The sequence below is a fragment of the Prionailurus bengalensis genome, chromosome E1 (assembly GCF_016509475.1).
Source record: "Prionailurus bengalensis isolate Pbe53 chromosome E1, Fcat_Pben_1.1_paternal_pri, whole genome shotgun sequence".
Classification (NCBI taxonomy): Eukaryota; Metazoa; Chordata; class Mammalia; order Carnivora; family Felidae; genus Prionailurus; species Prionailurus bengalensis.
In genome coordinates, this window is record NC_057347.1 from 35,423,958 (window position 1) to 35,563,765 (window position 139,808).

At 50.6% G+C, this 139,808-nt stretch overlaps 4 protein-coding genes and 1 long non-coding RNA gene across 8 annotated transcripts; 4 read left to right on the forward strand and 1 right to left on the reverse strand.

The window, feature by feature from the left end:
- Positions 1 to 8,896: 8,896 nt before the first annotated feature.
- Positions 8,897 to 15,307, forward strand: TAC4 (tachykinin precursor 4). Of its 2 annotated transcripts, XM_043584118.1 has the most exons (5): positions 8,902 to 9,227; positions 12,426 to 12,519; positions 13,162 to 13,194; positions 14,084 to 14,159; positions 14,918 to 15,307. In XM_043584118.1, exons 1-4 carry the CDS (start codon positions 9,108 to 9,110, stop codon positions 14,152 to 14,154), a joined length of 318 nt encoding a protein of 105 aa, XP_043440053.1. In that variant the 5' UTR covers positions 8,902 to 9,107; the 3' UTR covers positions 14,155 to 14,159; positions 14,918 to 15,307. The 2 variants fall into 2 exon arrangements, with proteins under 2 accessions (XP_043440054.1, XP_043440053.1); XM_043584119.1 differs by lacking the exon at positions 14,084 to 14,159 and having other exon boundaries at positions 8,897 to 9,227.
- An 8,176-nt stretch (positions 15,308 to 23,483) lies between these two features.
- KAT7 (lysine acetyltransferase 7) lies at positions 23,484 to 55,495 on the reverse strand. 3 transcript variants are annotated; one of them, XM_043584120.1, is made up of 15 exons: positions 55,279 to 55,495; positions 52,690 to 52,837; positions 50,169 to 50,345; positions 48,080 to 48,319; positions 43,157 to 43,239; positions 39,782 to 39,871; positions 38,224 to 38,322; positions 35,420 to 35,530; positions 33,710 to 33,901; positions 31,013 to 31,102; positions 30,643 to 30,783; positions 29,458 to 29,551; positions 26,845 to 26,991; positions 26,126 to 26,232; positions 23,484 to 25,209 (listed from the first exon to the last, which is right to left on the reverse strand). In XM_043584120.1, the coding sequence occupies exons 1-15, from the start codon at positions 55,291 to 55,293 to the stop codon at positions 25,108 to 25,110; spliced, it is 1,836 nt and encodes a 611-aa protein (XP_043440055.1). In that variant the 5' UTR covers positions 55,294 to 55,495; the 3' UTR covers positions 23,484 to 25,107. The 3 variants fall into 3 exon arrangements, with proteins under 3 accessions (XP_043440055.1, XP_043440057.1, XP_043440056.1); XM_043584122.1 differs by lacking the exon at positions 50,169 to 50,345 and having other exon boundaries at positions 55,279 to 55,462; XM_043584121.1 differs by lacking the exon at positions 39,782 to 39,871 and having other exon boundaries at positions 55,279 to 55,461.
- Positions 55,496 to 71,123: 15,628 nt separating this feature from the next.
- LOC122485389 lies at positions 71,124 to 73,219 on the forward strand. The gene is made up of 2 exons (XR_006297850.1): positions 71,124 to 71,292; positions 71,622 to 73,219. It is a non-coding gene; the product is annotated as an uncharacterized LOC122485389 (long non-coding RNA).
- Positions 73,220 to 75,911: 2,692 nt separating this feature from the next.
- FAM117A (family with sequence similarity 117 member A) lies at positions 75,912 to 119,771 on the forward strand. The gene is made up of 8 exons (XM_043584123.1): positions 75,912 to 76,122; positions 100,891 to 101,060; positions 109,476 to 109,571; positions 111,507 to 111,617; positions 112,113 to 112,247; positions 113,386 to 113,587; positions 115,284 to 115,434; positions 118,545 to 119,771. The coding sequence occupies exons 1-8, from the start codon at positions 75,927 to 75,929 to the stop codon at positions 118,843 to 118,845; spliced, it is 1,362 nt and encodes a 453-aa protein (XP_043440058.1). The 5' UTR covers positions 75,912 to 75,926; the 3' UTR covers positions 118,846 to 119,771.
- A 2,130-nt stretch (positions 119,772 to 121,901) lies between these two features.
- Positions 121,902 to 129,112, forward strand: SLC35B1 (solute carrier family 35 member B1). The gene is made up of 9 exons (XM_043584124.1): positions 121,902 to 122,356; positions 123,030 to 123,133; positions 123,692 to 123,822; positions 124,076 to 124,106; positions 125,149 to 125,306; positions 126,295 to 126,421; positions 127,126 to 127,232; positions 127,395 to 127,548; positions 128,355 to 129,112. The coding sequence occupies exons 1-9, from the start codon at positions 122,151 to 122,153 to the stop codon at positions 128,405 to 128,407; spliced, it is 1,071 nt and encodes a 356-aa protein (XP_043440059.1). The 5' UTR covers positions 121,902 to 122,150; the 3' UTR covers positions 128,408 to 129,112.
- Positions 129,113 to 139,808: the final 10,696 nt, after the last annotated feature.

Genomic DNA, 139,808 nt, shown 5'->3' on the forward strand with positions numbered 1-139,808 from the left:
GTCAGGCTCTGGGCTGATGGCTCAGAGCCTGGAGCCTGCTTCCGATTCTGTGTCTCGCTCTCTCTCTGCCCCTGCCCCGTTCATGCTCTGTCTCTCTCTGTCTCAAAAATAAATAAACATTAAAAAAATTTTTTTTAATGTACAGATAATAGGACAGCATACATGAATACTCAATACCCAGTTTACTGAATGAGTCATTACAGAGAAAACCGAAGCCACCTGTGTCCCCCAATTGCCCTCCCCTCCCATAGGCAAGCTCTCTTCCGAACATATCACATATTCTCGCGAGTCTTTTCTGTGTCCATATTATATATATATATATATATACACACACACACACACACACATACACACACACACACTACACGTTTATGTATCCATTTATAATATGGATCTATGTTTTTAAATTCTACACAGATGGAATCATACAATAGGTAGGCTGCAACTTGCTTTTCTTGATAACACTTGATATCCGAGTTGATATCCACATTCTAACTGATTCATTTCCACTGCTGTAGAGTATTCCGTGGCCACAACTGACTAATCCCTTCTCCTGTCAGTGGACAGTTTGAGGACTTCCCATCTTGTTTCATTTATTTACTTCTTTTTATTTGAGAGAGAGACAGAGCGCCTGCGCCAGCTGGGGAGGGGTGCAGAGGGAGGGAGAGAGAGAGAGAGAGAGAGAATCTTTTTTTTTTAAGGTTATTTATTATTTATTTTGAGAGAAGGAGAGACAGAGAGAGCGTGAGCAGTGGAGGGGCAGAAAGAAAGGGAGAGAGCGAGAATCCCAAGCGAGCTCCCCACTGACGGTGCGGAGCCCTGACTCGGGGTTCGAACTCACAAACCGTGAGATCGAGACCGGAGCCAAAATCCAGAGTCGGACATTTCTTCGCTGACTGAGCCGCCCAGGCCCCGCTCCTATCTTGTTTTACACTGTGAAAGTAACGCATGCACGTATCTCACTGTAACATATTCAGACAATGTTAGGATATCGAACAGACTATGGAAACCCCATTACCTACCGCCCGTCCCAAAAGTACCACACTTTTCTGCACTGTTTTTTCTAGGCATTAACATACACGTTTGTTGACATCCATATGTGTATTTCATAAGCATCTCTCGCCTGTATGTCTGTGCTTCTCCTCTCTCCCACGCACCCACCCTTCTGATTTCTCCCGTGTCGTCTCTTGCCCCACGCCCTGTCCCCCACCTCCCTCTTAAGTACTGAGGCTGCTCAGATGTCCAGCTTCAGCCTTTTTATTTGAGATTTCCCTGGGTCATCCCCTCGCTTCACCATCGTGGTACGCTGACCTCCTGAAGCTCTATGACCTTGGCCCCTAAGCCCCCAGCCCTTCCTGGTCCACCCCAGGTCCATCCACAGATACTTCAAACTGTCACCGTCCAAAGTGACACCCACCAGCTCCTCCCCCACACTCCCGGAGCCTGTTCTCCTTCCTCTTCATCATCCCAGTGCCGCCCCCCCCCACCCGTCCCTCCAGAGCTCAGACCTGTTGACGCCCCCCTGCAATGCTCTGAGCCAGCCCTCCTCCAGCCCCCGTCTCCTTAGACGATCCTGATTACCTCCTAACAGACTTTCCTGTCTCCAACTCCTCCCCACTTTCAGCCCCTTCTCTTGGTCACCCCATGGAGAGGAGGCGGCTTTGGGAACCCATGAAGGGGGGGAAGAAACCAACAACAACAAAATCCCATACAAATCCTTTGTTCTCCAGCTTTCAGTGACTCCCCAGTCAGTGTCTGCTGGGTGAAATTTGCCCTCCCCAGCCTTCCCTCCTCCCGGCTTCCCAGGGAAGCCTGCTCAGGGTTTCCTGAACTCAGCATTCTTCTGAGAGCTCCGTGGGCTCAGGTGTTCCAGACAGTGGTCAGGGAGAGCAGGATGGAGGTTCAGTCCTGAGCCTCTTGCCACAACCTGCCAAGTTACCCAACCCGTGGGTGCTGTCTCTGGGTGGCTGGCTCCAGGGTCCTCCTGGACTCGAGAAACAAACTGTTCTGCAGACAGTGGGGTCTGGAGGCTCCACTCGGTAGACAAAGGACAGTGCATTATAATTATATTTTCAATTAGCTGTTCACTTTTCTCCCACACTCGCTAACCAAGATCCAGGAAAAAAGAGCTGATTTACATCATGAGCTTCGCCTCTCCCACTAATGGGGTCAGACTCTGGATGCCTGTATTGCTCATGGGCTCTGGGAGAAGCAGACAGAAGAGACTTCTTCCCACCCCACAGTCGAGGCGGGGCGGGACCTGAACCCACATCCACCAACAAGGGGGGGTTTCACCCGCCTCCCTCGGCTCTCAGGCCTGAAGCTTCTGAACTCTACCTTTATTTATTTATTATTATTTTTTACCTTTTTTTTTAAATTTATTTTTGAGAGCCAGAGTGTGAGTGGGGGAGGGGCAGAGAGAGAGAGGGAGACACAGCATCTGAAGCAGGCTCCAAGCGGTGCGTTGTCAGTCCCGAGCCCGATGCAGGGCTCGAACCCACGAACCATGAGATCGTGACCTGAGCCGAAGTCAGGCACCCCTGAACCCTACCTTTAAAACCTGGCTCACAGAACCTTGTCTAAGAGACCTGGCCACAAGGGAACTCCTAGTCTGACAGGTCAGACCCAGTCCTCGTCCTTAGGAAACTCTCAATCCGATGGCAAAATATCAGGAAATGCCTGAAATCACTTTCCTTAATCTGGGCTTTCCCATAAAACATGGATGAGTGTTATTGTTCAATTACATGATTAATGGCAATAAACTGCTACCACGTATTAAAGGCTTACAATGTGCCAGGTGCTGCGTGAAGTTCTCCCATGCATCATCTCATTTAAACATCTCAGCAACCTTTTGAAGTGACTATCTTATTACCCCCACCTTATCGATAAGGTAAGTGAAGTTCAGAAAGATTAAATCACTTGCCTGCAGTCACACAGATGGCAAGTGAGGGGGTCAGAATTTGAACCCGGAGTCTTATTCTTAACCATGGTTTGCTTCTACTCGTCACTTAAATCCTTCTTGGGGACAAATACCACTCCCCCCCCCCCCCCACCTCTGCTCGTGTGTCTTTCCTTACAGAGACTGGTTGCAAAAAAAAAAAAAAAAAAAAAATGTAAGTGGGTGCCAAGGCCCTATGGAGAAAGGTGAGGAGACAGGGTGGGAAGTTCCCAGGGCCAGGATGTGCTTTTTACCGTGGGGGGAGGTGCCTGCCGATAAGGGTGAGTGAGGTCAGGGGCTGTTCTGAATCATTCTCGGGACTCGGAGAATTTTCTTTCTGAAACTGAGCAATAACCCCAGGCCTTTCCGGAGATATTCGGGGCACAACTGAGGGGCTAGATGTCAAAAACAAGGCAGGCTTGGGCCCAAATGTCTGCCATGACTGTGGGCAGAGATATCCGCCCACACAACCTCTGGGCGCAGAGGGCCACGGCTCTGTCTGCTTCCTCTGCGCTCGGAGTGTAGACGCTCACTTTTCCAAACCCATGGTGTCCTGTCTAGGACAAGTGTCTGGAGTGTGCCTGCACCATAAATGCGGGTAAAGGGGGTCCGGGAATCTTCGTTTCTCCCCAGATGCCCTTTCCATGGCGCTTTCCACACTGGGTTAAATTGTTATCGATGCTTGTCTGTTTCCTGCATCTCTGTTCTGGAACAACTCCCATGCTGCAAGGTGCTCAGTCAATCCAGAATCAATGACTGCTCGAGTGTAACCTCTGAGGTGCGGGGGAGTTGCCTTTTTCAGAGGGTTGTGCCGGATCAGATCAGCACGCCCCGCCCCGGCTACTCTTATCCATCGCCCTCCCTTAGAAGGACCACGCTGGGGGCGCCTGGGTGGCGCAGTCGGTTAAGTGTCCGACTTCAGCCAGGTCACGATCTCGCGGTCCGTGAGATCGAGCCCCGCGTCGGGCTCTGGGCTGACGGCTCAGAGCCTGGAGCCTGTTTCTGATTCTGTGTCTCCCTCTCTCTCTGCCCCTCCCCTGCTCATGCTCTGTCTCTCTCTGTCCCAAAAATAAATAAACGTTGAAAAAAAAAATTTTTTTAATAAAAAATAAAAAAATTAAAAAAAAAAAAAGGACCACACTGCCGCTGAGAAGGCTCGCCCCCCTTTGGCGGCCCAGCCCCTCCTTCACCTCCTGTCCCTCTATCCAGAGGACAGGCCAGGGGGACCGGCACCCAGCTCTTGCCCTACCTGGATCCGCCCACTCCAAGACCTAGGAGGGGAGACCAGGCTTCAGGAGAAGCTTCCACATGGGGGCGCTGAAAGGGCGTGGGAAAGACTGAAGCAGGGCCCCTGTGGCGTCATCTGGGGTGGTGGAACCAGCTCGGCAGCCTGACGGCCGCCCCTCTCCCCGCAAGTGTCCCCTCGGGGCAGCCGCGACCCCTCCCTGGAGCCCCCACCCCCACCCCCAGTCTCCCCTCCCAGCCTCCCTTCTTCCTCGCTCCGGGCCCCGCCGCTTCCCTCGGGCTCGCGTCTGCGTTCTCAGTCAAGGTGACAGAGCACGCGGTGGCAGGCCTACCAGGTTCGAATCCCGGGGCGGCCTCCTGGAGCCGGCCGGCACCGCGGGGCCCATCCTCCCTCCTCCTGGGGCCAGAGTGGGCGCCCGGGAAACGTCAGCTTCCTGCCCGCATCCCGCCCTCCTCTCGTGTTTCCCTCCTCGCTGCTCGCCCTCAGCTTTAAAAAACTCCCTCCCTCCTGCGCCCTTTCTCTTCTCGGCTCCGCGGGCTTTGCCAAACCGCAGCCTTTAGCAATCCTGCGCGCCCACCCGGCGCCCCGGGAGCCTCGCCACGGCCGCGACCCGCCCCGCGGGCACACGGCCACCCGCGCCCGCCCCGGCCCCGCGCGACCGGCCGGCACCCGCCTCCACGCAGCCCTCCGGGGTCGCGCCCGGCTCCGCGCCGTCGGCCTCGTCCCGGCTCCCGGCCGCCGCGCCCCAAGCCCTCCGGCCGCCGGGGCCGCGAGGACCGGGGTCCGGCGGGGCGCGCGGGCCGGGGCCGTGCCCGGGTGGCCGAGGGCACCGGGCGGGGCGGCGGGCTCGGCCCCCAGGGCCGCGAGCGCCAGCCCCACCGCAGCCCGAAGGCAACGCTGCAAATAGCCGCGGTTTCCAGCCCGTGCCCTGCCTTCCTCCCGGCCTTCCGGACCTTTGGGATTTTCTCTCCCTTCTTCCCGCCGCCCTCTCCTCTGCCCCGTGCCCCCCCCCCCGCCCCCGCCTCCTCCCTGCTGGGCACCCGCCACATCCTGTCCCACGCGGGGTGGCTTCTCCGCTGGCGGGGCCGGGAGTCCACGCCGAGGCCCAGGGTTCCAGAGGTCGAATAATCCCCCCGCCCAACCTGTTAGGATTAATTGAGCTCATACTATGTGCCCGCCAGGCACGGCTCTGAGCTCTTTACAAGCGGGGAAATCCTGGACTCTTGACCACCGCCCAAGGAGTAGCAGCTCCGGTTTGCAGATGGAGAAGCTGGGGCCCAGGGAAGCTCCTTAAAGTCCCAAGGTCACCCAGTTTGGACCTGCGAAATGGGAAGCCATCTCCTACATGCAGCGAGCCATGCTGTCACGCTGCCACCAGCCCTGTGTTGCTTGCCCTTACAGGCTGAGGCCCCAGTGGGAGGCGGGAAGCAGCTGACTGGGGTCTGGGATGCTAGTCGCCCGCCCCCCCCCCCCCCCCCCCCCCCGGTGCTTTCCATAACCTAGAGCAAACCCAACCGACCTCAGTTTCCTCATCTGTAAAATGGAGATTAAAAGGGAAACCCTGCTCCCCGTGAGGAAGAACTTGTCAAAACGGTGGAATTGCCCTGCCCTTGGGGAAGTTCAGTGGGAGGCTGAGTGATTGTTGCCTGGAGTGTTGAGACCGACCCCGAAAGGAGACGGGGGCTGGCTGCAGAGTAGGGCGGAGCTAGGGAGTCTGTGTTTTAGCACAGGCAGGGATTCGCAAGCCATCAGGATCCATCAAAGAGATTCCTGGAGGGGAGGTGGAGGTGGTGGCTCGGGGTGTCCTCCCCCAACCCCCACACTTGCCCTTATCCATGGCTGCCTAACCTGGCCTGGACTCAGAGTGACTACACTTCTTTCTTTTTCTTTTCTTTTCTTTTTTCTTTTCTTTTCTGTTTTCTTTTCTTTCTCTTTCTTTCTTTCTTTCTTTCTTCTTTCTTTCTTTCCTTCCTTCCTTCCTTACCTTCTTTCTTTCTTTTCTTCCTTCCTTCCCTTCTTTCTTTCTTCTTTCTTTCTTCCTTCTTTTTCTTTCCTTCTTTCTTTCTTTTCTTCCTTCCTTCCTTTCTTACCTTCTTTTTTTCCTTCCTGTCTTTCTTTCCTTCTTTTTTTCTCCTTTTTCTTTCTTTCCTTTTTTCTTTTTTCTTTCTTTCTTCCTCCCTTCCTTCCTTCCTTTCTTTCTTTTTCTTCCTTCCTTCCTTCCCTTCTTTCTTTTTTCTTTCTCCTTCCTTTCTTTCTTACCTTCTTTCTTTTCTTCCCTCCTTCCTGTCTTTCTTTCTCCTTTCTTTCTTTCCTTCCTTCCTTTCTTCTTTCCTTCCTTCCCTTCTTTCTTTTTTCTTTCTTCCTTCTTTTCTTCCTTCCTTCCTTTCTTACCTTCTTTCTTTCTTTTCTTCCTTCCTTTCTTTCCTTCTTTCTTTCTTTTTCTTTCTTTCTTTCCTTCCTTCCCTTCTTTTTTTTTCTTTCTTTCTTCCTTCTTTTCTTTCTTTCTTTCTCTCTTCATTTCTTTTTTTATTTTTATGTTTATTTTTGAGAGGGGGCAGGGAGGGGCAGAGAGAGAGGAACAAAAGATCTGAAGCAGGCTCTGCCCTGACAGCACAGAGCCCTCATGTGCCCACATGTGGGGCTGGAACCCACGAACTGCGAGATCATGACCTGGGCCCAAGTCGTACACTTAACTGACTGAGCCACCCAGGAGCCCCTTGACTGCACTTTTCTTAAGGACCCCCTGTGTGCCAAGCACATGTATATCTCAGCCCCGCTCTCAGAGAGCTCGTGGCATAACATGGCAGACCAGCAGGGCTATCCTCAGCCCGGCTGTCCCCTCTGGGAGAAAGGGAGCAAAGTGCCTTCCTCCAGGGGTGCAAAGCCTCCAGCCAGACTGTGCAGCTCGGTGAACAGAGGGAGGGCTGGGTTTCGCATCCGCTCTCTCCATCGGCTGCCACTCCGTGCAGGCCACACCCTGCACTCCCCAGCACCCCCCCTCACCGCCCCCCCCCCCCCCCCCCCCCCCCGTGCAGGGCTGCAAGAGATGTAAACAGGAGATACTGGGAAAGCAGAGGAAAAGAGCCAATCAATTCTTGCTGGAGTCAAGAACAGATGCAGAAAAACTCTACTGTGGAGGTGATGGTGAAGCGGGACCTTTAAGGCTGGGTGGGACTATGTCAGGTGGGAAAGGAGGCCCAGAAAAGGCAACAACCAAGGTCGAAGCACGGGGCGGTGAGTTTCGGCCTGTCCTGGGAGCAGGTGATGCAGCGTGTCTGGGACCAGGGAATGGCTTCCGGGCAGACTGGGGAGGGGATATGCCCTTCTCTGGCTCCCGTCTCTATGCGGCCACCTACCAAACTGAACAGCGCTTACCTGCCAGCCAGAGGTCTCCTCTCCTGGACTGCGAGATTCTGGAGGACAGGGGTGGGGTCTCATGCATCCCCTGTGGCCCAGTGCCTCACCCAGTCGATGATAGTGACAGGAATAATAGCTCAAGGCGTGAAAGATTTATCATCACGCCCCCGTGCTAAGTGCTTCACGTTCATGATCTCATTTGATCCTCCAACAACTTTGGAAATAAGTGCTGTTGTTAATCTCATATTACAGATGAGGACTCTAAGGTTTAGAGGGGTTAAGTAATGTGTCAGGGTCACATAACTATTTAGTGGTGGAGCTAGGACTGGAATTCAGGTCTCTGACCGCAGGGCCCTTGCCCTACACTGACAGATGGACAGAAAGATGGATGGATGGATGGATGGATGGATAGATGGGGGGATTGGGGGGCGGGGGGGCTGGGTAGGTGGATGGATGGATGGATGGGAGACAGGGAGGAACTACGTGGAGAAAGGCCTTGGATGCCATGCTGGGAGAGCTCCAACATTATTATGCCAGGAGCCATGAGGGAGACACTGGAAGGCTGTGAGCAGGGAGGACAGGTCAGGTTAGGGGTCTAGAAAAATCACTCTGACAGCAGTGGGAAGTAGTTTAGCCCTGATGACACCTCAGCAGGAGGCCATTCTTCTGGCGAATTCCAATTCTCCCTCTCAAGAAGTTCCACTCCTTGGGGCGCCTGGGTGGCGCAATTCGGTTAAGCGTCCGACTTCAGCCAGGTCACGATCTCACGGTCCGTGAGTTCGAGCCCCGCGTCAGGCTCTGGGCTGATGGCTCGGAGCCTGGAGCCTGTTTCCGATTCTGTGTCTCCCTCTCTCTCTGCCCCTCCCCCATTCATGCTCTGTCTCTCTCTGTCCCAAAAATAAATAAATAAAAAAATGTTGAAAAAAAGAAGTTCCACTCCTTCAAGCACCACGTTCCTTCTCTCAGGGCGGGACGTGCGTTTCTATACACACCCTGGGACTCGACAGAAGGGAACAGCAGGAAGGGGGGGGTGCTCAGCAATGGGGAGACAAGCGGTAGGGTCCTAAGATCTGGAGAGAGGACTCTCTTACAGGGGAGCAGAGCACCAGGCAGGGAGGAGCCACACAGTCCCCCTCCCTTGTCACCCACCATTTCCAGGGTGACAAGGCCCCCTCGGGCTTGTAGCCAGGCCCCACACAGTGCCCCATTGTGCACCTGCCACCAAGGGAATGCAGCCAAAGGCGAGGCGGGTGTTGCATCAGAGCGCTGAGCCCGGGGATCAAGTGCTGGGGCAGCAATGGAAGAGGTCTGGTCCCTCCTTTGGTATCATTGGCCTTTCCAGCAGGGGAGGGAGGGGTGGGAGTCACAGGAAGTGGCCTCGGGGGTCAGATAAGCCAAAGGAAAAGCAGGGTAGCTGGAAGGACCGAGAATAGGTGGAGCTTCACACACACACACACACACACACACACACACACGAAAGGAGCCAGAGAGAGGACCAGACCTGGGGGCAGCATCTACAGGCCGAGAGGGGCTCCCAGAGGGTCCCGGGACCGAACACTACTGACCATGCTGCCCTGCCTCCCCCTGCTTCTCCTGATGGGGCTGCCTGCATGCACTGGGACAGTTGACGAGAAACTGGCACTCGGAGCTGAAGCAGGGTCCTGGGTAACCGTGACCCTGGAGGAGGTACCTTTGGGGTGAGGCAGGGGCTGGCCCGTGGTGGAGGGCTTAGAAGATCCCTTCTGCCGGTGCCAGGAGAGTAGGTTGTACACTGTTAGCCGTGTTGTCTGACTCCCCTCTGTGGGTAGGTTCAGGGCCGTAGCCCCTGGCCTGGCAGACCTCCGAAGGGGCACATGTACATGGAACAGTGGGTGAGTGTGTGTGTGTGCGTGGGGGGGGGAGGGGGTGAGCGTGGGTGTGTGTGCGTGTGTTTGTGTCTTAACATATACTATGTTCCTGGCACTGGCCTAAATGCTTCATGAATATTCACCAGTTTAATCCTATCAGCCTTGTGGAGAAGATACCATTACTGCCCCATCTCACAGATAAGGAAACTGAGGCACAGAAAGGTCAAACAGTCTGTGCAAGGTTATGCAGATTCAGCAGCACAACTGCACATTTGCCCAAGGTCAGATTTGGTGTATCCCTCCGTCAGAGGACATTTTCCAGAATTTCCTTCCTTTTTTTATTTTTTACATTTATTTACTTTTGAGAGACAGAGAGAGACAGAGCACAAGTGAGGCAGGGGTGGAGAGAGAAGGAGACACAGAATCCGAAGCAGGCTCCAGGCTCTGAGTTGTCCGCACAGAGCCAGATGCGGGGCTCGAACTCACAAACTGAGAGATCATGACCTGAGCTGAAGCCTGACGCTCAACCGACTGAGCCACCCAGGCGCCCCCCCCCCCCGCCCCGCCCCAGAATTTCCTTTCAAAGGAAGGGCCAACTTGGGGCGGGACCACTGTTTCATCTTCTGTATAGAAACTCTTATTTCCTGATAAGAGTTTGATTGCCAGTATCTTCTACTAAACTGGGGAGAAACCCAAAAATTAGGCACACAGCATGTGCCCCGACTCCATCTGATTGGGAAGACAAAGACCCTGACCTTGGGCAGCTCCCAGACAGGGGAGTGAGGCCAGCAGAGCAAACAGGACCAGTGTTCCGTGAAGGGTTTTAGGAGGGCAGACGGGGCAAGCCTGAGCCTGGCTCTCCCAGTCCCGGGATGGTCAGGACCCTGGGGTCACTGGGAGAGCCATCGAAGGAACAGCCATTTTCGGTGGATTTCCAGGAACCCCTGCTTTGTCCCTGAGTGTGGTCGAGAAGACAGCAGGGTGGGCAGTCCTGGGTTCAAGTCTCCACTTCTCCACTGACGCTGTGCGACCTTGGGAAGGTCACGGCTGCTCTCTGGCCGTGAGTGTCCTCACCTGTAAAATGGGAGGCGAGGGAAGATGACCCCCGAGACTCTCTGCAAGCTGTGACATGCTTTGCAGCATCTGTGCCAAACATCACGGGACCTGGCCCAGGCCCAGGGACACCGAGCCACGTGACGGGGAGCTCTCTACGCAGCCATGCGAGAAACAGCACCTCACCCGGTCTGCTGGGCTGCCCAGCCCCCGGAAGCTGGGAGTAGAGGAACCATTTCCACGAGGGAGGTGACGGAAGGAAGGAACAAGGCAGGGTCAGCATGACTTGTCACCTCCCCCGCTCTGAGGGATCCCCCACGTGCAGCTATCCCTGGAGCTGGGGATTTGGGTTAAATGCATGAGGAGGGCTTCAGGCAGGGGGAGGAGTCTGTCCCGGGTAAATGGGGACCAGTGTCCAGCCACCCAGGAGGGTGGGAGAGAGGGGAGTCTTGTTTAATTCATAGATAGCCATTCTGTCCAGCTTGCCTTTGAAGGCCGCCTTTTACCCAACGTGGTTTTCATGAGCTTTTCAGAAACGGGTCCAGATCTCCAAGGAGGCTTTTCCGGTTCCAGGCCAGGCGAGGCGACTCCAGCCAGGTGGCTCGCGTTACTTGAGGGCTCTAGCTGCCTGTCTTCAGCCTTCCTGGGAAAGGAGACCCCCCCATCCTCCTCCCTCTTCCCAGACTGCCAGAGAAAGGGCCCCTCTTCGGCATTCTGTATCCCACACCTGCTGTGTTCTAGGCTCTGTGCCAGGTACTGGGCGCACAGAGATGTGAAGATGGTCTAATGACTGTCACCCATTGTCACTCTCTCCACTAGCAAGCCTCTCTCCCTCTCGGCAGAGCTGAGCAAGCCCTTCGGGGCTAAGGCCAGAAAGCGAGATGACATTGGCCCACATCACGAAGGCTGATGGAAAAATGAGAACTTCAACCCATAGCCCTCGGCCCAGAACTTTCAGCCCAGCAGCTCAAGGATGAAAAGGTCTTTGGGGGCACCTGGGTGGCTCAGCCGGTTGAGCGTCTGACTTCGGCTCAGGTCACGGTTCGTGAGTTCGAGCCCCGCGTCGGGCTCTGTGCTGACATCTCGGAGCCTGGAGCCTGCTTCAGATTCTGCGTCTCCCTCTCTCTCTGCCCCTCCCCTGCTCATGTTCTGTCTGTCTCTCTCAAAAATAAATAAACATTAAAAAAAACTAAAGAAAGAAAGAAAGAAAGAAAAGAAAGAAAATGCCTTTGCCCAGGGTCATGGCCTCCACCCCAGGCCTCATGCCATGTTCCATATGGGAGACCCAGGCTGTTGGGTAGGGCACACTTGGTGGGGGGGGGGGGAAGTCAGGGGAGAAGCAGTGGGAGTGAGGGTGCAGGGGGAGGTCTCCCGCCTTGCCTACCAGGTGCCCACCATGAGTTCATCAGCTGCCCCCCGCCCCTGGTCTATGCTTGGAGACATTTCTAAGATCGAGCAGAACCCAGGCCCTGGAGGCAGACTCCTTGGGTTCAAATCCTGCCTCCACCACTTCCTGTGTGACCTTGGACAAGTCATTTACACCCCCCCCCATAAGTCTTAGTTTCCCCATCTGCAGAGTGGGGATAAACCACAGTCACTACTTCATATGGTGTTTGTGAAGAGTAAACGAGATTTTGGCCTCTGAGCCAGGTGACCCAGATTCAAGTTCTGGCTCCGTCTCTGGACAAACCAATCTCTCCGTGCCTCGGTGTCTTTGTCTGTAACCTGGTAACCATACCGGTTCTTAGTTGGTGTGGCTTCAGCGGGGATGAAATGAGTTCATATGCGGAAGTGCCGGGAACCGTGTGAGGAACGTAACAGGCAGAACGTTAGCTATCTATTGCGTCTAGTAGGCACAGTATTGGGTAAAGAATGCGCCAGAGCCGCGTGCCCGCACGGAGCAAGGGTCACGACGTTGCTGGTGTTCAGGCTGCCCTCCCGGTCTCGTCTCCGGCCTCTAACGATGAACTCTTTGCTTCCCCAGGACGGTGTCGTCCCCCACATTCAGCTCACGCTTCAGGAGGTGAAAAGGGGCAAAACGAGCCAGTTCTTTGGGCTGATGGGGAAGCGGGTGGAAGGTGAGTGACAAAGATGGGCGCTGTCCAGACAGGGGTGGTTCTGAGCGGGTTCTGTGAAACCAAGCAGAGGCCCAGCTTCAAGCCCAGGCACCAGGCCGGTAGGGGTCACCCGTGCCATAGGGTGTCCGTATAAATGATCGTCAAACAGCGACGCTTTGTGGAGAGTTCACTAGGCCAGGCTACCGGTGTAAAAACCGGGGCTGCCTCTGGCATGTGGGGGTGCAGCCACCCTAAGGGTGAGGGCATCGAAAGTCAGATGCTCAACCGACTGAGCCACCCAGGCGCCCGTTTTGTTTTGTTTTGTTTAACAACTGCATACTTACATATATATGCAAACAGATACGGAAATTTCTAGAAGGATAGACATCAAACTGTCAACAGTGGTTACATCGAGGCTGGGAAGTGGAGGTGAGGGGAAGAGGGTGAAAGGGACTTTAATTTTGACTCCACAAACCTCTCATTACTTGACTCTTTTTATAGTGGGCATGTATTCAAAGGCTGCTTTTGTAATTAAAAAAAAAAATGCACATAAAAAAAAAAAAAAAAAAGGCACCGAGCCCCGAAGAGCCACCAACCCTTCCTGCCTCGCCAAGCCCCCAGGGAAGCAGTGTGGCTCTCACTCCTTCTTTCTCTTCCCCCCAGGAATACCTCCTATCCAGCCAGAGAGAAGAACAGGTAAGTGTTGTCTAGGCTTTCCTCTCAGCATGCTCCCTGGAGAGGGCGGAGTTGTCCCAGCCACTAACAAGCCGGAGGTGGGGGACATGTTCTGGCCAGGGGCATGCCAGGCTGGCATCGGAGAGGGTGGGGCCAGCCTGGTTTGGCCACACACTAGGCTTCCTGGCTGTTTCCTTAGAGAGGTGGTCTGTGCGTGTGGGGTCAGGGGCGGCGGGGGGTGGGGAGTAGTTGCAGGGATAAGGAAGAGACAGGAGGCAGCCAGTTCTGCCCAAAGGTTTCAAAATCACTTTGGGTCTAAAGCCTGGAATTGGAAAAAACTAACCAATCCATTGCCCAGACTGAGCCTAGAAGGATCTGAAAAGTGCAAATCTGAGCAGCCGGTACCCTGCCCCAAATCCCTGGTGAAAGGGGGGGGGGGGGGTGGGAAATCAAAAGAAAACCGACCAACCTTGACCCACCACACCCTCAGGACTCAGGATCGAGTCCAATGCTCTGACGACTCACCACATCCTCCGGGCTGCTCTCACGGGCTTGACTCCAAGCCCCACCTCTCCTTCCCCCACTGCCTGCCCTACCCCGGGCGCGCCGTGCTGTCCTTGGCACCTTGCCCTGCCCCGCCTTGCTGGGTCACGTGACTGGTGTCCCCAGAGTGGCGCCCCTCCCACCTCGGGCGGGAGCAGGTCGGCTGTCTCCTCTGTACCCACAACGCGAGTTTCCATCAGTGAGAGGTGCCCCCTAGGTGTCTGTGGAAAGAACGGCAAAGGGAGGGACGGTGAAGGAGAAAGAGGCGGGAATCAATGAATGAATCAGTGAGCGAAATGAACCAATCCAAGGTTCCTCCTCAACTCCCAGGCCTGACCGTGCTGCTCTCCTTTTCTGTCTCTTCTAGCTCCACCCCCAGGGCGCCCACCAGCAGGCACAAAGAGCGTGGGGCCTCCTGGGCAGGGCAGGACCCTCTAGAGAAGGCAGGTGAGAGCCTCCAGCGGGACTGCAAGGGCATCAGGAGAAAGCGACCAGACGCCTCACTGCGTCTCCACGGTGGGGGCCCAGCAGCTGGACAAACAGAGCAGGGTCCCCACCAGCCATTAGGCAGATGTCCCATAGAAGAACGCAGCTGAGGTGCAGGGAGGCGGTCCCTTTGATGATCCAGGCCCGAGACAGCTGTAGTCCTGAAACTGGACCCTCTCCATCCAGATGGCAAGTCCTCTGTTTCCCCCACCCCCCACCCCCACCCCAAGACTCTTTTCTAAATGTCTGAGCGGTTCCATCCGAAGGGCCATGGAAGTCACCTCAGTACCAACACGGGATCAGTGTCCCTCCGTGCAGAGTGTGGGGCAGGGATCGTCATTTTGCAGGGATGGGAAGCAACTTGCCCAAAGTCACACAGTGAGCTGAGGACAGCAGGGACGAACGCTGGGTCTCCTGCTGCCTAGTCCGCTGCACCTTATATATCTCCAGGAGCGCCTCTGGCCTTTCAAATACTGGATTAGCACTGCCCTTCTTTTAGACAGAATAGCCGAGGGCTGGCCCATCCATGCTTTGGAGGCGCTTACGATTGAATCCGGGAAGATACCCGACAGATGAACTTGTCATTTGTCCAACATATGTACAGCCTGGGGTAGGGAAGTGGAGGGCCCAGAGGGGAGTCACTGGGGAAGCCCTCCAGGGGTGGGGGGTGGGGTGGGACAGACAAGGCTCTTCTAACCGCGGCCATCATGCACAGAACCCTTCCCAGGCAGAGAGGACAAGGACCACGGGTCAGAGTGAGAGCGCCCACCGCACACTTCCCAGGGGCCGAAACCCCGTCTCCTTACCTGGACGTTCCAGCTGACAGCGGCCAGGCCAACGCGCTTCTCCGTGCGTCTCCCGCGCCCCGACGCTGCCGTGTCCCAGCCGGCTCACTGACCTCACTGCGGTTCCTTCCAGGACTCTTCAGTGTTAGGCAATGGTGACGCATAAAGGCACTGTTGTCTCAGTCGTGAGCTGGGGCTGACCCTGCCCTCCCTCGGCTCTCAGCCCCCATCTGGCGACTAAGCAAGGGCCGAGTGCTACCTGCTTCCACGTCTCCTGTGCCTGGAACACAGTAGGGGCTCAATAAACGGACAAACGGTGAGCAGTTTCTTCTCTGGCACAGGGTAGATGGCAGGAATGCCCAGGGGCCCGGCAGGGCAGCAGGCGAGGTCTTTTCCAGAACCGCAAAGGGAAATTCCAAACAGCCCTGGTCCCCACCTTTGGGACACAGGTAAGCAGGACAGCCCCAGCCTGAAAGACACCCTTTTCCCTACTCACAGGTCATCATCTCAACGACCCGAATCCATGGGTCCACTGACCTGGAGAGGAATTGGATCCCAGGTCCTCCTTCATCAATTCTCACGTATAAAAAGGGGCTCTTCAAGTAACTGCTTTGCTTTTGGGACACAGGCAGCTAGTTCATGCTCTGAGCACTGGGGAGAGCTCCGGAGCAACGAAACACTTCCTACCCTTAGGGAGCCCCCAGTCTGATGGGGAGACAACTGTCGCAGCCCCAGGGGTTAATAGGCAGGCAGGGCACAGAGGACTCTGGGATGCTTAGAAACAGGCCCGCCAACCAGAATGAAACCACGGAGGGCAAAGCTAGGGAGTAAGCGTGGAGGGGCTACATAAAGGGATGAGTAAGGAGTTGTGTGGGCTCAGCAGAAGACAATTCATTAATTCCCTAGGCTACATAACATTTAGCTTCTGTGCCCCTCTCTCCACAAAGAAGGAAACGGGTTAGAGGTTTTTTGGGAGGGGTACATCTGATCTTTTGGGAGTGGAGTGGCCAGGCTGTTTTTATTTTTTATTAAAAAAAATTTTTAATCTTTATTTTTGAGACAGAGAGAGACAGGGCATGAACGGGGCGGGAGGGGCGGTTCAGAGAGAGAGAGGGAGACACAGAATCCGAAACAGGCTCCAGGCTCTGAGCTGTCAGCACAGAGCCCGACGTGGGGCTTGCTTGAACTCACGACCCGTGAGCTCATGACCTGAGCCGAAGTCAGACGCTTAACCGACTGAGCCACCCAGGCGCCCCCAGGCTGTTTTTAAAGGGAGGGGAAGACGGCACTGGAGGAGAGGGCAGGCCCTTCATCTGGGTGCCAGGGAAGGTTTCAGTGAAAGCAGAGACCAGTAAGGGGCAGCCAGATGGGGTCAGCACAACCAGTTAAGATAGATCCCTCTATTCGACCTGTAATAAAATAGCTTCCATCCTGTTCATCATGAGCCCTGAATCAACCTCAGGTCTCCCCGTTCTTCCTTCTCCCACCTCACGCACGGCCAGTGAGCCAGATGGGAGTGGGGGCGGTGCAAGCCCTCTCCAGACACCCCTGCAGAACTCCCCAGTTAATGCACCCCTTACTCCATCCACTCCTGAACTCCTACCCCCCCGTCCCCCCACCCAGTGCCGTGGTCCCAAGAGGCGGGTCACTGTCATAGCCCAACTTGAAGGAGTGGCAAAGAAGACTGAAATTTGGGACATTTAAGAGAAACTGGAGTCACCAAATATTTAGTGAGCGTCCTCTCTGTGCCGGCACTGGGCCAGGAACTCAGACGGAAGAAGGGGGACACAGATTTGTCCTTGAAGATCTAACGACCTTACAGGGGGGACTGAGATGTGCAAAGGCCACTCCCTGCTCTCCATTGATCCTGACCTCACCCCCCCCCCCCCACCACGTTCCCTCAACTTCTGGTTCGCGCACCTACCGTGCTGGGGAATTCTTAGAGGTCAATGTCTCTGAAAAGCTTTCCCAAGCTGGGAACTACTCATTCACCCCCGCCTCTGAGTTTCCAAAGCACCTTGCACATACTTCCATGACATCACTCAACATAGGATCTTCTAGCTCACACTTCCCGTCGGCAGGGTTTCTCAAGCACGCGGACCACATCCCATGCGTCTTTATCCCAGAGCCAAAGTAGGGCTTGGCGCCTAAGAGGTCCTTGGAGAGTGTTTTGACAGAAGGGCTCACACTTCCTGTCCTCGGGGAGTCTCTTGTCTCTAGAGAGCCACGAGGGAGCCAAACTTAATACAAGTACCTGAGATAAATAATCGCAGCCACAGCGTATCACACACATACCGTGTGGTTCTCAACCTCAGCAGGTGCTAACGCTGAACTCTTCACCGACCGCCCCAAAGGCACTCCTCCCCGCTCCTGCCCCCCCCCCCCCCCACCGTGGTGGGCATCTCCACAAATGGCACCTCTGCGTGCCCGGTAGAAACCTGGGAGCCACCCTCTCTCTACTCCTCGTGCCTCACATCGAACACATCCCCCAGTTCTTGACTTCTCCAAAATCCATCTCAAATTCCTGCCCCCTCCACGACCACCCTTTGTGCAAACCGCGGTCTTCCCTTGCCGGGAGGGTGACACCTCCCCCCCCCCCCCCACTTCCTTGCTTTCCCACCTGACTGCCAGACCCACCCCCATCCATGCGCCACCCAGAGCATGACCTTTTAAAATGGGAAATCGGATCCCGCCAGCCCCCGCTGGCCGCAGTTCAGCTTCCAGGGATAAACCCGACAGTCAAGGCCTCCAAGTCCCTGTGCTGTTCCTTCCCCCACAGCCGGGCTTTCTCTCAGGCCCTCACACACACCAGGGCTCACCTACACCCGGCCCCATACCAAGGCTCTCTCTGCCTTGGGAGAGCTGCCCCCATTCCTCCACTCCCCCACCCCTGGCCAACTCATTGTTCAAGATAAAGGGTCTTCTCAAGGATTCCTTGATAACCAAGCTCAACCAGCGGCCTCCACCGCTGCTCCCACCCCCGGTCCTTTTCCCTTTGCAGCACTGATCACAATTAGAAATCATATGTATTCTTATCTGCCTCCTCCAGGAGACTGCAAGGCTTTTTTTTTTTTTTTTTTTTTTTTTTTTGCAAATGAACATCTGTGTATAAGCCAGGCATTCTGCAAGACAATTTCCCTTCATAGTTACTATCCTCACTCTGCAGGTGACAATAAGCCACGCGCTTGAAGTTACACGGGAAATGGCAGACCCAGGATTTGAGCCAAGGTGCCTTCGCTCCAAACATCCAAACCCCTCCACTCGCTTGGTCTACGCCCATAACCGTACAGACAAGTCCCAAGCAGAATTAAGGCTTCACAAGGAACTCCTTTTTAGCTGGGCCATTTCAATTGGTGGGGGATTAACTTCCAAATGTCTAACCACTCCCCACCCCCCCAGCATACCAGTCTTGCAGGAGTCTCCTTCCAGATTGGATCGTTTTAGGAAATGTTACTGTGTTTTCCTCTAGGAAAAGCCCAAGAGGGAGGTTTTGAGAAGCTCTGACCTCAAGAAACATACCGCTACTTTTTAACGGAGTTGATTTCCTAGCTTGTGTGGCTACAGTATCCTTTTTGCCCATACTATGGGGTTCAGTGGAACACACTTAGGGGAGGATTATCCAGGAAAAAGAGGAGAGGGGGTAGAGACTAAGCCAGCTGCACTCTGAGGCTGTGTGTAGGGGAACCACCAAGGCCATGTGAGCTGAGTCAGCTTATGGAAAGACTTGAAAGCCAGGATGAATGTGACCTTAATCCAAGAAGCATTGGAAAGCCCCGTGGATGAGCAGGGAGGCGACGAGCCACGTCTGGACAGCAGGAAATTATTCTCCACTCTTCTTGACCCGCTTCCATAAGGAGGTAGCTGAGATTCCAAGGCCAGGCAGGGACCTCAGAAGCAACTTGACAGCTGAAATAAGCTGAATGGTCACACCGGGCTCGAAGTGGCTCCTAGGCCGCCGTAGTAAGGCCTAGGAATAGTGCCCCTGGAGTTACACAGGGGGTGGCCCTTTGCCAGGCACATCTGGTTTCCAGTCACAGGCAACCAGCTGAGGCAACCTAGAGGCCAAACTCAATTCCTGTCCTCGCATTTCGAAAGTTCTCTTCTGCCCTTGCCCAACGCTGTCAAAATCGTCTGCAAGGAAGGGCTTCGAACGGTTATTTCACCCTTGCGTTTCTTTAGTTTCAAGCGGTGCCAGCAGGGGTCACTGCCGAGGCCGCGTTCAGGAGGGAGGCCTGGGATCTCGGTATTCCACTTCTGCACCTCCGCCCACGCCCGGTCTCTCTTTGCACGGCCCTCACTCTTCACTTTCGCTCAAGCTTCGGGTGTGGAAACATCTCAGCTGGTTTCCCACAGCAAAAGCGGAAGCCGCCAGCCTATCACTTCTGCCACATTCAAGGGGTCAAAACAAGCGAAGAGTCCAGCCCACTCTCCGGAAGGAAAAGGATGGCTCTTGCTGGGAGGAACAGAACACATAGCCAGAAATGGCAGAGACCGCTGGTGGCCAGCTCTGGACATGATCTACCACACCTGTGTGTGTGTGTGTGTGTGTGTGTGAGTGAGAGAGAGAGAGAGAGACAGACAGACAGACAGACAGACAAGAGTGTAGGTTTCTAATAACTCTGGAATAAATAGAAGGTGAGCTGTTCCCAGAAACGAACCCCCGGTGAAGAAGGGAAGGCTGCTTGGAATGAACGTGACGGGTCAAGGATAAAGGTGTTGATATCTCACAGAGACCGTCTGGGGCGAGCAACGGAGCCCGTGTTGCGCAACAGCACAGGTTATTTTCTCCACTCTTGGCACAAATAAACCAGCCCCCAAACTCGCAAATGGCGGCCACGTGACCTGCATCTCTAAGGTCTTGCACAAGGCCGAGGAGACAAGCTGATATTTCAGCACCAAGGGCATTTGCCACCACCGGGCGGTCTTTTGTTTCCTCCTCGGTGACACTCACTGGCATTTGGTTGGAAGACACCACAAAGGAAGCGGGCAATTACACTGCCCCCCTCGGCAGGAGACAGTCTGGGTGAGGCAGTCCTACAAGTTTGGAGCAGACGGGGCCGGGGCAAATCCAGCGAGTCTAGTGCTTAGAATTCCATGATCCGGCTGAAGACCAAAGATCGTTGTCTACGACTCCTAGCACACCCCACATAGCTAGCCAAGGAGTTTTCACTTTATCCGAACATGCAGAACCCCGTGCCGCATTTTGTGTATATGCACGCTTGGGAGGCCACGGGGGGAAGTGGAGAGCCACAGCGAGTCCCACTTTACCTTACTCCGTGGGACCGGTCATTTGAGCCTGCACACACAAGCCAGTTGAGGGCTCTGGGGGGTGTGAAGGCAGGGTTCACACTTGCTCACAGAAGCTTTCACAAACCAAGGTTTCTTATTTCTGAACCTCAATGCAGGAATGGACTTCGAAGGCGGGGTCTCCTGAACTGTAGACAAACGTGTGCGTCTCAGCATCGCGTGCATTCCAGAAGATCCAAGGCTAGTTTTTCTCAAAAGGTCAGAAGAAAAAAAACGATAGTCTCTGCAGAGAGCTCCGATGCGTGACCCCGGCACCCGTCACCCAACCTGCACTTCCTGGATGCCATTTGGCCTATCAGTGGCTCTTTGGATGAAAAGGCAGGAAGGTGAAGTTACTAATACACCCGTAAGTCGATGCTTTCCACCCCATTCCATATTCCAGAAATGTGTACCATAAGCTGAGCTCTATTCTCCTACTGGCCCCAACCTCCATTTGAACCAACTAATTTTCGCATCAACTCCATGCAAGACCATTCCCAACCCTAGGCAGGCCATCTGCCCAAAACTACAGGGACAAAAACAAAGCTAACAATCACAAGCGTCATCTTGGCCTATACAGGGTGAACCATATTGTTTAAAAAAAAAAAAAAGAAAGAAAGAAAAATCACTTGACTCCCTCTACTTCCTTGGGAGAAATGGGAATAACAGGCAGAGGGATCACGGGGCTCATGACGGCATCGTTAACAGGTCTGGATTCAGAGGGAATCAGGACTTGGTTTCTATAATCCAGCAGCAAGAACTCTTGAGCCTCCAATTTTCCCATGAAGAAGAGCGAGGTATGAGGGAAGGAAACCTCAGGAAGGGATGATGCTTACTGAATAGCTCAATCCTAAAATCAGCAGCACCAGAACAGGGCAGGGCTTCTGCTTCCTGGTTCAGGTCTCTGGCCCCCAGCTGCTGCTTATAGGATCAACTGAAGTCCTTTCCTTCATCTGAAAGTTTCCACGTGTATTTTTCTTGCAACGGAAACCACTAGAAGTATGGGCGCCTGTGGCTGAAGCAAGGAAATCCAAAAGGGGGAGGATGACTGGGGTGCACGGATGGATGGCTCAGTCGGTGGAGCGTCTGACTTCGGCTCAGGGCATGATCTTGCGGTTGGTGAGTTCGAGCCCCGCGTCGGGCTCCGTGCTGACAGCTCGGAGCCTGGAGCCTGCTTCGGATTCTGTGTCTCCCTCTCTCTGCTCCTCGTCCTGTTCACGCTCTCTCCAAAATAAACTAAAATAAATTTTTTTTTTTTTTTTTAAAGTGGAGGGGTTGGGGGGATGACTGATTATCATGGAACCAAAAACGTGGAAAGACAGAGGGTAGGGTGTTAGGTTCTCACGCTGGACAGACTACAAAATGAATGTCCTGCCTTCATTGTTTATTGTCACCTTAGGCTCCAGGCGTCCTGCAGAACCAGTGTGAATTACTCCTGCGTGGGGCTGACGTGAGGGTCAGAGGCAGTGGGAAGGCTCATAGCAGTGCCAGGCATATACAGGAAGTAGCCAGCACACGCCAGGGCTCCCTTCTCCTCCGGAAACAGAGTAGGCGCTTCCACTTAGAGGGTTTCAGGAGCTGGATCCAGGAATTCCAGACTTGTTCTGCTAGAAAAGAGCGTAAGCAGCCGAGTTGCTTTTGTGCAGGTAAAAAGAGTCAGAGGGGTCAGTCTTACACAAAATCGCCCAGGAAGTGAACACTCTGTTCCCCTACCTGTAAGGGATTGAAACCAGAGAAATCTTTTACTTTTCCGTAAGGCACGTTGGGTGGCAATCAGCTGAGTCTTGGGCTCCGGACTGTGCGCAAGAAAACTTCTAGTGCCCTGACCTCAGCATTCCAGGCTCATGGCTCACATGATGCATTTCAATGTTTTAGAAATGTGAGCGAGCAGGGGCGCCTGGGTGGCTCAGTCGGTGAAGCGTCCGACTTCAGCTCAGGTCGTGATCTCAGTCTGTGGGTTCGAGCCCCGCGTCGGGCTCCGTGCTGACAGCTCGGAGCCTGGAGCCTGCTTCAGATTCTATGTCTCCCTCTCTCTCTGCCCCTCCCCTGCTCATGCTCAGTCTGTCTCAAAAATAAATAAAAACATTAGGAAAAAAAAAAAAAAAGAAATGCGAGTGAGCAGAATTTCCCTTTGATACAAATATCTAGAATAGGGAGATTTGGGTATACATCATTCTAAGAGTTTAAGAAGGGTCTTTGTTGTTTTTTTTTTTAATTTTTTTTTTTAACGTTTATTTATTTTTGAGACAGAGAGAGACAGAGCATGAACGGGGGAGGGGCAGAGAGAGAGGGAGACACAGAATCGGAAGCAGGCTCCAGGCTCTGAGCCATCAGCCCAGAGCCCGACGCGGGGCTCGAACTCACGGACCGTGAGACCGTGACCTGAGCCGAAGTCGGACGCTTCACCGACTGAGCCACCCAGGCGCCCCTCTTTTTTAAGAATTTATATATTTTGAAAGAGAGTAAGCAAGAGGGGGAGGGACCGAGAGGGAGAGAATCCCAAGTAGGCTCCGTGCTGTGAGCGTGGAGCCCGACCAGGGGCTTGTTCTGGAAACCGGAAGACTATGACATGAGCCACAATCAAGAGTTGGCCACTCAACTGTGCCAGCCTTCCTTTTCCTGCACTGGGTAAACGTTCCAGGGCAAATGAGCTCCTTTCAGACATCCTCTCAACTTGGGAGTCAGCGACCAGGAGGAGACAATGCTATTAACAAAGGAGCTTAGTGAGGAGAGGGAAACCTGTCCCCACTCCACTCCAAGTAGCCACTGTATCCCGGCTATCCAACTTCCTGCTGGTTCCTTTGCACTTGTAATCACAGGAAAATGCACTAATGAGGAACCAGGCTGGCTCAGTTTGTAGCACATGTGACTCTTGATCTCGGATTTAGGAGTTCGAGCCCCATGTTGGGCATACAGCTTACTTTAAAAAAAAAAAAAAAGGCAGGAATACCGACCAATCACTGCTATGCATACCTATTAGCAGCAACTGAGTGAGGCAGAGAGAAGCCATCCCACCGAGAAGAGTTCGGAGCGATCACTCCCTCTATAGATAGCCTGCATCAGAGAAGAAAAAAAAAAAAATTCCACAGCCACGAACCACATCCCTCAACAGTCAGCTTACTGCTGGGGAAGATAAACGCCAAGTGCACACACCAGGAGCGCCGGGTCCTCGGCGCCCCGTCCAAAGAAAGGCTCCTGCGCAAAACGGGCTTGAGCAGAGAACATGCTTTATTGAGGAGTAGATATAGAACAGCACATTCTACCACATGTGGGGAAGGGTTAGCTTCGATAAAAGGCCTTTACCCCTTAAGAAAACCCCCAGTGAAGTTGCTTTTGGATAAACTTTTAACAGTGACACTGAAACTGGCAGGGAGCTGCCACTGAACATGCTTAAAATTAGCTCCCCCCAACCCACAGTGAGTATAAGTAGTGTACAGAGATGACAGGAGAAAGGCACAAATGACCAGAGTCGGGATTGTGGGGAGGGCTCCACACGAAGACAGCGGTGTTGGAGGCGACCAAGTTGGGAAGGGTGGCGGGTCCTACATCAAAAGCTGCCCCAAGATAGCAGGTTATAATGGGCCGGACAGAAATTAGAGGGAGCATCTCTTCCTTTGCTTGAAACCAAAAATAGGAGACCAGAGAATGGGGGGGGGGGGGGGGGGGGGAGGTTGGGTAGGGATGGTGGCAGATCCCAAAAAAGGAAATGGAGGAGGAGTTCTTGGAAGGGCAGGAGTGCTTCAGTTCAAGAGGGGAGGGTGAGGCACTGTCGAAGAAGAGGAGCCAACGTTGGCAGGGGGGTGGCCACTCTGCCCTGCTGAGTCATGGGCTGAGAGGAGATCCGGAAGTCCCTCGCGGTCACTTCCTACTTCTCCAGGGATGTCCGGGCCAAAAAAAAAAAAAAAAAAAATCACCGCGACTCGGACAGAAGTATGAGACTGGTGGGCCCTGGGGAAAGGTCTGTGCAGCCTAACGACCCAGGGAGCGTGCGAACTGGACATTATTTTGGCACCTGCAGACGTACATAAAACGGGGCGGGGAGTTAGGGGAGGAGAATACATTCAGGACTGGGCACTTCCCGGGGAGGCAAGAAGCACTCATTGGCTTCCCCCGAGACACTGCCAAGTTCACTGCAGGTGAACGCCAGGGACAGAATCACCACCTCTCGACCCTCCTTCTCCATTTCATTCGGATAAATTACATACTGTTACCAAGTTAAAAACTACTGGTCTCTGGTCAGCTGGACGCTGACCAAAACCAGACCTTTCAATAGAAATGGTGGGGGGAAAAAAACTGCAAGGGAGATAAAAATCCAAAGGGAATGGACCCCTCCGAGTGGGCACACACTCACAAGCGTTCCCTCTTCCCTGCTCTTCCAAAAAAAAAAAAAAAAAAAATACACGTTAAGGAGTAACTGAAAAGGTCCTGGTGGCGACAACCGTTATTTGGAAGTCTGGTGACCGGGGCAGCAAGAAGCACTATTACAAAGTTCGGGAGACACAACACAACCTGAAGGGGCTAGAGGGCACGAGGGGAACCAGTGACTGGACAGGTACAGTACCAAACAGAACACCTTGGGTCAGTGCTACGAGGGATCTGTGCTCAAGTCTACTAGAGATCCCATCCAGGCAACCTCACTGAGGCCGAAACAACAGTTCCTCAGAACCAGCGTCTGCAGAGTACGTGAGGCTCGGAGCCAGGACAGTCCTGAGGGGCGTGGCCTTCCCAGAGGATACTGTACTTGCCAATCACAAGAGCAACAGAAATGACAGACAGATCCCTAGGGTACGGATTCCTACTGCTGGGGTTCGCTGGCTCAGAGTAACAGGTCACTTTAAGTGCCCTTGGGAGGGGTCCATTTTAAACAGCTCGGATCCATGGTTTTATTGGAGTTGGATCTTTTGGCCTCCTTGGCTATCCACTCATCAATCAGGTCCTGGGGGAGAACAACAGGAAAAATTATTATACGCGTTCAACGAAAATGTCTTTGTACATACAGATTCCAAAATGCTGGCCAGTCAGGAAGGAATCGCCCCAAGTTTAATGATATGCTAAGGTGCGAAAGAGGTATAAAAATATCTCCTGATTTACAAAATGCTTTCCCGCAGAATCCGTTTCTTCCTACTGTGTCCTCCGTAAGAAGTGAAAATTATTCATCTGCCCTTCTTATACAGGAGCCAACCAAATCAAATTAAAAGTGGCCATGACTTGAGATGGAATTTGTTAAAGGAATTTAAAAGCACTTGCACGAGCCCTGCGGTCTACGAAGATTCCCCTCTACAGATGGGCAATTTTTTCCAATCGAAGAAAATCACGCAACGACACGAGTACGGTGGGACACAAAGCTGCTTAACTGAGCGGCTTCACTCGTGTCATCCAAATCCGAGACAGGAGCTTACCCAAAGTTTCTGAGAGGGGAAGATAGGGAGACAAGCCTAACAGACATTGCTGCCTATGAAAAAAAAAAAGAGAGAGAGAGAGAGACCCAGTGAAAGGTGTATCTAAGCAAACTCCTCCTTTAAGAAGAGAAGGCGGGGGGGGGGCGGGGGGGGGCACCTGGGTGGCTCAGTCGGTTAAGCGTCCGACTTCGGCTCAGGTTGTGATCTCACGGTTCGTGAGTTCGAGCCCCGAGTCAGGCTCTGTGCTGACAGCTCAGAGCCTGTTTTGGATTCTGTGTCTCCCTTTCTCTGCCCCTCCTCCATTCACTGTCTCTCTCTCCCCAAAACACTAAACATTAAAAAAAAAAAAAAAGGAAAAAAAGAGAGGGCTGCCTTTTGGGTGTTAAGCCCCCATTTTGCTGTTAAGCCTTAAGAGACATTTAGCCATGAGCCAGCAGGTGGCAAAAACTTTACCTGTCTCTTTAAAACTAGATGTTTTCCTTTCCAGTACTTGAGCATCTGAAGGGCTTGCAGAGTGCTGACAATGTCCACAGGATTCACAGCTGTCTCCTGGCTAATTTCTGAAATAGAAGCACTACTGAGAACCTGGCCAAAGTGCAAACCCTCAAACCCCCAACTGAGCCTCTCTACCGCCACCCCCCCCCTTAAAGGAAATCCAAATGGTTGGAATCTTTGACACTCAACCCAACCTGTTCAGAAAAAGCTTACAGAACATTCATTTCACCGGTTCTAAGAACTACAAAAGAGGAACAGTACAGCAAGAAATCACTCCGGCCCCTATGGAAATCAAGGTCAAAGACAGACCTGATTAAATTCTTCCACCCTGGCGTAAATATACAGGGATGTCTTACCAGCTCCTGCGTGTGCCAAAAGACTTGATGGAAAATAAACGTTTTTCTTCTTTCTGGACTTTTGTTACCAAGCCCAGGTTTGTGAAATCAAATCGATAACCATTCCCAAGGGGCCAAACGCTCTGGAACCGGTAGGCACCTTTAGGGAGAGTCTGCAGTGCCCCGTATTCAGTGGGCCTTCTATTCTCATATTCAGATGAAACACAGAAGGAGGCATTCTCTTTGCAGGTTACACGCACATCGGGGCCAGTGGAAAAGCGGGACTATTCAGCGGCATTAACATCTTGGGTACCAACCCTCTTCAAGAGTCACAACACCAACCTTTGATAGAAATCTCTTTGCCTTGGAAATTATGCAGGTAACGGAGAAGCACTTCTTTCCAGTAACTGCGATAGCTTATGAGTCCCAGGTCGGAGAGGGGACGTTCTGGGGAGCCAACTTTTTCTTCCACTTTGGAAAGCAAATAACCTGCCAGGGAATGGAACACACACACCGTTATTTCATCCGAACGGCAAACGACATTGTGCCAACGTGGGCAGGCCTAACGAGAACCGTCTGCTGTGCAGTACGTTAGGATTCAGACATTTAACAAAATACAGTGTGGCTGCTGTATGGTATGCTACCTCGGGATAAACCAAAAGAAAGAATGTTATGTTAATATTTACTTGTACGAGACAGGAAGAAAACTCGAGAAGGTTTCACATGGAGAAACTGGTAACAATGGTTACCTGTAGGTGTGTGCTGGGAACAGGGGAGTGGGCAGAGACGGGAAGCCATTTCATTACATCACTTTGTGTTTTTGGAGACTTAAAAAAAATTTTTTTTTTTTTTCAACGTTTATTTATTTTTGGGACAGAGAGAGACAGAGCATGAACGGGGGAGGGGCAGAGAGAGAGGGAGACACAGAATCTGAAACAGGCTCCAGGCTCCGAGCCATCAGCCCAGAGCCCGACGCGGGGCTCGAACTCGCGGACCGCGAGATCGTGACCTGGCTGAAGTCGGACGCTTAACCGACTGCGCCACCCAGGCGCCCCAAAAATTTTTTAAATAGATTATTATCTCAGTACCCACATCTCGTTATGGGGATGCAGTCCACAAACTCCACTCTGAGAAACCTTAGTGGGAAACTAACCTGCTTTCGACAAATAAATAGCAAAGAAAAACAAGAAACAGATGGAGTGGGAACCTTCAGACTGCAAGTGATTTACAAGCCACATCTATCAATGCCAATATATCAATTCTCTCTAGAATGAAGTAAAAATAATTACGCGTGCTTTTTAAAGGAACAAAATTATAAAATTAAGGAAATCTGAATACTCTAACTTAGGTTATTGAGGGACTTGGCGAGGTTTGGTTTCGTGTATGTTTTAACCTGAAATAGATCTTTTCTTTTAGAGACAGCAAAGTAATTGAGGGTAGAAACAGAGGTAAAACAAGACTGGTCAGAAAATGCTAATCATTCATTACAGAGGGTTTTAGGCAATGATTCTCCTTTTACGCATGTTTGAAATTTTCCATGAAGACAAGTTTATAAGATAGGTGTTACCTCTTCAGAGTTACAGGCACACACACACACCCCCACCCCGGTAGTGGGACTGTTCCACTTCCTGATTTCATCTTTTCCCAGGTGGTTTAAACATGGAAAAGCTGGAAGGCTAACTCTTAAGAATTCTAATTTTGACCAAAACGTGTCATAGGACAGTGAACCCTGCATAGCATACAGTTGATTCTCATCATTTACAAGAAGTTAAATGTTCTCTGAAGTCACGGCAAATACCGCACCACCGCTCCTACGGGAAATACCGGGTTCGGTTTCTATGAGCCTTTGGTCATATTTTCATCAACCCGCCATTATGCAACCTTGTTGTAAGTGTTTCGGTTTCACAACTTATTTAACATACATTGCTGACTCCTTAGCATCCAGCTTCCGGCCAACAGCACCACAACCTATACCTGAATGAAGCCTGCCTAACTCGGGTATTTTCTCTGCGAGGCACCCCACGGCCTTTCTGGATGGCATTTCGGCAATACACTTAGGGGCAATTTAAAATCACCAACAGGGGCACCTGGGTGGCTCAGTCAGTTGAGTGTCCAACTTCAGCTCAGGTCATGATCTCGCGGTTTGTGGGTTCGAGCCCCGCGTCGGGCTCTGTGTGGACGTCTCAGAGCCTGGAGCCTGCTTCAGATTCTGTCTCCCTCTCTGCCCCTCCTCCATTTATGCTGTCTTGCTGTCTCTCTCTCAAAAATAAGTGTTAAAAAAAATTTACAACAAATACTTGCTGTCTCTCTCTCAAAAATAAGTGTTAAAAAAAATTACAACAAATACAACCAGCAACAAAAAGCACAAAAATACGAAAAACGTAGCACTAACAGATCGTGAAACAAACACCTGTTTACACCACGAATGCTGAAACAAGGCACCTGCTCGTTTGGAGCTGAGAAAATGCAGTGACTTTTTGCTGCGGCGTGCGTGTCTACAAGTGACTGCAAAAGTGCCAAGACTATTGATTTGGGGTTTAAAAATAAATTCCTAAATACAGAATACACTATTGATGCGGCCCGAAGCCTCTACCAGGTATATATATATATATGGACTGCCTCTAGACAAGGCCTTACAAAACCGAAATCCCTAATCCAGGAGCAGATTTGAAGCCTTATGCACGTATGTGCTGTTCCTAAGCCTCAAACGGGGATAATCCTCAAAAGCTTACTTCACTATCCTCTCTCTCTCCTACTCTCAGGTACCAACTCCGGGTTGGTCCAACGAAGGCTCATTGTATACCAGGCTGGCCGGAATTGCTCAGATTTTTCTCCACGTATTCGTTCACTTGCTACATGCCTGCCCGGCACTACAGGGACCACAGGACAGAAAGATGACAATGTTCTCATAGCCCCCGCCCCTTGTGGAGCGTGGGCCTTAGCAGTGTCACTTACTGAAATCAATGAGCATCTTGCCATAGCCCTGTCTCATGTACTGAGGCATGGTAAGGATACAGGACACATTGTAGTTGAGGAATGAATTCTTTTCCTGAAATCAAGAGCAAACAGATGGAAGCAGGTCACGAGGGTTTGGAACCAGAGGGGTCCGCGGTCCCACAGATTCAGAATTAGGCACTGGCAAAATATCTGGCTAACCAGTCCCGGGGAGTGGCTGGCAGGCTCACAGCTGTTACGTCCACACCTACTAGGTATGGCCAAAGCCATTAATCCCAGGGTTTCCCTAGCTCTTGGGATCAGTCTCATTTTCAGGGGGCGGACTCGGAGTTCTTTATAGTCACAGCAGAAGGCAAGGAGGTCTGAGGTTTCGACTGCTGAGTTGGTCTCGGGCAACCCTCTGTAAATGCAATTTTTTTAAAAGGGGGTTGCCCACTGGAAAGGAGGGAGACCCCAAACAGTAAGCCCCCAGCTTGGAAGGCGTTGGTCAAGAAGCAAACCACATTCTGTAGGATTCCACTTATGTCAAATGTTCAAGAGGCACACTTCTAGAGATAGAGGGCTGGGAGGGGTTGGGTGGAAATGTGGAATGTCGCTTAGGGGTTTCTCGCCAGGGTAACGAAAACAGTGGGGCCTGTGCCGTTGCCACACAACTCTACTAAAACCCACTTAAGTATGCACTCTGAATGAGTGACTCATATGGTATGTGGATTACACTTCAATAAAGTTTATATTAAAAAGTCCTAAGCAAAATCTGGCCTTCGGTCTTCAAAGCCACAGTGGGGTTATCACTGAAAAGAGCCCAGCTAGAAAGCCAGGCAAAAGGAATATATTCCTGGTTTTAGGCTAATAACAGAGGGCAGAGCCAGGAGGGTTGGCTTGACTACAAAATGTGGGTTTTTAAGGGTTAGCAGGCAGGGCCTTGGCCAATAATTAATAGGCAGCTCCAGCCCACAAGTCCAGAAATGAATAAACCAGAAGCTTTCAATAAAGAATTGCACATTTTCATTAAACAACCTTTGATACATGGATTTCCGAGCCCCGAGCCCCCGCCCCTGCAAGGGAAGGGCGGTCATCACTGTCCAGGGTACTGCCTCTTCCTTGTCAGTGATTTGGGTCCCCATATGCCAACATCAATCACCCCTGCTGTGGCCATTAGCTTCTTAATCTCCAGATCCTGCTGACCTTGGAAAAATATCCAATCAGGTGACAGCCGGTGTTGTCCGCTTCAGTCATAACATAAAACAGGAAGGGTTCCACGTCGTAATATAATGTCTTGTGGTCCAGAAAAAGCTTGGCCAACAGGCACAGGTTTTGGCAGTAGATCTGGAAACCGAGAAACAGAATTCATGTGTGGGCCAGCGACTCCTACACTTATCAGATAAAGGCCTAAAATTAAAGATCGTTATTGCTGATGAAACGGCAAGTGTACTTTGGTCAATAGTTGAACTTTATCTTCTTTACAGGGCGAGATGGAGACCAAACACACGCCTTCTGAAGCCTGTGAATATGCACCACCACCACCGCCGCCGCCGCCCCTCCTGCCACTGTTTACCTTGTTCTTCTTGCCATCTACTTCAAACACAGAGACGGAGCCTTTGCGATAGATCTCATCGCCGGGTGGGTGTTTCCACACACATTTAGCCTGCAGGAGAATGGAATTCATATCAGGGAAACAAGCTTTCCCCAACAGGACTACCGCTCAAGAGGGAAAATGAATCACAGGTCAAACTTTAGTTAGCAGAGAGGACAGACAGCTGACACACTTGATTGAGAAGGTACAGCAAGAGAGAGTTTCTGTTTCAGTAAAACAATTAAAGTCTTCTAAAATCATAGTAATGTTTTTATGGTATTTTTATAGCAGTTTAGAACAAGATTTCTAGATGGTATTCTGGCCCTGCTTCGACCCAGGAGATTAAAGTCATCTACTACGTAAAAGACAGATAAATAAAAAAATACCCTTATTATAAAACGCCTTGTGCCAACAGGAAATTCTTAAGCAGCTTATTTCCAGCAGCTTAGAGTTGCTAAGTAAGGGCAAGAACACTTGACGTTCAACTTTACCAGTAAACTTTGCTACCACCTAGCCATTAGTCTTGTTTTCAGATCAGAACATAGGCCTGTAATAAAAACTACCCCCACCAAAGTGTTCCCTTTGGTATATAAGGAATAGGAGGAGCAAGTCCTTTCTGTGGCTTAAAAAAAAAAAAAAAAGTCAAGCAACAAGAAACTGCAGGGGTAAATGGGCACCTGGCCACCAGGGGGCACAATGTACCCCCCCCCCCCCCTTTCCTCACCTTCAATGGCTAACAGATCTAATTTTTTTTTTAAGGTTTAAGACAGAGACAGAGCACAAGCAGGGGAGGGGCAGAGAGAGAGGGACACGGAATCTGAAGCAGATTCCAGGCTCTGAGCTGTCAGCACAGACACAGGGCTCGAACTCAGGAACCTTGAGATCATGACCTGGGCTGAAGTCAGTCGCTTAATGGACTAAGCCACTCAGGTGCCCCTCTTAACCCATTTAATGCAGGCTGTCAGCCATTGCTGTACATGGATGAATTCTTTTGAAAAGTTTTATGTGAATACATTTTGAAATATCATTTAAGAAGCGCATGCATGTGGAACATTTTCTACCAAGTTTTATTGTGACTTTTGGTCAGCTCAAGAATCATGGCCCAATTGGTCACATGTAAATCCAAGTATTAATTGGAATTACTTCGAGAAAGCTCCACCCAGTCTGCTCCTATATCCACCTCCTTATTCACGCTGGCTCTTTCCAATAACCCAGTTAGTGTGACACTCATTTGTTTAGAAACAGAAGCCTAACTCTTGGCCAAAAGGCCAAAGAAGGCCCACATCAGTGATGACTCCTAAAGCAATGGGAATCAGAGGAGGTGTGGACGAAAGCAGGTATTCATTTCCGGAAATTCGATTCTTGCACCTCACTTAATGCAGGAGGTCCTCAAATACACAGAATGTTTACCTGACCTTCAGATTTATCCAAACCCTTTTTTTACCCTTTTACTACTATTTCCTGCCCTTTCTGACTACTTCATTGGTTAATGCCACTAAATAACCACAAACAAAAAGGAAGAAAGACTTAAATGGTAAGAAGTTCACATCCATAAAAATACCAGCCTTACTTTCACGCACCAGCACGGTATTTTAGCTTCTCCTCATGGTCTACAACGGTTGGAGACCAAGCCTTCTGGTACCGCTCCCCACCCTCTCCCCACACTGGTGTCTCCACCAGTCCTGCCCATCTCTCCAGCAGTCCCTCTCTACCCGAAGTCAAGCGTGCAGGGGTCTGAACGGCTTAATTCACAGGGGCGGTTCTGGGCCGCAACACTACAGACCACGTGTTCAGCGATGGGAACACAAAAATGCAGTTATCCCCCAACCCAACTAGGGAGAAGAGTGGAAAGACAGAAACCCTGGGTTGTAGATGCTGGCCATATGGAAATCCTGGAAAATAAGGGGGTAGGGAACAGAAGAAAAGACACCCTGAAAGGTTTTAGAGCCAAATATGCCGTGACTGCAGAAACAGGGAAAGGAAGGTTCCCTGCCGGAAACGCTCCAGTCTTTCCCCATCTCTGCTCCCAGAAATTCCCATGTTTCAGACAAGACTTTTCACCCCACAACTAGGGAAAGAAAAATGGCTTCATGCTACAAAATATCTAGTAACCAATAAAGTGAGTGTCATGTCTTTATTCCTACTTAAATAAGAAGGACAATGTTCAGGAACCAGAAAGCACTAAACTTGAGAAGGCACCAAAGGACCGATTTTGTAAATTTCATAACTTGCCTCCTTTAAATAAGCATTCATTCGACAGTCACTGGGCATTTACTGCCCACACTGGTTGCTAGGGATATACAAAGGTGAGTCAACGTTGTCCTTGCTCTGTCTAATGAAGTCAATCTAATGAAGTCTATTTGTTTTCATCTAGCTTGGGACACATAAAAACTGCAGGCAGGTCATTTATATCTCAAGGAGAAACAGAAAGGAGGAGGCAATGTGTATGACAGGATGTGGTTAAGGGACATCAGTTATTTCAGGTGCCACACAGCACACCTGGCCACAGGCTGAATCCCCCAACCCTGAAATGTGGCTTTCAATTTCCTATGCCTTTATCTCCTTGCTATGGACCACGGAGAGATGCATGGATAAAGGCCATCCAGATAGACAGCAATATCTAGAGCTCCAAAGCTCATCACCATCATGATTGCGGAACCCCAGACCCGGACAACTTACCATGTGCCGGCGGAGTATCGTTTGGCTCTTCATGTATTTTAAACAGAATTCGCACATGTAGAGACGTCCCAATCGTGCATACTCTTCAGGATAGGGAGAATGGTACCAAGTATCGAGCTCATAACGACCAAAAGCAATTGTTTTAATCATGTTGCTCCCCTCTGTGATTTGGCCTTGCAGCCGTAACTTCTCCTAGTGTGAGGAAGAAATCCAAAGTCAGAAGATTAGAATTGATCATCTTTGTTATTAAAAAACCCGTAGTTAGCTTACTATGCATACTACCACGCTAGGCTAGGAGAAAAATAGAACTGGCTTCTAACTCACGAGAAATTTGCACTATGGAGGGCTACCTACCTGGGCATGGATAATCAGGAAGGCTTCTAGAATACTCCTGTCTACACACTGCCTGGCACAGGTCTCAACAGACAGCAAGCGGCTTCTCTCTGCTCCCCCCTACCATGCTCCAGGCCTTGTCTCCTGAACCTCAGAACAAGTCCTTGGTATAATTTTGTTTTTAACCAGCCTGCACCAAACCAAATTTTAAAGCAATCTACCAAGAATGCAAATGTGCCCCACCCTTACTGGACACTTCTAAAATGAAACAGAAGAGAGTATCTAGAATGTGCTTTGAGATCTGCTTCTAAAGCTTATGGATCGCTGGGACAGAAATCTACTGGGATAGGGGGCCATCCTCTCAACCTCGGTCCCTGAGAAAAAAAAACATTCCTGAAACATGGACAGGTGCTTTAATTCTGTAATCTAAACTCCAGATAAAATAGAAAATACTTTTGGGGATCTATCTCTACTCAGTCGCTAGAATTTGTCAGCATAACCAGGTGGAGAGCGGTGAAACAGACTAACCTGGGGAATGCTCTGTTCCGGAGCAGAACAGAGAAAGCCAGCCATAGCACAGCAGCCCAACCCAGCCCAGGGCAGCTATCAAACCCTGCCTCCTCTACGTTTTCAGTAAGTCTATAGGAGGATTTGTAAATTAAGTGTTTGATAAAATTAAAAAAAAAAAAAAGGTTTAACGGGATGTTCAGGTTTTAAGCTAAGTTTCCCTCAACACATTTAATCTGTTAAATCAGAGGTACCACAGTTTTTAAAAGCAAAGTTGTTGAAAATTCTGCCTAGGGTATCAAAACTACGTGGAAAACTAACTGTAAATAAAAAGCAGAACACAAAACCAGCCTCATGTATGAAAGTTGGTTAGGTCAACGCTGAATTTTCTAAAATATCCACCTACAGTCTTTTCCATTATTCCTCTTCACTGTTCTTTTAGAGCTAGCCTGGAAGGGCTGAAGAAACTGCTAAGCCTAAACCAAGTTCCTGGAGGGGGTTAAGAGAAACACAGAGGCTCATCAACCAGTCCAGGGGCTCTCAGAATTGCAAATTACCCAACTGAGACCCAGGGGCACCTATTGTCTTTACCAGCCTCAATAGCTCCACACCCGAACTGGTCCTTCCGGGAGGTGAAAGGGAAAGAGAAAACCCATCAGGCAAAGGAAAGAGAAGGGAGGAGGGGTAATTAATTTTAACTATGAATGGGGTGGATCACCTCGAAGCTGGATAGCTGGGGGGAGGGGGAAAGAGATTCAAGCGGCAAAGTACGTTTGTTTAATTCCTGGCCAACTGATGGCTGACCATTCTTCTCGGCAGTCCCACATGCCCTTCCCAAGTGGTCCAGAGCTTGAAGGTTTTCATACTCACCAAATCCTCTGAAGCCCGGGCTTGCGCTCTTCGGAAAAGATCCAAGTCATATTCGCTAGTCAGGTTTTCCAAGAGAGGTTCCCGAGTATTCCCATAGGTCTGTCTGTGTTCCTAGGAAAATAGCCAGAGCGTGATTCTCTCTGCTTCTAAGAACTTCATCTATTTCAACTGATGCCAACCAGAGGGCCAAGCACAACTATAAGCTATTTACTTAGTGCCTACTATATGCCAGGCATTATACTCGGCACCAGGAATTGAGCGTAAGACGCACTATCAGGTTAATGCCAAAAACCACCACTATCCACCCTAATGAATCTAGAAAGAAAATGCTCCTACACCTTCAAAAAGGAGCTTCATTCTTCTATCTCTAAATGAGCACCTCGAGGATCAGAATTCTATGCCTCCATTTCTTCATCTGAAAATGTGCATGACAGTACAAATAAATAAAAATATAACAAACCCAAAGGCACTACACATTCCTAGACAAAACAAAAAACAAAAAACCAAATCTCTGACACTCAGAGTCTTGAGAGTTTAGACTGAAAGGGAAAGCTGCAAAGGGGAAGGGTTAGCTGCGCTAAGGAGTCCTTGCTAAATTCTGTCCCGAGTCGCTGCACCCACTGCGGTCTGCCAAAGGCCCAAAGCTCCCGACTCAGCTCTCCAGCCCAAGTGCACAGGCAAAAGAGGATGGCCTCTTTAAAAAACATTTTACTAAATATTAAGCAAGAAGAAAGAGGCAATATTCATAGAAAATCCGAAGCATAAAAATAACCCAGTTCTTAATAAGTATCATATCTCACCATGATAGTAAAGTATCCTTGCGCAGGAAAGGAAGGGCACGAGGGAAACTTCCCTTTTAAACCTCCAATTCTAGCCCTTCCCACTTGATCCTAGACTCCACCTCCCGCCCAGAGAATAGGAGATAATGGTTGTTAAGTGGAGTGGATGGCTCATCCTAGGGAGACCATTATAGAGTTCACACACATATTAGCATATGAAAAAACCATTCACCAATATCTTGAAGCTATTACAATTTCTTCAGGTTCTTCTGGGCTCATCTGACCAGTATAGTTTGAATTCGGACTCTGTTATCTACGATTTAGGTTCTCGGTATCAAAAGTATTTCTTCTAGTTTCATACACATCTTTTTTGAAGTTAAAAAAAATACCCTACCCAGCATTTTTAACAGGAAGGTTGGATCCCCATCACCTAGCTCAAATGATTGCAAAGTAGGTGTTTGTAAGATAAACTTCAGGAGCTTTTCCTTCGGACACTCTTTATACCCATATGATTTCTGGGCAAATTACCTCTCTAAACCTCTCCATTCTTATCTACGAAATAGGTAAGACGCCATCCGTCATAGAGGGCTGTCCTAGAAATGATGGGAACAACATAACCATGACACCTAACACACAAGTACTCGATAAATGCTATTACCATATTATTTATGCCCCATCTACCCAACATGTGAATAAAAGCCCTGAACCAGGCCAAGGGAAGCAGCAGTCAGCCTCATACTAGAGCCTTCCCTCTACAAACCCAACAGTCTGGTGTAGGTGTTTAGCTACAAATTAGCCCACCATCCATCTCCTACTGGCTGTTTGCCATTTATTCATAAGATTCTCATTCTCAGGGCAGGGAGGACCACCAAATAAAGTAAATACGTAGTTTGGCACGTTTCGGCCTTAGTGAAGCCACGCTGACTGTCTAAGCACTCACAACCCATCTAGTCTGATGACTCAAGAAGCCAAAATTCCAATTCCATGAAAAAATAAACATCAGAAAAAGACCCTCAGAAAAAGACCCAGAGATCACACAGCAAAACACCCAGGGGGTTACATCTCAGAGGGTGATTTTTATTGTCTGTATTTTTGGTGTTTTCTTTCTTTCTTTTTTTTTAACGTTTATTCATTTTTGAGAGACAGAGTGCACGTGGGGGAGGGGCAGAGAGAGAGGGAGACACAAGATCTGAAGCAGACTCCAGGCTCCAGGCGGGTAGCTCAGAGCCTCACGCGGGCTCGAACCCATGAACTGCGAGATCATGACCTGAGCCAACTGAGCTTCACCAACTGAGCCACCCAGGCGCCCTTTGGTATTTTCAATAGTAAGCATTTATGAACACGTTTATAAATCTTTATCAATTACATATACTCATATATCACATTTACAGTAAGTCTTTAAATTTTATGCAAAAATGTTTCGAAGAATTTTTCATGAACTTGAGGAAATTAGTTCAAACCATTTAAGTGAAAACACAGAAATTCAAACATGTACTTACAGTAATATCCAAATGACATAAATAAGGCATTATGTAAAAGGTCAGAAAAGGTCAGGAGGCTCTCCCCCCAAACGCTAACTGTGGTTACTTTTAAGTAACCACTACACCCAATGTGGGGCTCAAACTCACAACCCCAAGATCAAGAGTCAGATGCTTTTCTGACTGAGCCAACCAGGCGTCCCTATTTCCCTGTACTTTTCTTAATTGGTCTGTATTCCCTATTGCAAATGTGCATTACTTTCAAAACTAGAAAAAAATTAAAATACTACCAAAGAAATCTTATTATATAGAATACATCCCCCAATTAATACTCTTTATCATGTAGGAATTTTGTTTTCCCATTAAAAATACACAGACTCTCACTCAGTTGGAATACTTTTCCTTATACAGACATCTCCAATATCTTGGTATTTGTTCAAGGGGCTAAATGTAACCGTTTACAGCAAATCTGAAAAGCAGAGTTTAGAAACCAAAAGCAATCACATGCAATTACAAGAGTTCATGCCAATGGTCAACGTTTTCTCACCATGTATTTCTCTTTCTGCTCTTTGCTCAGCCCAGAATTCCTTTTCTTCCTGAGTTCGGCCACCTTTTCCTTATACCGCAGCTGCCTCTCTGTTGGTGCCTGAAAGGAAAGAGAAAACTGAGAAGCTAGCCAGAAAACTCATTATGTCAGTAAGTTTCAAAATGAAGAACAAAATGAAACGAAACAAAACATGGCAGGGAAGAAAAAAAAACGCCAGACGTGTGAAGGCCACCCTATGCCTATGACGGCAATTTTAAAATTCCAAATTGGGTTCCCAGGCCACCGTGGTTACAGGCGGTTCATATTTATTTTAAATATTAAGCCCAAAAGAACACATATTAAGGAGGGACGTCTCCACCAGAGCAACACGAATAAAATAAAGATGATTTCAAGTCAGTAAGCATTTATTGAACGTTTACTGTCTTCCAAGTACTGATACGACAAGGAATACAATTTTTACACTGAGAAAGATTAGCACCCAAGACAGACAATGAAAAAAAGTAGAGCTACCACTTACAGAGTGCGTATTACCTGCCAAGCACTGGGGATATAGGTATTTTGTTAGCTGACGCCCCTACCAGGGAGGTATCCTTCTTCACTCGTTGTTATTAACAAAAAAATGCCAGGTGTGTTACAAGGACAGAAAGTTTAGGGAGGTTAGCTGACCTGCCCAAGACCACACAGGTAGAGTCACAGAATCACAGTATTCAAATCCAGATCTGTCTGGCTCCAAACCCAAACTTCTCCCTCCTCACCATGCCTTCCTCTGCTATCCACCTATAGTCTAACCACAAAAACAGACATCCGTATGATGAACTGTGATAAAGGCTAAACCAGCCTTCTGAGAACATTACGATGGAACAGATGAGGAAGAAATTCATTCTTGATAGGAGATCTGGGAAGAATTCCTACCACAGCTGAGAGGTGCTGAAGGCCTTGAAGGATAAGCAGAATTTCTTCTTGGTATAGGCACAGAGTTAGGCAGAAAAACAGCAAGACCAAAGACCAAAGGCATTCGTGGAAGAACTAGGAATTTAAGCGTAATCAACAAGCACGAACGTTCAAAGAGGTAGACAAATTAGGGCAAAGCAGCGTCTAAGAATCCGAGGGAAGAGAGAAATGGAAGAGAAATGACATGACCAACAAGTGTCAAATGCTAAGGAAAAGTCACCGGTGACCTCGGAAATCATGCCAGCAGAGCGAAGGGGTTTGAAAGGAACAAAGGGCTAAAACGTAGATGCAAAGTGAGGAAACAGAGCAGCAAGTGTATCTTTCAAAGAATGAGGATTATCTTTTATCACTATTACTATCATTATCATAAATAGCACGAGTCCTTCATTTATGAGGCAGAGGTGTTTGTTTCACGAAATTTTACTCTTTGGAAAAACAAAACAAAACAAAACAAAAACGCTTCTGAGTTCATGACTGAAGACCAGTTATTTAGAAATACCACAGGGAACGAGAGGCACAGATAGACCTAAAGACCGTTAACGGGGCAGAGGAGATCCCAGACTTGGCTCTCAGACTGTGAGCGGCCAGAGTTTAACAAGGCCCATACCTGGTGCCTGGTTGCATGCCTGTTGTTGTCATCTTGCCTGTGGGACAGCATCCTTTCTTCTATCTGCTTATCCCGGCTCTGTGCTCTCACCTGCAACCATCAACAACGTCAATAAATCCACCTGCTTCTAAGACTAAGTTTACTGAAAGCATAAGAATACAATGGTCATCCCTTGAATTTACGTTGCACTTTCACTTTCAAAGGGTCTTCGCGTTTATTAGCACAATCTCTACAAGAACAGGCGAGGCAGGCGTCACAGTCTGTCTCCTCAGCCACGAACTAGAGTCAGAGAAGTGAAACCAAGACCGCTGACTGGTGGTAAGGCTAAGATTTTAATTCAGTCTGAGGACTCTGAGCCTGGACCCTTCCCACCGTACAGTGGATAAGAAACAAGAAACCGTGAGGAAGTGCAAACACAGGGCAAAGAAGTGCGAGGGAAAGGGTGGACGCCCGGGGTCAAGTCTATAGGGAAACTGACCTCTGGAGTCGGGTGATCCTAAGACGGATCACATCAGCTCTCCCAACCGTTTCAGGACCATCTCCCGGAAGGAGAGGGCTCGTATCCCACCGCCTGTTCAACTTCACGCTAGGACTCGGCAGGTCAAAACACAATGAATGACATCTTCCCACAGACCGGCTCCTCCCAAACATTCCGTCTATCAACAGCAACGCTTTCTAAGCAACTCACCACATCAGAAACGAGAAGGTCGCTCTCGTTGCTTCTCTCTGTCTCACACCTCGCGTCACAAAATCCATCAGCAAGTCTATCAGGCTGCTCCCCTCCAAAACATATCCCGAGTCCAATCAACTCTTACTATCTCCACTGATACAATGCCAGTCCGGGCTACTAGCTCCTGCCTGAGCTCAGAGCGGTCTGCCAACTAGTCTACCTGGGTCAGCGCCTGCCCCCTCCAGTCCATTCTCCACACCACGAACCAGCCGTGACTTGAAAAGTGCTCGTGAAAATTCTATTACACCTCTGCTAAAGCCCTCCAAATGCGTCCCGCCGCCACCACAGTAAAGACGCACTTCCAACGCCAAGGCCTTAACAGGTCCTTCATGATCTGGATCCGGCTTCCGCATTCCCGATCATGTTCCAGCCACGCTGGCCTACTCTTGGTCCCTCAAACCCAGGCGTTTACCCCCACCTCTCGGCCTCTGTGTTTGCTCGTCCTTCCACTTAACGTCTCTCCTCCTAGATCCGGACACAACCGTCTCTTTGCCCATCAGCCGCGTCTCAGGTCAGATGCCAACTCCTCCAGGAGGTCTTCCTGAACAACCCAAGCGAAAGCAGTGCCGTATCCCCGTCACCCCCAAAAAGCCACTCTCTGTATCTGTAGTTTTTTGGTTCCTCGCAGCATTTATCACTGCTTGAAATTCTTCTTCACTGATTAGTTTGTATGTGTTTTGCCTCCCCCTGCGAGAACGTTAGCTCCTCGAACGCAGTCTTTTACTGGATTCACAGAACCCACAGATATCTGTCACAGTGTTTGGCACAGCAATCTGGAACTGAATAAAAACGGTCCTAACGTTGATTGCAATTGTCCACTGGGAAACTCAGAGTGACCACCTATAGGCAAGTACTTTAAAAATGACAGAGCTTTCGGGGCGCCTGGGTGGCTCAGTTGGTTAAGCGGCCGACTTCGGCTCAGGTATGATCTCACGGTCCGTGAGTTCGAGCCCCGCGTCGGGCTCTGTGCTGACAGCTCAGAGCCTGGAGCCCGTTTCAGATTCTGTGTCTCCCTCTCTCTCTGACCTCCCCTGCTCATGCTCTGTCTCTGTTTCAAAAATAAATAAACGTTAAAAAAAAAAAAATTAAAAAAAAAAAATGACAGAGCTTTCGATTTAGGTGAGGAGTTGGTCTGTAATTCTTCCACTTGGGATTCTAAATATAATAAAAACCTATATCCTTCAGAAATTCTCTGGATCGTCCAAGTTCCAGCAGTCAAGATGGATTATGCTGAGCCTGATTTCTCTTGCAAAGAAGAAAACACGACAGAGGAAGAATTCAGGAAATGCTTTCCTTTTCTTCAGAACTTTCTTCCCCAAACTGGCATTTTTCTTTTTCTTTTTTAAAAATAAATTGCTTAAGGTAACTCGTTCACATTGCTACAAGCCAACAATTTTTGAAAGTTGTACCCGAGGAAGACGTCAATGCGAGACCACGCTTAGTATCGGATCACGATATTTAAAGTCAAGAGGTAGAGGACGACTCCCAAAAAAAGAGATCACGGTTATTTTCAGAGAACGAAAGACCCAAAGCCTTGTCGGCTTCTGCTGCAGATACCGGCAGAGCTGCTCCTGTTGGGATCTGGTCTCAGACTAATGGGAAGATAATGGGCAGACCAACCACTCACTCTTACACAGAGCAGAAGAAATGAGCCTGCTTACACAAGAGGTTTGGAATAAAGAAAAATGACAGTGTCTTCAACCTTGAAATCCATGCAAGCTTTCAAAGTCTACTACTTTGCTGAAAGACTAAACATGCAAAGAAACTTCCCATCGTGTGGTCTCGTTAAGAAAAAGAGGACAAATTCCTGAATCGGAAAGAACTAGTGTTAGTTAGGGATTCTCATTTTTCTTAGGATGAAACTGGCTCAGACAGGAATAAATCTGTGACCCTGGCGTTGTTAGAAAAGAACAACCACAGGAACAGTTAATACTTTGATGCCATGAGCTTGGATAACCTGTCCAAACACTACCCACGCAATGCATTTAATGAAGCGTGTTTGCAACTCCTGCTTCCCCATTATTAGTTTCATCCTTGGTAGCAGCAGCCGATACAGGAGCCCACAAAATAGGATCTTAGGCTCTCCTAAACCCATCACCCCCAAATCCCAAAAGTTACGTAGGACTATATTTTTCAAGAATTTAAGACAAAAACTGGCCAAGAGTGGGTGTGACTGAGAGTAACAAAAAGGAAACGTATTCTGCGGAAACAGAGCCAAAGGAAAATAATCATGCAAAAATTTAAAGAGCAAAATGTCTTCACAGATTCACGAGAAGAGAACTTAATGCACAAATACTGAGATCACATATTTAGGCAAATTAATTCCTCGTGGAAAAGGTCCCTGCCTCGTCGTAGTCAATTTGCGATGGAAAATATCAATGCACACAGGATGATATTCCAAACGTTCCAGATCTCCCTATTAATTTCTTTCGAAGCAGTCATTACACACTGTAATTCTTTTATTTATCTGTTTAAATCTTTCTTTAAAAAACCCAGCTGTATTTTTATTGTTTCCTCCACTGGAAGATAAGAAAAAGGACCTTGCCTATTTTGTTCACATCGTATCCCCAGTGTTTAGCCAAGTGCCTGGCAACGGAAAAGCACTCACTAGATTAAGTATAGAGTCAAATAATGAATACAATTACCTTGCACTCATCAGCGGACAGGTTATGATAGAGTGGGCATCCTGAGATGGAGAAATGTCTCTCATGTTTTCCTGTAAGATGTCCTGTTAAAAGAGGAAAAAACTTTATCTCGAGACAGAAGATTTAAGTTCATAAAGTGACGTGGGTTTTTTTGTGTGAAAAAAAATTTTTTAATGTTTATTATTTTTGAGGGAGAGACAAAGAGCAAGCAGGTGAGGGGCAGAGAGAGAGGGAGACACAGAGTCGGAAGCAGGCTCTGGGCTCTGAGCTGTCAAGCACAGAGCCCGACGTGGGGCTCGAACCCACAGACCATGAGATCATGACCCGAGCTGAAGTCGGACACTCAACGAACTGAGTCACCCAGGCGCCCCAAAGTGATAAGTTTTCTATAGGACAACTGTGTAATCTGGCTGTATCATTTCTATCCAATATGTATCTGATCACAGATTGAATCCACCAAAAGTAAGTGCTGCCAGGGCCATAACTTGCACCCACTGATGAATTCTTTTTTGCCACAGGAGGGATCTGGCAATCTGTGAACATACTTGTGTATGTTCAATATAAACTGTAGTTCCTTCTGTTCTTTTTTTTTTTTTAAACTTTATTTTTACTTATTTTGAGAGAGAGATAGAGAGCAAGCAGGAGAGGGGCAGAGACAGAGAGGGAGACAGAATCTCAAGCAGGCTCTGTGCTGTTAGCACAGAGCCGGATGCGGGGCTCGAACCCAGGTACTGTGAGATCATGACCTGAGCCAAAGTCAAGAGCTGGACACTTAACTGACTGAACCACCCAGGTGCCCCAGTTCCTTCTGTTCTGATAATGTATTTCTCAAATTCTAAAAAATCATAAAGCCATATATTTATAAAAAGGAACAAAATTACAAACAGAAACATTTTCTTTTGGTGAAACTTAACTTTCCGTTGCTAAATTATCAAGTTATATGTATATCAAGTGCTCCTTCCTTTCTATGATGCAATGCTACCCAATCCGAATTGAACTTCTTTCAATAATCGAAAGAAACTCTGGAAAATGAAAAAGAAAATGGACTCTTCTATTCTGCAAATAAACATATGTTGATAATTTTGAATCAGATTAAATATATTCATTTTTTTGGAAGGGGGCCGATTTTGTTTAAAGATTTAGGCTTCTGTGATCAGACTTTTTAATAGGTGGTATTTTTAATAATGGGCTATTACTCAGCCATAAAAAAGAATGAGATCTTGCCATTTACAATATGGATGGTATAGGGGCACCTGGGTGGCTCAGCAGGTTGTGTCTGACTTCAGCTTGGGTCATGATCTCGCGGCTCGTGGGTTCAAGCCCCACATCGGGCTCCACGCTGACAGCACGGAACCTGCTTGGGATTCTCTCTCTCCCTCTCTCTCTGCCCCTCCCTCACTTGTGCTTTCTCTCTCTCAAGACAAATAAACTCAAAAAAAAATTTTATACAATATGGATGGCATAATGCTAAGTGAAATAAGTGAGTCAGAGAAAGACCAATACCATATGATTTTACTCTTAAGTGGAATTGTTTCAGAGTAACAAACAAAGAAAAAAAAGAGACAAACAAACAAACACCAGGCTCTTAAATACAGAGAACAAAGTGGTGACGCCAAAGACGGAAGGCACGTGGAAAAGGGGTGAAACAGATAAACGGGTTCAAGAGTACATTTAGCTTCATGAGTACTGGGTAATGTATAGAATTGCTGGGTCACTATATCATACACCTGAAACTAATATACCACTGTAACACAAATAAATAGGCACAAGTTAGCACAAAGCTCCTTCTTATGAGGGGATAACGTGAGGAGTTAACAATACAAAAAGTTCACTTTAAAGGGGTATCTCTTCACTTTTTAATTTTTCATGTGGTTTTGGGAAACACACAGGGAACTGAACATTACTTCCTTTTTATACGTCTCTTTAACCAAAAAGCTTATAAAACCTTTGGGTAATAGAGACAATGGGATTCTAAAAATCATATATGATTTATACAGTAAGCTTTAAAGAACAATAGTTCACGTATTGGGAGAGACAGGAATTAATACATGTTATGCAGACTGCCATTTCTCCAGGATTGTGTTATTAAAAATGTGATTTTAGAGATCTGTTCAATTTACCTTGCACACAAAAAACTAACCTCAGTGATCAAACACCGTGTACAAAATGTAAAGCATCCACGTTTTAGAAAGTCTTCTTTCTGTAGATTATTTCTAAAAAATATTTCTGTAGATATTTCTAAGATATTATTCATCTATATCTTCTGAGTAAATTATTCAAATGTCTTAGTTTATAATAAATAAACTAAAACCAATCAAATGAGTCTATATTAAAAGTTTTATAAATAGGATAGCTAATCTATTGATCTAGCAATTCTATTGCTACAAATTTATTCCACAGGTTTTCCAGCAAGACATCAAACTACATACGTACAAGAGTATCCACTATAGTAATATTCAAAGTAGCTAAAAATGAGAAATCTAAATGTCAACTCATACCGTACAATTTAAAAAATTTATACGCTCTAGGGGTGCCTGGGTGGCTCAGTCGGTTAAGAGTCCGACTTCGGCTCAAGGTCATGATCTCGCGGCTTATGGGTTCGAGCCCCGCGTCAGGCTCTGGGCTGACAGCTCAGAGCCCGGAGCCTGCTTCCGATTCTGTGTCTCCCTCTCTCTCTGCCCCTTCCCACTCATGTTCTGTCTCTCTCTCTCTCTCTCTCAAAAATAAATAAACATTAAAAAAAATTTTTTTTTAATTTATAAGCTTTCAATATAATGGAATGCTCTGTATTCTTTTAAATAGATGGAACCCTAAGTAAGTAAAATACCCAAGATGCCAAACCAACCACTGTATTTTCCCTTTTGTGAATAACAAAAAGGAAATATATGTACATATACATGCGTACGTACATACACACAAACACACAAACTTACTAGAAGCATTCATAAAAAACTACCAAGAATAGTTTTATATCTGAGGATATGAGTGAAGGAGAACTTTTACTTATTCATTTCAGGGCTTGTAAGTTTGTACAAGCACATAATACTTTTATACCAAAATTATACACACACACACACACACACACACACACACACACACACAAATTAACGACATTATTTTCCCAAACATAAAGAGTGGAACAGGATCAAAAGTAATTTTGGCAATGGATTTTTTTTTTTTTTTTTTTTAAGTAATCTCTGCCCAATGTGGGGCTTGAACTCACGACCAAGATCAAGAACCACATGGTCTACTGACCGAGCCAGCCGGGTGCCGCCTTATCAAAAATAATTTTGGAAGCTCAGGTTCACACTTTTCAAACTTTGCCAGCAGATTAACACCAAAATTCAAAGTGAACTTTCTCTGATGCAACAGATTTGTATTTATCCGCTCATCTACTCCATTAAGGGGGTTAAGTACTGAGCAAAGATAACACACGGTCAGGCCCGACTCTGACCTCACCTCCTCCTGTCCACTGTGGCTGCTCCGCCCTGGGCATAGTGGCCCCTAAGTGTGCCTCAAACGGCCTCAGCATTCTCCCGTCCCATACCCTTTGCACTGGTGTGTGTGTGGGTGTGCATGGCCGTACATATGCACAACACCTTACTTGCCCTCTCAGCACTACCTTATCTTCCTTCAGAGAATGATCTCTAGTTGACCTATTGTACACCTACCTGTTTTGACCTTCCCCGTTAGACTATAAGCTCCGTGAGGGTAGGAACTTTGACATGTTCATAGCTACATCCCCAGAACCTAAAACAGTGTCCGGTACATAGCAAACATTCAATAACTATATACTGAATAGCTAATTAAACACACGACATAAAGGGAACAACTTAGGGATGCACGGACAGTGACCAGCAGTGCTGGAGTCCCTTTCCTTGCTGTGCGGCAAGTCGATCCCCTTACCCTCTTAGAGCATGTTGGCTAGCTCTTAAACACTGGTGTTTATATGACGAGGTCTAGTCTTAGTTTTTCATTATTTGCGCAAGGAAACAGATTTAGGCCTGAACCAATTAGCTTCTTTGAGCAAAGGCTGGTATGACATTCAGGGGAATTTACGCTCTGTGCATTCCGAGTTCAAATTATCTGAGAAGCCAGTGCCAAGACCCGGAAAAGATCCAAATAAAAGAAATACTAGGGAAAACATACTGTGGGCCCACAAAGCAGCAGCTCACTCTGTTCTACCTTTTCTGAACCTGATGGCCACATTCAAAAGTTCACAAATTTGAGAAGTAGACTCTGTGGAGACATGCCTGTGATCTCAAAGTCAGCACCTTCCAACTCTAGACAAAAACTTACGCCCGACATGTGCACTGAAGCTCACCTAAGGAGCATTAATAAGGTTTACACCACTATAAGAATCTGTCAGTCAGGAGTCAAGGTCATAAGAAAACAAAGACATACTCATTTATCTGAGAAGAAATACTTGCCTGGTTTGCATTGACTAAGCACACAAGACCTAAAACCACTGAAGTCACAAAAGGCCGGGGTCTCCTCTGTGCCCTTTTAGTTTCAAAGGCACGCAACAAGAAATCTGTTTTTCTCACTTCCTTAACAGCTGTGGCCGCACAACCAGTGTTGTGCATTAGCTTACACTCATTGAATTTGAACTACGCGCCATACAATGAGTTGTCTGAAGGTAACTGGTCCTCTGTTTTGTTTTTTGCAGGAAAAAGGAGGAAATTTTTCACAGGGGGGAAGCTCTCGATAAGCAGAACGGTGCATCCCACTTAATTTCCTTGCAATCAGATCTGTTATTATGGATGGACAACAGGCCAAGAAGCAAAAATATTCAAGTGGGCAACCCAGCACCACTGAAGAACCTAAGGAGCTAGGAAGGGAACACAGAACATTTCTTCAGGAGCCTAAGTCCAGAGGGCGAGAAGCACAGAACACAGGCATCGTGAAGCTGGGCGCACTCACCTAGAGAGTTACAGCCTGGAGTAGGACATTTCATATTGAAATTGTAGCTTTCGTGGAAGCGACGACGCTTGGGGCGATGAGAGAGATCGCTGCCTGAGTCCTTCAGGGACATGTCCTTGGCCATGCTCTCATCGTGAGACACATTAGGGCTGGAGATGTCGATGTCAGACTCAGAAGAAGGTGCGTTTCCAGTTGGAGTTCGAGGTGGAGACTCATCGTGATCAGCTGTATTTTTAGTTTCTAAAGCAAAAGTAATTGGTAGAGCTCATGAATGAAGTTCATTTGTTTGAGGTTTACTATTCAGAAGAGTTTATGGACTTTCCAGATCCTCTATCGTTTAACCAGTAACTTCTAACCACTTGTCTGCTATAAATGAAAATGAAGAGAAACTAACATCATTCCTTTGTGCAACTTTACATTCTGACTACAATTAAGTTTGGAGTTTCCCCAATACATTTCACTTTTCTGTGTTCCTCACAAACCCCCAACCATGGATAATCAAAACTAGATGGAGGCAAATTTTTCTTTAAAATTACCATCCAGGGGCGCCTGGCTGGCTGTCGGTTGAGTGTCCAAATTTTGACTTTGGCTCATGTCATGATCCCAGGGTCATGGGATCAAGCCCCGCCTCAGGCTCCTCACTGGGCATGGAGGCTGCCTGGGATTCTTTCTCTCCCTCTCCGTCTGACCCTCCCACGCTGGACAGCACACGCACACATGCAGTTTCATTCTCTCTCCCTCTCTCTCAAAAAGCAAAAATAGGGGCGCCTGGGTGGCGCAGTCGGTTAAGCGTCCGACTTCAGCCAGGTCACGATCTCGCGGTCCGGGAGTTCGAGCCCCGCGTCGGGCTCTGGGCTGATGGCTCAGAGCCTGGAGCCTTTTTCCGATTCTGTGTCTCCCTCTCTCTCTGCCCCTCCCCCGTTCATGCTCTGTCTCTCTCTGTCCCAAAAAAAATAAACGTTGAAAAAAAAAAATTAAAAAAAAAAAAAAAGCAAAAATAAAAATGCAATGAAATAAATAAAATAAAATAAAATAACCCATTCCACTCCTAGGAGACACACAGGATGGAAGAGAAATGGATGACAGGCTTGGTGTGTGAGCGTGAATGAACTTGGCTCTCGAGATAGCTTGTGAGTAATCTAAAAATGTAGATTATAAATCACGGGTTGTAAACCAAATGCCTATAGGAGCTGGGCAAGGCCAAACAGAGACCCAACTGTCCATCTCAAGGAGACAACTACTATTCCGCTCTAGTCAATACTGTGAGTGAATGGGTTACCTCATTCATGTTCCCGGAGATTTGCATTTTTTAAAGGAAACTAGTAACTCAGGTTTTTATATGAAATCTCTGTATTTTCAAATGCTGGCAACAAACTTTTAAAATGTAAACACAGTGGGGCACCTGGCTGGCTCAGTCGATTAAGTGTCTGACTCTTGATTTCAGCTCAGGTCACGATCTCGCAGTTCATGGGTTCAAGCCCTACATCAGGTTCCACACACTGACAGCGTGAAGCATGCTTAAGAGCCTCTCTCTCTCTCTCTCTCTCTCTCTGCCCCTCCCCTGCTTGTGCTCTCTTTCTCTCAAAGCAAACTTTGAAAAAATAAAAAATAAAAATGGGAACCCTGTGCAAGCAAACCAACTGAGCGTGTTGGCAGACTAGACGCTCCCCAGTCTATAAGCCATGCGCTAAGGCCTCTGATTTGGGCTGGTGAATCACGATCACCACAGCTCGCCATCCCCCATTACCGAAGGTCACCTCTCCCCAGAATTTCAGAGATAAATGGACAGAGAAGCATGAACGTAAGAAAATCTGGTTTAGGCCTTCCTCATCTGTGGGTATGAGGGCCACAGTCCCTTTTGCCTGTTATAGGTCCAACCCAATATACTCCAGAGACTGTAAACTTCAAGAGTACTCTAGAGCAAAACTGTCCTCAGCAAGACATTCAAGAAAGGAATCCGGCAAACAGCATTTACCTAGCTGAATTTCGTCAGTACCAGGCATCTACCTGCAGTGGCCCCAAGCCTTCCTTAAGAGGAAACTGACCAGATCTTCTCTGTAACTGACCAATTCATACTATACTCACTCACCTCTATCTGAAAAGTCAACCACCTGCTCAGTTTCTGAGCCAGACGAACGAGTCTGTCGAAGGGGGTACTTTTTTGGAGTCACTGGGGTAGGCTGCTGCTGACTACGGGTCACTCTTCTGGTAGAATAAGCAGGCTCCTCAGTGCCAAAAGATTGCAAATTTCGAACCGGGCTGGAATCTGATCCCCAATTTTAAAAGATAATAAAATAATTAAAGAGAAAAGAAGGAAATTTGTTTTATTTCTCATCCATATGACTTATTACCACCTGTGCCCTCCTCTTCGTATTTCACAAAATCCAACAAATCATTAAAATGTCTATTTTATTAAATAAAACGGAAGCTAAAGAGACTAGATCAGGCATAGAAATCCAATATAGTACAGGATTAATAGTTTTAGGTTCTGGAATCAAAACTGACTCCCATTCAATTCCCCTGCACCGTACCAACTAGCTATAACATCTTGGGCAAGTTCATCTCTCCAGGCCTGTTTCCCTGAACTATTAAAAAAAAAAAAAGTAAATTATTTGTTCATTCCTCACCTTTGTTGTGAGAAGTAAGATAATTCATAAAAACGTTTAACGTAATCCCTGGTACCTAGATCTATAGCTTTCTAAGTATTAGCTGCAACGTCTCTTTCTTTCCTTATTCCAACCCACCATCAAACGGGTACTCTACTTCTAAAGGTAGAACAATACACTTATTTCCTTTCTTCAGACATCTCTTGTGTTCTTCCGGATTACCCTGTCTGATACTCTGAAGCAAAGTCATAATGGATTCATGAAGGGTAAGGCAAGAACACAGCTTTTGAAATTCTTTTGGATAACAAAACTATTCTGAATCACCCAGCAGCCTTTTCACATCTCTAATTTGATGACACTGAAAAAAGAATTAGAAAAAGATTCAAAGCTGAAACTAAAGCATGTTTTAAACAACAAAAGATCCTAAGATGATATGTACAGCTTATTCTGCAAAGAAGAAAATTGAAATTCTCAAACTTTGGGGGTAAAAAAAAAAAAAAAAGCACACAGCTAGGCTATCAGCTTGCACGCCTCCAGGGGGCCCAGCCAATTCATAATAGTGTCTATATCTTGCTTTAGAGAGAGCCACCTTACACAGACTACATTGTGAATGATGCCCCTAGGCGTTGTCCAACTCCATAGTTATGAAGTAGAACAACTAAGAAGTGACCCAGGACCCAGTTATTTCCTAGCTGTTTGGAATATTTTCAACTTTCAGGTGGCCAGGGCACAGCCAATTACGCTTTGTGAGAATATTACTCCCTTTCCTTTGCATGTACTGTTCTCTCTACCTAGAATGATGTTTTCCCACCTTTCAGTTTGTGAATTCCTAACAGATCCTTTAAGATTTCCATCTTGGAGACCGGCCCCAGCTCTGAACTTCCATAATATGCTATACAAACATCTCAGAGCTCTTAACCACAATGCATTACTACGATCAGCTGACATACTATATTTCGCACTGAACTGTGAGCTCCTTATGAGCAGGAACTATGATTTTTCTATCATGGCATTCTAATACATAGCATAGTATCTGAATTACAGCAGTTTTTTTTATCAGTATTCCCAGTATGCGAAAAAAATAAAAACTTACAAATTGAGAATCTTACAAAACTTACAAACTTACAAAAAGACAACAGCTATACTTTGGCTGAAATGTTAAATACAAAAATAAAGTTAGGAACAGTTGTTGAGAATGTTCTCGTTTTCTCCCTTGAAAAACTGAGTTTTTTCTCTCATTTTGCATCGTGCTCCTAAAGCAGTAACTAGACCTGCACTATTTAAGTGCTTGAAGCATATTACAAAATTTTCCCCCTTAATCTCTCATCAGCTACTGATCATTAGCTTTTTGTATTAACTGCAACTTTCTTTCCTCCCCAGGGAATGAATCCCAGAGCAGAACCAGGAGGGATGAGGGGTACCTTCTAAATCAAAGCCCAGATGGCTAATCGCACTAGAGAACCTTCAAACTGCCTTCCAACACGGAGGTCCTCTATTCTTTACCACCAAAGCAAACTTCTGGGTATTTACAACTGTAAAGTAGTTGGATGCAACTACTTATGTCTATGAATCATGTCTGACCACATTACAGAATTACATATAAGTTATGGAAGTATTTAGAAGTATTGAACCTTCTCCAAAAACAAGTTCAAGAGACTATTTTAAATGCCTAAGTCTAAGCCATTCTAACAGAAAGTAAAAATATGGTCTTCCCATTTTACTCATGGAAAAACTATTATTCTAAACAAAAGTTAAATGACTTAAGACATATACGCGCCACACAGTCATTGTATCAGATATAGTTCTTTTGGGTCTACAAACTGGACAACCAACCCCCAACAGAACCATTTTTAAGAACCTGATACTTCTGCAGGCATTGACCCTGCATTTTACCAGATTTTGTCATCTACACCAAGCCAAAGGACCAGTTTCCACATTCACACAAGAATATGATGACCAGCGAGGTGGCTATGAGGCACGGTCAGGAAGAATGAATTCTTATACCTTGGGAACTCTGGCTCAGCCGGGCTGAGGAGCGGGTGACTCGGGCAGATCGCCGGGACGTGCCGTCACTCTCTGAACTGTCTGTGTGCTCGAGATCTGTAGAAAAATCGGAATCTTCGGTTCCATCTGAACTACTGCCTGCATTCCTCTGTAACACCATAGATCCAGACATTAGCACAGAAGCATTTACTCTGTGGGTTTGTCTTAACACTGGAAATAAAATGAATTATGATACTGAAAACACTAAGAAAGGATTCCACCGCCAAATTCCCTTTATTTAAGGCATTAAATGGAACAACCTGCAAGTAATGCACCTTGGTTAAATAAAAAAGAGAATTAATTCTTCCTTTATTGTCACTAATTCTGAAACAAGTACATTTAGAGGTCAGTACCACAAACTGGAAATAAAAGTACCTAATTCGAAATGGTCTGGCTGACGTAACTGCGTACTTCGAGTCCACGGTGGGGAGAAAAATGTCAGCGCTAGACCCCTTTTAACTTTGGAGTAGCTTTTGTTCAAAGTCTCCACGAACAGCCATCACATTTTTTTTTAAACCATACACTAATTCAAAATACCAGGGTCCACAACTCTGATGCCAAGAGAACTTAAAGGAAAAGACTAAAAGTTCTTCTGATGTTATCTATCTACGAAGTTTCTCCACGTGAATGCTGAAAGTGCTTTAAAAAAAAAAAAAGCGGCTTGCATGTGAAGACTTGTAAATATCTAAGAACAGAGATTTTATCCTCTTTTCAATAATCATTTGTCAATTTTTAGCCTCCTGAAGATGATTAGCCATAAAGATAACTTTTATCGGTCGAGCATTACCGCTACACCCTTTACTAAGCCAGGAAGGAAAGAGCATTTGCTTAGAAAACAATACAAAGCCTCAAACCACAAGTCCTCTATTTTTTATCCAAAACCCTTAGGGCCAGTTGTGCTTGAAATTCCTAACTTTTTGGCTTTTTGGAAAGGGAATACTTTGCATATATCCCTCAAGGAACACTCCATAATCAAACACACTAATATTTCTACAGCAGAATATAGAAACAATCGCCCCAAATCAGACACACAAAACCTATAAGTAGCCTCAGGATAGTTTAGGACAGGTTTTGCCACCAAATAAGTTACTAAAAACACTTACATTTTCAAAAGCTCTTTGTATTTGGGAACTGCAGAAAAGGGACTGTGGACCTATTCCAAGGCACCAACACTATTCCTGCATTTGGTTAGCCTTCATATAAATAAATACCACCTACCAATGTAGGCCATTTTAGGAGAAAATAAAAGGTTCAGATGTTTTATTTGAAAACCTCTGTGAAAAAAACAGATTTCTGCAGAAATAAGCAAGAACACCATGCAGCTTTCCAAATATTTCAAGGGTAAACTGCCCAGAAATGAGCAGAGACTTCAGAGTCATAAGATGAAGGGGGAGTCTACAGGTCATCTAGTCCAGTTATCCAGTTATTTGAATCCCTGACCATCCCTTCCTGGTTTGACCCTGGAATTCAGCTCTTCTCTCTGGCTTTCACCAACCTCCTTCCCATCTTACTCCAGAGCAGACTTAATCGCTCTCTTACTTCCCTCCCATAATACTTTGTATATACCTCCACGTAGAGAATTTACTGGCTCCTTCTACACTTATTTATATGTCCGTTTTCCCCATCAGACTGTGATCTCCTTAAGCCACGGATCATGTCTGATTAATTTGTGAATCCCCAGCAACTAGCACAGTAGCAAGCAGTCGATAAACATTTGTTGAATTAGATTTGTTCTGTAGTCCAGGCTCTGCTATTGCCTAATGGGAGTGGCTTAGGGCACTCCATTAGGCCTCTGTTTGTTCAGCTGCAAAGAAAAGGGATGGGGGGTGTCCCTAGGTGACCTTATAAATCCTATCTAATTGTGGAAAGTTTTTGACTTTACGAACTGCATTTTCTGGCCGCTGTCCAAATGAGCAGCTAAGGAAAAAAATACGTCTTAGATGCAAAAGGGCCTGAGCGGGATCCCTAGGGAGTGGGCGCTGGTTCTCTACCACCCAGTCTTCTGCTTTGTTGTGCCCCCCGCCTGGAGAGGAAGGATGCTCCAAAACCCCGCCCATGCACCTATCAGCATCCCCGGCCGGAAGGGCGGGGATTCGTGCCCCCCAATCGCGCTACTGCTACGCCGCGCCCCCACGGGACAGACTGCCAAGTCTAGCCAATCAAGAGAGGAGGGATCGTTCTCTACAGCCAGTCGGAGAGCTGTAGGGCCAGGCCCCGACACCGCCCCCGCACGCGGGGAGGTGACCGTTGGACCCAAATGGGCGGTGTCACCAGCCAATCAATATGCTTCCAGGCGTTTCAGCGACCAATTACCGAGAAGAACGCCTCCGAGCCAGGCAAGCAGAGGGCGGGAATAGTTGCAAGCATAGGCCGAGGCCAGGATCGGGCCCACATTTTTCTGTCGGGTATGGACAGAAGAGAGGGTTGCTGGGCTAGATTGGGGGAAGCGGGAAGTTGGCACCCAACCACCGTGAGGCGTGGCCAACTGCGTCACGTTGCTCAGTCGACTGTCCTTAGACACCCGCCATCCCTCTGTCCTGTTCCTCTCACCTTCCTTCGCGGCATTGCCGGCGGCTGCGGCCCGACAGTTCCGATTCGGGCAGCGGCGGCAGCAGCAGCAGGAACGGTGGCTCCGGCGGGCTCCGTGGCGGCCTCTGTAGCAGTCCCAATCCTGCGGACGATCCCAAGTGCCTCCTGCTTCACAGCGTCTAGACCCTTCTGCGCAGGCGCCGCGGGCTGAGGCGCTTTTTCCTTCACTTCCGGCTGGGGCTCGCGTCACCTGACGTTACGGGCCAGAGAGGGTGCTGGGAGGTTCGCTCCTTCTGGTGAGGCTAGTGAGCGCCATTTTAGAATTGGGCAGAAAGTAGCACGGTGGTAGAAACCCGGGCCAGCCATGTTTAGTCAGGGGATTGGCACCTTTTGTGGACGTTGGCAGCCATTCTTGTTTGGGGCTGAAGCCTGACAATTGAAGTTAACGGTTCTCATCTTTACCTTGGGCAGAATTTCCCTTCCCGTTCGTTTTAATTTCTGAAGTAGAGGAAGGAAACCCCCAGAATCCATCAGGTGGCTGAGGTTTAACCCCTTGGTTGCCTGGTTGACCAAAGGACGTTTCTGTTTATCCTCTAAACTCAACGTGGGGAAGGGATATTTTGCCCCAGAAATTGCATCTTAAAAGCCATCCTGTGTCTCAAAGTGATGGGAATGGGGGCTTGTAAAAGGAACTGAAGGGTAGCGTCCATCATCAGGAAGTTTGTTGTCTGGTAGAGGAGACATTGTCCTTGCCCGTAGCGAACAGCAAGTAAGTTAGTTAGTCGTTCAGGTCGCGGAAAGAGGCAGAACCATTCTCCAGAGGCTGTAGCTCCAGAGAATTCCCACATTCGCTCTGTGGTGAGCGCCCATCTCCTTCCCCCATTCTGTGTGGGTTTGAGAGCCCTGGGTGGCTCGCGGGGGTGAGGGCGGGTGCTGGTGCGGTAGCGAGAGTCGGAGAAGCAGTGATCCCCACTTAGCCCAAGTTAACTCTGGAAATCTAGATGCTTGAGCCAGGAGTTGGGGGAGGGAAGAAGAGAGGAAGGAATATTTTTAGTAAAGCTGGAGCTTAACAAAAAAAAAGGCATGGATATTTAAATAATAATAATAATAATAATAATAATAATAAGGCCTGTCTTGAGAGGAAGGAAGAGTTGGTCAAGGATGTAAGGCTAGGAGAAGAGCAATTTTAAAAGGCTGGCAAATGGAGAGCAGGCTTTGAGGATGTAATCTCTCTGGAGGAAATGCTCTGAGAGGACCAAAGGTTGGCGAAGAGCCACCGGGTGGAATCCAGGCATACTCAGTCATTAAGTTAGACTCCTGGACCCCAGTTTCACCTGAGGCCAAGTAAGATGGAGTTTTCCCCCTGGAGCAGAGCTAAAGAACAAAGCAGCCGAAGGTAAACATCTGACTGATGCGCTAAACAGAGAACTAGGAAGAGTTAAAGTTCCAGACCCTTAGCCAGCACTCTCCTGGGGGGGGGGGGGGGGGCATTCTGGGCCGGTGGTAATACAGGCAGCTTTCAGTGTTTAGTATCTAGCTTCTAGGGTTTAGTATAAATACCTCTGAATAACCTGCTTTAGGTTGAATTGGACATAAGAACTTGTTGGAGCTCTTAATGCTAAAAGCACATCTCAGTTTTGTGTGTCATCCTTAATAGTGCCCACACGGTCCCCTATGCACAGGAAATGCTTGCTAGTCAATCAAATCATGTTTACCCTTTCACAGTCCCTGAATGGATAGCCCTCAAAGATGGTGAAATATCCCTCCCTGGAAATTAGCACTTTAGAAGATCTTATCCTGACGTAACCACTCGTCATATGAACACCAGCATTACGGATGTTCAACGTTAATCTGTTACACTGGATTCTCCAACACTGCGGCTGACACGAAAGAATGTACAGTTTCATTTAGACATGGTTCTTCTCCTTGGAAAATGTGCACTCTGGAAAAAAAGATGAAAAAAACTAACATCAATAGGATAGAAAGATGGTCCTAAGGAAAATGTATCCTTAAAGCGGAATGGGGGGGCGCCTGGGTGGCTCAGTTGGTTAAGCGTCCGACTTCGGCTCAGGTCATGATCTCGCGGTCCGTGAGTTCGAGCCCCGCGTCGGGCTCCGTGCTGACGGCTCAGAGCCTGGAGCCTGCTTCGGATTCTGTGTCTTCCCCTCTCTGTCCCTCCCCCGCTCATGCTCTGTGTGTGTGTGTCTCTCTCTCTCAAAAACAAATAAACAGTAAAAAATTTACTTCCTTCAGAAAGTCTTTCCTGATTTATTCATTCTAAGGTAGTAAGGCGCCGTGATATGATATTTTGCACTGCTATATTTATACTTTTCCTTATACAACTTGGTAGATGTCCTGTTCCCCCTTCTCCTTTCCAAACATAATAGGAACATAACTCCTATTTGTTTCGTTCATCAGCTCTCCTAGTGTCCGGTACAGGGCTCTGATGTCAGATCTGGCTTTGAATTTCAGCCCTGCCACTTTCTCTCTGCGGTGCTCTCGGACAAGTTTTCGAATTTGTGCCTCGGTTTTCTTATCTGTGAAATGGAGATGCCAATAGCCGCCCCCACAAGGCTGTTGTAAGGCTCAAAAGAGGTGATTGTGGTAAAGTGCTTAGCAAAGTTCCTGACCAGAGTAAGTGCTCAATAAATGGCCGTTGTTACTGACATTTATAATTCCAGTCACCCTAGTCATGGCTAGCATCCTAATGTTTGTGAATGTGCACATGGTCTAATGATTGCTTATGTCTGTTCAACCTCACTTCAGCTCAAGGAACACAGAGTGGGGGGCGGGGGGCACCTGGGTGGCTCAGTCAGTTGAGCGTCCGACTTCGGCCCAGTGGTTTGATCTTGTGGTTTGAGTTCGAGCCCCGCGTCAGGCTCTGTGCTGACAGCTCAGAGCCCGGAGCCTGCTTCGGAATCTGTGACTCCCTCTCTCTCTCTCTCTGCCCCTCCCCTGCTGATGCTCTGTCTCTCAAAGACTAAATAAATGAAGGGGCGCCTGGGTGGCTTAGTTGGTTGGGCGACCGACTTCAGCTCAGGTCACGATCTCACAGTTCGTGAGTTTGAGCCCTGCATCGGGCTCTGTGCTGACAGCTCAGAGCCTGGAGCCTACTTTAGATTCTGTGTCTCCCCTCTCTCTGCCCCTCCCCTGCTCATGGTCTGTGTATCTCTGCCTCTCAATAATAAATAAACATTAAAAAAAATTTTTTTAAACCTAAATAAACGTAAAAAAAAACTAAAAAAAAAAAAAGATTCTCTGTCTCTCACATCTGTGTTGGGGTGCCTGGGTGGCTCAGTTGGTTAAACATCAGACTCTGTGATAACTTACCCTGAGTTGAAGAGGAACAGAGCAAGGTCAGAAGTGGGGGTAGTCTTTTGTGTATGTTCTTGTGCATTTTCTTTCTTGTGTCTGTATCTTGTCTCAGTCACATGTGTAAGCTCTTTAAAAGATTCCTCAACTTCCTTGGGGCACCTGGGTGGCTCAGTCGGTTGAGCATCTGACTTCGGCTCAGGTCAAGATCTCGCATTCGTGGGTTCGAGCCCCCCATCGGGCTCTGTACTGACAGCTCGGAGCCTGGAGCCTGCTTGGGATTCTGTGCCTCCCTCTCTCTCTCTCTCTCTCTCTCTCTCTCTCTGACCCTCCCCTGCTTGTGCTCTGTCTCTCAAAAAGTAAAATAAAATGTTAAAAAAAAAAATCCCTCAACTTCCTTTAAAATGCTCCCTTGTCAGTAAAAATGATAGGTACCATATTTCAGATGCAAAGTGTGGTTGGTGGTTGTCTCCTTCCAAGGCCTGGGAGCTCCTGGAGGTTGGGAGCCTTGCCTGGCTGGCTACACCGTCTCCAGCTTCTCCCTTGCCGCCTGACATCTTAAAGGGCCCAGTAAACGCAGTGGCCACTGCCAAGTGTTGGCTCAGTCAGGAACCAGCCACCCTCTCTCCTCTTAAACCTGCTTTTTGACCAGTGATGGGTCTAGGAAGGGTTAGAAACAGCAGTTTCCTCTGCGTGCAGAAAGCTGACCTGCAAGGTGGAGACGCATGCCTTGGCCATTTTAGCGGCTAGGGTAGCCAGGCCAGTCTCGTAACTTCTAAGTAGAGGTATTGGCTTAGTCTCTATCCCTTTGGGAGAAGCTCAGAGGCTGCTGATGTGACCATAATTCAGATTAAAATATTTTTGTGTCCAGCTGCCTTAAAAATGGAGCCAGCGCAGCCACGAATGGTCATGTCTTTCTTACTCTTCTTGGAGGTGGCCTGGAACTTCTCTTACCTTCTTGGCCACTTGGGAATTTGGTTCTTGTATCCTCCTTAGCCACCACCCCTCCCCAACCCCACCCTGGGGGAAGGTATTGGACAGATCCCAGCGGGCTCAGGCATAGCTCCCCGCCTCTGCAGCTGGGGTTATAAATAACCACCAAAACCAAACAGTCAAACCACCACATTTTGAAAATGGCTTAAAAAAAAAAAAAATCACCCTAATCTTGATTCCATAGTACTTCTCTCACCCTTGCCCTTCATCACCCGCCTTCCTCTACTTATCTGCCTCCCTTCCCTGATCCAATCTCCCTCGGGAAGTCCATCTGCCCACAAAGCCTGCCTGTGATAAAGACATCCTTTTCCGCATTTGACAAGGCCAAAGCCCTCCAAGGCTGTAGTTATAGTTACAGGGTGTTGTTATGGCAGCCGAGGCCTCAGGGCAACATATGTTCCTGGGTGGTAATTGGGTTTGCTCTAACAGACTGTCTCTCCCTGGGTTCTCCATGCCCAAATTCACTTATCAAGAAGACCAGGGAATTGGCATTATGGATAGGACTTTTTTTTTTTTTTTTTTGAGTAAGCTCCGCCCACCTTGAGGGCTTGAACTCACAACCTGGAGATCAGGAGTCACATGCTCTACGGACTGAGCCAGCCCGGCGCCCCGCCTTCATTTTTTTATTCGAGCGAAACCAAGTTCCTGTTTATTCCCCAGGATGGAACATACCCAGCGATCCTGGGTTGAGACTTTTTGGACTGCAGGCATTTTCGCGTACCCATTCAACCAATATTTACTGAGCATCTGATAAGTGCTAGGCTTGGACTGGGAGCTGAGTGCACACTGTGGATAAACGGACATGGTCCTTCCCCTCCCAGAGCAGACAATGCAGGACAAGTGTGTATAGAGGAGGCTGGGAGAGTATGACTTTCGAGAATAAGACATCTTAACCTCACTGCTGCCACCAAGCTACTTTTATTTATTTATTTTTCTTTTGGCAGGGTGCGGTTCAGTTTCTCTCCACAGGCATACACTTTATTACTGTGCACATTTTTTTTTAATTTTTTTTCAACGTTTATTTATTTTGGGGACAGAGAGAGACAGAGCATGAACGGGCAAGGGGCAGAGAGAGAGGGAGACACAGAATCAGAAACAGGCTCCAGGCTCCGAGCCATCAGCCCAGAGCCTGACGCGGGGCTCGAACTCACGGACCGCGAGATCGTGACCTGGCTGAAGTCGGCCGCTTAACCGACTGCGCCACCCAGGCGCCCCTGTGCACATTTTTTTCATAGACGCACTCAGCGTTTACCTGAAATTTCACATTTTCTTACATATTCTCAACATTCGCCATGTGTCTCTATGGTCTTCATAACTGTAATTATAATGGCTGTGTGATGTCGCTTTGGTACTGTGACATCAAGTGCTCATTCTGGGGCGCCTGGGGGGCTTGGTTGAGCGTCCGATTCTTGATTTCGGCTCAGGTCGTGGTCCCAGGTTTGTGGGATCGAGCCCCATGTTGGGCTCTGAGCTGAGTGTGGAGCCTGCTTGAGATTTTCTCTCTCCGTCTGCCCCTCCCTACTGCGCGCACGCTCCCTCTCACTCTCTCTACCTCAAATTAAAAAATAAAAAATGTGCTCTTTCCTCTATTCGAGATTATTGAGGGTCAGATAACGCTGTAGCGAGTGTTTGCATGCCTCCATAGGTCTGTCCTGTTACTATGTCTATTCTTTATATATTGCTTTATTTCCTTCCCCAAACGCCCAAATTTAAAGTGTCACCGTCATTGTGTGAGGGTGCCAATTTTAAGACATTGTTCCCAGAAGTGATTAAGTGTTACCATTTAATAAGATCTTGCAATTTTTTTTAAAGATCTTGTTATTTCGTCAGAACGAAAACTGTGCCTCCAATGTGCTTTTTAAAATTTATTTTTTTTAATTTTTTAAATGTTTATTTATTTAAATTTTTTTATTTATTTATTTTTGAGACAGAGAGAGGCAGAGCCTGAGCAGGGGAGGGGATAGAGAGAGGGGGAGACACAGAATCCGAAGCAGGATCCAGGCTCTGAGCTGTCAGCACAGAGCCCGACGTGGGGCTCGAACTCACGGAGCATGAGATCATGACCTGAGCTGAAGTCGGACGCTCAACCAACTGAGCCACCCAGGCGCCCCTAAATGTTTATTTATTTTTAAAATGTTTATTTTTGAGAGAGAGAGAGAGAGAGAGAGAATAAGTGGGGGAGGAGCGGGGGGGGGGGCACAGAAACTGAAGCAGGCTCCAGGCTTTGAGCTGTCAGCACAGAGCCCCATGCGGGTCTTGAACTCATTAACTGTGAGATCATGACCTGAGCTGAAGTCAGACGCTTAACTGACTGAGCCACCTGGGTGCCCCTATTTAGTTTTTTTTTTTTTTTTTTGAGAGAGAGCATGTGCACCTGCACTAGCAGGGGAGGGGACAGAGCGGGGGGGGGGGGGGGGAGAGAAAGAATCTTAAGCAGGCTCCACGTTCAGCGTGAAGCCTGACACAGGGCTCAATCCCACAACCCTGAGCGGAAATCAAGAGCCAGACTGGCTGAGCCACCCAGGGACCCTTCCAATGTGCTTTTGATTTTTATTTCTGGGTAGGATATACTTCAGTCTTCCATGTGTCCCTTTATTAGTTCTGTTTCCTCTTCCATGAAATCCCACCCATTACTCATTTCCCTACTGAGGCCTTGATGATTTTCTTTCTTTTTTGAATGTTTATTTTATTTACTTTTGAGACAGGGAGAGAGGCAGTGAGCGAGAGCACAAGGCGGGGAGGGGCAGAGAGAGGGAGAGAGAGAATCCCAAGCAGGCTCCACACTGTCAGAGCAGAGCCCAGGGCAGGGCTCGGTCCCACAAACCACGAGATCACGACCTGAGCCGAAATCAAGAGTCGGGCGCTTAACCGACTGAGCCACCCAGGCGCCCCTTGATGACTTTCTTTTTAAGTCCGAACGAGGTATAGACAGGTAGACAGACAGATGCCTCGTGCGAGCCACATCCGGTTACAGAGTCAGTTGTGTCAAGAACGCAGACCGTTCGCTTCGTAATCCTTGGTCCAGTACTTTCTCCTGCTCTGCTCTGGCTTCCCAGTTACCTCTAGGGGCCAACTCTTAGTCAAGTATGCGTGCTGTTGAGAGAGAATGACACGGTGAACAGAGTATGCAGGTGACAGGAGTTAAAGCAGTGAGGAGGAAGACTGTTTTATCTCAGCAAGGGTCAAGGAGCCACTTTAAAACTACAGTCCCTCTTAGCCAACTACAGGAACCTTGAAGATGGTTCTGTAGATGACATTTTCCCAGTGACTTAGGAGAAACTGAGTCCCAGGGAAAAACATTTCCCAAACCAGTCAAACTTCAGGAGGATGAAAACTGACCCTGAATTTTGCCATGCGTAAACTGTGGGTCGTTTTATTTTGTTCGGAGATGCTTTCCCAGGAATGGGGGCTCGGAATGGGTCCCTCTGAGTCATTTACACATGCTTACCCAGCCTCCCTTGTGACTAACTGTACCCAAATGTGAATCAGCTGGCCAAAGCGAGGGATGGAAACCACAACTAGAAAGAACATTTCTGTATTTAAGGCAAACCAGCACGTACGTGGTCCAACGTGTCTTGCTCTAACCAATATCAGAGGCTTAGGATGATTTGTCTTACTAGACTAGAAATCGCTTGAGGATGAGTGGGCATCTGGTCATTTGCTTACCTGCCTAGCTTTGCCAGTAGATGTCACTACACCAAACCACATTCTCCAAATAAAGGACAAGAAGGAAGGAAGGAGAGGCCTTCAGAAAGGCTAAGTCCAATCACCATGACCCTCTTTTCCCATGACTTCCAGGAGGAAAACTTCCCGTGGAAAACTATGAAGGATGTGTAAATATACACAGTTCCAGACAGTACAGATGCCTGAACTCAGCAGGTCAAGACCCCAGGTTCTAGGCAGTCGGAGTTCTTATCCAGGGGCCTTCCCCAGATCAGGTGGGGAGAACAGCTGTACAGGAAGGGTGGCAGGGCCAGCAGGCCATTTAAATGGGGGTATGTAGGGGCGCCTGGGTGGCGCAGTTGGTGAAGCGTCCGACTTCAGCCAGGTCACGATCTCGCGGTCCGGGAGTTCGAGCCCCGCGTCGGGCTCTGGGCTGATGGCTCAGAGCCTGGAGCCTGTTTCCGATTCTGTGTCTCCCTCTCTCTCTGCCCCTCCCCCGTTCGTGCTCTGTCTCTCTCTGTCTCAAAAATAAATAAAACGTTGGAAAAGAAAAAAAATAAAAATAAATGGGGGTATGTATACCTGATAGAGTTATCTAGGAACAAGAGCCATAGTCTTGGGGCTGTTCCAAGCGTCGCTGTGGAGCTGATAGCTCAGGCAAAGCACTCCACCCACCCTCCACCCCTGCTCCTCTGTCCACAGGAGCAGGGGCCATCCCTGGCCTGAGGGCTGCCAGGCTGGGGCTGGCTTATCAGTCCTGGGCCTCCCCAGTGCCAGGCAAACATAGCCACACCATGCCAGGACACCGGGAATGTTCTTAGGAGTTCAGACCATCGTTACTGTTCTCCTTCAAGATAAGTAGAAGCAGCATTAGTAAGCTGGGGAAAAGAGCCACTCTTCCGGAGATTTTTGCCTCATGTGCTGCTCTAGAATAACGACTGGCATCCTTACCTAGCCCGTAGTGTCCTGCATGGTCTTTCTTCCATTTATCCCACACAACCTCATTCTCTGTGCTGTATGTAGCCTCACTGGCCTGCCTGCAGTTCCACTGGAGCACGCTGGTCCCTTCGACCTCAGGACCTTTGCACTTTACTCGCAATGTTCTCCCTCATACCCTTCTACCTACCTCCATACTCCTTCAGATCTCGGGTCAAATGTCGTTTCCTCAGGGAACCCTTTCCAGACTGGATTTCCAGGCCCCCATTTCAACATTCTGAGGCACCCTGTACATTTCTTCGCGGCCCTCGAGTCTCAAGTTTGTAATTGTCTGTTTATTTCGGTGCCTTTTGGATTCTTTATCTTCTAGCCCCATAACACACACCCCAGACTTAAGGCTCCGTGAGGGGAGTGTCCGTTTCACCTACCATTGCAACCTCAGTTCCCAGCACAGTACCTACCGTGGTGCTTAGTGGGCACTCAGCGACTCCTGGATGTTTGAAAGAATGGCAAACAGACCAACGAAGGAAGTCAGAAAACGTAGTGTTGCTCGCGCGCACACATTCACACAGCATTTGTCTACAAAGGACAGTGCCTGATTCTGGTCACTCGGCTCCCAAGGAAGACCTGTCAGAGTCCAGAGAAAGTCATGCAAATTAGCAGCGGAAAAGTGGAGACAAACTTTAAGTATGAAACAAACTTTAAAAGACTGGAAAGACGGAGGCTGAGGGGCCGAGCCAGGCGTACGAAAACGGAGAGGGGTCAGATGCCGGTTTGATTACCAAATCCCCAAAGGTCAGCACAGAGGAAAATCTCTTGAAAACTGGACTGTGGACTCCCCCAGAGAAATGAACCGTGTGTGTTGTTCATCTCTAGATCCCTAGCACCTAGCAGGATGCCTGGCACATAGTAGGAGCTCAAGAAACGCCTGTTGAGCTATTTTGTTGTTAGAGCTTAAAGGCGGGTAGTCTTGGGTCAGGGGATAAGGTAGTAGGCAGTCATTCACTTGGGAAACCCCAAAGGCCGAGTGAAAGAATGAAAGAAAGGAAGAGAAGTATGAATAGGGCCAAGAAGGGTTCCTTTACATGTATAGACAATAGCTATACAATAGACTGTTTCAGGGACATTAGGGCTATTCAAGGCCCATCCCTTGACCTTTTGAGATCATACTTATGAAGGGTAATTTACCAGGCGCTCTCACAAAATGCATCTTCTTTCCACCAGCAAGGGCCAAACTCTAAACTCTACAAAGCACAGACCTCACCCTACCTCACGTTGTTATCTCCTTCAGTGCCCTCCAGACTCTTGGGCACATGCCTTGTTGGTCCCCTGGGCATATTCTACTCTGGTGTTTCACCAGAGAAGGGAAAATCCCAGAAGGTGGTGCCCTTCAGTCAGAAGTAAAAATGGCTGCATCTCTCAGGGCAACCAAAGCCTGGGCCTGGTATTCCTGAGCCCACAGCAGGGAGGCCATTAGCCCCCGTCCCAAGAATCCCTGCGACCAGCATCTCTGGCATTTAGCCTTCCATCCCTGGCACTTAACCCCCTGGCCCCTTAAGCAGGGACATTTCAAATAGTTTTTCTTGGAGCCGTGGAGGGTTCAAAAGAATTCTTATGCATTAAAAAAAATAAGTCCTCCCCAAACAGCCATTGAGCTTCTCCACCTCACTTATTTCTTCCCTCGCCCAGCAGTGGGAGGCTTACAGGAAAGGCTAAAGAGTTGGATGTATGTCCATTAGACTCATTGCAGCCAGTTGCACGCGTCTCATCCCAGATGGTACCCGAGTCTTAGGGCCCAGGAGGGGTATCTTGAAACCGAAGGCACATGTATCAGGTAAATACCTTTGACTCTTGTCAATGGTGTGCTGACGCGTCACGGTGGCAGCTAGTCCCGGGGGCTTCCCCTCTCTGCGCCCCACCCCCTGCCCACCTTCCAGCAGCCCATAAATCACTGAGTATTAAATACTGTCCGGAGGACCCTTTTTACCCCACCTCTCTCGGGGGCTCCCTGCCAGGCAGAAGTTTACAGCAAACTAAGCAGGGAGAAAAGAAAATGGGCAACAGGCAACGGGGCTCATCATTTATCAGCCAAACACACGCTTCCCCGCCGAGCTGTCGGACAGGCCGGGCAAGCGGTGTAGCCGGTGTGTTGTGGCCGTGGAGAGCACAATCCAGCAAGGGTGCAATTTATTTTGTTCCCCCACCCCAGAGATGGGGAGACAGAGTCCCAGGGGAGAGTCCCTTTCGTTTTTGATTACGGTGGTTTCAGAATTCAAGCACACTTTTTTGGTCCTGGATCAATTCTTTTTTTTTTTTTTTTTTTTTGCTTTCTTTCTTTTGCTTTATTTATTTTGAAGAGAGAGAGACAGGGACAGAGCACGGGAGTGGGGAAGGGGCAGAGAGAGAAGGAGGGAGAGAGAATCCCAAGCAGGCTCTGGCACTGTCAGCATGGAGCCCAACGTGGGGCTCAAACTCACGCACAGTGAGATCATGACCTGAGCCGAAACCAAGAGTCCACTCTTAACCATCAGAGCCACGCAGGCATCCGGGGCCCGGATCAATTACCAGGACCTCCTTCCCACCCTCCTCTGGTGAGGCTTCCACAGGGCCTCCTCTTGTCGCCTCTCCTTTGACCCCACAAAGAGCTTTCTCACTTTACCGGCCACACTACAGAAATTTCTTAAGAGTCTTGGCTCTGGAGCTCTGGAGGCCTTGATCAGAGAGCAATGATGCCCTTCTACCCCCTTTCATTTTCTCCCACTTCTCCAAATGGAAACCCCCCAGCTTCCCCATCTCTCTCCCCTCCTCCAAGCTGGGAAGCTCGGAGGAAGCAAATGGATTTGATCCTAGGCTAGTCCGCTGAAGGAAAGGCACGCTTTTGCCAAGGAGAAGTTCCAAAAAATGTTCGACTCCCACACCGGGAACAGCTGGAACCTGCCAGATTCACCTCCATCATTTCTGAGCACAGCTTCCTGTGATATAAACAAAGGCAGAATTTGAAAGAGTTTAAGGCTGGGGAAGTGACAGGGAGGCAGGGTAGTAGGTGGTCTGATGGGTGGCATGGCTGGTCCGGCCTGTTTTCCTAACTCTGACCTTCAGCCTCTGGGGAAGGGATGGACCTATAGGTCTGTATCCCTCTGACCCCCACCCTCCCAGCGGCCAGTAGCAGGTTATACACACAGTCCTTAAAAGCAGGTGGGCCTGTCACTTTTATCTATATAACTTTCAACCCATTTCCTAACCTCTCGGAGCCTCAGTTTTCCTTCCTGTGAAATGGGGGTGATTATACCTACTGTATAGGGTACAATAATGCTGAGAATTAAATGAGATTATGTGTACAGATTACCTAGCCTATAGTAAGCACCCAGTAGGTGGATGTTTTCTTCTATGCTGTGTAGCAGGGTCACATGGCCTTTAGCATCCTGATTATATCCCTTCCTTCCGGGGGTCCTGATGTTACTGTCTCCACAGGTGGTACAGGCTTCTTGGGCATTTTGAGGAATGCAGGCCCACCACTGGTTCAGGGAATCCCAGGATTTTCAATCTGTCCTCGGAAGAATTCAGAGTTGAGTGTACGGGGGCCGAGAAATCGGCAGGGTTGGGTTCTAAACCCTGGCTTGACATTCTAGGCCAACACCCAGGAGATCAAAGAATTGGAAAGAGCTTCTGGGTGGGACTTCCAAGGAAGGTGCCAACGTGTGCGATATTATCAGAGTGGCATGGAAGAAGCAAGGCCGAGCTGCTTCCTACCCCAGCAGAATACAGGATACTTTGTAGACTACCAGGCCTTTGCCCAAGTTGATTGGAAGCAGGGGTCACAAAGGCCACTGGTGGAATGTACTGGAACATTCCAGGCCCTTCCGCTGCACAACAACACAAATCCTCGAGGCTTGGAGCCATCAGGGGCTTCCAGAATTGAGCACAAGTTCCTCACCCTCCATGATGCACAGCAGGAGAAACCGTCTACTCTGAACAGAGGGCGATTCTAAGTGCCGTGAGTCACTAAATGGAAGGAGTGTCCATCCAGCCCGTTGGAACTTTTTCATTAGATACACTCAGCTGCCAAAGCCATTTTGTTGAGCCAGAGCCATCTTGTGGAGTACATGTGTTGGGTACAGGATATCCACAGGAAAAACCAGGAATAGATACCTCATTCAGTCAGGGCTTGAAGAATTGGACGGGATATAACCGGACTTCACTCTCTGAGTCAGACGCGGGTTTACCATAAAGCTAATGAAACTTTAAGAGTCAGAGCCCCTCATGTGTACAGAACCTTCCAGGGCCTTGTGCCTGGTTCTCTAATGGCTTTACTCTGTAACTTAAAGAGGAACGCCCCAATGACAAGCATTACGGCCTCACAAAACCTGGAGGCTTCGCTCCTTTCGGTCTACAGGACGTTGAGCCCCAACTTTCAAGAGTGATCAGAAACACTCAAGAGGGATCGTGTGGAGAAATAATCCATCGCTTAAAACAGCCAAGGCTGTCTCACCACTGCTGGCTGCAGTGGCTCACAGTAGTTGCCGGCAAGAAATACCAGAGCAAACGTTTCCCTTTGCTCAGAACTGGGGAGAAGGAAATCAGACTACAGACCGACTTTCCAATCACTCCTTCCTTCCGTTATATTTAGCATATCTTTCACTTGGATTTCATGACACTTGATGCCTGATTTGGAGCATGGTGTGAGGGGCAGGGAGAGGGATTGGATGTGCAATCAATCAGATGGAGAATGTTTAGGGTTTTGTAGCTTATTTGCCCTGGGGTGATTATATCTTTGAGGCCAGCTTGAAGAAGGTACATGGGAAGAGAAGAGGGAAATCTAAAGGGGGCTAAGGGGCGCCTGGCTGGCTCAGTCAGTAGAGCACGTGATGCTTGATCTCAGGGTTGTGAGTTCGAGCCCCAAGTTAGGTATAGCAATTACTTTAAAAAAATAAAAATCTTTAAAAAAAATAGAGCTGAGACTCCACAGTCACCTGGGAGTGTACGTAACCCAAGGCGCCCATGGTCACGTGACACAGCAGCACGCGGCAGAAGTAGAGTTCATGTGAATTCATTTTTTTAAATGTTTATTTATTTTCGAGCGAGTGCAAGTTGGGGAGGGGCAGAGGACAGAGGATCCGAAGCGGCCTCTGCGCTGACAACAGACAGCCTGATGTGGGGCTCAAACTCATGAACTGGGAGACCGTGGCCTGGGCCAAAGCTGGGCGCCCCACTAACTGAGCCATCCAGGTGCCTCTGGATGAATGAATTCATTGCATTTTTTGAGAGGCACGACCTGCATGCCGGTCACAGTGCTGGTGAGGCCATAAGAGTGATGAGTGAGACGCACCTGTTCTCTTTAGGAAACTTCTCTATTTTAGAGAGGAGGACATTTGTAAAAAAAATGAAAAATGCCAGCCTGGGTGTTCCATAGGCCAAAGAGCCAAATCTTATGTCTCTCATAGTGACCTTTTAGGGAGATCGTGGGGGTAGCGCTGGTTCCCGAGACATTCCCTTAAAAGATTACCAGGGTTTGGGGCACCTGGGTGGCTCAGGCAGGTAAGTGGCCAACTTCAGCCCAGGTCATGATCTCACAGCTCATGAGTTCGAGCCCCACGTCACGCTCTGTGCTGACAGCTCAGAGCCCGGAGCCTGCTTGGGGTTCTATGTCTCCCTCTCTCTCTGCCCTTTCCCCCCTCACGCTCTCTCGCTCTCTCTCTCTCAAAAATGAATAAACATTAAAAAAAAATTTTTTTTAAGGTTTAGCAGAGTTGGCACATATCAGAGATCCCTCACTCTTAAACATATCTAACTCCTTTCTTTGGAGACAGCTTGATTGAGGCATAAATTACATACCATCAAATTCACTTATTATATATGTATCATCATGTGATTTTTAGCAAATTTATAGACTCATGCAACCGTCACCACATTCCAGTTTTATAAATTTTTTTTTTTCAACGTTTATTTATTTTTGGGGGGACAGAGAGAGACAGAGCATGAACGGGGGAGGGGCAGAGAGAGAGGGAGACACAGAATCGGAATCAGGCTCCAGGCTCCGAGCCATCAGCCCAGAGCCCGACACGGGGCTCGAACTCACGGACCGCGAGATCGTGACCTGAGCTGAAGTCGGACGCTTCACCGACTGCGCCACCCAGGCGCCCCACCACATTCCAGTTTTAGATCATTTTATCACACCAAAAAGTTTTACCGTGCTCGTTTTCAGGCAACCCTTGCTCCCTTCCCAGTCAGTCCCAGGCAACCACTGATCTGCTTTCTGTCTCTATAAATTTGCCCTTTCTGGGCATTTCTTATAAATGGAATCGCATACTATGTAGTCTTTTGCATCTGGCTGCTTTCACTTAGCACGATGCGTTTGAGGTCCATGCATGCTGCGGCACATATCACTAGGTCGTTCATTTTTATTGCTGAATAGTATTCTATCTAAATTCCCTCAAAAGCCATTTATGTTTTCCGACAACACTAAACGGGATGCAGGAGCCCTGGTCTCCTACCCTGTGTCTGATTTTCTGAGTGGCCTCTGACCACTTGTCTTGGGCATCCGTTTCTCCATCCGTAGAATGAAAAAAAAAATTTACTCTGTATTTTCCATGGAGTGCCCCTAGGACCAGCATTCCAAAATGTCGATGTCTCTGATCCCACATTTATTTACCCTCTCCCTGTTTGAAGACTTCCACCACATCCTATGTTGTTAAGGATAAGGAATCTTCATTTTTAAAAAGCCTGCCGGGGGCGCCTGGGTGGCGCAGTCGGTGAAGCGTCCGACTTCAGCCAGGTCACAATCTTGTGGTCTGTGAGTTCGAGCCCCGCGTCGGGCTCTGGGCTGATGGCTCAGAGCCTGGAGCCTGCTTCCGATTCTGTGTCTCCCTCTCTCTCTGCCCCTCCCCCGTTCATGCTCTGTCTCTCTCTGTCCCAAAAATAAATAAACGTTGAAAAAAAAAAATTAAAAAAAAAAAAAAAAAAAGCCTGCCGTTTCGGAGGCAAATCTGATTTCCAGATTGGGGAACGAAGAACGGAGGAGTCAATGTCATCCGGTCCGAAAGAAGGCGAGTGAGCAAGCGAGAGAGGTAAGCCGGAAGACAGGAAGCGGTGGGCCGCAGCAAAGGATGAAATGTGTCAGACACGGTACCGAAGGTCAAAATCCAGGCCATCTAGTTACCTTGGGAGTAAGAGGGAAGGGATAGAGAGAGAGAGAGAGGCCACCAGAGTGGGAGAGGTGTGGAGGGCTGGGACCCCCTCCCTGCTCTCGTTCCCATAACCTCATTCATTCCCTCAACCCTCCTTCCCAACCCCTTTCCAGCCGCTCTGCTCCTTCAGTTCTGACCCCATTTCCTCAGGATCTCGTTCCCTGAGGAGCCGGGCCTGACATTTCAGACAGAGGCTGAGGAAAGGAGGTAGGTCGGAAAGAGACACTGTGTATCTGCGTCATCTGATTTTCTGTTTTATTATTTTGGAACCCGAAGGCCAGAGACGGAAGCACTTAGCCATTTACCTGGAAATTCAGAGACAGTCCCCCAGATACCAAGGAATACGAAGAGCCGTCTGTTCTCTGAACAACTGCTACTTGAACTGCTTGAACGACTTGAACCTGAACTGCTACAGGTTCGGGAGGGTAAAAACGGCAATCTGGAGTTCCCATTCTTGTTGGTAACCGTGGCAAAAACGCTCAGGGTGAGGGTCAAGGTGTCCCGGAATTAGGGCTGGACAGCACCTTCAAAACTGGGACGCTTCTCTTGGCTCTGAGGACGCCAGCCTTCTCCTAATTCAGTAATCAGCAGGACAACACCTCCCTGCTGATCCTCCGATCGGCCAGAATTCCCCACAGCCTTTTGCCCACGGTACTCCCTCAGACTCCTGCAACTTTTAAGACTGCAGGCCCTAGGGGGACTGCTCGGAGAGTGGCTGTACCTCTGACTCACTCCTGTAGGAAAAGTGACTCCAATTCTTTGAGTCCTCGTTTGTTTGTGACAACTGTGGACATCCCCAAAGTAGGTTGGGATCAAGGAACCGAGCGTTTGCTGTTGGAGCCCTCTGAGGCAACTAAGTCTCCTATAGAGGAGAAACGATTTATTGATCTGCTTTGCGTAAGTAATCCTCCACTCTTGCTGTTTTTGAGTGCCTGCCTCTGACCGAAAGGCCCTGAAAGCAGGAGCCACATCATGTCTCAATCGGAATAGCGTCTAGCCCAGGACCATTTCGGCATACAGGCTTCAAGGCCTGCTGGGTTGTGAGTTCCAGGGTAGGGAGCGTGTCTCTGAATATCATGGTCATTCCTTAGTGCCAAGCTCTGTGTCTGGCACGGAGTCGTTGTCTGAATACGTTTGTGATGAGTAAATTAATGAATGACAATCACGTGGACAAGGACGATGGGGGGGAGGGACAGTCACAAAGGTTTTGTTTTGTTTTTGCAAGCTGGAAGAGGCTTTGTAAGGCATCGGCAAGATATGTGTAGCATCACCCAGCCTCCACAAAGCCATAGTTTCTCTCAGTGGAGGAAAGAGACAAGAGTTTATCTTCAGATGAGGTCTTTATCCTCACCATCAAGCCCGTGCCAGGAGAAGCTATCTGTGATAGAAAAGGGAATAAGAGACAGCTGCTTGGGTGTGATACCTGAGTAAGGAGTGGACGGGGATCTCCTATGCCTGCCTTCTCACTCCTTCAGCTAGGTCAGCTTGAATGTCGTCTGCCAACAACTTATCAAGAAGGACCATGACTCTCTGGCCTCAGAAGATCCAATTCTCCAGCTACACCATCTCCGCTGGCTCTTCTTCCACTGTCCGGGCCCTCATTTTCTGGTACCTCGGCTTTAGAACAAAAGTTAAACACCACGTCCTTGAGACTGCCCACATTACCCTTCTCTCCAAGGGAAGAATGCATCTTCCAATACTGTGCCATTTTATCTTTAGAACAACTCTTCGAGGTTAATAGAGCAGAGGTGATGCTTGCATAGAGAAAGGAAGCCACCTGCCCAAAGTATTTCAAGCTTCCTCATCCCAGGGCTTTAACCTCTAACACATCCTGTGTGGCTCAACCAATAAAAATCACTCATCATCTCCTAAAACTGTCTGAGAATTTACTTGTTGAGGGGTCCAGAAATGGGGTATGTTGTCAGGCGAGAACAGATTTCACGAGACCAACTGGCCACCCTTTGGTTCTCACCATCCTTTGGCTGTTAGGTCAGCCAGTGGTCTAGAAGTTGAGTTGGTTGGGAAAGTACTTGAATTTGGAGTCAAACGACCTGTGATGTAAGTCCCAGGTCCGCCATTTACTGAGTGAATGATCTTGAACAAGTCATCTAATACCTGTGACTTAGACATTTACCTGGAAACTCAGAGTTAGTCCCCCAGGTACCAAGGAATATCAAGAGCGCTCTATTCTCTGAACAACTGCTGCTGAGAATCAGGTTCAGGTTCGTCCCTGTAAAATAGGGACAGAATGTCTGCATTTTTTTCCCCCGCTTTACAGGGGTGTGGTGAAAATTAAATGAGATGATGTATGCGAAAGCTATAAAGTAGTAGGAAAATGTTGATTTGAACATCTCACCCAAATTTGCATCTTTGGAGACTCTTTATGTAAAAGATAAGCAGTAATCCATCTGTGTTCATGAGAAAGTTTTACAAGAATAGTTCAACTGCAGAGTCAGGCTGCCTGAGTAACCTTGGGCATGCTATTTCTTTCTGAAACTTCACTGAATCAGAGATGATACCCATCTCACAGGGGTGATAACAAGCATTAAACGAGAGAATGGACACCCAGTACTTACCATGTACCTGACATAGAGAAGGAAACACAGTGAATGTTAGCTGCTACCATTACTGATTTTGTTAATGGAGATGTGGGACAGGGCGGTTCCATAAGATCTGATACAAATCTGAGCTAGAAATCAAAAGGACTCACCTTTTTGGCCCTTAGTTTCCTTACTCGCTCCCTAATAAAAATCTATGGTTTTCTTCTTCCAGATTGTCATGAGAATGTAAAAAAAAAAAAAAAAAAAAAAAAGATAAAAAGAATATGAAGACTTGGAACTAATTGCAATTGAGGAATATTACAGGTTGCAAGACACTTTTTAAAACACTGAGTTAAGTTTATAAAGACTCTGATTTGTTTTTTATCAGTTCATCAATTTTTGTTCATTTCTATCTGCCTGTGTTAAAGTTGTCTTCCTCATGGAAAAGGATTACAGCGTTTCCCAGCCAATAAAAAAGATTTCAAATGCCAGATCTTGAAGTATACCCTTCAACTCTGCTAGAGTATACTTTTTGCAAAGAAAACCATGCTTCCGGATGTTCCATTGCCTCAGTTTGTTCTGTGTATGTAAACTGATTTTAGTATTCAACCAACTCTTGAATTTCCACTTTGGGTATTATCTGTTTTCAACGCATAATCACAGAATGACCTCTCCTTGCCTTGCAGGATGCTCCCAGATTACCTCCTTTTCTCTGATTAGCTAGTATGGCTTCAGGGAATACCTTCATTTTAACATTAAAGTGGGCAAAAACAGAAATAGAAAGATAAATCTGTAGCAAGATCAAAAATAGAATTCATAGCTAAATATAAATCTGGAGGGAATTATCCAATTATTTGTGTGGTCCCTTATCGCAGACAATCCAGGGTTCATTGCCTTTTGCTTTTTCCATATATAGAACAAAAAAGTTAATAAATACCAAGTGTAATATTTTTTTCTTTTGACAAGTAATAGTTTTTAATAGTAACTGAAATGCTGTTTCCTTCCCAAATATCCTCATATATATTATAGCATTGATTTTTACAAAAGCATGCATCCTCTTCGGGGACCGTCTCATCTCATTTTGACTTGTAGGTCAGAGAGCACAGAACTGGGAAGACCAGGATTTGCTAATGGAGTCACTGTGCAAATTTGGGCAAGTTTCTCACTTTGTTCCTTCCACTCTGCTGAGTTAGACTTGGAATGGACGGCTCTGAAGGGAAATTCCCGGCTCCTTTTCAGCCTCAATATAATTTACAGGCTAGCAGCTGCTTTTTTTTGCGGGGGGGGGGGGGGGGGGTTGGACCCACACCAGCTAGGGACTTGGAAACGTGGAGAAAGACAAATGTGGGTGTCACATGAGGCACGGTAGCCATTAAGTGCACGAATATAATGCAAATCGCATGCAAATATATGCAAACTTTGTATTAATGTGTAGACTCTTACTCTGGAGCTTGGAAGCAGCACTGCGATCCTATGAGGACTCAAAACTCGTATTTTTAGGTTAAATCAAAAGTAATGCTTTTTGAACTTATCGCTTTCTTGGTGCTTGCCGGGCTCAATTGCTGGAAGTTTGACACTCCTCCCTACCCCCCATAATGATTTCACTAGTATTTGATTCCATCTTACACCCGGCCCCGCCCCCGCTTAGCCTGACGTCACGTGACAGAGTATTTGCATACTACCTGGGACTGGGTGTGACGCTCCCCTTTTCTGCGTCTTCTCATTGGTGGCACTGGAGAACCAGCCCTCTTCCGGACGGACCAATCAGCGGCCCCTCGGGCAGAGGAAAGCGGGAGGGGGTGGGATGAGGGTGGGGTCTAGGGTTGGATCGCTAGGCATATCGACCAATCATCCTCTAGAAAGGGAAGAACAAGCCGCGAATTGGTTGGGAGGAGGGGTCTGGGGATATGCGGGCCAATGAGAGCTCTGGGCTGAGGGGGCCGGTCTCCGCCCCGCAGGGCAGATAAGCAGCCGCAGCGGGGGTTGGGGGGCTGTGTGGGGCTCGCTGTGGGGCCGAGGCAGGCAGGCTGTCTGGCGGGCGATGGCGGGGGCCGCAGCGGGCGGCAGAGGCGGAGGTCCCTGGGGGCCGGGGCGCGGAGGGGCCGGGGGGCTCCGGCGGGGTTGCTCTCCCCCAGCCCCCGTCGGCTCCCCCCGGGCTGGGCTGCAGCCGCTCAGGGCCACGGTCCCCTTCCAGCTGCAGCAGCCGCACCAGCGCCGGGACGGGGGTGGCCGCGCAGGTGAGCCGGGCCTGGAGCGGGTACCGGGGGGAGGAGTCGTTGGGGGAGGGGGGCGCGTGACGGGGGGGAGGGGTGTGGGGAGAAGCGTGAGGGGGAAGTGGACGGGGGCGAGGGGAGAGAAAGGGGGTCGCGCAAAGTCTGCGAGGGCGGCGAGAGCGAGGAGCGGTGAACGCTGGGGTCCACCGCTGGGACAGAGTGTGCGGGGAGTCGGGGCCGGGAGGTGAGGGGAGGGACATGGCAGACGGAGGCTGGCTTTGGGGGCGTAACCGAAAAGTGGGCAGAGGTGTCGTGTGGGGGTGAGTGGAAGACGCAGGGGTGGCAGCGAGGTGTGAGGAAGGAATGAGTGGCGCGTGAAGGGGGCGCCCTGTGCAGGCTGGCGCTGGAGCGAGGAGCCGGTGGGCGCTGGACGTCTGCACCGGGAGGGGGAGGGGCATGGAGGAGAGCCCCGTGGAGCCATGTGTTACTTCTCCAACTTGAGTTTGGCCCCGGCATCCCGCTCCACAGCTCTGGAGTTCCTTTCCCCAGCCCTTCACGTGCACTTCCCTTTATGCCACCTCCCGGAGCTGGTTTCATCCGAGCCGTTGGAATAAGTTAGTTTAACGGCGTTCACTACGGTACAAACGCTCCGCTCCGATTTCCCTACATTCCTCTTGGTGTGGCCCACAAGTTGTATGCTCCCAGATCATTGACCTGCTTAATATGGCTGTCTCATTCCAAGCATCGTGTGTGTGTGTGTGTGTGTGTGTGTGTGTGTGTGTATGTATGTGTGTGTAGAGCCTGGGCAGTTTGCCCCCTGCCATTCCCTCCTACCCCCACCAAGGCTGTTTTTGTCCCAGGCATTGCCAGCCAACGTGGCAGTGGGGTGAGGGCTACAGTCAAGTACAGTGTGGCAAATACCCCCATTTTCTGAACAGCACTGAGACGGTGCCTTAAGAGCAGCTTGGTGTGGTGGGTGTGGGGAAGCTAGGGAGGAGCAAGATTAACCTTGCTTTCACACTCAAAGCTGTGATGGATCCCCCACAAAGGCAGGCAGTTAGGAATGGGGAAAGGAACCCACTTACATGAGGAGGTTGGCAATAAGTGGAAAGTGAGGCTTGCACTTGATTCACACCAGATGTGAAAAAGATCACTGCACACTTCCAAAGCCTCAGAGTCTACCGAACGTACAGAAGTCATGGTCTCTGCCGTCTAATGGTTAATGACATTCTCTACACCAGAGTTTCTTGAGCTTTTTGTGATTACTAAGCCTCATTGCCACACTCCCCCCTCCTGAAACCATAGTTGCTTTTCTACAGTGCCTTTCTAGATAGGAACGGGATTAAGAGGGTCTCTGAAGTTGAAAGTCCAAGTCTCTTTGGATGGGCAGCGTGAATGTTAACACTGCATCTTGGAACACAGAAAACTTGGGCAAATCTGGCAGCAAGATGGTGACCAACTAGTAAAAAGTATGCCTAGAATCTGGTAGCGTAGAGCAGGGCAATGCCCAAACTCATGCCTATCTTGAGCCACAAAGCAAACCACAAGATTACAAACCTGTTGGTTTTGTTTGGACTTCCCTGGAGTCCAGGGAAGTTAGTAGAACAGCAAGCACCAGAGCCTTAGTCACTTTTAGTAGAAATCCACAGAAAGCCTGCCTATGCAGGAGCTGGAAATCTGGTAGCGATCGTATTTTAAGAGCGGTTATTTTGTGTCTACCACAGAACTTAACACTGAAGGCAGAAGCACTGGTGGATGCCGTGGAAAGAAGAGTGTAGGTTTGGATACCCGGGTTCTTTGCATGGCCTCTTTTTATAAGGCCACGGGCCCTAAGATCCTGGTAAAAACCATAGGAAGCTAGAGTTCTGCGTAACTTTTTGCGCGGTTTAGGGCGCGTTGAGTGGCTTCTTGTGTATGGATTTGGGCTGATGGGTAAATTCTGCACCTGTTCGTACCCCAGAGGCATTCATGAGGCAATTATCTGGTATCTAGTGGCATTATGTATAGATTTTCAGCGAGGCAGGACAGAGGAAAGGTAGAAGGAAGGAGTGGTCTGGGCCTGTGGACTTCTTTGTGAGTAGACGTTAAGGGAAACGTGTATGGCCTTTGGTTTAGGAGCACATTAGGTCTTCTACGTGTTAACTTTACCGTCTATGTGCGTTCAGATTGTTTCCATATCTTGCACTTGAGAGGTGGCAGAAATGGTTTCCTCTAGGCCAGTAGGGTATGTGTGATAGGAGGAAACGCCTTGCATTCATAAACCCTTAAGAGAATCCTCCTGGCTTTGGGTGCCAGAATTCCTGCATTTACGATCCGGGCTCTGCCATTTACTAGCAGAAGGTGCCATCAGTGTTTGCCGCTGCTGATCGTCACCCTTCCCTCCACCTAGCCAAGGTGAGAGCAGTGTTGGCCAAAACCCATTGCCTTTCAGGCTTCAAAGAGCAAACCTATATTGGTCTGAAACCAGTACTGCAGGTTTCAGAATTTCAGGGCCTCCTCCTGCGCTTGTGTTCCCTCATCTTTTAAAATGAGCTTTCTAAACAGGGCTCTGGAACCCAACTGTGGAAAACGGGCACGTGAGCTGGGCCTGGGTTTCCGGGATAATCAGGTGTCATCACTGTTTGTTTCCCACCTCGAGGTGACGTAGCGTTCAGGGCTGTGCAGTTATCTCTCTCCCACACACCCTGTTGTGTTCCTGACGAGATATGTTAGACCTTGTAACACAGGGTGACGATGTAAAGAACAGGATTTACCTTCTGTGGCCATTCATCCATAAGGAATGTCTTCATAAAGTGAGGAACGGCTTCCTTCTTTTCTGAGCTTGGGCCAGCAGCGCGGAAGGCAAAAGAAAGCCCAGAGGAAAATGAAGGTCAACTCTAAGAAAGCTAAGATCAACCAGTGGGGAATAGCAACCCAAGATACATTTCTTATGGCAGTTCCCCCTCTAATTAAATTCTCGTTTGCTTCTCATGTCAGCTGGAGGCTGCTGACTTTTATGTTCTTCCACGACCCCTGATGGACCAAACGGGACTAGGAGGTGAACCGTTCTGGGTTTCAGTCTTCCCTATCCTGCTTAGTGTCTCTGTCTTCATATCTCTAGAATGAAGATAATGTTTAATCCAGCTTTGCAAGTTCTTCTCTAGCGGAGAAGAATTACTGGGGCCAGCTAGGTGCTGGGGGAGCCAAGTGTCGCCTGTGTACCTCCTGTGCCCATCAGAACCTTCTTCAACCAAGGGTTGGCAAGTATGGCCTGCAGCCAAATCCAGGCCTCTGCCTGTTTTTGTAAATAAAGTTTTATTGGAACACAGCCGTGCTCCTTTCTTTAGTGTTGTCTGTGGCTGCTTTTGCACCATGGTGACAGAGTTGACTAGTTGTGATCGAGACCATAAGGCTCACAAAGCTTAAAATATTTACTACCATAGCACTTTGTAGGAAAAATTGGGATACCTTTGTCTTAGACAATGTTCCTTACCATTATTCCTATATAAAGATCAGTTTCAATACATGTAGCGTATACTGTTGTCAGAAAATTCTAAGAGGGTAAAGAAAGGTAACAAGCCTATATTCCCACTCATTTTACGCGAAAAGAAAAGGCGGGGGGCGGGGGTCATCTGCCTCTAGTCAGTTCTCAGTCTTTGTGGGAGATCAGCACGTGTGAATCGAGGCTCTCTACCCTCCACTGCCCGCCCGCCCCGCCGCCGTCTTCAGGTGGCATGTGTTCAGTGGACATAAACTAATTTGGATTTACATAAAAGCTTGACTGTTAGGCAAATGTGTACCCCCTCCCTTCGTATCCCCTCGGAAACAACTGCAGTGAACGCGTTTCAACTCCATTGGAAATTACTTTAGGTTTATCTCCTGTTGGGGATTTTTCTCCACCCCTTTTCTCTTTCTGAACAGCCGGCGGTAGTCATGGCCGCCCTGAAATGCTGGCTTCCCCACGGGGACGTAGGATGGGTTTACTTCAAATGTCCACTTGGTTCTCCTGGATGGCCGTGTCAGTGAATATAAGGCCGCATTGTTATTAGAAATGCTATCGGTAATTATTAAACTCTTTTCCTTGCAGTGCTTTGGAAACTTAGTCCTTGGGGGATGGGTGTTTAGATAGGTCTGGAATCACATAAAGGAGGTCCCTTATTAGGGACCTTGAGAGACAGCCCTCATCAATTCCTGGTCCTTCTGGACCCTGGTACCAGAAGCAATCCCAATTCTTCTATGCCAAGGAGCCACCTTGCTATAATGAAGCCTGGGGGTGCACTTGAAATCCTTCAAGAGCTCCAGCTGTTCTTGAAAACTCTGGGATGGAGGCAGCTTCTGTCTGGGAAGCGTTAAACACCGCTTAGCCTGATGCTGCTTACTTGCTTTTGACAGCTTTGCCCACACCAGGCACACGGTCAGCAAAACGCACTGCTGGAAGTCTCTCTTAAATGATATCACCGGTGACGGCATCCTTGAAATTTGGGGGCCACGGTTGCCTCACTGCTTTATCCCTCTGGTACGCAAAGGAGTGTGGGTCAAAGTGCTCTTTGGTGTTTTGGATCGCGAAGGATTCTGCATATGGGAAGTTCCCCGCTCACGTAACGCAGAGCTAGGATACTTTAAACCATCTGAGGTCAGTGGAGGAGGGGTGAGAACAAAAGTGGGGTGTGGTGGTAAGAGGACATGCTTCTCTCTGGTTCCAAGTGCAGCCAGATCTCCAGAAAATTTGGGGTGGGATCGGAAACCTTCCAGTTGCGGTGGCCACATGAGTTTTGCCAAAGTGGTTGGGGGGGGCTTTAATAGCGGAGAACACTTTACCTGTATTTTTGGCTACCTTATATCGAACGGTGTCATGGGCACCACGGCCACGCTCTTCCTTGATCTTACTCCTTTTCTCGTGAAAGTGTAATTAACCTACAGCGTTATATTAGTTTCAGCTGTACAAGATGGTTCAACCATTCTATATACATCACTCAGTGCATTCCCTGGTCTTAATGGAAGTGTTAGAAATCAGGCGTCCTCGGGGCTCCTGGCTGGCTCAGTTGGTGGAGCGCGTGACTCTTGATCTCTGGGTTGTGAAATCGAGCCCCACGTTGGGTGTCGAGATTACTTTTTAAAAAAGGAAAACAAAGCGAGCATCCTCCTCTGGGTTTTTACGCTTCTCACATAGAGCCTTTGTGCCATAAGGATTCACACTTCAAAGTGTGATATGTTGTAGGGGCAGGTCTGCTGTTTCAATCTGGCTGACACAATCCCATTTATCAAGTGCTGTTTGACACCTGCCCAAATGCTTTCCTAGTCGTACCTGGGCTTACCCTTATGCTACAGGCAGTTTGGAGCCCTCTCAAGGGGCTGCAAGGGGAAAACCTGTGTCTCCTTCCCAATCTAGAGAGAAGGTGGGTACCTGCCAGCACGTTGGTTGAGTGAGAGTGGACAGTCCCTTCTTGGGTTGTTAGTAAGTTTTACCCCACTTTGAGGTGGATAGAACAGGAGCCGGGAGGAGTGGAAGCCGCCAAAAGATGAGTGGGAGACTTGGGCCACTTTTCCCCCTGCCTGAGTTGAATCTTCACAGAGGGCTCCATTATTTGGTTTGCAGGGTTATGAATTAACCAAACACGAGCCGCATCTATTCACATTGTTAGGTCAAAACCAAATCCTGATCTCTGAGAGAAAAGAGTTTTGGATTATATTTGAAGTTATAAATTATCCGCGCTCCAATTCCTCTCCAGCGGTGAGGAGCTTGTGAAGGGCTCGTTGTTCTTGGGAACAGCTGTATGGAGGGAGTTTCTCTACCGCCGGCTGCCCGCACTCAGGCCTCCAGCTCATGGTCCCCACCAAACCTCCTGGTTTTGAAAACTCTTCCCAGGCGCTTTGCTTCGCTCCTCCACACCTCTTCCTCAGGGTCACTACAAAGCTGCGTGCTCAACTCGGGAGTCTTTTAAATGTTTGTCCTCAGGCCCGAATGAGCCTCGGTTCACTTTCACTGTGTCAGAAGGCTACAGCCAATCAAGGGTGCATTTAACGAACTGAGAAGAATGCTATCAAAGTGTTTCATGATAGGGAATCTTTTAGCTCCAGCCCTTGAGGACCCTGGAACTGAAGTCTGGGCTCTGTGCAGACGGATACTTACCCTGCCCTGCTCACGAGCCCTAGATGGAGTGCCTTGAGCTCAGCATTGCCTGCGCATGAACAATTGTTACTTCCGGCTCCCTAATAAAAAGGGTGGGAGGCTGGGGGAGGCCTGGGAAGATTCCTCTGGGGGCTTTGGTTGATCTGAAGCAGCAGGCCTGTGATCAGGGGCAGTGGAATCTTCTCTGTGGCTGCCCGAATGTGGCTTCTTAGAGAACGGGCAATATTTGGCAGGGCAGAGTTATAAGTTTGGGGTGCCTCTTCTCGGGCCCTGAACTCCCTATCTTGCAAATGGAGGGTGGCTTTTGGAGGTGGAGGGGACTATGTTAATCAGCGCAGGCCCAGTCTACCCCCAGCTCTGTTACCTGAATCCCCCGTCATCTGATCCTAAATGAAAACATGCACGAGAGCCTTGTGGTCTCACCTCCTTAAGAGGCAAAGGTACGATTAACCATAAGACTCCAAGAGCAAATTACTAACACGTCCACAAGTGAATAAAGTACAAAGCCAGGCAGGAGGAGGCATAGAATAAAGGAATATTTAGTGTTAGGTAGGGTTAATTAGAGAATTACTGGGCTATTTCTAGTAAGTTTTTTTTTTTTTTTTTTAATTGGCCAATGTGTTATTCTCCCTAAGGTTGAATTAAGCGTTTACTCTCCTCTCTTCCCTTCCCTTTCAAAAGTGGCATTGGTGTGGCCCTGTCTGGTCAGCTGTGTCTCTTCACTTTCTCAGATCTCTTTAGGCCCTTCAGCCCGTGCTGCAAATTGTGTGCCTGCCTTTTTAAAAGGTAGGCACCTCATGTTTCAAGTTCAAGTGCAATGGAACTCACCCTGCAGCTTGAACAGATTTGAGTGTTTTTGCAGAGGGAGGGCCAGGGCAGATGGGGAGTGTCGTGTTCAATAAATACTTGTTGGATTGAGTTGCTGGAAAGGCAGCAGGGGTGGGGAGAGTGAGCCACACTTCCCCCAGGCTCATTTGAAATGGTTTTTCCCACTTCTGGTCCCCACACACTGTGCCCCCTTTATAATACCTCTCTGCAGCTACTTCCAAGGCAACCCCCCCCCCCCACCTCCCCGAAGTGTTAGTGTTCTCTCTCTCTTTAAATCACTGGTCTCCTATTCATCCTGGTCATTGGGCTTGAAGCCCAGCTGGTGGCAAAGACGTGGCATTTCCATGGATGTCATTGCTAGGCCTGTAGGTTCCCTTCCCTTCGTACTTAAAGCCAGAGGGTGAGCTTGGGCAGTTAGTTACCAGGTCGATCCATGAAAACAGCCAACGTTTAGGATTTTGTCATGATTCCGTGAAAAAAAAAAAAAAAAGCCAGACTACCTGGCTTTATTTAGGCTTAGAAGTGGCTATGGGTGACAGGCCAAGGAAACCAAGATGAATACTGGGTACCCTTTCATTCCAGGTGGATTTACACCACATTCCTAGTAGTGTTATAATGTATAGCGAAGGGAAGCGGAAAAACAAAGTGTGAATCGCTGGCCTTTCTAGGCTAGGGAGCAGAACTGGCTGTGGGCCCGGGGTGGGGGTGGGGCGGGGTTCAGGCTTCCCCTAGAGGTGTGATCAGGCTGGGAGTCCCCCTCTCCCAAGCCAGACACCATCCCGCTTCTCCTGTGCCCCCCAGGCCCCCAGCAAGCGGGGAAATGCTCGAAAGAGATGCCCGTCATCCTTCTCCGAGCCCTGGACACATGCACCGTCATCCATGGAGACTGTGTTCCTCTGCCTTTCAAGTTGCCAACCATGGGCCCGGCGGCTTAGTGAAAATGGTTTTATGCACCTGCCCAGCTGGGGGGTGGGGGGCGGGTAACTTTGGACAGAGTAAGATTGTGATTGAGAGGAAGGAGAGACAGCTTCTGTTACCCCGACCTCCCTTCTCCTCCTCCCTGCCCCACACACTACTGCCTTCCCTTGAAGAGTTTTCTGTGCTCGGTGCGTGTTTGATCGCCCACACGGCTTGGAGAGAACGGGCGCCCATAACACGTGTGCTCCCTGCCCCACACCTGCGAGCTGGCCGTAAACCTGCCACACGGCCTCTGTCTGGGGATTGTCTTTGTAACTCATACCCATCAGATATGACAGACCAACTGGGGTTGAGGGTGGAGCTCGATGCCCTTTGGTGAGACGGAGGGGATGCAACCAGAGAGCTTTCTCACGGGATTACCCAGTCCGGGTTTAGAGATTGTGAAGAAGGCGGTATGAGCCGCGCACCCGTGTGGCGTGTGCACCTCTCACTGCCGAGAGCAGCATCTGGGCTCTTTCTCACTGGAACCTCGGGCCTGGGTGGTTCTGTGTTCACAGGAGAAGACGAAAGCAGCTACTTCACACGGAAAGCAAAGTCGGTGAATCCCAACAAGTTTTTGTCTTGTTCAGGGAAGTTTGAGCGTATAAGTAGCGCTAGCCTTTTTTTTTTTTTTTCCAGCCCTGTAGGTGCAGGTGGCATTTACTTGTTTTCGCAGATAAGTCACCGAGGCCCAGAAAGGAAGTGACTTGCCCCAGACCACGTGACTAATAAAGCCCTGTTGCTCCTGATCTCAGGGCTCTTCCCACATCTGTGTGGAGAACCCATTGTGAATTTCCTCCCAGGTTGGCACCCTCTGCTGCCTGCCCCGCACACGCCCAGCCTTTGTTTCCCTTCTGCGTGTATGCCTGGAGCCCAGGAGTGGAAATCCGTTCGTTCGGGTCGACCCAAAGAGAATTGGAAAGGAAAAGGGACGGCGAAGAGGCTTGTTCGTTCCTTGGGCACCCCATCAGCGCCTGTCCGTTTGGTGTGGCCCGTTGGGAGGTGGTGGTCAGTGTATTAAACGCGTGATAGGATAGTGGCACCATTTCCGCGCGGAATGCGAAGCTAACCAGGGACAGATAGACCCAGGAGGCAGGCAGGGTTTTCCTGCCTTTGTGGGGTCACAGTCCTGGAGAGCTTGGGGCCATGTCAGGGAGAGACCCCCAAGATAGAGCCTATGGGAAAGGGCGTCTTTCTTATATGTGACTGCTTGGAACCCCACAGAGCACCTGGGAATAAGTGCAGGTGGTGCATTCCTTCGGTGGGGGGCAGGGGCGGGTGGCATGGTACCATGATGACAGCTTAGTCTTCCTTACAGGGAGGGGATCCCTGGTGCAAACCACCCCCCTCCCCGCCACACTCTATTTGAGTGCGTCTCCTCTTCCCAGCTTCAGGTTACATGGGAGTAGAGTCACTGTGACATGTGGTAGTGCCTTGATGAGACCAGCGTGCGCGCAGTAAAGGGGAATATCGGGGACTGGAACTCAGGAGAAAGCTCCATCATCTAGGGGCTTGGTGTCACGGAGAACTGCCTGGCCTGCTTCACAGAGGTCACCTGGCCTCTCCCGAGAGGGTGACGGGCAGCTCTTCCCTCCTGGCCTCTCTCACGAAACTAGATTTTGTGTAAAATTCTTGAATGTTCCCATAGCCGTATGCCAACCTGCAGTGCGTCTCAACTTCGTAAGGGAGAATCCCATTATGACAAATATTATCGAAGACAATTCTGTATAATAAAACTATTTCCATGGTTCATATAACTGCTTTGTTGTTGTTTTTTTGTGGGTTTTGTTGTTTAAAGAAACGAGTAACCGACTATTTTCTGTATCAGGTACTCTTTCTTGTCCCTGTCCATATATGAGTTCATCCCTAAGCCAGGGCACTTGAGCCCTAGCTGTTTGCATTGGAGGCAGGGAGAAGGGAGAGGAGCAGTGGACCCACCACCAAGTAGCCAGGGCCCCCTGGCTTCCATTTCATCTCGAACCTTCCACCCTCCGATACGTCCTTGTTTTCAAACAGAACACCACCCAAAGACCCAACAAAGGACGGTATGTGTGTTTATCTGAATGTGAGTGTGTGTCTGGAGCGTGAGTGACCACGTAGGTGTCGAGTAAGTGTGTGCATGTGAAAAAGGGCACGTGACAGAAAGCGAATGGCAAAAGCAGGTGGGGCCAGGGTCTGACAGAAGGTGAATCTGGGTAAAGGTTATGTGGGGGTCCCATATTGCTGTTCGTGTGCTGGCATCTGTGAGCTTGAGATTATTTCCAAATAAAAAGTTTAAAACATGAGTACATGCTTGACTGGTGTGACTGGACCAGGAGTTCTGTAGACTATATGCTCTCTTCCCTCCATCTTATAACCTCTCTTATTCTCCCCATTTAACAGCAAAACTGAAGCCCAGAGGAGTAAAGTGACCACGTAGCGCACGGGGACGAGGCAGGATGGGGGTCCACGTATTGACCACTGTAGTAGGCCACCCCTCAGGAGACTAGACCGCGGCTTGTCCTTACTCCCTGAGCGGGATAAGGGGGCCATCAGAGTCCAAGAACGATCGGGTGCCTGCCGTGGCGTGCCTGAGCCCCGTCCGTGCCCCACGCTGACCCAGCCCGGGGGTCAGCAGCACTGCAGCTGTCTGCCGAAGTGCACTGAGTCCGCTCATGATGTCCAGGTACCTCCTTGGGGAGAACTGCTTCCTTCTTCTGAGAAACACTCTTAACTCTGCTCTTCAGTCAGCTCTCTACGTTTCTTAAAGTGCAGGAGATCGGAGGCCTGTCTTGCGCCAGAGCCGTGGAGTGATTCTATTTTGAGTTTTTACGTCCGCGATCGGAGGGTGAGAGCAGTCGGGTGAGAGCAACGCCAGAGTACGGGCCTGGGCCAGAGCGCTTTCTCGACTGAGCACCAGGTGGCCGGTGGACCCTCAGGAGCCTGGGGGGGGGGGGGCATTTATGCAGTTGGGTGCGGCGTGTCTTCCCAAGTGCCCAGGAGTTACAACTTCGTACACAAAGGGAGGGCTCCCTCTCAGTCATCAAAAACCTACTTAACCACAGGACCCGCAGAGGGTGCATCTGACCATCCCGCTGAGCCAGCAGAGGGAGAAGTTCAGACACTGTCATTTGTTTCCTGGCCCCTTTGCTCGAACCCCAAACCACATGGTTTACAGCTCTCTGCGCTCCTTGAACCCCTTGAATTATTCCTGACAGTGTTGCTTAACCGATATTCCCCCGCCCCCCCAGCTTCCAGAATTGGGGTAAGCGAGTGAGTCTTCTTCTACTTCTTAACACAGAGAGTACAGTTTTGGCAAAAATTTAGTTTTAGCACGTGTCCTTTATCTGCAGGGCCTTCCTGTGGCCACCCTAGAGCCATGAGATGGTTAAGTGGGACACCAAAGGATTTTTTTTCCCCGTGGGCTCCAGCCAGTTATGTGAAATAAACCCATGAACATTTTGCTGTATTATTACCCCAGCTCCTGTGGACTCAGATTGCTTGCCTTAAGGCGGTCATCAAGTTACAAGGGCTATCCCCGCTATTCTCCGATTCTTCTCGGCTCTGTCCTACCCCTAAAAAAGTGCCAGGTGGATGACACCCAGGGTCAGAACAAGATGCAGGAGGATGGGGGAAGACCGCCCCCTAATTCCTGTTGGGTCGTGTGCAGCTTAGCCGTGTAAAGGGGACCAAAAGCTGTCTACTTAGACGGGACAGCGGCAAAGGAGCCTTGTTGTTCCAGTTGTTTTTTTTTTTTTTAAGTATTTATTTATTTGTGTATTTAGCGAGAACGGGGTGGGGGAGGGGCAGAGGGGAACAGAGAATCTGAAGTGGGTTCCGCGCTGACAGCATAGAGCCCGATGCGGGGCTCGAACTCACGAACCTGGAGATCATGACCTGAGCCGAGGTCAGTCACTTAATGGACTGAGCCCCCCGGGCACCTCTCAGTTCCAGTTCTCAGAGGTACAGATAGGACATCTTGGTAATTGACCTCCCAAACGGTTTCTCTGGATCAAATTTTCCTTTGCTTCAGGCGGCTAAACCTTTTCTTCGCCTGACTTATAAAAGAAGCTACCAATACTATTTAACAGCCCTTGATTTAAGAGCAGGCACAAAGCCCGTCGCGTACGGGGAAGGTGGCGTAACTTACCCCCCAGTGACATGTATTGCCCCGTCCACCTCTGCCTGTGCAAGCACGTGTAGAGAGGTGACCTGGCAAGCGTCCTTCTGCTTCTGAAGTCATCAGTGGTCTTGGGCATACACTGATGGTAGGAAAAAATCATCATACCTTTCGAGGCTGTTTCTGGAGGGTCCATCTAATCTTGCTTTTCAGACTAGGTTTACCCGGGAGGCACTGCCTAACCTTTGAGCCTCCCATCTGAACAACCGGAGAGACCAGGGCAGCATTGCAGGGGCTGTCCTGGAATGTTGCCCAGCACACTTTGGGGTTTTTCCACCGGTAGGGCAACAGCCTGGGAGTTTGCCTGGGATTTGAGGTTAGGCTAGGTCAGTTCCAGAATGTCCGAGGCCGGGTGGAGAACCGCTCGGTGGGATGTAGCAGTCTCTTGGGTATCTCCTCTTTGCGGCCGGGGGACGCAGTAGAACTGGCGGAAGGAGATGGTTGTAACCAGAGAAGATTTTGCACAAGTGGGACAGCATGGTCCATGCAGCTTTGCAAGGCTGCGAGGGCTGAGCAGAGGGACCCTAACAGGGTTTTAGACCCTGAAGGCAAAGCAAATCCCGTGACCCTGTGACCGTAACTTCCTGGTCCTGAATAATTGAGCAATTGCTTCTTAAAGCCCCCCCCCCCCACCACCCTCAACCCCGAGCAAAATGAACCTGAGTCAGTGTTAAGAGCAGAGAGCCTGACAGGTTCCAACCTAGTGAGGTGTAGCCAGCAAGCAAATGTGCCCTCTGAGCTCTGATGTCTGCTCGCCCGGTCATGTGACCAGACCTTCTGCCTGTGGCTAGCTGCAGGTAAACTCAGCACTGTTTATACGCTCCAGCTTGGTCTGGGAGCCCACAGCACAGCTGTCTTGATCAGCCAAATCTCCCTTTGAATCGGTGAACTTGTGCCCCGCCCCTGCCCCTTAACTTACCTTACCTTGCCCCAGATGATAGCGTGGGCTCTGAACTTTCCATTTAGCTGAATTGGTCACCGGCCATCTTTTATTTACCCTTTAATAGTTGGGGAATTCTAGAACTAGAGGAGGCTCAGACTCCTCTGCTGTCACTCCCTGCCTTCTGGGGGTGACTCCTGAGACATCCAGGGGCATACAGTTATCTCTCCCCAGAGCTGCTTGGGGCAGTCCTCCTCATCTAATTATGATGAGCCAGGAGGTTCTTCCTTGTATCCAGCTAGACTCTCTCCTATTCTAACTAAAGTCTGTTCGCTTTCCTTGGCTTTTGCACCCATGCCGAGGACTGATGAATTCTAAGGCCTTAGAAGCTACCTTTCCTTTAGCCACTTTTACCTATGTTTCCAAGATCTCACTGGTTTCTCCATTCCTGTGACAGAGCTAATTGTGGCAAATGGATGCCCAGGGGTAACTTAGCTGGGCATCGCTGAGGCTATATCCACTTCCGATTGTGTCTCTGGACCTGGAGGAGCCCCTTCAGTCTGCCCATGGTCTTGCTCCCGGGATGACGTGACCTTTCTTAATTTAACGTTACCTCCTTCATTGGGTATCTTTATTCTACCTCGTACTGATTTACATCTTTCAATTCCTTGCCTCAGATGAAGCCTCATTCGCTGTTTCGTTTCTTCTCGCCCACCTTCCCTTTCCCCAAATTAGAAGTCCAGAGCAGTGACCCAATTGAATTTGACTACAACCTGCCAAGATTGAAATGTTAAAGGGTTTAGATCCTTGCCGAGGAGGGGACGGAATTTCCGTCTTCCCAAATCAAGCCCGTTCTTTTTTTTCCCCCCACAACTTTTATTTCGGAGAATTTCAAACCTACAGAAAAATTGTAAGCACCACGCACACCCGTTTTATCTTTCACCTAGAGGCACCGATAACTTTTTGCTACCATTGTCAAATCTCTCTTCTCTCCTTCTGTGTATTAGGTATGTGTGTGTCTAGACTTACGTGTGCATCCGTATGTGTGTTTTGTTTGTTTTTTGTGAACTGTTTGGAAATTACAAATATCGTGACACTTCACCCTTAACGTCAGTGGCGGCTCCTGAGAATAAGGCCATTCTTCTACATTATCATTGATATCTCCGCGGGAGAGAGAGAGAGAAAGAGAGAATGAGAATATCCCAAGCATCCCAAGCAGGCTCCATGCTGAGCATCGAGCATTGAGCCCAGTGCGGGGCTCAATCTCACGACCCTGGGATCATGACCTAAGCCAAAATCAAAAGTCAGGTGCTTAACCAACTGAGCCATTCAGCTACCCCCAAAATAAAAATTTTAAAAATTCTTTTGGGTTTTGGAATCGTCAGCGGGGAGCGGGGGGAGGCAACAAAACAGGGTCAATCCAATTCCGTCGAAGACTAGGTATTTTGCGTGGAGTTGGGCTGATGTTAAAGTGAATAATAGTTGCTTACACAGATATTGCTGTCCGGCAGTTTGCTTGAGATCAGGGAGAAGGCAGGCTGGATGGTACTAAAACTAAGTCCTAGTTTGTTCACAAAGCAGACCTTATTTTGACGATTTGGAGTTCTTAGTTCTTTTCTTTCTTTCACCCACTTTGCATTCTCCTCACCAGAAAAGGAATCTCTTCATTTTTTAAATTGTCTTTTTCTTCCCCTGGGCCCCGCCCAAGATGCCCAGCGGGTAAAACAGTGTTCCTGAGACCCAGGTATGATCACCCTGGTTCCTAGCGAGGGAAAGGACTAGAGCTCTTCTAACCCGTGGAAGCCGTTCCTCAATCAAGGCAGCCAGCCAGTCAGAGACTGGAGCCGGACAGTGGAGGACGGGGGGGTGGGAATTACACCCTCAAAAGTCTTCTCCTGGATTAAAAAGATCCGCATCTGCATTGTCTGTGGGGCCCCGGAGAAATCAGTTCGCCTCTTTACACGAGGGTGTGTCACAGGCCCCCCACCTGTAACACACCGGAAACTCTGCCTCCTGTTCTGTAGGTGAGTTCACGAGAGTATGGGGTGCACACATTCAGAGCGGGAATCGCTGAGCTTCAGTCACAGGTGTCCCCTCGTAGGATTTGTTGTGGACGAACCTTCTCAGTCTCTGATGCTGCCTTTCCCTCAGTTTATCTTACAAGGCTACCTGGGAGCTGACTGGATGTTGTGATCCCTTCTTGACTTGATAGGAATCAGATTGTTGCGAGAAGTGAAAATACGGAGGGGTTTGTGCCCGTCCTCTGAGTTTATAGGCCGCCCAGAGATTCCTCACTCCCAAATAACCGTGGGTGGGGATTTTTTTTGTTTGTAAGAGAGGGCTAGGCTATGTGCTATTTATGCTACGCGTGCAGAGTCCAAGTAGATCCCAAAGGAAAGCGTGATCCAATCACTAACTGCTAGTATTTTGTTTTAAGGATGTTGAAATCCTGCAGAACTCTTCAGAGAATTCAGATAAAAGGTGAAAAGTTCACACCACTTCCTTTTCTTTTAACTGCAGGTTCTTGAGAATCGAATAACTGAGTAACTGCTGTCTACTCTTTTTGTACGCGCGCGCACACACACACACACACACACACACGCATACACGCACACTTGAGATCACCCTTTTCCTCCTTGCTGCTACAAAGAGTCAGCCTCTTCCTTATTTTTTCCCCCCACAGTGACATCTCTAGATGGGTTGCTCCTGGCCCTTCTCTCCCGCTTCCCATAGATGTGGTCTGTGTGCTAGGAAGTCAGACACGGCCAGAAATGCTCTCACTTGTGCTGCACACTTAACCATGGACTTAGGAATTCACTGAGGGTCTGGCTGAGTGGTTTCTCATGCATATACAAATATCATCGCTCTTTTCTGTTTAGGTAAGCCTTCGCGGTAAGGGAAATGTGATGTTACTCTTGTTTCCTTCTTTCTTTTTAGAATCTGGTTTCTGTAGCCTCTCCATGTCGTGGTTGAAAATGAGCTCTTTGCTCGGCGCCGAAAGAAGCTTTGTTTAAAGCCCCAGGTTTGATTTTCCCAGCTGGGATGGTCGGGGTCTCCTTGGGCTTTCCAAGGAGGGCTTCTAACTCTTGTACAGTCATGTTGGGGATTTCAGTTTGACCACAACTTCCCTCCAAAACCCACATGTCCCTGAGTTAAGCAAGCAGTTCGGCAGCACTGGACTATACAGGTTGCTCCGAAGATCTGTCTGCAGTGTTTAATCCCAACACACGTACTGAAATGGAACAAGAATCCTTATAAAGCTTCTGGAAGGAACTTCCCCTACCGACTGCCAATCTGTTCCTGGGGAAGTGTTTAGAAATTCTGATTCCCTGTTTCACTTTGCTCCTCTCCAGATTCACATCCCCCCCCCCCCACCTCCTCCCCCAACAAAAGGGCCGCATCACAGCCTGGAGGGGGGGCGGGACGGGGCAGGGCCTGCCCCCTTGATGGCCAGCTTTGTGCCCCCGGCCTCAGCTTCCCAGACTGCCCCGCCCTGCCAGCTCCTCTTTCTGAAGGAAGATGCCTGCCGGCAAGAAGCAGATTGTAGAAAAACACGTATGCTCTGATCTCATTTTTATTAAAAAGACAGATGCGTACACGCGTGCGTGGAGAGAGCTCAGGAAGGGTTGTGTACAGGTGGCGATCTCCCGAGTGGGGACACGCATAGTTGTTATTTTTCAGTTCCTGCTCACCTGCATTTTCGTATTTCCTCCAATGCAGGTACAGCTTCTGTTACAGTATGTGATCTCTCTTTAAGAGAGGAGGCGAGGGGCGCCTGGGTGGCGCAGTCGGTTGAGCGTCCGACTTCAGCCAGGTCACGATCTTGCGGTCCGTGAGTTCGAGCCCCGCGTCGGGCTCTGGGCTGATGGCTCAGAGCCTGGAGCCAGCTTCCGATTCTGTGTCTCCCTCTCTCTCTGCCCCTCCCCCGTTCATGCTCTGTCTCTCTCTGTCCCAAAAATAAATAAACATTGAAAAAAAAAATTAAAAAAAAAAAAAAAAAAAAGAGAGAGGAGGCGAGAAGGCTAGTGCTGGTAATGCTCCAAAGCCCAGCGACGTGAGAAAGTGACTCCCAGCTCACTTGTGAGACCAGCTGGTTGTTGAGTTTTGGCCACGTGTGCGACCTCGCTGGCTATCTTTCTCCCTTTTGTAGTCCTTCTGGGGTATTTTGGGACCACTAGGTCTCACGTTAACAGAGGATGAGGGAGAGGAGCCTTGTCTTACTTCCCAAGCTTCTCCTGCGTTGCTTCAAAGGTAGCAACGTGAGTGAAGTCACCCCCCGCCCAGATGCCCGGCCGGGACCCTCTGGTCAGCGGCTCGTTTCTCCGTGCAAGCTGCCAAACCTCCACCCCACGCTCTGTCTCTGGCCACGTTGAGAAAGACAGCCACAAAAGCCTCACTTCCTGCATCATCTGCTGCCTTCCTCCTTCCCCTGACCCCCTCTTGCCCTTCTAAGCGCCGTCATCCTTCTTTGGGTTCCCGGGGTCGGCGGGGGGGGGGTTGCTGGTGTGGTCAGGCCTGAGCTGATCTCCAGCCAGGGGATAGAAGGGAACAGCAGAGACAGCGTCCCCCTTCATCCCTGTCCCCGTGCCCGCTTCCCATATCACTGGTGCTTATAGACTGGCGTGTCGTGGGCACTCTGGAGGAGTCCGCCGGTCTGTGGTGGTGCGCCAGGCCCCTCTTGGCCACTCTCGGTCCCGCGTCCTGTCTGCTCTTTGCTTTCCGCCCCCTGGACCCTCCCCCCAACGCACAGACACCTGACCGCTGGCCCTGCCCACTCGGAGCCCCTGTCCCCGAAGCCATACAAATGCAGCAGTTGGGAAACCGAACCAAGTGGCGCTGGAAGATAGCACCTGAGGCTTCTTATCTCCGGCGTGCGCTGTTGTGTTTTGTTTTTTCCATTTGCCGTTGCCCAAGAACCCAAGCCTCCGCCGCTGCTCAGCTGCATGGTGAAATGGCCTGGCCCCGTGCCAGGGTGCTTCGCCAGGTGGTTGGGCTGTGGAGGCTGCTACATGCGATGGGCCGATAATACCCCACAGCGCTGTAAACAGGACACTCCACCCTCCCGCAGGCACCCAGCTGGTGCCCGTCCCCCCCCTCCGCCACCCCCCCCCACCAAGGCCTGCTGCTTTGTCACAGGCCCGTCGTGATACGGGCGTTGCTTCTCAGCTAGGGGAGCCGATTGTCCTGTTTCCCTCCCCCCCCCCCCCCCGCCCCGCACCAGCTTCCCAAATCTGAGAGGGGTACTTTCCAGAAATGAAACCAGCTCATCTTCCAACCGCAAGCAACCGTCGCGACCTCTCAGTGCTGCCGCTTTAGCTGTACTCCCACAGTGGCCGCGCAGACCCCAGTCCCCCGATCTTTCCGGTATGTCCGGGAGGGCTCAGCCCCGTTTCGACGACGCTCTCGCTCGGGGGACTTCTCAGGGGACGGTCCCCACCTGAGCTAGGTCTCCGTGGGCAGCACAGCTTCTCCAAGCGGCTGTGTGTCCCTCTCCATTTATTCAGGGTGCTGCCTATACTGGCTTCGACTGGCATTAATAAAGCAGAGGCTTTGACGCCGGAGTAGTGCACGTTCCCAAGGGATAACCTGGCTAGAGCTCGTTCTCTTCCTAGGCTCCTTCCCCTCCCCCCCCCCCCACCGCCACCTTCTGTCCTGAAGAATCACGGAAGAGGAAGGGATTAAGTGACGTTAACTGGTTCAACCTGATCTGTCTGGTGAAGGCTTTAAAGCAGTTTTGCCTCTCATCTTCTGCTCTTTGGAGCATCCCTAGGAGGGAACGTAGGCTGGGCCCGGGCTCCTGTTTGCCAGATGGGAGAGCAGGCGCAGTGAGATCTGGCGGCAGTGGCTGCAGTCACATCACAAGGTGGGTAGAGCCTTGGTCCCAACTAACTGGCTCCCTCACGTCAGAGCTGCTTCTGGATCTGCGGGGCCCACGTTGCTCCAGACTGTCGCCCCCTTGAGGGTGACACGATACATGTCACTGTCTGATTCTAGCTTTGGATGGTGTTCCATTTAGTGGCGGGGGGGGGGGGGGGGGGGGGGGGGGGGGGGGGGGGGCCGGGGCGGGGGTGGGGAGAACTTGACACCTTGGTTTTGCCCTTTATTGGTTTTGGTGCCCCAGATTAGCAGGTGCTCCCAAACCATTTAGGGTTTTGAAGTAAGTGGTAAATTTTCTTTTTCTATCAAAATCTAATTTTCCACGAAGTGCCCTCCTCCCCTTCTTTCCGAGCTTGAAGGGAACGTGGCATTTTCTTCTCTCCAGAGGTATTGGGACATGCCAAGAGTTTGGGGGTCAGGGAGGGGAAGTGGGGCCTTGCTGAGGTCTCCGAGACAGAAGGGGAGTCTGTCACCTTGTGGCTGGTAGGAGCTGTGCCGGCACTAGGATGTGGTCACTGTCGAAATATGGCTGAGGCCCTGTTGTCTTTGGAGGAAGAGAAACTGAGGCAAGGCCTCCAGTTTGACTTTGATGCAATGAGATCCTTGCAAGTCTGGCAGAGAGGCGGGCATCAGAGGCTGCTGGTTCTGGATCGGGTGCTTCCTTCCTTTCTTTCTTTCTTTCTTTCTTTCTTCCTTTCTTTTTGGTATTGTTATTTTTATGTACTTGGAGGAGTCAATCAGGACCCATGATGCCCTCAGAGTCTTTATGAATAACTTTGGTGCCAAAAAGCATGTAGAGTTGACCACAGTGGGTGGTTGGATTCTCATAGCAAACTCCAGGATTCTGGGTCCCCCCTCGCCCTGGGAGTCCTGGGAGGACAGTCCCATCCCTCATAGTTGTCCCTGAGGTTAGACTCCTACCAGAGCTCGTGAGTGGGGTGGGATATGAGGGGTAATGCATACGGATACCAAATGGGTGTGGTTTAAAAAAGTTTTTTTATGTTTATTTATTTTTGAGAGAGAGGGAGAGACAGAGTGTGAGCAGGGAGGGGCAGAGAGAGAGGGAGACACAGAATCCGAGGCAGGCTCCGGGCTCTGAGCTGTCAGCACAGAGCCCTACATGGGGCTCGAACTCACGAACCGCGAGATCATGACCTGAGCCGAAGTCAGACGCTCAGGCGACTGAGCCACCCAGGCACCCCCAAATGGATGTGGTTTAAATGGTCCCTAGGAGATCATAGAATCCCAAGGTCTCAAAGACTTTAAAAAATAACCCAACCAACCCAGGAAACAAAATCAGCCCAGACACCTGGGCAGTGCCTGCCCTCGAAAGGTTTTCTTCCCCAAAAAGGGGCTAAAAGGACAGTCCTTCCTGCAGGTGCAACCTCTCAGGATGTTCCTGATGCCGAAGGGCCAGGAGCCTGTGTGGGGTGATTGGGGAGGAAAGAGTCTTGGGTTTAGGTGTTAGGACCACCTCGGACCTTGTGGGTGACCGAGTCTAGCCCGAGCCTGGCCCCCTCTGGCCCTTAGTTCCCTTTACAATCCCCCCAGCCCCTTTCAGGGCTGACAGGGGAGTAAAGACCTGCATTAAAACACCGCGCAAATGGGGTGAAACTCGAAAGTTCTATACAAATACCAGCGAGTCCTCGTGGTCCCCGTAAAGGAAAAATCCCAAAGATGCTTTTGCTGCAGCTTCTGCCAAGGGGCTGGGCGAGGCAGTTCCCAGGGATATCTCCCCCTGGCTGCTTCACCCTCCAACCCCCTGCCCCTGCCCAGGAGCCCTAGCCCTCTTTTGCACAGCAATGAAGGAGCTGTCAGGATCACGGCCTTCTGGCCTTTATGCCAACCTCTTGCTCATCTGCTTCCCACCTGCCTCTCTGTTACTCGGTCACGTCATCCTGTAAACTTGCTTTCTCATCCCCGGGGTCTCATGGGCACTTTCGGCGGACCACAGGGCAGCAATGTGATGTCTGACCTGCCTGCCAGCCTGTGTCAAAGCCTCCACAAAATATCTGGACTGCCACCGTTTGGTCTTAAATCCAGGATAGGAAAAAGAGTGGTGGACGGGCTCGTGTGGAAGATGAAGCTGGGGCTGGAACCCAGCATGCCCGTCGCTGCCTCACTGGGTATAACAAGGCTCAGGGAGCAGAAAGAGAGAGGGCGGGCCTTCCTGAGCCGGGGAGAGGAAGAGACAGGCAGGCCTGGGGGCTTTATTCACGGGGAGCGGGTTGAGCATGGATGCACAGACTTTGAATCCGTGGTATAATTAGAGGAGGCGGCCCCTTGTAGTAACCTGTTTTGATTTTACACGAAGACTTAGGTACTGCCCAACCACCAGCCCTATGTCCTAGGCGCTGTGTGGGGTACAAAGATAAGTTAGGGACAGTCCTTGGCTGCAGGTTGTTTATTATCTAGGAGTTAAAATACTCGTAACCCAAGAGAGAGGATGCTAAGTACTAGAAAGGCACAGAGTGCTGGGGAAAATCAGAAAATCCCGAGATATTCCTTCCAGGAAATCCAGAAGGCTTCGTGGAGGTGGAGTGGTTAGGCCGGCCCTGATTCATGGGGCCGATTTCCACCCTGGGCACGTGGGCAAAACCTCAGAGGAGGGAAGGCTCCGGACATGGGTGGGAAATGGTGCGTAGTATCCATTGAAAGAAAACCTTTGAAGAGTTTTGACAGAAATGTTAAGATCATTTAAAAGGATAGCTTGTAGGTCAATATGTATTATTTGGAGAAATGTTTATGGTATCAGGTGAAAACGTATTGGAAAACAACATGTAAAAAATGATCCCATTTTTAAATTTTATGTGTTTTGACATTTTTTTATTTTTTATTTTTTTTTATAGTTTATTTATTTTGAGAGAGGGCGGTGGGGAGGGACAGGTAGCGAGAGGGAGAGAGAGAATCCCAAGCACACTCTGCCCTGTCAGCACAGAGCCCGAGGCAGGGCTTGGACACACGAACTGGGAGATTATGACCTGAGCTGAAATCAAGAGCCAGACGCTCAACCAACTAAGCCACCCAGGCGCCCCAAGATTTTTTCACTTTTTAAGTAATCTCTACACCCAACATGGGGCTTAACCTCACTACTCTGAGATCAAGAGTCACATGTTCCACTGATCTGGGCCAGCCAGGTGCCCCCTATTTTGTATTTGTATTTTATTTATGTATTTAAATTGGTTTTATTCATTTATTTTGAGAGAGAAAGAGCACAAGTGGGGGAGGAATAGAGAGGGAGAGAGAGAGAATCCCAAGCAGGCTCCCCACTGTCAGCACAGGACCCAGTGTGGGGGGTCGAACTTACAGACTGTGAGATCATAACCTGAGCTGAAATCAAGAGTCAGGTGCTTTACCGACGGAGCCACCCAGGCGCACTCCCCGCCCCTCCCCCCAGCCCATTTTTTATTTTAAAGCACACACACACACACACACACACACACACACACAGAGCAATAAGGCTGACATGGTTATATCTATCATGGTATTACCTGTGATTCTCTTTGGATGCTGAGGTTCGAGGTTTTTCTTTTTGTTTGTCTATTTCCCGACTTTCCCACAATTCACTTACTACGTTTGCAACATGTCATTTCTCGTGTGTTTTTCATTTATTTTTTTTTAATGTTTATTTATTTTTGAGACAGAGAGAGACAGAGCATGAACAGGGGAGGGGCAGAGAGAGAGGGAGACACAGAATCCGAAGCGGGCTCCAGGCTCTGAGCTGTCAGCCCAGAGCCCGACGCGGGACTCGAACCCACGGACCGTGAGATCATGACCTGAGCCGAAGTCAGACGCTTAACCGACTGAGCCACCCAGGCGCCCCATTTCTCGTGGGTTTTAAGTGAGCGCATATGAGAGCTGAGGGAGAGGACTCAGAAATATGCCAGGGATTAAGTAAAAACAGACTGAAAGTTATCCGCGTTGTAACATTTGTGATACGCGAATCGCGAGCAGGGAGACCCCTCAAATGTCCAATAATATGGGAGTGGCTAAGCAAACTACCGTATACCAACCTGGTGGAACATTATGTAGTCATTGAAAGCGATAAATATGTAGATTGTCGATACTTGGAGATGCGTATGTGAAATGGGTAGAGCAAAGCAGAACACAATGTGCGTTTCATATTGATTACAGCTCTGTCAAAATGTGTGTAAATGTGTAAATGGATCTGGATAACATACATGGTGTTAGTTTCTCTTTTTTTTTTTTTCTTTTTTAACGTTTACGAGCCACCCAGGCGCCCCTCACTTAGCATAATGTTTCAAAGTTTCATCGTGTCGTAGCATGTATCGCAATTTCATTTCTTTTTGGGACTAATAATCCATTGCGTGCACACACCACGTTTTCTTTATCCAGTTCATCTGTTGATGGGCATTTGGTGGCTTCCAACTTTTTGGTGGTTGAATAGGACTGCTGTGACCATGAGTGCATATATATCTTCTCAAGACCCTGCTATTGATTCTCTTGTATATTTACCTAGAAGCGGAATCGCTGGGTTGTATGGTGATTTTATGTTTAACTTTTTAGGAACTGCCAGCCAGTTGGTGTCTTTTTAATATGAAGCTCTTCAAGTTTATTTATACCTACAGTCCCCGGTTCCTTTTGCTCTGCTTAATGCACACATGAATTGTCAAGGGAATACTGCAGATGTGGAAGCGTTTTGCTCTGTTTAAAGGAAAGAACCTTTACAGATCTCGAGATAGTAGAATGTTTTGAATGTGGCCATGGAAAACAGGGTCAACCCAGATGATTGAAACTTACACATGATTCCAGAACTCTTAACATCTTATGACGGTTTCAACTTTCACCTTCTCCCCAAACTTAACGGAGGTAAAAATTAAATGAATGGATTTATAATTGCTTTATTATGCTTGTCCCATTTCACCTGAAGTTGGAGACAGTGGAGGGATCCCAAAGACTGATTTTCCTTTTTTCAGTTTTTTTTTTTTAATGTTTATTTATTTTTGAGAGAGAGACAGAGTGTGAGTGGGGGAGGGACAGAGAGAGAGAGAGGGAGACACAGAATCCGAAGCAGGCTCCAGGCTCTGAGTTGTCAGCACAGAGACCGATGTGGGGCTCGAACTCACAAATCACGAGATCATGAACCGAGCCTAAGTTGGACACTCAACCGACTGAGCCACCCAGGTGCCCCGGAGACTGATTTTCCTAAGCTGGATTCCTTAGCTGGATTCCTCCATCCTGGGTGGTTGAAAGGAGTTCTGTTGTCCTGTCACCTAGGTTCGCTGAGCTAACCAGTCTTGAAGGAATTATAAAGAGTCCTTCAGTTAATTGGGTTGATTTTGTTCAGTGCTTAGGAGCTCTGCCGTGGGTGCCAGAGAGAGGCAGGGCAGTGGATAAAAGATTGCTTTTTGGCCACACAGAGTTCCCTCGTTAATGATGGGAAACAGTCCTGCTCCCCTATGGAGACTTCAGAGTTCACGTTCATAGTCCATGAGGAACAGGAAAAAGATAGAAGACATGTATAAAGTAACCCCTCATCCAAAGTAAAAGGATGTAAATTGTTTCCAGTGATAAAGTCCAGCTGGTTAAGTCAGGAAAGTTCCGGTCAGACTGTATTTGCTTTTTTTTTTTTTTTTTTAAGTTTTTTTTTTAAACATTTATTCATTTTTGAGAGTGAGAGAGACAGAGTGCGAGTGGGGGAGGGGCAGGGAGAGAGGGAGACACAGAATCCCAAGCAGGCTCCAGGCTCCGAGCTGTTAGCACAGAGCCCGACGCGGGGCTCGAACCCTCGAAGCGTGAGATCATGACCTGAGCTGAAGTCGGATGCTTAACCGACTGAGCCACCCAGGCGTCCCAAGACTGTATTTGCTTTTATGGGCCGCTCCATATTCTTGTAGGAGGGAGGTGGATACAGGTGAAGACGTGGCAGTCACATGAGGCTTCCTAGGAGAGAGAAGCTTGGTTACCACGTCTCCCTCCTCCGTGCTCATGTCAAGGTGTGCGGGCTGTGCTCTCTTCCAGCCAGCGTCCCGTGCTCCGTGGCCCCAGAAAAGTCAGTGTGTAGGCCTCAGCCACCCCAGGTCCGACGTACATTCTCCCTGGACACCATCCTCAGCTCCTACCTTCTGGGCCAGTGGCCACGAGATGCTGATGGGGCTTTCGCCTGCTGTACCAATGACAAGGCCACCCAGGTAATGACGCGCTCTCCTACTGGGATAAGGATGGGGGGAGGGGGCTGGCTGAGGAGGCTTTTTGTCTGCTCACCAGCTCTGTCACTGGAATGATCTGTCCTGGGGTTTGGCTGTGAATATGCATCACGTAGCTGTTCATCATCTGGTATTTACCAGGTTGGTTTTCTCCGTGAACTTAACGTGAGAACAAGTTTGCATTCCACCTGGCTGGTGGAAGAGAGAAGTCAATCTGGGTTTTCCAGTTTGGCTGTGAGTCTTCGTGTGTGGGTAAGCAAGAGTTGACTTTGGACTCTATTCTGCGTTCTAAAAAATGAGATTTACCTTTCTAAACTTAAGCAGGCCAACATTCAGCCGAGTTTGCATTCCCCAGACAACTGGAAGAGGTGTCCAATAAGTGTGGTGAGCTAGGAGAGATCCCCCTGGAGCAGTAGGAGGGGAAAGTTCTCAGATCATGAAGACTTGACCCCTTGCCAGCAGCCCGGTGGGATTTCAGTGGGCCCATTCAGGTCCTTTGAAGCCCAGGTCCCCTCTGTCAGTCATTGTCTTCCTGACAGTCTTTTCAGTAGGAATCCTTAACTTGGAACGAATCTGTGCAGATCACCCAGTCTACTTGTCAGCTTTTGAATAAGATAGTGTTCACCCGAGCAAGGAATCATCTCCTATGTGAAGTTATACAAAGATATTTCTTTTTTTTTTTTAAGTTTTGTTTTCTGCATTTTTAAAAATGTTTATTGATTTTTGAGAGAGAGAGAAAGAGAGAGCTCATGCGCATGAGGGGCAGAGAGCGACGGGGACAGAGGGTCCAAAGCCGGCTCTGTGCGGACAGCAGCGCGCCCGAAGCGGGGCTCGAACTCAGGAACGTCAAGATCATGACGTGAGCTGAAGTCGGACACTTAACCGACTGAGCCACCCAGGCGCCCGTGTACAGAGATACTTCTTAACCTGATTCGGGACTTCACCATGCTTAGCAGTCGTCAGGAGTCAAATCGTTTCCATTTTGATGCAGTTCCTCAGGAAAGAGGAAACGGGGTGGGAAGAACACGGGCTCAGAGGCAGGCCTGCATCCTGGGGGGTCCCGGGCAAGTCAGCTGTCCCTTTGCTAGCTGGGAGTGTGCGCCTCTTCTGCTCGCTCACAGGCGGGGTGACCGCCACGCACGCAAGCGTCTTGTGTCCTCCCGTCCCCCTACCTCCTCTGTTGTGCGCATCACGTCGGTCCCTTTCTTTCGTTTATTTTTTTTTTTTTAATGAGATTCATTTTCAAATGTTGCCGGCGAACGTTTGAAGGCCCAGTACTGTTCTCGGCCTGTGGGATGAAGAATGAGGAAATGAGAACAAGATTTGGCCTCTGTGAGTCTGGGTGCCCATTCCATGAAGGCCAGTGAGCAGACAGCCAAGGGATGAGATGAGACCAAATGTTTGGCACAGTTTAGACGAGAGGAATTCTCGTGGGAATGCCCCACCTTGAACCAACAACAGTTTGCCGCAGCCCAGATCAGCGGGCCTCTTTAGATCCACAAACAGAGTACGAAGGGAGGACACGCTCCAGCGGCGGACCGGACAGCGGGGGCCCGCTTCTTTGGAGCCCCGGGCACTGCTGTTCCCGGCATTCTTAAAAAAAATTTTTTTTTTTTAACGTTTATTTATTTTTGAGACAGAGAGAGACAGAGCCTGAACGGGGGAGGGGCAGAGAGAGAGGGAGACACAGAATCCGAAGCGGGCTCCAGGCTCTGAGCTGTCAGCACAGAGCCCGACGCGGGGCTTGAACTCATGGACCATGAGATCATGACCTGAGCCGAAGTCGGCCGCTTAACCGACTGAGCCACCCAGGCGCCCCAACCCCGGCATTCTTTAGAAAGGCCGAGTAAGATAGCTTTACGCTTTGCCCTCCGGGGCCTGGAGCACCCACTCCCTTTCTCGTCTCAGAGGAGTGTTTAATCCAAATAACGTATCTGGTCAGGTAGGACTTCGAGGGTGCAAACTTGTGAGCGCATCCCCCTCTGACAGGTGCAGGCTTCCGGGTAGCCCACCTCTCCCCGTCTCTGTCACTTCCGGCCACCAACCTTCTAGGAAGCCTCCACCCCACTCCTCGGAGAGCGTTCTCTTTGTCAACTCAAGGCCGGGCCGCCCTCAGATGTTCCCTGGCCGGATTTAGAGGCCTGGGCTCTAGGCTGTGTGTTTTCACTCGGGCCCCAGCTGCAGGCCAGATCTTTTATATAACAAGTCTGGGCTTCTTGCCACAGCAAGACAGAGGTCAGCGATGCGCCTCCGTGGGTCTGGCAAAGCCAAGCTGTGCAGCTTTCCTCTTTTCCCGGGATGGGCTCCAGCCCTCGAGGAACTCTTAGCAACCTGTCAATATTGTGGCTGCGGGCAAGAGGTGGGAGAATTCTGATCAACGTAGGCATCCGAACCAAAATATGCACTCTGCCGGTCTTTGATTCCTGGGCCTTCTGGGAATTATCTGCTTCCAGGTTTTGGGCTCCATTCACATTCCTGCTTGAGCCCCCTGGCCTGGCACAAGCCACCTCCTTCAACACTGGTGTTACACTGGGAAGCTCTGAGGCTCTCCTGACGTCTCCCAAAGTAATTGGTGTTCCTTGTCTGCAGAGCACGGGCACGTCCCCAGAAAGGACTAGAGATGAGGGAGGGCCTTTACCGGGGAGAGACAAGGGAGCATGGACCAGGGTAGAGGGAGGGTGGGGAGGCGGGATTTACGGAAGTCCTTGCAAGCTTTTGTGTTGTTACAAAACAGATGGATGCCAGAACCTTTTCCTAATTTCTTTGACCCCACCCCTGCCTTCTGCCCCTTCTCTTCCAGCCACACCGGCGTAGCACGTCTACGGTACCTGGCAGGCAGGCCCTCACTTTTGCCTCCTCGTTTGCCCCCCCGCCCCAGAGCCAGCAGCTAGAGTGTGTGTGTGGGTTTGGAGACCGCATCAGCCCTGGCGTTCCTGGGACACGCTTTGTAGTGAGGGCGGCAGCCAGAGTCAGGCTGAGCGGCGCCCCCCTCTGAACCTCCTAGAGCGAGCAAGAACCCTGCCTGTTCCAAGCAAGTTTCTGACCTGGGCAGCGGGCACAGAGCACCCGCCACTTAGGTAGCCAGGCACGCTGCATTCTCGAGTCTTCGTCGCGAGGCAGAAGACGGTTACCCAAGCCTTTGGGGCAGGGGAGGAAGAGAGGGGGATATAGGTCTTGTTTGGGGGCGTGGGTTGTTCTGTGAAGTTCTGCACGTTCGGAGCCAGGAAGAGCGATGGGAGAGAGCTGACCAGCTCTCCCAGAGACCAGCTTGGTGAGGCCCAAGGGAGAGCTTGGGTGCGGCGGGAGTGGGGCACAGAGTGGCCAGCCCGGGGAGGACGGGCAAGGCTCCTGTGTGGGGTCACCGTCATCTGGAGGAGGTTCTTTGGTGTCCTAGAGGGCTTTGTGAGGATTCTCCAGGTCAATAGGAATGTCCTCCCCTCTCTGGACCACCTTCTTCCCAGGTCAGCTGGTAAACCGGTGTTGGCCACCGAGTGCTCTGGGCTGGCCCTCCTAGTGGCGGGGCTGGGGACAGGTGATGGCCGCACATGCCGGTGGTTGTGGTCACCCCTCCCTTCTTGCTGTGCAAAGCACGAGTGTCCCCAGGCACTCTTCTGGAGGGAGGAAGTGATCTCGTTGGTCTCATCCTGCAGACAGACGGGACCCTGGGCACCTGCTCTGCCTGGCCCCCTGTTCTATGCATCCCAGCCCTGCTTCCTCCATATGCTCCGGGTGAGGCGCGGAAGCCTCTATGGTAGACTTTTTTGTCTTCAGGCTTGATTTACCTTTTGGGGGGAAAAAACCCGGCTTAAGTCCCTGACGAACCTCACTGGAGTGTCTTGTAGGCCAGAGGCAGAGTGGCATACTTCGTCTGGGAAGCCTTCCCCTTCTGTGACTTTTCCCTACTGTGTTCTCTTTCTGTTCGCTGCTCTTCTTCCCAAGCCAGCACCTTAGCACTTAGTGATGACACACAATTCAGCGTGCCCGTCACAGGCCTTCCTTGTGGGTGTGGGGGGCCTGGGCACGGCACCTGTTTTCCAAAATGGCGAGCATATGGCTTGACGACAGCACGGCGCATTTGCAAATGGGTCCGTGATGGAAAGCCTGAGAGTTCCGTCGTCAACTGGAGGGCCAGAGACCGCGGCCTTGGCCACCTGCAGCCCGAGCTCTTGGCGTGGGCCGGCAGACCACCCTCAGAGCCTTTCCCTGCCTGTATTTCGCCGGGGTCCCCAAGGAGCTGATTCCCTGCTGAACTTCAGTTCGACATGTGGTTGCTGACCGTCTATACCAGATCAGGCACCACGCCGTTCTTCGTGCCCGCGCGTAGGCGTACTGAGCCGTGTTCCCAGGGCTCCGGTGGTGACTGGAGCCAGCATGGCCAGGACTCTTGCCTTGGAGTCCAGGTAGAAACTGAGTTGGGTTGGGGGCAGTGGAAGAAGTTCCAGCTTGGAGGCTTTTCAGCTCCACGGGACCCCTGCCTTCTTGTTCTACCAGGCCGTTCTTTGGAAAGCTGTCCCCCACCCCCACCCCCAGCCATCCTTCCACATGTAGCTCTGGGAGCCCGGGAGCCCAGAAGCCCAGGCAAGGCTTCCTTGGTTTGACCCACATCCAGTGTTGCCCAATCCAGGCATCATCTGCACAGTTGGCTGATGTCACTCACGGCGAGCGAGTAGCCCTGCTTCTCCCTCAGCTGCTCCCGTTGGGCCAGGGTGCTAAAATAAATCTGTTCCGATGCATGAATCCCCTTGACAAGCACGACATCTTGGTCTGCTGACCTCAAGCCCTATCCCGCTTCCAAAGGATCGTCGGGAGTGACTGCTGCCATTGCCGTCATGCGGCATGGCTTGACCCCGGTTGTGCCGTAAACGGTTGCTCTTTGAAGGGTAGCCTTCCTTCGCTGTGACTTGTCTACACCCCGTGGAGACTTTGGCCCAGACCTCCGTGGTGAGACCCAGAGAAGTGGCCTGTCTATCCACATGCGCTAGAAACAAGGAGCAGGGTGTGGTCCCCACTCTTGACAGTCTGAGTTCAGTCGGAGGGGCCCAGACCCATACTCGTGCACGGGCTTGCCCGACAGATACCCCAAGCCAGCGCGTAAACACCTTCAGACAGGGGATGACCTATTGAATTCAGTTCCTGGGGCTGCTATAACAAATTACCTCAAACTCAGTGGCTTAAAACAACATCACTTGGTTCTCTCGCAGATCTGGAGGCCAGAAGTCGAATTCTGTTTCACCTTCCAAGGTGCTGGCAGGGCCACGCGCTCTGAGGAGGCTCCCTGCGAGCCTTGGCTTGTGGCCACATCACTCCAGCAGCTGCCTCTGGGGTCACATCACCTTATCTTCTTCCCTGGGTGTCCAATTGCCCTCTGTCTCTCTTGTAAGGACACTCGTAATGGCCCTATTTGTCTGGATAACCCAGGATAAGCTTCCCACCTTGAGATCCACCATTTAATCACATTTGCAAAAACTTTATCGTAGAAGGTAACATTTACAGGTTCCAGGGATTGGGACCTGGTATCTTTGCAGGGTCATTTTTCAGGCCGTCACACCTACTGACCTCATCTGCTACTACCTTGCCTCTCACTCACTCTGCTCCAGCCGTGCTGGCCTCCTTATCATTCCCAAACACACCAGGCTTGCTCCTGCCTCAGGGCCTTTGCACTTGCTGTTCCCTCCATCTTGCCCACTCTTACCGCAGATAGTCACATGGCTCACTCCCTCAGCTCCCTCACGGCTTCCTTCAGACATTCCTTTTTCAGCGAGGACATCCCTGACCTTTACAATGACGTTCCCCTGGTGGCTCAGTCAGTCAAGTATCTGACTTCGGCTCAGATCATGATCTCATGGTTCGTGGGTTCAAGCCCCGCGTCCGGCTCTGGGCTGACAGCTCAGAGCCTGGAGCCTGCTTCGGATTCTGTGTCTCCCTCTCTCTCTGCCCCTCCCCTGCTCTCTCTCTCTCTCTCAAAAATAAATAAACATTAAAAAAAAAAAATTCTTTTTTTAAATGACGGTCCCCTGCCCAGCATTCCTCTCCCCTTTTTTTGCTGTGATTTTCTCTTATGTCCCCAAGCAGAACATCAACTCAGAGGGGACACGGGTTTTTGTTGTCTTGTGCCTTGTGGTGTCCCCGGCGCCTGGAACGGCACCTGACACGCAGTATGCGTTCTGTAACTATCTGTTGAGGGTATGGATGATGTGTATACTCTGGGCCCATCTGTCCAGAGCAGACGCGGAACAAAGGAGCAGCCAGCACGACATGGACAAGTTAAGAGAGTTCCCCGAGGGAAAGGCTGGGAAGAGTTGGTAGGACAGGTCATCTTAGATGGAGAGCCCGGGCATAGAGGTCCAGGGTGAGGCCAGGCGTGGAGATCCAGGGTAAAGGGGGAGAAAGGAGGCAGAGCTAGGCTTGCCTGAGTGGGACGAGTGCCAGGTACGGAGGGCCCGTGGGACAGATGGACGGTAAGACAGTGATATCGGCGGGCACTGGGGCAAAGCAGTGGCCCTGGTAGCATGGTCTACACAGAGGCGGCCGCGGTTGCTGGAAGATGTGGCCGAGCAGGGAGAGCTGGGGTACAGTGACCGAGGGAGATGACCCCCGTCGGGCGTGAATTTTCACACCCTTTCTCAACTCCGGTGCCTGCCCACCTGTCTCCCTCCACCCCCTCACGCGCCTCAGAAGGAAGGAGGCAGTCGAAGAGTCTACGAGAGATGTTAGGGGAACCGCCGGCAGCCTGGATGGGGCTGCTTTTAGGCCGGTCTCCCCCGTCCCCCCTTGTGAGCACGGGATCTTTCCGGCGGCCGAGGGGCGATGGGCATTTCCACCCTCCCCTTTGCCGTCCCTCTGAGGAGCAGAGCCAGCGATCGGGAGGGTTGGTTTCGGAGCCCCCGGGAGGGGAGGCGCGTCCGTGCGTCCGCTGGGCCAAGGGGGCCCCTGGAGAGGGGCGCCTTCTCCTTACTCTGTAGTAGGAGCGGCAGCTCTCCTGAGGCTCTGTCTGCCGACACCCTAGTTTAGAGAGACACGGGCATTTGGAAGTAGACCAGCCGCTTGGCGGCCGTATTGCTGTCACGGCCAGGTTTACCTCGAGGGCTTGGGCCGCGGGCCCGCAGGACGTGCTGGGTGCCCTCTCCCTGAACGAGGGGGGTGTGGAGACTGGAGCCCTGGACGGTCTTCCTTGTGGCGCTAGCATCAGGGAGGGAGGGTGGGGCCGCTGTCTCCCCCTCTCCCCCATCCCCCCCTCCCCGCTGTGTCGCCTGGCCCAGGAAAGGTCCTGGTCAGCAGCTGGGACAGGGAAGAGCCAGGGAGACTCAGCCCCCTGTGGCCCCTCTGTACAGCTGTCACGCAGGGCAGTCTGCCTCTCACCCCCCAGTTCTTCAAAACTGTTGGATGGTGAGTGGTGGCGGGGTTTTGTTTTTTTTCTCCCCCCCCCCATCCTCCCCCTTTTCTGTTTGCAACAGCCTCTCGGGGGAGGTCAGCAGATCTGTTGGAGGAGATGGTTCCCAGGCCCTCATGGTTTGGCAGCTTGTGCAGAGAAGTTAGAGCCGGTTCCCCTGGAACATTCCCCCTTGGGCCTCTCCCTTGGAATGGAAGTAGGGGTGTTGGTGGTGGGAAGTGATCTTGTCCTCCTGGGCCTCTTGCTTCAGCCAACGGCTTCCTCCCTCAGGTTGGGGCCCAGGAAGTGGGTCTCCAACTCCCTCTGTCTCGATCTTGGGCCCCTGGCCTTCTATGCAGCCAGGGCCGGGGGTTGGGGAGAGGGATAGGGCCGGCTGAGAGCTCTGTTCTCACGAAAGGCAGAACAGGGCCCAAGAGAAGGAGTTGTGATAAAGCCAAGAGGGGTCAGGAGTCGGGGCTGAGTTCCAAATTCTGGCTTCCTCCTCGCTGAGAATGTCCCCTCCCATGTGTATTCAGGAGGACTTCGGGGCCCCCGACACTTATTCTGTGTACAGGGGAAAATCACACAACGAGCTTGAGAAACCGGGCTACCCAGAAGTCTCTGCTTTGGTCAGAGTTGGAGGACGGGGGACCGCTGCTGACATTTTCGCCGTGCCGGACCCATAAAGGATCCAGGGCTCGAGGATGCCAGTGGTTCCCCAAGCCCCTGTTCTTTCGAAGCTGGTTGGGATGGGGAGGGGCAGCACTCGTCCTCAGCCATGGGGAGCCCCCGGAACACATCCATGTGTAAACTTCATAAGGGAATAAAGAGACGGTTGGCCTTCCTGGCGCATCAGGGAAGGCTTCCCGGAGAACGTGGATCGGGGGAGAGGCAGGGCAGGTGGAGGCTGACGAACAGACGAGAGAGAAGCCTTCCAAGAGCCGCCGCCTCCATCCAGGCAATGGTGTGGCTGCTTCCCCGGAGCCTGCCTGAGAAGCTGTTCTGTTTCACGGGGGTTTCTCTCCCTGCAGACCCCCCTGTCCTGGCAAGAGCTTGAAGGTGAGCGGGCCAGCTCCTGTACGCACAAGCGCTCGGCGTCCTGGGGCAGCACAGATCACCGAAAAGAGGTAACTGCTCCCTCCGCCTCCCTGGCCATGGTAGCTACGTCCTGTCCACACCCAGCACGGCGACGCGTCTGCTCCAACGTGGCCTCACATCTTCAGTCCCCCCTGCCTTGGTCTAGCCTTTTACTAATGAGATGGCTCCTTCGAAGCTGTCAGTGGCCTGGGGGGCCCGGCTTAGAAGTCCAGACCCTTCTGCCGGCTGGGGCTTTGCCAGCGACTGCTGGTGCCCTCCAGCAGCCAAGCGCGAGATGGGAGCCGCTGTTGTTCTCGCTTTACTTTGAGGTTGTGTCCAGATAAGCCAGTCAGAGGCTGGAGAAAGAGAGTGAGTTTCTGGGGACTGGAAGCCCCCAACCTCACTTCTTACTTAACTAGTCATCTAGCCTTGTTTCATTTTTTTTTTCTTAAATTTTTTAAAATGTTTGTTTATTTTGGAGAGAGAGACAGGGCAAGTGGGGCAGGAGCAGAGAGAGAGGGAGTCACAGAATCGGAAGCAGGCTCCAGGCTCTGAGTTGTCAGCACAGAGCCCGACGCGGGGCTCGAACTCAAGAACCGTGAGCTTACGATCTGAGCCAAAGTCAGACGCTTAACTGACTGAGCCGCTCAGGCAACCCTAGCTTTTTTTTTTTTTTTTTTTTTTAGTGTTTGTTTATTTTTGAGAGAGAGAGAAACAGAGCACAAGTGGGGGAGGGGCAGAGAGAGAGGGAGACCCAGAATCTGAAGCAGGCTCCAGGCTCTGAGATGTCAGCACAGAGCCCGATGCGGGGCTCAAACCCACGAACTGTGAGATCATGACCTGAGCTGAGTGAGGTCAGAGGCTTAACCGACTGAGCCAGGTGCCCCTAGCCTTGTTTTTAAAAGAAGAGAAAAGAGACGCCTGGGTGGCTCAGTCGACTTAAATGTCTGACTCTTGATTTCGGCTCAGGTCATGATCTCACGGTTCGTGGATTCAAGTCCTGCATCATGCTCTGCCCTGATGGCACAGAGCCTGCTTGGGATTCTCTCTCTCCCTCTCTCTCTCTGCCCCTCTCCTGCTCATGTTCTACCTCTCTCTCTCTCTCAAAAATAAATAAAAAATAAACATTAAAAAAAGACTAGTGGGAAATACAAAGTATGTAGAGTTTGTAATTGTCAGAGTCAGCAAGTTATTTGCCCTAAACGTGGAGTCACGGCATGAACCGAGTCTGACAGCAACTCTAAAACCACTTTCTTCTTGGCAGGGGTCACAATTTGTATGGCTCTGGGCGGCAGGTCTACTCTCTGAATGCTCTTTACTTTGGGCCCGTATTTAACTAGATCTGCATTTCCAGAGCATTCACCAGCTGAGGGCAAGGAGGTGGAGGGTTAGAGACGTGACGGGGATAATAGTCAAAACCGTTGATGATAACACGTTTTTGGTACAAGATCTGGAAGCCAGGACAAAATCTGATATTCCTTCTTGAGAGCCTGCTCCTTGCTCAGTGCCGTCTGCTTTCAACCTGGGGGGAAATCCTTCCACCCTTCCTGGTCCCGGGGCCTGTGAGATGGCCGCGAATGTACTTGGAAGACTGAATTCAAAAACCTCATTTCCCATTTCTATTAATAGAGTAGTATTTCCACGCCTTTGGAATCTGGGAGAGACAAAAATGCTTTCGGCATTGCGTATTTTTAATTTTTTGGAAACCGACCTATCTGATTCATCTTTCCAACTGATCCATGCAGTACGTGGTAATTTAAACAAACAAACAAACAAACAAACAAATATCTAGTGAATAAGGTCTCCAACTTGCCCAACGAATGTATTATCACAGTTGTGAACACCACCACGAGAGGTTTTCCAGCCTCCTTTTATGTATTTGCACGGGCTCGGGCAGGAGCCACGCGTGGGAGGGGGGACCTGGTGCCCTTTAGCGTTGCTTCACCTGCCTCGGCCCCACCCCCACCCTCTCTCTGGGCTGCCAGATTACCAAGTTGAAGCAGCAACTGCAGAGGACAAAGCTGAGCCGCAGTGGAAAGGAGAAGGAGCGGGGCTCCCCACTCCAAGGGGACCACGCCGTGCGGGGAGCACTGAGGGTATGTTTCCGCCCCCTCCCCAGGGCCCCGTGCCCCTTGTCGTCCCCCAGTGCCCGTCCTCTCGGGTCTTACAGCTGTTGACAAGAGACTGCCACCCTGCATGTGCCGTGGCCGTGTGGCTGTCCGGGTGGTTTTAGCCAAAACTTGAACTCTGAGTGAGGCCGGATGGGCTTCTTGCCCTTGGGAATGGTTCTCCCCTCAACCCCTGCGCCCGTCTCCGAGGGAGGCAGTGGTGAGCCTGCAGACTTATCTAAAAGCTCACTCTAGACCTCTCGAAGCGCTAAACTTCTGGGGAAAAGGCCATCAAGTTTTCCTGTAGCAATTGGCGACTGTCCCCAGATCCTCCTTTATTCCCTTGGTCCTGCTGTGTAGACAGGACCTCACCCCCTGCCCCACCCCCCACCCCCCCATCAGAACTAGTAACTGTACAGGGCTTGGGAGTGGGGGGTGGGGGGAGAGGGGGGTCCGTGATTCCTTCATCTGCCTCCTCCTCAGGCGTCCCCTCCCAGCTTCCCCTCAGGGTCACCTGTCCTGCGACTCAGCCCCTGCCTGCACCGGAGCCTGGAAGGGCTCAACCAAGAGCTGGAGGAGGTGTTTGTGAAGGAACAGGGAGAAGAGGAGCTGTTGCGGGTGAGTGGGGCACGCCCTTGACGCGGGACAGCCAGTGGCCCGGGGTTGGGGGGCGGACTTTTGCTCTCCAGGGGCTCCAGACCACGGAGACCTCAACAGAGCAGTGCGAACACCAGCCTGAGCGAGGAACACAAATGGAGTCTGTTACGCTCAAATGGGCTTGGCCTTCGGGACGGCGGAGCTGGGCGGTGCGGCTGGGGCAGGCTTTGGGGGGCTGAGTGGAAAGGGAAGGGGCCGGGCTGGGTGGAGAGAGGGGGCTCCCCAGCCAGGGGGAAGGGGCTGGGCATCGCTCTTCAGCCATGGCACCAGCTCCCTGCTCCCTCGTCACCATCCCATCACTGTCCCCGCCCGTGCCTCAGGAGTGTCATCACCTCTCCCCCCACGTCCACCTGGTGACCCACATTCATCCTTCATATGCCTAGTTGCCCCTGTGCAGCCTCCCCATCCTCCCCCCCCCGCCCCCCACCCCCCCCACTCCCGGGCAGAATTATTTGCTACCTTTTCTGCAGTCTCAGGCACATTTTTATACTGACACAGTGCAATCGGAGAATGCCAGTTGGGCAGTATTAATATAATTCTAACGGGCACACACCTCAGTTTATGAGTTACTTGCTAGTTGATTTTTAATTTACGCGTATGTGGGATTTTAGACCCACCCACCCAGACACACACACACACACACACACACAGTTTGGTGAGCTGCGGGTCCAAGTACCGCTGATGGTTAAAAAGCGAGGCGGGGGTATATTCTACGTGATCATAACGTGCGTGCTTGTCCTGCCCTGGCTCGCGTGGTCAGTGGCCCGGTGGCCTGCCCCCCGTCGCGCTTCCCGAATGTTCATCATCTTCGTGTATCCGGAGGAGGCCCCTGCCCTCGAGGCTTAGAGCCTGGTGGGGGCCTCACCTTGAGGAAACTGTACAAATAAACGCGTAATTCTAAATTGGGCCACAAGTGCTGTTTTCAGACCTAGCAAGGGCTTTCCCTTAAATTAGTGACTTAAGAAAACCATGTCCTGCTGTCGCTGTGTGTGACGAATAGAGGACAGACCAACCGAGGGGAGGGCCTGAAGGGTCACCGCAGCTCTGTTGGCCTGAAGACAGGGGCCTGAGGGTCCTTTCCCACCCTCTTCCCCCGCAGATCCTTGATATCCCTGATGGGCACCGCGCCCCAGCTCCCCCCCAGAGCGGCAGCTGTGACCACCCCCTCCTCCTCCTGGAGCCTGGCAACCTTGCCAGCTCTCCCTCCGTGCCCCTGGCATCCCCCCAGCCTTCGGGCCAGGCCAGCCGTGAGGAACACCGGGGTGCAGGCGAGGAGCTGGCGTCCGTCCCCAACGACAAAGGTAAGCTGAGGAGGCTGGGGCAGAAGGGCCCACGTGAGGTACGGGGGGTGGGGGAGGCTCCACGCCCTTTCTACCTCTAATCAATTTCACGCCTGGGAGTTCTCCTTCCTAACCGACCAGAATATCTTCGTGAACCATTTTTATCCTATATGTGACACCGGTAGTAATAACAGTCCTCCCGCACAGATTCTGATTGTTTTTTAAATTTTTTTTTAACGTTTATTTATTTTTGAGAGAGAGAGAGAGAGAGAGAGAGAGAGAGACAGACAGAGCATGAGCAGGGGAGGGGCAGAGAGAGAGGAAGACACAGAATCCGAAGCAGGCCCCAGACTCTGAGCTGTCAGCCCAGAGCCCGACGCGGGGCTCGAACCCGCGAACCGTGAGATCACAACTGAAACCGAAGTGGGATGCTTAACCGACTGAGCCAGCCACGCGCCCCCAGATTCTGATTTATAATTTATATCAAGTCTCCGCACCTGCACTTGTATTTCCTTCTGACTGTGACCCGGGCAAACAGTGTCTCCCATCCTCATTTTTTGGCGAAGGCTCAGGATGCTGAGCCCGTTCGGGGGTCCACCGTGCACATCACCAGCAACAGGTCTCAAGGTGGTTGCGAAAGATCTAAAATAAGCTTAGGTGGTCTCTTGCCCCCAGGGTCACATGGACCCAGATTGAAACCCAAGCTTTCTGACTCCAGATCTCCACTTGGTCCTGTGTCCCGGAACCTTTCCGGGAGGGCGAGACCCAAGCCCTTCCTCCCTGCGATAATGATCGTCCTGTCCTAGAGCCCCGAGGAACTGCCTCACCGGGTTGGGTCCTCGCAGCACCCCGTGAGGGAGGCTGGTCAAGGGCATGACCTAACAGTACACAGAGGTAAACAGAGCAGAGGGTAATAAGGAATAAACGTGAGATAAATACAGATAAGGTCAATATTTGCAGCCTAGGCAAAGTACATTCGCCGCGTGGAAAGGGAGAGGAATCTTATCCCACCAGCGGGGTTGAGTGACGATGGCTTCTCTGAGTCGGCACAGGAGCTCTTCCTGGAAGAGGGGGTAGCTTTTCCAGACCATGGTGAGGAAGCAGCTGTGGCACGTTCGCAGCAGGGCAGGGTAGTCTTGGAGGAACATGGGGAGATGGAAGTTAGGATTCTTTAAAGTCAGACTTGGAGCCCCAGTTGCAGGCTACCTCCTGGGAATCCAGAATTGATAACAGACCTGGTTTTTCCATCCACTCAGCTGTACTTTTTTTAATCCCATACAAAGAGATACGGACTAGGGGCGCCTGGGTGGCGCAGTCGGTTAAGCGTCCGACTTCAGCCAGGTCACGATCTCGCGGTCCGTGAGTTCGAGCCCCACGTCAGGCTCTGGGCTGATGGCTCCGAGCCTGGAGCCTGTTTCCGATTCTGTGTCTCCCTCTCACTCTGCCCCTCCCCCGTTCATGCTCTGTCTCTCTCTGTCCCAAAAATAAAAATAAACGTTAAAAAAAAAAAAAAAAACAAAGAGATACGCACTTTGGTAGGCCACCTCAAAGATGTTCTAAGGGAGAGGACGGACGGGCAGCCGGGATTAGCATAACGGCCACCGGCCCCCTCACCGCGTCTGCCAGTGTCGCCTTTTTCCACCGAGGCCTGAGCCCAGGGAAGCGGAGACCTTCCTTTCCTTCAGCTCCACTGGGCTCAGCCTTGCTCTGTTTGCAGCCTCCTCTCCGGGCCACCCAGCCTGCCTTGAAGACAGCAGCCCATCTCCAGTCCTTGCCTTTGCCGCCTCCCCTCGGCCCAATCACAGCTACGTCTTTAAGCGGGAGCCCCCGGAAGGCTGCGAGAGAGTACGTGTGTTTGAAGAGGCCACGTGAGTACCTGCTGTGGACAGGGCGGGCAGGGGCGGGCAGGGGCAGGCAGGGGCGGGCTGGGGCAGGCTGGGGAAGGCGGGGAGCCCCTGCACCGTCCCACCCGACTGGCTCTTCTTCGGTCTTGGACTCTCTGTCCCGGGGACGTTGTCAACTTCAGATGATTGGTATTGCACTTTTTCCACCATCAAACTTGTTGACATTACCTACTCTGAGCCCTTCAATCTTTGCTTATCGTTATCTCCATGGAAACCTGCTCTCTGCCCACATGCCAGCCACAAGTGCTGCAGGAGGTGGAAAGGAAACAGATCTGAAACCTAAACCCTTTGTTTCTTCTATTTTTTTTCCATCCCCGTGGAAGGCGTGAGCTTGCTAGACAGTAATCGGAGAGAGAGAGAGAGAGAGAGAGAGAGAGAGAGAGAGAGAACATACCAATTCTCTCAGGCAGAGAGGCGAGGTGTCTCGTCCCCACCGCAGTGACAGTCCCCCAAACGGCCTCCTAACGGCTTCTGAGTCAAGTCTTCACCCTGTGGCTGCAGTGGTTCGAGTGTCATGAACTCCCAGACAGAAATGTCCAGTCCTTGCAAGGATGGACTATGGAATTGTCCCGACCCAGGTTGGACAACTCAGAAGCCATTCTGGCGTTGGTTTTTTGTTTTTTTTTTAATTTAAATTCTAGTTAGTTAACACACGGTGCAGTATTGGTTTCAGGAGTAGAATTCAGCGATTCATCGCTTACATACAACGCCCAGTGCTCATCACAACACGTGCCCTCCTTAATTCCCATCCCCCTTCTAGCCCACCCCCCCACCCCCCACCCCCCTCCCTCAGTTTGTTCTCGATCCTTAAGAGTCTCTTGTGGTCTGTTTCCCTGTCTCCTCTTCACCCCCCTTCCCATTCTGATGTTGATTGACTTCTGCTCCCTCCCATTAGCAGAGACGGCCAAACCTTTCCATATGCCCCTTAGCAGGTGCCCTAAGAGCTCATTTCATTCCCCCTGCCAGTTTCATTGTCAGCGGGGCAGATTCTCAGGAAGATTTAAGTCATGGCGTGTGAGCCAAGATGTAGCTAGGACAGGGTTTGAGACTTGAGAGCTCCGTTCACGTTTCAGATACGGGAGAGGACAGTCCATGGTAGCGGCAGGGGCCCATCTATAAGCCGGAGTGGGAATTATGGAGAAAATCACAGCCCCCTCCCCCCCAGGGTTTTTCTCCCAGCATCACTGTTGCCTTGGTACCTCTCCAAGAACCCTGGGTCCCCAGGGGTGGTGTGGAGGAAGAGGGCCACACCTTGCGGCTGAAGCAGGTGCTTCAGCCTGCTGAGTATACTTGAGTAACTCCGAGCTGGGGTTGCTTGTGGAAATAAGGCTGGTGCCTGTCCTGATCCTTCCATGGACTCATGATGCCAGCAGAGGTCTTAAAGTCATGTCCTGCGGCGTCCTGCCCCTGCGTTAACCCTTTCAGAGAGGCGGTGACCCACTGAATGCTTTCCGGGATGCCCTGGGATAGAAATTCCCAGCTCCTTGCGGCCTTTTCATTGTTACCAACTTTCCTATTGGGAAGTCCCTGTGTTCAGCAATTCTTTTGCCACGTTCTCCTTTTCCTAGCTGCTGATCCTATAAGATGGCCCGGATTTCCCAGGGAAGAGGGGGAATCAAGCCCTTCAGGGTCATGCCCTCATGTCCTTTGAGGGGTGCTCGGTCTCCCGGGTCGCCATCCCTAAGTGTGCGTGCACACACCGATTCTTTTCAACCCTTCTTGGTCGGGGGGATACCTTGCCGCTGTGGACTCCCCAGGGACCGCAGGCCTTCCCATGGGTCTTTGAGAGAGAGAGAGAGAGAGAGGGAGAAGGAGAGGGAGAGGGGCAGAGAGAGAGGGGACAGAGGATCCAAAGCAGGCTGTGCACTGACGGCAGAAAGCCCGGCGTGGGGCTCGAGCTCACGACCCACGAGATCATGACCTGAGCTGAAGTTGGACGCTCAACCAACTGAGCCACCCGGGCACCCCCATCCTCGGATCTTCTTTATCATAAGGATTCCTTACTCTAGAACTCCCTGACCTCACTCCTTTTATCCTTCCGTTTCCTCCACATGACCAAAAGGGTGGGGGCGGTTGTTTCCACATTAAAGGTGAGATAGGCGGGTCAGGACCGCGTGGTGAGTTAGAGCCCAGACCTCCTATTAAGGTCGGGCTGCCTTCTCCAGACGGTTGTTACCCTTGCCTCTCAGCAAGGGCTTTGAAAAAAATCACACCTTTCAAATGTGTAAAAAATGAGATTCTTTAGGTCAGTAGATTTCAGTGGGGGACAACCCCCCTCCCCACCCCCCCCACCCCCGCCAGGGGACATTTGGCAATGTCAGGAAACATTTTTGGTTGTCACAGCCTAAGGGGGGCACAGGTGCTCCTGGCACCTGGTGGGTAGGGCCCAGGGATGCGGGTAAGCATCCCACAAGGCTCAGGACAGCTCCCTGCCACCAAGAGTTACCCAGCCCCACACGTCCATAGCGCTGTTTCTGAGAAACCCTGCGTTAGGCTACAAAAAGTCTTAGAAAATCACTTTGCCTGGGCCTCTGCTTTTGGGCAAGTGGCCTGCCCCCAAAACACTGCTTACTGATAAAATCTCTCAAATTAAAAGATCCCTTGGGGGGCGCCTGGGTGGCTCAGTCAGTTGAGCGTCCGACTTCGGCTCAGGTCATGATCTCACGGCTCGTGAGTTCGAGCCCCGCGTCAGGCTCTGTGCTGACAGCTTGGAGCCTGCTTTGGATTCCGTGTCTCCCTCTCTCTCTGCCCCTAACCCACCCGCATTCTGTCTCTGTCTCTCTCAAAAATAAATATTAGAAAAATTTTTTTTAGAAAAGATCCCTTGGTTTCCTCTTCAGAAATCACATCGTGAGGAAGTTCTCCTTCCGGTCTAGCTTTAATCCCTCCTGTTTCTAGATTTCCTGTGGTTTAACCCTATTCCTAATAAATGGAGAGCGGAGGGCCTAAAGACTGGCTTAGTAGCCTGTAGTTTTCTCCCGTTTGAACAGAGACCCAGTTCCCCTGATGCCCCCATCCCTTCTCACTAGCTGTTTCTCTCCGTGTGTGTGTGTGTTTCTCTCTCCGTCCTCCAGGTCCCCAGGCCCTGACCTGGCCTTCCTGACTTCCTGTCCTGACAAGAACAAAGTTCATTTCAACCCGACCGGCTCGGCCTTCTGCCCCGTCAGCTTGATGAAGCCCCTCTTCCCCAGCATGGGCTTCATTTTCCGCAACTGCCCCTCGAGCCCGGGGTCCCCCCTTCCCCCTGCCAGCCCCAGGCCACCGCCTCGGAAGGATCCAGAGGCCACCAAAGCCTCCTCGCTGCCATTCGAGCCGTGGCAGCGCACCCCGCCATCAGAAGAGCCTGTGCTTTTCCAGAGTTCCCTGGTGGTCTGAGGGCCCTGACCCCATCACTTCGCCATGGAGACCAGTGCCTTGGTGGCAGGCCCCTCCCTAGCTCCCCTGAGGTGGGGGATGAAGGAGCCCTTCCCTTCCGGCCTTCGAGCACTTTCATTTATCGTGTCAAAGCCCCGGGTCCTCTTTCTGGCGGACACCGGCCCCTCCGAATGTGAGGGGACCTGCCTTCTCCACTAGCAGCTGGGCAGCTCACAAGTCACACCTGTGTTCTTGCCGCCTCTCTCACTTGGTGGAAAACTCACCCCCGAAGGTCTTGGGTCCCCCACCCCTGGGTGTGAGTCCAAAGGGCTGTATATGGCGCCCTTGACCTTGTCATGGAGCAAGCTGCCCATGATCGAAGGAGAGGGGACCCCACAGATATCCTTCCCTCTCCCCCCCCCACCCCCGGACACGGAGGAGGAGACGTGAAGATATATACCCCCCCTCCCCATGCCTCCCTCTCATTGGAGGAGCCGACCAAAGCAGCCCTCAAGGGCCAGAACACTTGACCAATGCAGCTGCTGGCAGAGATGGGAACCAAGCGTTTTCCCAAGTGGCATTTTCATCTCGCTTTCACCCTAAGATTGTCTTAAGCAGCGGCCCGGCTTGCCCAGCCCCAGGTGGGCAGTGGGGGAGAGGGACAGCTGGCATTCCTCCAGGTGGCAAGTGGCGACCCTCCACCCTCCACCTGCCCCAGGACTGGGTTGGATTAGAAAAATGCCTATTTTTCTTGTATCGATGTAGAAACTCTATTTTCTCCCAAAGACACTATTTTTGCAGCTGTTTGAAGTTTGTATATTTTCCGTACTGCAGAGCTTACGCGAAATCGAAGAATGTTAATGTTCAAGTTTTCTTATCCTGTGTTTAGAAGTTGTTTTTTTGCAGATCTTGGTGTTAATAGACCAAATAAATAAGTATTCCCAGCAGCCTGAGGTTCTGTTAGACATGATTTGGGGGGGGGGGGGGAGGGGGGAGGGAATGAGATAGAGATTGGAGGTATTATATTGATCATTTCCTGCTTATCTTCAAGAGGGGTCTTTACTGAACATGTAAGAATGCGGATGTTACATGGATGTGGGCATTGTGTGGATGGACAGTGTTCCTGTCCTCAGGTCACTAGGCTTGGATTCTTTACACGGACGTCTAAGCAGCAGGTCCGTAGAAAGGCTGTCCAGATGAAGGGTGTGGTGGAGGTGGGGTGAAGGAGTCAGTGGGGAAGCCGGAAGTCAGTGGGGATGAGTCCGGAAAAGCTCCCTAGAGAGAGTGGGTTTCAGAGAGGACGCGAGGGGGACCAAGTTTGATGTCGTGGGTGCTCCTTGCACCAGCCAGGGGAACAAGACGAGAGAATGGCAAGCAGGCTGAAACTCCGGGCGCGGTTTTAGGGAAGCTTTGGCTTTTCTGGAGCATTCTTTCCACCTCCTGAGTACCCACAACCCAGAGGGGTTTGCAGCCTCTCAGCTCTATCGCGCTGCACCTGTAAGAGCTCAGCAGCTTTGAGGGGAAACGGAAACAGCCACCCCAACATTCCGATGGCGCTTTGCGATTTACAAACATTATCACCTGGCATCCGATCCCTACTGGAGGGGCGGAAAGTTGACTACCCCAAGAGCAGTTGTAATAACTACAATCGCACCTATCTTGTAAGACCGCAAGACAAGCTCCTAAAGGCTATCCCTGTAGGCATTGGCTCGGTGAGCATCAGAAACCCTGTTAAGTGCTTGACCTGAAATCTTCCCGAAATATCGCAACAACACAAAGAGCGAGAGAACTGGATAAATCCCACTGTACTAATGAGAGAAAGACAGAAAGATTGTATAGCCTCACCCCAAAGACACAAAGTGGGGGAGCTAAGATTGGGAAGCAGATCATTTGAATCCGGTGCCCATGCTTCTGACCACAGCGCTCTCCTGCTTGTTAGTATTTTCCCATTAATTTCAGATGAGGAAACTTGACTCAGAGGTCAAGAGAATTGTTTGAAGTCCCAGCTGGTGAAGAGGCAGGGCGGGGACTGGAACCTAGGTCTCTCACCCCAGCTACTGTTTGGTGCCCTGGAATCACAGGCTGATTCAGTGGAATAAGCCACAGGGCGAGAGAGCAAATTGTGGGGGGGGGGGGGGCTCATTAATAGAAAGGAGACAGGGATTTGAAGACAGACCCTGTCTTCTTTCTCTTACTCCTCCCCCCCCCCCCCAAAAAGATGTTTGGCCTACCCCCAAAGCCTTAGTGAGTCAGGCCCGGAGTGATGGGTGTGGTGCTGCCCTGAGTTTCCTTCCTTTGCCTGAGGCTGTGCCAAAGGAGTGAGCTGTTAGAAGCAGAGAAGGAGGCTCTACCCAGATAGCAGCCCAGAGTCCATTGATTAAGTGGCACTTGGGGGTTGTAGTGGAAAGCCCTGGGGTCTTGATGCAGGCCCAACACTTGGGTGAGGGAGGGGTCCAAAAAGGCGGTCCTTTAATGGGAAAGAATCTGGAGGGTGGCAGGCCCATTGCTGGGGATGCATAAGACCCTGGAGAAAAGTCACTTCGGTGAGCTTCCATTTCCACCTCCAGGAGGTGAGGAAATCCGATCAGAGTCGAGAAAAGTGTCAGGACGAATAATGCCTTAAACTCGCACAGCGCACTTCACGGTTGACGAGACGCTTTTCACAAACCTCAGCCCATTTGATCCTCAGAACAGCCAAGAGGCGACAAGGTGGCTAATACTAATTGAGGCCGGGAAAACTGCCGCTTGGCACGGAGACAGCACGCGTTAGGTTAGCCTAACCCTTGGAAGGCTACGGATGTGCTCTGGAAGGAGGACCGCTCTCAAACGCCTGGTCTTCGGGCAGAGGGCGAGGCGCTGACGCGGGGCAGCAGCTAGGGGGCGCTGAGGTTCCACTGAGACTTTCCTGGCGTTAGGACCCAGCGGAAGCCTGACCGCTGACTGGGAAAGAGACGGGGGGATTTGCCCAGCTGGCCGCAACCTCCTTCCCACTCACCTGTCTGTCTTCGCACAGCGCAGCCAATTGCTGACCTCCACATCCTCATACGTCATCACTCCCCGCCCGCCTAGCTCGTAGGCCATCCCGTGGAGCTCCGGGTCGCAGCTGTCCTCGGAGTTGCCTGATCGGAAGAGCTCGAGGGCGAGGAATTAACTTCGGGGCGGCTGGCTCTCTTGGCCACCAGGGTCGCAGCCAAGGTTTCAGGGTAGATCTCCTTTCCTTGGGAGCGGTTTTCGGGTCCCGAGGCGCTTCCCCCTCGGAGGCCCTGAACTGGCAGCTCTGGCGGTGGCTGCTGGGGCCTGCTGAGCAGCGGTCGCATGCAGCTCCTATGAGGCCCCTGCCGCCGGTCGGCGATGTCCGGCTGGAGCTGTCCCCGTCGCCGCCGCTGCCGGCTGTGAGCGGGTCTCCGGTCGGGTCGTCCGGGCGTCTCATGGCCGCTAGCAGCTCCCTGGTGCCCGACCGGCTGCGCCTGCCGCTCTGCTTCCTCGGCGTCTTTGTCTGCTATTTCTACTATGGGATCCTGCAGGAGAAGATGTGAGCATCAGATCCCCGGGGCCGGAGCGCACGCTTGACCCCCTGTCTCGCCCCTGTGGCCGCGTTCGCGGGGCCGCCCGCCCCTGATCGGAGTGTCCCCTCGTGCCCTCCCTCCCGCCCTCCCAGCACCCCGACCCCTTGGCGGCCGCCTCTGTACCTGCTCAGGTTTCCAAAACGCGAAAGTTGGTCTCCGAATTTTCGGGACCTGGTTCGTTTTCTTCCCTTGTTTTTCTTCCTTTTGGATCTGAAAGGCCTGCGTTTTACAGGCTGAGAATTCTACCCCCACACAGGTTTGCGTGCCTGTGCCGCCGGCTCCTCTTTGGTCCTTACAGATGTTTGCAGACCGCGGGTTCTTTTGCCCTGGGCTCTGCTGCTGTAGCCCGTACCCCTTCATCTGCTGCGTGGGGTACCTCGTTTCACCGTCTGATGTGCCACGTTTCCTCTAGCTCCATCCCCTAGTCTACGGGATTCGCAGGCCGGGATGTCTGGTTTCTAGATCCAATAACATCAGCCCCTCTTGCGAATGAGGCCAGTGATCCTTACCAAACTGCCCCTTCGTTCAGAGAAGCAAGATCGTTTTAAAGCTTTCCGTGGTTCCGGACATACTAGATGACCCTGAGGGAAACACACTAATTCCTCTCCTCCCCGCCCCCCCCCCCCTTTTCGTTCTTAGAACAAGAGGAAAGTATGGGGAGGGAGCCAAACCGGAGACATTCACTTTTGCCTTAACTCTGGTCTTCATCCAATGTGTGATCAATGCTGTGTTTGCCAAGATCTGTGAGTACCTGTATAGTAATGCGTTGCGTGCTCTCTCCCTACCCACCCGGCTCCCAAGACCTCCACCCTCTTTAGCACTTTCGCAGCCTCTCTGTTCAGTGTACAAAAGGAATGGCTTTGGAACGGGGTACAACCCTGTTTCCTCAAATCAGACCAACTTCTGAGTCAGAAATGTGCAGAGAATGGGTCTTCTGTGTTCCAGATCCCCACGGAGAATCCTTACTTTTTTTTCTTTTCTTTTTCCCTTTGATTTTCCTTTATGCGTCAGCTTCAAACATGTTTTGAGCTTCTCTCTTTGTTCCCTGGGGGCTGCATCAGGGCTAACTAGTCCCTTGAACTGAATGAGCCCCCATCCCTGCTCTGCATGTGGTCTTGTGTTAGGCGTAGGTGAGACTGGGGAGCGTAATCTTCAGAGATTTCCCAGTCTAAGAGGACAGAAATACCTTGTGCTGCTCGTCTTATTTGACAAGTTCCTTTCATGTGGCTTCCAACTTTTGCTCAGTAGTCCATCCTGGGCCCACCAGGTTTCTCTTAACATGTTTTTTTGTCTTCTCCCAGTGATCCAGTTTTTTGACACTGCGAGGGTGGATCGCACTCGGAGCTGGCTCTATGCTGCCTGCTCTGTCTCCTATCTGGGTGCCATGGTCTCCAGCAACTCAGCACTACAGTTTGTCAACTATCCGACTCAGGTGAAACCTCAGGGTGGGAGGAGGGTCGGCTCAGCAGTAGTTGGAAAAGAACGAAGGTTCCTTCGCTTAAATAAAAGGAGAATGGGTTGGAGAAATTCAGAGGGCAAAGAACTAGAGAGCTGAGGTTTAGCGGAGGTTTGGCCATGACAGGCTGCGGTTTCTGCCGTAGGCCCCACAGTTACTCATCCTGACATAGCACGGGGCCTGGCATGTCACCGATGGCTCAGATATTATTTGCTGAATTTAATTTCAGGTCCTTGGTAAATCCTGCAAGCCAATCCCAGGTAAGCAGAAGAAGATGGTCCCCATCTACCGTCCTCACTCTTCCTGTAGGAAGCCCTCTACTCCTCTGCTAGAGCTGTGTATTCCTTTGGATTCGTCATCCCATCTCAGCTATCTTGAGAGTCGCCCCTCCGTCCCTTCCTGTTGCCATCCTGTCATCCGTATCACTTCCTGTGGCGTTGGGGGTGCATGAGCTAGAGGCTGACCTAGTCTGCTTCTCGTGCCGGTCATTTTGGCGTCCCGTGTGTTTACGTGGTCATTAGACACTCTAAATCCTATTTTGGGGGCGCCTGGGTGGCTCAGTCGGTTAAACGTCCGACTTCAGCTCGGGTCATGATCTCGCGGTCCGTGAGTTCGAGCCCCGCGTCGGGCTCTGTGCTGACAGCTCAGAGCCTGGAGCCTGTTTCCGATTCTGCGTCTCCCTCTCTCTCTGCCCCTCCCCCATTCATGCTCTGTCTCTCTCTGTCTCAAAATTTAAAAAAATAAAAAAAGTTAAAAAAAAAATTTTAATCCTATTTTGTTGTGGGGTTTTTTTGTTTATTTTTTTGAGAGAGAGAAAGCATGAGCGGGGGGAGGGGCAGAGGGGGAGAGAGAGGGAGAGAATCTTAAGCAGGCTTCACGCTCAGGGTGGAGCCTGACTCGGGGCTCGATCCCACAACCCTGGTCATGACCCAAGCCAAAAGCAAGAGTTGGATGCTCAACCGACTGAGCCACCCACGCGCCCCCCGCTCAATCCCATTTCGATCGTCAATTTCTTTCTCTAAATCTCTCACTCTTTTCCCTTATCCCCACCCTTGCCTTGTTCCTTCTTGGACCTTTCACCTTTGTTCTCTCCCTTTTCCCTGCCTTATACCCTTTGTTCACCCTGTTGCCCAATCATCTCTATCTGGGAGCCAGCCTTGCACACCTTCCTCTTACCGTCTATAGGCCTTCCTTCTCAGACGTTGTTTTCTCCCATGAGTCTTTTCTTGGCCCTCCAGAGAAGAGGGGCGGGCTCATCAGTGCCTGTGGGTACCGGAATTTTCCACTGTTTCTTCCCTGTAGTCATGCTCCTTGGAGTTACCCTCTTGAAGAAGAAGTACCCAATGGCCAAGTACCTGTGTGTGTTGCTAATTGTGGCTGGAGTGGCCCTTTTCATGTACAAACCCAAGAAAGTAGTTGGGATAGAAGACCACACAGTTGGCTACGGAGAGCTGCTTCTGGTACGTGATCCTCGTGGGAAAGGCAGCCTTTTCCAGTAATCACAACCAAGGAGCATCCCCACCTGGGGTTATATGTCTTGAGAGAGATCGTGGTGCTCCATATGCCCCCCACTTCTGGTCTTTGCCTCTTGCTGTGTGGCCCCTGGCTCTGCGAAGGCCGTAGTGGGAGGCCTGAAATACTTAACTACAGCTCAGCCCTCCCGGGGAGGGGACGACTCCGAGGCCTGCATTTAAACACTGGTGTGAGGCCCGAGCGAACAGGGAAGGAATAGTGTGTCTCTCGCTGTAGCTTTTCTGAGAAACCTGGAAGCCAGAGTTTAAAAGAAAAGCACAGTAACCGTTGCTTGCTGTGTATTAGGCATTGCCCCCAGTGGCTTACCTATTCGTTGGTTACTTTTTACGACGATGACCTTACAACGTACGTGGTGTTCTCTTCATTTTCCACACGAAGGAAGTGAGACACAGAGAGGTTAAGTCACTTGCCGTGGTCACACAGCTATTAAGTGGCCAGAGTTGGTGGCTGACTTTGCCCGGGGTTCCAATCTGGGCGGTGTGACTGCAGAAGCCAGTCCAGAGCACTGCTCCAAGCCGGGAGGCCAACACGCCAGGACTAGATTCCCTGTCCTTGCTATACCAAAATACACGCGTCCTCACAATGTGTTCCTCTGGCCCCTGCACACGAAGTTTCATGGCGTTGTGTTGGGAAGTGGGGGGCGTCCCGTCCTACTCTGATTACATGATGACCGTTGGGGCTCAGATAGGCTGCCGTTCTAGTGCCTGGGGGGGGTGGGGGGGAGTGAGCTAGCGTGAGCTCTCCTGACCGCCCACCCGTGACCGCTCGGCAGCATTTTGTTCTGAGGGACTCTGTCCTAAGGCAGCGGCTTTGTGAGGAGGTCTCAGAAAACTGAGAGTACCGTGTCCTGGGACAGGGGGTGGCGGTGCGGCCTGGTGGCCTCACTGCCGGCTGCACCCTCCCTCTCTTTTCCAGTTGCTGTCTCTGACCCTGGACGGACTGACAGGCGTTTCCCAGGACCACATGCGGGCTCACTACCAAACGGGCTCCAACCACATGATGTTGAACATCAACCTTTGGTCGACATTGCTGCTGGGAGCTGGTAAGGAGCAGTTTTGCTCTTCTTTCTGTTGTGTCACCAGAGGCCAGACCACCCTCCGCCAGTTGACCCCCAGCGCAGAGGCCAGTTGCTAACTTTGCCCAGGCCAAGGGCCTTTCTTGGCTCAAAGGGGCCCTTCTGTCCAGCCCCCCGAGAAACCTTCCTGGAGAAAGCTTCCCAGCAGGCTGTGCTTGCTACTCATTGCACAGGCAAGGCTGGGTCACGGGGGTGCCTTGGGAACCCAGGGAGAGAGATGAGATAGTATTTGGCATGTACCGAGTATAGTTCGAATGTGGACGCATTTGCCTTTAAATCAGCGCTTCCTAACCTGATTTTCAAATCCGGGCGCACACGGGGAGTATTTTTTGTACAGCCCGGTGGGCTTCACGGAGGAGGCTGCCGATGGCTGGAGGTGACCAGCGCTCGGGGCTCCACTGAGCCGGCGATGCGTGGGGCAGTATCTCCCCAACACGTGAGGATCCCTGATTCCAGTGGCTTTGGCAGAAGTGACGAATTGATTCCCAAGCCTCTCTCGGAAGAGTCTTTAGTTAGTTTCTCTAATCGGAAGACTAGGAGGCTGCCTGACGGGACAGTACAGAGTCCTTCCGCGCTTTCTCCTGTGGGGTACTCCAGTGGCTCGTCCGCAGGCACGCGCACCGTTATAGGCATGGGACGTGCGCCACTCACCCCCAGACATCTTTCCCTAGGCATCCTGTTCACTGGCGAGCTCTGGGAGTTCTTGAGCTTTGCCGAAAGATACCCTACCATCATCTACAACATCCTGCTCTTTGGTCTGACCAGCGCCCTGGGGCAGGTGAGCGCATCACGACGGGGTGGCGTGGCTTCCCTGAGAGAGACTGACCCGGCTGGGGGGAAGAGGGTGGGCCGAGAGAGCCCCGATGGCCCCTCGCAGACCTTAGACCTGGTGGCGGATCCCCGAGAGCCAGGCCGACCCCCACACTCTCCGTTTCTCTAGAGTTTCATCTTCATGACGGTGGTGTATTTTGGCCCCCTGACCTGTTCCATCATCACGACAACTCGCAAGTTCTTCACCATTTTGGCCTCTGTGATCCTCTTTGCCAACCCCATCAGCCCCCTGCAGTGGGTGGGCACCGTGCTCGTGTTCTTGGGTAAGTTGCCGGCAGAGCTGCCCTCTCTGGGCACACAGAGAGTGGCAGCGCTTGGGATACTTTCTTCCCCCCTGAAACGTATACTCATGAAATTTATGTCGTTATTTTAGAGAAGACGTTTTTATTTTTTATTTATTTTTATTTATTTATTTTTTAACGTTTATTTATTTTTGAGATAGAGAGAGAGAGACAGAGCATGAATGGGGGAGGGTCAGAGAGAGGGAGACACAGAATCCAAAACAGGCTCCAGGCTCTGAGCTGTCAGCACAGAGCCCGACGCGGGGCTCAAACTCACGGACCGCGAGATCATGACCTGAGCCGAAGTCGGCCGCCCAACCGACTGAGCCACCCAGGCGCCCCTAGAGAAGACGTTTTTAAAAGAGGAAAGGAAGCATCGCACCTAATCCACCCTTCCTAACGTACGTTTCATTTTAGTGATGTTCCTCCGGCGACTTAAGTTTCCCCACGCACCGAACAGGATAAAATCATTATACTTACTCCCTACTGATTGGTGCTGCCGTGGATGCGCTGAGAGAACTAGCTAAGAAGTCTTGACGTGTTTTTCTTTTCGTTGTACCGTATTTTATTCTATATATGTAATTACCTGTATCTTGGTGATTTTTTTTTTTTTTTTTTTTCCTCCGAGGGAGTCCACTAAAACCGGTGTTTGCACGTTAGTTTGATTTAAAGCTCCCAGTGTTGGGGAGACTAAGGCTGACCGTCCCCTCCCCTCCCCCTACTCTCGAAATCATTGGTAGGTTGCATTTCTCCTCAGAAAGCTAAGCCCATCTTTTCCCTTTCCTTAGGTCTCGGTCTCGATGCCAAGTTTGGGAAAGGAGCCAAGAAGACGTCCCACTAGGAACAGAGAGACTACCTTCACTTCAGGCATATTTAAGTTATTATCTCAAATACGGACATCTCTTGGGCAAATGGACACAATAGGGCAAAAACACTGGGACTGGGTTCCGGTCTGTTTGGGGTTTTTTGGTTTTGTCTTGTTTTTTTGTTTGTTTTTTTTTTAAGAAAAGGAAGCAAAAATCACATATTCTGAAAGAAGCCCTTGGATTTTAACAGGACAGAGTTGGCAGTTTCTGTTCTGGCTGACCGGGAGCACAGCCCAGGGCAGAGACGAGAGCTGACGCTCTTTGCCCAGGCTTCCTGCCGGCTGTAGGTGCCCTGGTTGGGTGGCTAATTCCCCCAAGCGCCCAAGCCTTGCCGGGAGGAACTTTAATAGGTTTGCAGTTGTGATTGTGGTCTCTGCTCCCACAGGTGACGGTCCAAACACGCCAGGACGGGGGGGGGGCTGGCTGTTAGAGCCAGAGATTATGAAAATCACTTCCTCTGTTCAAGCTCTGCTGGGCAAATCTTTCTTTAAGAACTCCAGATCTCTTCTTTCCTCAAGAAACCTCTCTTGAAGTCGGGGGGGGGGGGGGGGAGGGAAATGAGTCCAGAGCCACAGCGGCTGCCGCGTTTTCACGTTTCCCCGTGGCCTCCCCTTCGGCCAGAGCTCGCGCGAGCCCCGAGTGGAGACCCAGCGTATGTATCATGAACAGCTTGGGAAGGTTGCTTCCCTCCCTCCGTCTCTGCGTCTGTTCTCGGTCCACTGGTCCCCTCCTGGGGAGGCCGGATTAATCCTATTCCCCTGTCCCCGTCAGCTGCTAAAGCATTGTGGTCCTCCTGCTGCCGAGGCTGTGCCAAGGTGTCCCCATGCCAGCTCCTGCCTGTTGAAAGGGATGCTGGCGGAAGGCATGGTGGCTGGGGCCTGGCACAGAGCCTCTGTCAAGTTTCCTGGGTGGCAGTGGCGGGCGGGGGGGGGGGGGGGGGAGAAGGCGGAGCGTGGAGCAGAGCCACCTGCCCACTGCTGCCTTCAGAGTTGGAAACCGCAATCCTCCACGGGCCGAACTTTACACATGAAAGTGCATTTCCACCAGCTGCAACTTTCACTCCATCTGTTCAGCAGCCCCAGCCCCTTGGCTCTCCAGATGGGAGCCCAGCCGCCTTCCTGAGCGGCTGCCTCGCCACCCCTACCCAGCCTTTCAAGCCAGCCTCGCTTGCACTCCTGTCGCTCTCTAGGGGCCCTGGTGTCGCTGCAGTTCTGCCCCCAAAGGCCCCCTCTCATTCTGAACTCCTCCTTGAGAGAAGAGGTTTTAAGTACATCTGACTGAACTTCCTTCCTTCTCCACCCCTTCTCCCTCTCTCTCTCTCTCTCTCTCTCTTTTTTTTTCCCCCATCCCAAAGTTTGCATCAGTTAGCTCCTTGGACTGATGGTTCTTTCAGACTGTCTTCTGTGGATCGGATAGGTGGCTAGAGCATGTGACCGGGGCCAGGAACCTGCAGGCGATCCACATGGGGGCCTGTTGTTCCACGGACCCTCGGACCAATCCCCTCCGCCTCCAGCCGCTGCCCTTCCCAGAGATGCCTGATACTAGGCACCAAGAGCAAGACAGAATCTTCAGCGGGCAGCGTGGCTCTCACCTGCCACCAGGGCAAGTACGTCCTACGTGCTGTGCGCCAAGAGCCCAGTGCTGGCCTATCTGTTCAGTCCCGTCTGTCCAGCTAGCCCATCCCTACTGTGCCACCTACTGTGAACTTGCTGGGAGTTGGAAGCTGAGGAGGACCAGTACTTACCCTCTGGGGGGGGTTCACAGCCTACTAGGGAGACAGGTAAACAAATCACTGCATCTCAGACGCGCAGAGCTAACAACGAAGTGTCTGGGCAAGGTGAGGCTTGAGCCCGAGTGTGGGAAGATGAAAGGAGGGGGGAACGGAGCCAAGCGGGAACTGGGGTTTTAAAATCCCTGCCTCCCCCACCCCCCCACCCCACCCCCGCCCTGACCCCGCCATCCTCCTGCCTTCAGTCAGTTCAAGTGGGAGCAGTGACCGCGCTGACGCGTCGCTCGGCTCAAATGGGACAGAGGTGAAGGTGTGGCGTAAGTTGCCCTTGTGTTTTGGGCGGGGCATCCTTACCTACAGGATCGTGGGAGCCAAGCGCGCCAAGTTAGACCGAAGTCGGCAACATTCTGTTAGGGCTGAGACTGTGAAATACCAGACAAGTTCCGACAAAAGTAGTGTTGATCGCTAACCCTGGGCAGCCTGATGCCTCAGGTTGCTACAGATCAAAGGGATTTCATCTGCAGTTAATTCTCAGCTATGTGCAGAAGGGAGGGAGCCCGCACACACGTTTCCCCAAACACTATGTTTTTCGTTCGGGGTATGCTGTACTTAGGCCTATTTTGGTCGAGCCATCAGGTCGACCTCCTCGGCTGTTTATGCTCAGGCTGGTGGCAAAAGCGGCTCGTCTCCTTCCTGGACGCCTCGTAGCCTAGTGCGAGGGGAGCGACCCACCGGTGCGACTGGGGGTAAAAAGCTAGGGCAGGCTATTCCGGAATAAACATTAAGAGGAGGATTCTATGTTGTTTTGAAAGGGACAAGAACGGGCAATCTTTTCAGGCGAGGCGCTGAGGAACGGGTAGTGTGTTTTCCCACAGCCCCGCACACCCTTCCGAAGAGGACCGAGCAAGCACCTGTCCCTTACAGAGATGGAAAAGCAGATTAGGGAAGGCCGGATGACCCGTGGTAGGTCCTTGGGTATGGGCCCGAGAGAGAGAACTAGAACTCAAGTCCCCCAGGCCCTAGTCGCGTCTTGGACCTGTGCCCTCAGATAGGGAGAAGCCAAGCCCCTCAGGAGGCCCGCTGCCTCTGCTGTCCGCTCCCGCCGGTCAGCGGGACAGTTTGGGCATTTTATGAGTCGGCGTGCTGGTCGCTTTCTCCAGATGCCGTGGCAGAGTAGTCATCGTGGGTCTCTCCACGATCGTTAACCCCTCCCGCTGGGAACACGCCAGCTGTCTTTAGGAGCCTCGATCTCATAGATTTATTGGACTCCTTTCCCCAAGCTCTGTAGTTCCTGAAAATTTGCTCTGACAACACTCCTGGGGAGAAGCTAGGGCAGGGCAAGTCTCCCCACATTTGGAATAGGGAGCCAGGAACCCACCCAGGCGCGTCAACCGGAAGACCCACGACCGCGGGAAGACGGGGCCCAGAAGCGAGCCTGTACTCCCCGCGGGTCGGGTCAGCAAGCGAAGCCAGTGGTTCCCAGCTGTTTGGATATCCTGGTCCAGCCGAATTGCAAATGATTTGGGGGGGGGGGGGGCTGACAGAGGTGTTTCCATTTTTTTTCAAGTGAGGACATTAAAAAAACAGAACGAGTATCAACCATTATGGCTGATTACAAGACGTTTTAACTCCCGAAGTTTTTAGGAGGGGAGCAGGCTGTGGGGGTCAGGGAGCTTTCCGGGAAGGGCTGGAAGAGGGAGACTTGGCATCCTGCTCCAAGACCCACTCCCCAAATGTTCCGGCCATGGCTTTGACCAGAGCACCCAGAGTTTTACTCTGCAAGGTTTTCACCTACTGATGAAGGCCAATTTCTGACAGGCACAGTCCTTTCGCTGGGAACCGGTAGGCTATGCCTGCCGTGGCAAGAGGGTGGGAGGGGGAACAGAGAGGGTCTTGAAACAGGAAGTGATCTCATTCAGTGCCTTCCACTCGGCTGAGGCGCCAGTCCACAAGGGCTGGTGGGTTCACTGTTCTTTCTGGGAGAGGTGGAGGAGGGAAGAGGTTCAAGGCCTTCGCGGAGGGGAGGGACGGAATGCTTCTTCCTGCCCACTTCTGTGTGTTGTCATGGTACGTGGGTGGCCAGAGCTAGCAAAAGTGCTGCGTCTTAGTTAGGTTCGGGGTGGACACCGTTTCCTCCTACTCGGGATCTAGAACTACCACATTGAGAGACCACAGGTCTAGAAGGAAAGTGTCACCCATGCGAAAGTTGGGGACTTCCTGAAATTGTATATAAAATCTGTGTGTGTGTGTGTGTGTGTGTGCGCGCGCGCGCGCGCGCGCGCGCGCGCATAGTGACACCAGTGCTCACACGCAAGTCAAGCCAGTGGGTTCACTTTTCTGTAACGAGCCCGCAGCTCTCTTCAGATTCTCAAAGGGGTTCGTGCATAGGATCCACCGTAATCAGGGGGCTCGTTTCATGAAAAACGGTTTCCCAACAGACGGTTTTCCCAAAGAGAGCGGTGTAACTGGGCAGGCATCACCGCAAAACTCCAGCTCTTCTCGGAGGTGGCGTGGAGTGGAGGTTGCAGAGATACGCCAGGAGAGTAACCCACCCAAGTTCATTTCCGATTTTCTCCTGGCCCCTCCGGCGCCCTTTATCTGGGACTGTCAGCTTCAGCAAATAAAATCACGGGATGGGGGCGCCTGGGTGGCTCAGTCAGTTAAGCGTCGACTTCAGCCTCAGGAGTTCCAGCCCCCATCAGACTTCGGCTCAGGTCATGATCTCACGGTTCATGAGTTCGAGCCCCGCCATTGGGCTCTGTACTGACAGCTCAGAGCCTGGAGCCTGATTCGGATTCTGTGTCTCCCTCTCTCTCTCTGCCCTTGCCCCACTTGCGCTCTATCTCTCTCTCAAAAATGCATCAACATTTAAAAAAATTAAAAAAAAAAACCCACAGGGGGCGCCTGGGTGGCTCAGTTGGTTGAGCCTCCGACTTCAGCTCAGGTCATGATCTCACGCTCCGTGAGTTCGAGCCCCGCGTCGGGGGGCTGTCTGTGCTGACAGCTCGGAGCCCGGAGCCTGCTTCGGATTCTATGTCTCCCTCTCTCTCTGCTCCTCCCCTGCTCATACTCTGTCTCTCTCTGTCTCAAAAATAAGTAAACATTAAAAAAAAAAACCAACCCCCACAGGACGCCCAGCTGAATTTGAATTGCAAATAAGCAACAGGTAATTTTTTTAGTTTAAGTATGTCTCATCCATACTACTATTAAAAATTACTTGTGTGATATTTGAGGCATACTTCTATGTGTTTTTTATCTGAGATTCAAGTCAGCCAGTGTTGTGTATTTATCCGACAAGATTGTGGCATTAGTCCTGAGTACACGTGTTCTCATGGGCTCTTCTTCTCTTAGACACATCACCCCTTGCAATCCTGTGTACTTCTGTTCAGGAAGCCTAACATTTTATTTATTTTTAAATTTTCTCTTAATTTTTAGAGACAGAGAGAGCATGAGCAGGGGAAGGGCAGAGAGAGAGAGAGAGAGAGAGAGAGAGACACCGATTCCGAGGCAGGCTCCAGGTTCCGAGGCATCAGCACAGAGCCCGACGCGGGCCTGGAACTCACGAACCGCGAGATCACGCCCCGGGCCGAAGCCGGCCGCTTAACCGACTGAGCCACCCAGGCGCCCCGAGGCCCAAACGTTTTGTAATTTCCCCTTTGGCCCAGAGGAGCTGCAAGCCTAGACTCAGTCGGCAGGGGGCACCATTTTCTCAAAATAGATCCCCCAGTGGCCTTGCAGGGGCTTCAGAATGAGGAAGTGGGGCATTGAATTGAATTCTATTTGCTGTTCCTGTCTTCCCTCTGGAGCTCACTTCACATCTCGCGCCTTGCCAGACTTCTCTCCGAAACAAGAATTGTGATCCTTCAATCATTTCTCGGGGTCCGTGGTTACCGTCATGACGTGGCCTCATAAAAAGCGCTTCAGGTTCCCCCAGGAGTCTATTTTTCCCGCCTCAACTCCTGCCAGGTGCTCCCACCCCTACGTGATCCCACCCACCTCACACTTGAGCTTCCCTGTACACTATTTACTGCCGTGCCTTTGTGCCCACACCTCCCTCTGCTCGGAATTCCCTTTTCCACCGGGTGCTTCTAGAGTCTCCATTCAACACATTTTGCAAGCGTGTCCTGAGCCGGGCCGGGTCCCAGGCACCGCCGTCCTTCCCCTCTGCAGCTGGCGATGAGGGGGAGGGGAGAAACAATACACCGGGCATCGAATCAACCAACTCCTTAAAATCAGTTCCGGGGTTAACCCGTCTGACGTCTTCGAGCAGAATTGACGGTTCCTCTGATGGCTTTTCATTTGAAGGGTCCCAGATTCGAACACCTGCACCATTGTGGCAGGAAGGCACGAGTGAATGAAGCGAGAGCCCGGTTGAAGTCAAGAGGGAAGGGGGTGGGGTGGAGAGGTGGGGACGCGAGCTGTGGCCTGCCACAGACCTAGAGGGTGTGTCCCATCCAAAGGGGACAGTGGCTTATCACCTCTTTCCGATTGTCGCCAAATCTGTCATTTCAAAAAGAAAGGCAGAAGTACTCATTTTTACGTGAACTCTCCCAGCCAAAGAAAAAAAGTTTTTTTTTAATGTTTTTTTTTTAATGTTTTTTTTTTTTTTTTTTTTGAGAGAGAGAGAGAGACAGAACGTGAGCAGGGGAGGGTAAGAGAGAGAGGGAGACAGAATCCCAAGCAGGCTCCAGGCTCTGAGCTGTCAGTACAGAGCCCGACGCGGGGCTCAAACCCATGAGCCGTGAGATGGTGACCTGACCCGAAGTCAGACGCTTAACCAGCTGAACCACTCAGGCACCCGTCTCCCAATTTTTAAATTTTTTTTAACGTTTTATTTATTTATTTTTTTGAGACAGGGAGAGACCGAGCATGAACAGGGGAGGGTCAGAGAGAGAGGGAGACACAGAATTGGGACCAGGCTCCAGGCTCCGAGCGGTCAGCACAGAGCCCGACACGGGGCTTGAACTCACGGACCGCGGGATCGTGACCTGAGCCGAAGTCGGCCGCTTAACCGACTGCGCCACCCAGGCGCCCCTCAATTTTTAAAATGTGTTGCTAATCTTAACGAAACATGCCCACGGGGTAGATCTGGCCTGTGGCCACTAGTCTGCCACGTACCACGTCGTACCATGTCGCAACACTGTGTCGCAGCCTCGCATCTGAGTAATATTTACGTACCTTTTCTCCCCCAAGACCGTGTCTTTGTGTCATCAGCCCCTACCCACGGTGACCGGTAGGCGGTAGGTGTCAACCATCAGTTCCGGGAAGGGCCGAAAGCAGGGAGGGAGGAGGGGGACCAACCGGGAACCACAGTTCGTTGCTGGAAATTCTCGTACCACTGCTTTAGGCGTGGGACAGATGGAACAAGGAAGCCTGAACCAATTTATTGCCGAGTGTGTGTGCGTGAGTGTGAGTTCCCATGTTGGCAGGTGTGACAGCTGGAAAATGTGCCTAAGGGCCATTAGCTCCTTTCTTGCTGGGCTCCCAAGCCGTCCATCCCCATTCTTGGCGGAGGGGAGGGAGGGTCGGGAGGGTCGTCAAAATGACCCTTCACCCTGCACGGGGGGGGGGGGGGGGGGGGGGGGGGGGAGGGGGGAGGGGGGAATCAAAACACACAAGGCAGTGAGGAGGACAAGGGTGGCTTAGACTCCTCAGGCAGCCCCTCGGGGACAGAGCGGGAGCTTGGCCATCGGAGAGGTCTGCAGATTTCTGCTGATGGAATGCTGTCCTTTTTTTTTTTTTTTTTTAAGCTTTATTTATTTTTGAGAGAGAGACAGAGTGTGAGCAGGGGAGGAGCAGGGGGTGGGGGAACACAGCATCGGAAGCAGGCTCCAGGCCCTGAGCTGTCGGCACAGAGCCCGACGCGGGGCTCGAACCCACGAACCGCGAGATCATGACCTGAACCGAAGTCGGACGCTCAACCGACTGAGCCACCCAGGCGCCCCTGTCCTTTTTGTTTTTAATCGACAGAGGATATTGCCTTGGGACCCCGTGGCGCATCTCGTGTGCATTCTAACCGCCCCCGGCGAAAAAGGCCGTGTCTTTGGCAAATAGACACCCGGGGCTTAGAAAGTATATTTTGTCTGTATTTTCAGGAGAAGTTCACTAGATGGTGCAGGAATCAGAGCCTCTGTCTCGGCCCCCAAATCTCTCGTGAGGTCTGGAAAATGCGATTTTCTGAATCAGAGCGTGTGGAGAGTCCTGGGGACAGCCTGAAGAACGCTGGCGTCAGCCTTCAAGCAGGACTAAGGGAATTTCGGCCCCAAGATTCTCTCTGTGGTGAGACGTATCTTGAACACCAAGGTCACCTGCCAGCCTCCGGGCAGGGTGCCTCTTTCTCCCTACCAAGGGCTTGGCCAGGCAGGAGCTTCGAAGCAAGACTTCCAGGAAGCAACGTCTCCCACGGGCGGTGCTGACTCAGCCTGGACTCCAAGCTTTCAGTCTGGTCCCTGTCCCCAGAGTAACCAGCAAAGCAGGGGTGCCTAAGGGACTGTGGCCCTGGGCTGCACGGCAGCTGCTGGGAAGAGGGGAACGCGGGGCACAGACAGTGGGGCACAGACTCTGAAAGTTGTTCAGGCTTTTGCCAAGGGAAAGAGGGAGGGGACCCAACGGTGGCTTGAGTCCTCCGGGTTCCAGCACCCTTTGATGAGCTCTATCTTTTCTCCCTACATCCCTGGCGGCAGGGACGGTGGCTAATCCGGTAGTTTGCATGTGGGAACGAGAACGTATCTGGAACGTTCCCTGGCCCTCGTTTCTAATCTGATAGGGGCGGGGGTGAGGTGACTGGCCATCTCTCGGACTCTCCAAAATCCTCTTTCCCCAGATGACCCCACTTGGATGAAAAGGAGATCGCTTCTCCTTGCACCCTCCTGACCTTCCCCACGAGCTACCCAATTCCTTCTACCTCTGCTTCCTGCTTCTCCCCTCCGTCCCCTCCCTTCCTTGGTCCTTTTGCTGTCATTTTCCTCTCTCCGTACTTACTCCTACCTTCTCTCTCTCTCTCTCTCCCTTCCTCGTTCTTTCTCTCTCTCTGTCTCCGTCTCCGTCTCTCTCCCAGTGGGTCTGACAGCAAATCCTTTCCCTGGCACCGGCCCTCAACTTGTTCGCCAGCCCTGCTGGGTTACGCTCCTCATTCTGTGGTTTCTATCCAATTATCCCCCTGGCCGGGCTCGTTGGGAGCCCTCTCCTCTGGCCGCCCTGCCTCCTGCCTTCCTGCTGTCGCCGCTGCTATCACCCATAATTCATTTCCACTTGGGGAGGGGGGTGGAAGACCGTTCGCAACAAACCGGGAAATGTGTGGCGATCCCATCTGCCTTCTACTCCGAGGGCCCCAGAAGGGGTCAGGGAACCTTCGGGGAGAGGACATCATTTCACAGCGCAGGAAGGGCTGCAGGATCTAGTCTTAACGAACGCGGGATCAAAAGGTTTTTTTTTTTTTTTTAGAGACAGACGGTCCTTCAAAACAAGGGCCCAGTGACAGGGCGGACCGGAGGCCTTTGCCACAGAAAACAAAGCTGTGACTCAAAGGCATCACGTAGACGCTTCCTTGCTCATCCACGTTCCTGAGTTGAATGTCTTTGGCTTGGGAATCAACTTGGAAGCTTTTCCAACATAGATAAAAATAGAGCTCATAAATGCCATCACAGGCACTTTCCGATAAGGTGGCCTTTTAAGGGAAGACTGAACTCCCAAGCGGAGGGTGTGAGTCAAAGAGCCTCTGAGTGGGTGCCCAGCGATGACCAGCCTGCTGACCGGCCCATGGCCAAACAGTGGAGGAAGGAAGGAAGAGCTGCTGGAGGCGTGGGTGCCTGAGACCGTAGGAACCAAGGTCCTGAGACAGCTGTTTCTTTCACCCATCCATCCCTTCATTCATCATACGAGCATTTATCTGAACACCTACTGTGTGGTAGGAAAGCCGCTTGGCACTTGACACGATAGAGACAAAGAAAAAGGAAATCCCTTCCCCCATGGAGCTTACCACCCAGGGACACAGAGAGGGGCCGGGCAAGCACGATTCAGGGGTTGAGTGCAGTGGGACCGGGAGATCCAGCTCAGGGTTGGGGGGCACGCACAGCTTCCTGGAGGAACAGAGGGTAAACCAGAGCCTAGAGAATCCGTAGAGAATTGGCCAAGGGAAGGTGGGGGTGGCGGCAGGGAAAGGCGTGGGGAAGATTGTTCTGGTAGGGAGTAACGTAACGGCATGTGCCAAAGAGAGAACCTGGCTTCCTCGGGGGAATTGAGAGTAGTTCTGTGTGTGACAGGGAAGCGGTGCTGCTAAGTGGGGCAGGGAGGGCAAGACAGCCCCTAGAGACAAAGGCAAGGGTCCCTGGTAAAGACCCTCTCGCCCTATCAGGGAGGACGCGGCCTTGATCCTCCTGAGGGTGATGGAGAGCCGTGGAAAAGTTGCACGCAAAGGAGTGAGTCCATCGGATTGGCATGTTAGAAAGCTCACTCAGGCTGCAGAGCAGAGAATGATCAGGAAGGGGGAGACCAGAGGCTGGGAGGCCAGCGAGGAGACTCCCATGATCCAGGGAAGAATTGGGGCAGCGTCCGTGAAGATCGAAGTAGGCGGCGCCGGGCCGCAACCGAGGTACGGAATTGCCAGAATGCGGTGTCGCGTCGGGAACGTGTCAGAGGAATCGGGGACCGTTCCCAGTTCCCAGGCTTGAACTACGTGGTGAGACAGAGAACCCTGGAGGGGAAGCACGTTTTAGATCCACCATTAGGTGCCTAGGGGGCATCCACCCGAGGATGTCAGACGGCCGGTTGGGTGTGTGAGTTGCAAGCTCCAGAGAAACACCTGGCTCAAGACGAATTTGGAAGATTCTTTAGCAGACGGGTGGCGGTGGGGCGGAGAGAGGGGGAGGGAGCGAGCCAGGGGCAAGTGAAGACAGAGGCACTGAGCAGAATCTAAGGAAAACGGATCCAAAAAGGATGGCCAAAGACAGAGGCCCCAAAGGAGACCAAGAAGGAACAGCCAAAGAGGATGGAAAATGGTCTTTCTGCTGTGGGCCTCCTTCTGCTGCAAGAGTGCCCTGACCTGCCTTCAAGAATTCACCCCTCCCTGTTCTGGGCCCTGGGGTCCGGATCCCAGGGGAGCGATGCCGGCTGGCTCTGCCTGACCCTCCTGACCCACCTCCCACACCCCTACCACTTGCTTGCTGTTCCCAACCCACGCTCATTTCCCTTGAGTTTCACAAAGACTCCATGTTCCCTCTGGCCTGAGAAGCTTCATGTCTCTGGGCTCTTTTCCTTCCTCATTCGCCTTCTCCACACCCCTCGCCTACTGATCTTCCATGTATGCCACCAACCTCTGCTCAAGCCTTCCCTGACACTCATTCATTCATTCATTCATTCATATTTGTTCAGTGTGTACTCAGCACCTTCCACCCACGTGTCAGCACTGGGCTGAATGCTGGGACATTATGGAGAGCAGAACAGGCTGCTATGGAGCTGACAGGTGATTAGGGGAGACCGATAATAAGCAAATCGTCGAAGAATTAAAAATTGTTGTTAGGGTTACGAAGGAAGTCAACCAAGCGCCACGGCAGAGGGTGACCTTATTTGGGATAGGGTGGGTGGTCAGAGGAGGCTGTCGGCGGATGTGAAATTAAACCGAGACCCGAAAGCAGCAGCCACGCGAGAAG

What these genes read in the sequence shown, in the direction of transcription:
- TAC4 (XM_043584118.1), top strand. Translation starts at nt 9,108, where the DNA reads ATGCTGCCCTGCCTCCCCCTGCTTCTCCTGATGGGGCTGCCTGCATGC. An exon ending in GATGGGGAAGCGGGTGGAAG is followed by an intron (nt 12,520 to 13,161) that starts GTGAGTGACAAA and finishes TCTTCCCCCCAG; the next exon opens with GAATACCTCCTATCCAGCCA. An exon ending in CCAGCCAGAGAGAAGAACAG is followed by an intron (nt 13,195 to 14,083) that starts GTAAGTGTTGTC and finishes TGTCTCTTCTAG; the next exon opens with CTCCACCCCCAGGGCGCCCA.
- KAT7 (XM_043584120.1), bottom strand. An exon ending in TGTCCGCTGATGAGTGCAAG is followed by an intron (nt 39,872 to 43,156) that starts GTAATTGTATTC and finishes TGATGGTTGCAG; the next exon opens with GTGAGAGCACAGAGCCGGGA. An exon ending in TAGATGGCAAGAAGAACAAG is followed by an intron (nt 30,784 to 31,012) that starts GTAAACAGTGGC and finishes CTCGGTTTCCAG; the next exon opens with ATCTACTGCCAAAACCTGTG.
- SLC35B1 (XM_043584124.1), top strand. Translation starts at nt 122,151, where the DNA reads ATGAGGCCCCTGCCGCCGGTCGGCGATGTCCGGCTGGAGCTGTCCCCG. An exon ending in ATCCTGCAAGCCAATCCCAG is followed by an intron (nt 124,107 to 125,148) that starts GTAAGCAGAAGA and finishes TCTTCCCTGTAG; the next exon opens with TCATGCTCCTTGGAGTTACC. An exon ending in CACCGTGCTCGTGTTCTTGG is followed by an intron (nt 127,549 to 128,354) that starts GTAAGTTGCCGG and finishes CCCTTTCCTTAG; the next exon opens with GTCTCGGTCTCGATGCCAAG.
- FAM117A (XM_043584123.1), top strand. Translation starts at nt 75,927, where the DNA reads ATGGCGGGGGCCGCAGCGGGCGGCAGAGGCGGAGGTCCCTGGGGGCCG. An exon ending in CCAATGACAAGGCCACCCAG is followed by an intron (nt 101,061 to 109,475) that starts GTAATGACGCGC and finishes CTCTCCCTGCAG; the next exon opens with ACCCCCCTGTCCTGGCAAGA. An exon ending in GCACAGATCACCGAAAAGAG is followed by an intron (nt 109,572 to 111,506) that starts GTAACTGCTCCC and finishes CTGGGCTGCCAG; the next exon opens with ATTACCAAGTTGAAGCAGCA.